This window comes from Trachurus japonicus, chromosome 6 (genome assembly GCF_045865225.1).
Source record: "Trachurus japonicus isolate A0001 chromosome 6, Traja_1.0".
Taxonomy (NCBI): Eukaryota; Metazoa; Chordata; class Actinopteri; order Carangiformes; family Carangidae; genus Trachurus; species Trachurus japonicus.
In genome coordinates this window covers 31,405,535-31,549,713 of record NC_140912.1, presented here as the reverse complement: position 1 = coordinate 31,549,713, position 144,179 = coordinate 31,405,535, and the positions used below count along the sequence as shown (strand labels likewise).

The 144,179-nt window shown below is 41.3% G+C and overlaps 1 protein-coding gene and 1 long non-coding RNA gene across 2 annotated transcripts; both read right to left on the bottom strand.

Moving 5' to 3' along the window:
- Positions 1-29,054: 29,054 nt before the first annotated feature.
- On the bottom strand, positions 29,055-82,529 carry LOC146986463 (chemokine-like protein TAFA-5). Its single transcript, XM_085780232.1, has 4 exons — positions 82,395-82,529; positions 56,406-56,555; positions 45,360-45,487; positions 29,055-29,252 (listed from the first exon to the last, which is right to left on the bottom strand). The coding sequence occupies exons 1-4, from the start codon at positions 82,483-82,485 to the stop codon at positions 29,244-29,246; spliced, it is 378 nt and encodes a 125-aa protein (XP_085636358.1). The 5' UTR covers positions 82,486-82,529; the 3' UTR covers positions 29,055-29,243.
- A 39,091-nt stretch (positions 82,530-121,620) lies between these two features.
- Positions 121,621-123,972, bottom strand: LOC146986462 (uncharacterized). The gene is made up of 5 exons (XR_015036032.1): positions 123,917-123,972; positions 123,492-123,563; positions 123,200-123,311; positions 122,663-122,732; positions 121,621-121,872 (listed from the first exon to the last, which is right to left on the bottom strand). It is a non-coding gene; the product is annotated as an uncharacterized LOC146986462 (long non-coding RNA).
- Between the last annotated feature and the right edge of the window lie 20,207 nt (positions 123,973-144,179).

Here is a 144,179-nt window from a genome sequence, read left to right as displayed (position 1 = left end):
AAACTTATAGTACCTGCCCCTCTCTGTTGTTACAATTACATTGGCTTACTTCAACACCAATATTATACTCTATTTCAAAAATATTAAAGATGATGAAACATAGTAATGACAAGAAAACAAACAAAATAGCAGTAGACACCACTCGTCTATCTATCTTTTTCTTTTTTCTCCTTCTTCTTTTTTGTAGACGCTTATCTTTTCTTTTTTAAACATTTCCTTAAACTGAGACATAACCCTACAACTTTTCAATTCCTTGCTTTGTGAATGCCATAGTTTTACACCTGCAACAGAAATACCCATTTGTTTTTACGCTTAACCTTGCAAACCTATCAAATGTTTGTTTAAAATCAAGCTTCAGTCTGTTGTCCCCTTCCTCCAATTTAAACAAGTTTTGTTAATGTTCTAGTAACGATCTGTTCTTTGCTTTAAACATTATTTTTAAGGTTTGAAATTCTATTATATCGGCCATAAATAAATCAACAAACACACACACTGGTGTGTAAAAAAAACAGTTTAACTCTTTGTCCACTGTGAACCAGTGAACCTATATGAGCGTCGCAGTGGTTTTACATTTTTCTGGCAGCTGTGGGGGAGGAGAGAGAAAACATCCTCCATTAGTCTCATCATTACTTTTTAAGTAACACTGAGAATCCATTTAATCTGCCTGATAGTGTGTGTGTGTGTGTGTGTGTGTGTGTGTGTGTGTGTGTGTGTGTGTGTGGGTGGGTGGTGCTGCTAATTCATTATATATATCTGGATGCTCAGAGCTGTGACGGCTGCAGCAGCTCGTCACGTTTTCCAGCCGTAGTTGCAGATTTTCCTGTGTTTGTCGGTGTTTTAATTGCGAGAGCGTTAAAAAGAGGAAACTTTAAACCGACTTTAAATGTCAAAGTCTGTTCACAGGGACAACGATTAAACATTGTAGGTCCCTCCCTGGAATAAAAATATGAAGAAAACACATGCAAGTAAGTTTAGAAACATCATCATCTGACTGTCGCCTCTTCAGTGTCTCCTGGAAACACTTCCTGGTGTGTTTTTTTATTATTAGTTTGTGTTTCCTAATGTAAAAACAAACACTAACAGGAGTTTATTAAGAAGAAATAACATGAAATTGATGCAGTTTAATAATAATGCTCCAGGCGATAACACTACAGACCATTGACAATATAGTAATATATTTCAGTATATCTGTAATCAATAACAATTCAATATCGTCACCAAACTTCTAAAAAGGAAACAAGTTAACATTTTAAAATGTAACTTACAGTAAAAGTGCATTTTCTGACATGATACATGATGAAAATAAAACATTTTTCAAACATAAATTATATTTTTTTTATCAATTTGTATCTCTTTTTACCTGAAAGACAAGATCAGTCGATACACTTGATCTGCAGATAAGTTTTAAATCAAAAGCTACAAAAACATGTTGAGTTACCACCTTTTTAACCACTCTTACAACATTTTAAGTGCCTTTTAACTTACATTTTAACCCATATTTTTCCATTCATTACATTTTTACAGTCAGTCTTATCTCTATAACTACATGTACTACTACAACCATTCCATGTGTCAAAGCTGGCTTTTAACCTTAATTAAACTGGTAAAAGAGATCGAAATCTCTTTTACAGCAGTGACACACTGCAAAAACCCCAAATCTTTCCAAAATATTCGTCTTATTTCTTGTCAAAATGTCTAATTTCTAGTCAAAACTAATCTCTTTCCACTTAAAATAAGACTCATCACCTTAAAAATGTACTTGTTTTTAGATAATTCTCACTTGTTTCAAACAAATTTTCAATTGAAATAAGTAGAAAAATCTGCCAGTGACAGCAGGTTTTTTGTGCTTGTAATAAGAAAGAAAAACTTGCTCCACTATCAGAATTTTCTACTTATTTCAAGTGAAAATATGCTTGAAAGAAGTAAAAAGTGTCTAAAAACAAGCTACTTTTTATGTGATGAGGCTTATTTTACGTAGAATTAGATTGTTTCGACTGGAAATAAGACAAATATAGTTTGAGTTTTTGCAGTGCATGACCCAGGAAACATCAGAGCAAAAACGTTAAACATTTAAACATTTCGTACAAATATTTTACTAGATCTGTTTCTGTGTTTATGGATCCCAATCTTTGTGTGAGGCTCACACAAAGATGAGCCTTGGTTACCGTACAACTGCACTGCAAAAACTCAAAATCTTTCCAAGAATATTTGTCTTATTTCTTGTCAAAATGTCTCATTTCTGGTTAAAACTAATCTCTTTCCACTTAAAATAAGACTCATTACCTAAAAATTTACTTATTTTTTAGATAATTTTCACTTGTTTCAAACTAATTTTCACTTGAAATAAGTAGAAAAATCTGTCAGTGAAAGCAAGTTTTTTGTGCTTGTAATAAGAAAGAAAAACGTTCTCCACTATCAGATTTTTCTACTTATTTCAAGTGAAAATATGCTTGAAAGAAGTAAAAAGTGTCTAAAAACAAGCTACTTTTTAATGTGACGAGTCTTATTTGAAGTATAATGAGATTAGTTTTGACTAGAAATGACATTTTGACTAGAAATAAGACAAATATTCTTGGTAAGATTTTGAGTTTTTGCAGTGTGCGGCCGCTGCTCTGTGGTCAAACTGGCCCCCACCAACATGGCCACCAGTGGCCGTCCTCCAGAAACACCCGACCTTCTTCTTATTTATAGTCGTTTTATTATTTTTTTGTTGTTGTCGTTGCTGTCGGCCCGAGAACAGATTAATTTTCCCCCCATCAGGACAAATCTTTACTTCATCATGTGTTCCTGTTAGCAGCCTCACAGCTCCGCTTCCAGCCACTCGTTTACACTCTCATCTTTCTTTTTTTACCCCGTGAGTTATTATCAGAGATGAGTACATTTATTATAACAGGGAGGTGTGTTTCCTGGAAGCCGTTTCTAGGGGAGTGGTTTAGCTCCCGTTGATGAATGTCGGCTAATCGCAGGTGTCGGACGGCGTGTTCTCTATCATTTATCACATCTTTAAAGGACGTCCCAGTGGGAATATTAACCAGAGCCGCTGCCACCGCTCCACTCTTTAAGAAAGTCTTTAGTAATATTACAGCAGCTCCGTCCTGACACCGCGTCGGCTGATGGAGGCAGACGGCTGCGGAGGCGGAGGAGGAGGGAGGCTGCGTTCAAGACAGATTCGTCCAAGTTAGTTACCTGCTGTAGATTCTCACTGATCGTTTATTCCACGTGTTTATTTACTAAAGAATCTTATCTGTGCAGCGCGGCGGCGTCGATGAAGTCAAAGAGGTGTTTGTAAAGAGAGCCACTAATCAAAATCACCGTCAGACGTGAAAAACATTTTGGTGTCACAGCAGTTTTTTAAATTGCCGACGTGTTTATTAACAGCCACAGGTCACATGTTGATCTGCAGAATGTGCAGCTGACGTCAGGTTGTTGTGATGCTTGTTAGTGACTGAACCGGGTGGAGAGGAGGTTTTCACTGCGGTGGTAAATAAGACGTCTGTTCGAATTTGAAAATACTGTTTTCTTGAGAGTATCCTACATTTACATACAATTCATTTATAGCAGCAGATACACTTGTGAAGGAGGAAGCAACAAAACCAATCAAGTTTCTTTTTAAACAGGAAGAAGATGTGTGTGTGTTAGGGGTGTAACGGTAGGCTACATGTATTCGTCCCGTGCCGTCACGGTACGGGGGTCACGGTTCGGTGCACACCGGACAAAGTCCGTCTGCGCTATTTCACGGATGCGCACTGCATCGCTAGAAACGCATCAAACATGTTAGCGGATGTTCACCCCCCCTCACCCGTACTCCCACATGTCAATCACTGTTGTAAGGAAAAACACAACTTGTGTGTAACAACTTATCCTCATTGCTGCTTTTAAGCCTCTTAACGTGAACACAGACAGGACCAAAAACATCACCAAAGCAACTGGCATTTGGTCTAAATTAACTGTGTAAACCAACATTGATGTTAGTTTCTTGTTTCTTTTTTAAATAATAGTCGTCAGTTGTCAAGTGCAAGTTTTTTTTCCTCTAGAATTAAAGAATGATGTTATGTGGAGTGAATGGATGTGATGCTGTTCAGACTCTCACTGCATGTGTTTGACTTATTCTGTGTCCACATGCATGCAGTCGCCCTCTCATCCATAAGAATACAGAGTTTTAGAGCCATGAGAGCAGAGCTTTCTCAGAAACACCGCTGACCCTGTTTTATTTTGAAAACGCCACAGGTGCAATGACGTTTGGAAACAATGACGCGGTCCTAACATGGATAATAAATGAAAAGTGTCTCTGACCTTCTCGTCTTTGTTGTTGCTGCAGTCGATCAGTTAAATTCTGTATTTTTACTGTTTTTGAGAGTTGGCAATCTACTTCCTGTTCACAGCTGCTTGCACACACTCGGTGTACTGTATGTGATTACTCAGGTGTGTGTGTGTTTTTAGGTGAAACAGATCAATTACCCAAAAGTTCAGAAGACATTACAGTAAGTCAAACAACTGTCCATCCATCAAGAACTTAACCCGACCAAATGAGATAATACAATGAAGATTGGAGACGTTTAGTGAGAGGATGTAATATTTCATGAGAAAAGTTGGATCTTTAAGTTTTATATCAACTGGACCTGATTTCAAAGCTTATTTAAAGAAACCACAAATTCATTCTAATAAATTAGTTTCCTCTTTTATCATGTCAGGTTCGTCCTAAAAACAGAGATAAGAAGGAAAGAGGAGGTGTTGGATGGAGACAGGTGAAACCTCTGGAATAATTCAGACTTCCTGAACTCGTCCTGCAGCAGCAGCGGCTTCATCAATCTCTGATCTCTGGAGAAACCCCTCGGTGTTTGGCCCACGTTCAGGATCTCTCTGTTCTCTCCAGCTGTCCCCAAGACTTCCACGTCCCCCTGGACATTTCCAACCTGGTTACGTCACCAGCAGCAACAGCAGCGCCGCTACCACCGCGGCTGCTGCTGTATGGAAAGCCATTTTAACATTTAAAAGCCAGACTGGATAGGCTATGTGTTGCAGATATCTGTAATTCAGTTTTGCCTCGTCAAAAAGAATATTCCCGATATCCACAGCTACATTCTTCCTATCCATAATTGTTATTTCAGATATCCACAACTACGTTTTTCCTAGAAATGACGTCACTTTTGCCATTCATGTGTATGGGGTTTGTCATTACAGATATCTACAATTCAGTTGCAGATATCCGCTATGTAAATTATGGATATCTGAATTACGACTATTCCTAATTCCAGTTCGCGATATCTGAATGAATGAATGAATGAATGTATTTTTATTTTCGAACATGTATAAAAAATATATGTAACTATTTGTACATACAAAATAAAATAAAAAGAAATAAAAATAGAGCCAAGACATAACAAAACACAGCATATTGTTCGAAAAAGGAGTAGGAAGAAGTAAAAAACTTTTTCATTTCCCACCCCTTTTTAACTATTCTTCAGTTTGTAACTACCTACTACATAATACATACATAATACTACTACACAATACATAATACCTATATATATACCATATATATACCATATACCATATATATATACACACACATAATAATAATTATCTCAATCCTAAATAATATAATACACCTATATGAATATATCTACAATTTGATTCTGACTAGTCATAATTCCAGTTCAAGATATCTTTAATTCACCTCAGTTAAATATATCTACATGTCCCTTTTCAGATATCTTAAATTAAGTTTTGACTATCGGTGAAATGACGTTGTAGATATCTCAAACTGGATTTAGGAATAGTCGTAATTTGGTTACAGATATCTGTAATTCACATAGCGGATATCTGCAACTGAATTGTCATTTGTCATTTGTCCTATAGGAAGAACGTAGTTGTGGAAATCTAAAATGACTATTGTGGATAGGAAGTATATAGTTACGGATATCTGAAATGTTATTTTCGACTATAGGCAAAACTGAATTACAGATATCTTGAATGAAAAATCCAACTATTCAAAATGTAATTACGACAAGTCAGAAAGATGTTGTTGATATGGGAGCGTGCCTATGTTCCCTCAGCCCTTTGTTCCCTCAGCTCTATGTTCCCTCAGCCCTATGTTCCCTCAGCCTTAGGTTCCCTCATTTCTAAGGTTTTTTTTTTTCTTTCCACAATTAGGCCCTATGTTCCCACATTTCCTTTATCATCAATTTGCATCAGATTTTATCCCCATTTCTCCCAAGTTGGTAGTCAATTACACCCAACCTATTATCCAGTAGCAGTTGACTACAGATGTAATGTATAGCTTTTAGCTAAATCTGGTAACATAAGGCTGACCCCTTCCAACAACTCACCTCCATGAGTTAGTGCAAACTTCTACAGTACAAATAGTGTTAGTAGTAGTAAACGAAGCATTAGAAAGTTTGTACAGTAAGTACACCAGGAATGCCGGACATTATTAGTGGGGTAATTTAAGATAGCCGCTTGGTAACATTAGCGCCATTTGGTCAATAGCGGTAACTCGACCACTGTTCGAGCAAGAGAAAACAAGCTTCTGGAGGGGTGGGGGGGGCGTTTGGCTCGAGGTCATGGTGCAAAGGACCCTAGGTTGAAATTTCTCTGAATCATCCCTTTAATGATTTGCGGTATAAAAATAAAAATGACTTGACTTAGAGTTTCATTTTGAGAAAATTCTTAGAAATAAGAAAAATCTTAGAAATGAGGCAACATAAACCTGAGGGGACATAGGGCTGTGGGAACATAGGGCCTAATTTTCAAAATTTTCAGTGAAAAAAAAATTCTTAGAAATGAGGGAACATAAGGTTGTGGGATCATTGGGCTGTGGGAACATAGGGCTGACCCCGTTGAGGGAGATCTACAATGTTAATAGTCAAACTTAGCTTTTAAATGTTAAATCCGCTTGCCATAGCTGCTGCTGCTGCTGCTGTTGCTTCATCTACCTCTGCACATCGAGACGTGGCGGAGCTCACGCTGAGTTTGAGGCTTTTACTATTAGAGCGTTTTGTCTTCTCACTCGGTCTTGAGGTAAATGTTGCATGTTGATGACACAAGTGAGATTTCCACTTCGTTTCTCACTTGTTGGAAATAAGCACATTTAATTGGGTAATTAGGTGAAACTTTCTTGATTAAACCGACTGCAATTAACAAGCTGCTTCCTGGTTGAACTTGAACTTCCTGTCCTGGATCAGCTCGGCTCAGCTCGGCTCGGCTCTCCTTGTCAGATGATGATTTGTGGGTCTCACAGGGGAGGAACAGGAGGAACTTCTCTAGGTTAAAATCTGCAAACAATGAGTCTTCTGTGGGTGTGATGGATGGAGCACATCCCGGCCCATTTGTCTGTGCTTTACGCTCGCCGGGATCAATTGTTAAAGAAACTTTGCTTAACATGCAGTCCTGAATGTCCGCTGGTCACAACGGAGCAGGGAGGAAGAGGAGGAGGAGGAGGAGGAGGAGGAGGAGGAGGAGGAGACAAAGGAGGGAAGGAGATAAGATGGATGTTCACTCAACCTGAGGAGAAATTAGAGGAGGATGATAGGCTATCTGCTGTTTTAAATTCATAGTTTCCTCAGAAAACGCTGTGTTGAAAAATCTCTGAAATAAAAACTTTCACCATGAAGGATCTGATCAGGTTCACGGGTCTTCATTTGTTACAGAAGAAAACTTCAAGCTGAAAAACCTCAAAATGGGATGAAATAATTTTAGGGGATGACCGAGAAAAAACAGGATCCAGGCAACTCTTCCCTGATACAAGAATATAAAAAGCCTTTATTAAAGGGATAGTTCACCCAAAATTGAAATTTCACTCATCTACTCACCCTTATGTCGACTAAGGGCTGGGAGACGTTTCAGAGTCCTCCGTGGCTTCTCTGAGTTACAGGGGGTCTCGGCGTAGCAGTGCATGTCCATATGACGGTTGCAAATGGATACCAACTGTCTTCGTAACACAAAGACACACCAAAAAACATCCAAATACCTCCACGCTGCTCGTATGTAATGTCCGTCTTGTCTTGAAGCCCGGAAATGTGAAATTGTCCCGAAAAAATTAAATAAGTCTATTTTTCAAGCTTGTTTGTAGCGGAAGCTCCTCTTGCTGGTCCGTCAAATTTGGACGAACCAGGAAGAGGAGCTTCCGCTACAAACAAGCTTGAAATATAGACTTATTTAATTTTTTTTTACATTTTACATACGAGCAGCATGGAGGTATTTGGATGTTTTTTGGTGTGTCTTTTTGTTACGAAGGCAGTTGGTATCCATTTGCAACCGTTATATGGACATGCACTGCTACGCCGAGACCCCCTGTAACTCAGAGAAGCCACGGAGGACTCTAAAACTTCAATTTTGGGTGAACTATCCCTTTAAGCTGCTGTTTCATCGTGGAACAATAGAAGACAAACATGTTTGTTGTTAATTTTTTTTAATTGTTAATTTGAGGGGATGTTGTAAGGTTCAGGTCACATTTTGAAAATACACCAGTCAAAAGTCCAAGCCCCTTTCCTCAGACTGCTCTCTGAAGCCAGAGCTCAGGAACACGCAACGCTTGTTCAGCATTGGGTTCACATCAAGGTCCAGCAGCGAAAGTATCTCGCTCACGGCGTGCCCCAATGTAATCCCAATGTGAGCTACGCAGCTTTCTGCGATGGTATTTGTCCCTGCGCAGCATTGCTAACTTTCTTCCAACTGTTTCTCGTGGCTCATTCACGTGAAAGAAGAAGCATTTAATTAATTAATTGGTTGCAACCGGAGTGTGAAGATGATTTTAAACAATTTTTTATTTAAGAAAAAATGCTCCAGAAAAGGATCTCCAACCCTACCTTTAACAGGAATGTGAAAGAAATATAAAAAATATTGGTCCAAACTGATCAGTTGAAACAGCTTGCTATGTATTAGCAGCAAAAAGTCCAGGAGATGGTGGAGACCAAACATGGAGCTAAAAGTCCCTCTTTCAGCTTTTAAACTGTGGACGGAAATTCAAAGTGTGGACAGTTTCTTGTACATTATAATATTTTCATGAGGTGATTGCATACGCCATGGCATGTATGTAGGCTAGTCATAAAGAAACCTAATTTTGATATGTCATTAATTCTGTTCTTGTATTAGTTTTAGAATCGGTCAGATATCAATAAAATTACCCTTATTTTATAGATAGCATAAACTCATTTAATCGTGTCTTATAATGCTATCCACTTACTTTTTAGTTTAAGTTTCTTAGTTGTGAAACTGTTTGGTCCAACTCTGTTGTTACCTAACATTGACAATACCTATCAGACTGTTCTTAAATCTGCTGTTGTGTGAAATGACAGAACTGGATTCAGTCGTCTGCTAAAGAACAGCACACGCTGCGTTGTCTTTAGCATGTTGGTCCAGTTTCATCGCTCCATGAAAGAGCCGTCACATCCGTGTGCCACCGTCACAACAATTAAAAGTTTTACCCGGGGCCAAATCGAAACTTTCTCTCTTTGTTTGAACACACAATTAGCTCCAGAGCTGTGTATTCTTAGCATCGTTTGTAGCCTGTGTACAAACAGCCAAAATCCAACCGGCTCCTAGCTCTGGACCCGGCGACTTGCTTCATGTCCAGCCACCGCCGCGCTAATTGGACCTCCGGAGGAATAATTAGGTGACTCGATGAAAGCGCCTCGGCTTTTTGGCTTCACCAACAAATGCCGTTTTCCCCCCCGTTTGTTCTGCAGATCATGACGCTGTGCCGTCCGGCGCAGCGGGAGATAGGCCTACCACCTGCACAGGGAAAGTCTGGGCAAACTTTATCTGCTGTTTGGTGACACCAAAATACTCAAATTGTTCTTGTTCTTTCACATAGTGAAGGCGAAGCAGGAAGTTCATTATTCCACCAGGTTTGAATGCTTCATCCACCAAACTACTGCTACACTAAAAGTAACATAACGAAAAATTAAATAGGCCTATGTCTCAGCAAAGAGACTAAGATTAGCTTAGCTTACAGTAACATAAAGTCTGTCATTCACAAACATACATTGAAGTTCAGCAGTTAAAGCAGTCTAGTCAGGTTAGCTAATGAATTCGCAGCTAAAAGAAGAATATGCCTACCGTAATATTGATTAACGATTTAGTTTAGCAGCTAAAAGTGTAAAGCAGGACAGGTTAGCTAGGCCTAAATGTTTAAAATGTTTATGTTTAGCAATCAAGTTAGCTGATTCAGTTTACGGCTATGTTTATCAGATGTTTCAGGTTAGCTAAATATTCAGTTTAGCAGCTAAAAGTGTAAATAAATTGTTTTAGTTAAGCTGATGATATAGTTCAGCAGCTTAAAGCATTCAGCAGTTGAGTCACATTACGTAAAAGTTTTAGCGACTAAAAGCAGCTATTTTAGGCTACTGAGTTTGTTTCACGATTGTTTCAGTTTATCAGCTTAAAAGTTTTAGCTAATAACTTAGCAGCTAAAAGTGTTTTGCTGTGATTTTAATTATGTTTAACAACTAAAAGTGCTTAGCAGGTGTTTCAGGTCTACTGATTCAGTTTAGCAGCTAAAAATGTTAGCGGTCGAGTCGGCTTAATAAATCAGTTTAGCAGATTAAGTTAAGAGCTGTTTTAAGTTAGCTAATGATTCAATTCAGCAGCTAAAAGTGTATTTTTCTTGTGTCAAAAGAAGTGAGTCATGTTGAAGGACTTTGAGAGTTTGGACAAAACATGGCTAAACAGTGTTTTGTTATCATGCAGCACAATGCTGAACAAAGCTGAAAGTGTTTTTACCCTGTAGGCTAATCTTATTTCTATTTGGTTGTTGAATTTTGAATTGCAAATTTAGTCATTAGTTTGACCTTTTATATTTTTTCCTTTTACAGTTTTATTGTATAAATCTGCTTCCCTAATTATCTTTTCTATTTTATTGCTCTCTAAAGCACTTTGCATTTCAATTACTTACTGTAAATTAATTAAATTACAGTTAAAGCTGCCTCGCCTTGTTTAAGCAAATAATTTGCCTGTGATTTAATTAGACTCTATTAATAACTCATTTCATTCATAAATCCTGACATATTATAGGCTAGATGTTGGTGTGTAGATGTTGTAGCCTACTAGTCCTGGTGTTTCCAAAAACCTCTGGTTGTGCAGTCAGGTGTGTGTGTGACTTGGATGTTGCCTGCAGTGTTAATACAGTATATCTGTGTGTGTGTGTGTGTGTGTGTGTCGGCCCCCAGCTGATGATCCACTAATGACAAATGGATGGAACGAGCCGGAGGAGCCCTTGATGGGGAGCCAGCCGTGTGAAGTCAAGTGCAAAATTGATATTTGAGGACAGCTGATGCATTGTGGGAGCCAGGTCTGCTCGGTGTCATTGGCTCGGTGTCACCACGACGACGCTACACACTGAGTCTGTTTCTTTCACGGCTTCATCATCCAGGGAGGTTTTATTTTATTTATTTATTTATTTATTTAACGTCCTCCTGACTGTGAGGAGGAAGGTGAGCGAACGGCCTTTAGAAAGTAGAGCCGGCGCCGCGGGGAGGATGTTCACAGAGTTTAGACTTCTGTTAAAAAAAAAAAGACTCTGAGTCAGCGAAGCGAGTCAAATTAATGTTAGCATTTAAATGACCTGGAAAATTGTGGCGTTATCGACGCTACAGCTCATTTTTCATCCAGAAACAGCGTGAAGAACGAGAGGCGGCGTTAAAACTGAGGAAATAACAGGAGAGTCAAACTATACTGTAGACATAAAAACCATTTTTGTCTTGATAATTTGACTTTTATTGTCATTTTTAATCTGCACTTTCTCTGTCCTCTGGGTGTTCAAACATCTGTAGGCTAAATGTAAGAAATAAAATAAAGTTTAGGCTTAATAAGTCTGATACGTGTGAATAAAGACAGATTCCTTTTTCTTTTCTTTTTAGGTTTTTAACAAATATTAAACACAGTTACGGTCACATTTAGTGAGACAGAATGACTTCCTGTTTCAATTCCTGTTAAATTTTGTCATTAAACTTAATTTCTAACAGATGCATTATAGAATTACAAGATTATATTTAATAAAAACTACATAATAAATCACTGTAAGTAAGGTCTTTGTTGTTTTAGGATCAGAGTCTGCTCTGGTTGAACTATTGACCTGGAGGTGAACAGGAAACCACAGAGTTTATCACCTGTCTGGACTTTATTGTTTTATTGTTTCTGTATCGACATTTGTTAACGACTTTAACGACGAATCTCTGAAGTGATAAAAGTGTTATATAAGAGTCTTGAGTCGGTTCAGTTTGCTCTTTGTGCACAAATTAACCAAATTCAAGTGTGAACATGCTGGTCTGGTTGTGTTCAGACTTTTCAAACAATAATTAAAATGTTTTGGTAATTTCAATATCGATGACTTGGATTCTTCTCTGCAGACGTCACGTTTCCTACCTGGAAAAAGTCGCTCACACATTTATTGTCTTGAGACTCTGAGCTGTGACTCGTCCTCAGTGGCTTTAAATCACAACTCTCGTCCCTGCCTCCTCAGGCTCATTCAGAAAGCAGCCGCTCACTCAGCTCCTAACAGGTTTTAATAGACGACATCACATCACATCACATCATCGACTCCCAGTTTGTTTTTTAAAATGTATTAAAAACAGAAAAAGAGAATAATGAACCCGTGTGAATGGGATCCTAATGGAACCAGTGATTTTCACCTGTTAAAACCAGATTTTATAGACTATTGTCCCTTTTTGTCCCTCTGTTGTCTTTACTGCCTTCGCACTGCATCTACTCTAATTGTCCTTTTCAGTCAAAGTCTTTGCCTCCTTTACTGTTCATTCTTTTATTTCTACTGTGAAAACTGTTTGTGAATTTTGTTTTTAAAGGTGCTCTAAATAAAGTTATTATTATGCCTGTAAGTCAAGGAACCTGTTTAAATCAGTGTCTGATTGTATTTATCTGGACTTTAAACCTGAGGGAAGTTGTGCCAAATGAGATTAAAAAAAAAAAATTAATTAGTTAATCAATTCAATCCATTTTATTCTGGTTATCAGGTCACATTAATTTAATTATTATGCATACATACATACATATATATATAAATATATACACTGCTGGAAGTCATTGAAAAAAAAGTAAGATATTAATGAATTCTAGGCCATTTTGTCCCTCCTGGGCTTCCATCGTCATCATCATTATCATCATCATCATCATTAGTCATTAAATTACGTTTGCGTTCAAAAGCATTATATTGAATTAAATGAATGCTGTACAAATATTACACTATTAAATACACTATTACATATTTCAAAATAAAGTGATGTTGTTGGTCACAACTCAGTTTATAAATGTGAAAATCTTCTCATATATGTAAATTAAAGATATTTAGGTTAATGATGGCGTGATAATGATTATAGGAAGTGGAGGCTGATTCTTATTATCTAAAACTGGAGCAAATAACAATGTAATGACATGACTCAGAATTAAATTAGTATTAGAGGAAAAAAGACTCAACTGAGTCATTTTGTAGGACACCACATGTAATATATATTTTTTAACATTTTCTAAATGTTTCTTTGTTTTCATGCTCCCAGTGGGAGTTTGTCTTTATGTGTCTGAATAAAAATAAATATGAAGTCAGTGTTTATGAACTGCTTCTGCTCTGTGATGATGAATGCAGCTGGATTAAACCTGGTTTTGTTTTGTTTTGTGTCGTGATGATAGAATAAGAGCAGATTCACCGTCTGAACGATGAAACGCTCTCGTCTGATTTATTTCACACTAAACGTTTATTTATCGCAGGAACTCTCGTGTCCTTCGGCTCCGTGTGGATTTAAAGCGGAGACCCGACGAGCCGGACGGCTTTCCTCCCGGGACCCAAACGCCAGCCGCCGCGCCTCCCTCGGCGGCCATGATGGATGATGCCGGAGAGGAACGGGACACTTTTCCCAGGAGGCCGAGCGTCGGTCTCACTGCAGGTTAAACAGCGCTCAATACGGAGCTGCTGCACGGACGTGTGATGTCTGACACAAATCTGAACCAGGGACAGTTTCTACAACCACAACAAGAAACACTGAAGATCACTGAAATATGAAGCGTTGTGATGATGAACTTATTCTGCAGCACAATTAAGACAGAATTGATAAGAGCCAACAACAGGTTGACGCTGGTGGTTACAAGTGAAATTTCCCGGCAGAAGTTGGATCCTTCATCTAGGACTTTATTCTAACCATAAGGTCACAGGTAATTTATTCAGTGGGAAAAGCAAACCTTTGGTTAGCTAATAGCATTGTTACAATGCATTAGCAAGCAGGTTAACAGGTAAAAGTTAATTAACCAGCTCCAGAGTCCTAGTTCTGGTTAAATCAATGACTTGTAACTAGTTCCAGGGAGAATGGAGGCTCTCTGCCTTCCACCTAAAAATAATTACTAGTTGAATGTTTAATTATTATCCCTATGCTAAATCATATTAATAGTTGCCTCATAGGTTACCAGGCTTATTTACTTAGGCTACCAATTTTTTCTAACACACTGTCTCTGATAATGTACCTTTAGGGGGTAAATACGTGTACCTTAGGAGTACATAGTATGTACCTTTTGCCATTCTGGAACATTTATGTGCCTTTTTTACCCCCAAAAGGTACACATAGGTACAGAGTACAATAATTGGCTACAGTAGGACAGAACTGTACCTTTAAGTACAGAAATGTCCCCCTTCTGTACCCCTATTTTTCTCTGCATCTCTTGCCTGAAAACCAACCTTGTAAGATCAGAGCCTCCGACCCGGTGTCCCAGCTCTCGTCTCCATGGCGACACCGCCACACAAACGTAACGCGCCCCGTAACCCGCAATCTCTTGTTGATGACAGATAAGACTATACACAGATATACACATGGTAACATGGTAGATGATAAATAACCTTATCCACCGCTCCATGGATTGATTTCTCACCGGCTTCGTTGGAAACAAATGCACATGGAGGAGAGGAGGGTTAGAGACACAGAGGAGGAGACACCGGACTTGTATAGGCTAGTTCATCTTTAAAGAGCAGAGCATCGATGGTGCGATCCGTTACCTCAGACTGAATGATGTCACACCCAGTTATAATATGGTAACGAGTCAGAAAATCAACTCTTTTGCTGGATATTTTTGTTGTTAGCATTGTTAGCTATATGGAGCGGCCATCTTGGATTTGGAGCTCAGGGTCACTGAAGTTCCTCTAAATGTTCAAATTATTATTCCGACTTCAGGAAGTGATTTTAATGACGGAGTCGACTGGGAACTCAGAAAATGTAAGTTTATATTAACAAAGCTACGTTTTGTTGCTAGGCGACACCTAGTGGTTAAAGCAGTTATGACAGTGACAAAAGGGAAATTGGGCTGAAGTCGCCTATATAAAGAGTCCACGTCACAATCATAAAAACATGGGACTTCCTTTTTATTGTTTGTCTCCTCCTGTTTATGATCAATAAATCAATTAATCAATCAATCCCCATTTAAATCACTTTCCTCCAGCCCCAGCAGGCCCCGCCCCTCCTGCGCTCTGATTGGTTGAGCAGCCTCTCTGGCCTCTTCACCTACACTTTACTTATTGATGTGGATTATTTCCATACGTGACATCCCTTCACATTAACGTATGGTCCGATGAAGGAAACATCTTTTCCCTTTTAGAGCCGACCGCTCGCCGCTCGCCGCTCGACGACGGAGGAGCGAGACGGCGCTCGGCTCCTCGATGACCAGCTGAGGAGACGAGACATGAATCATTGATGCTGGATTCATCTGCACGTTTCCATCACGACGGAGGAGGAGACGAGTGAAACAAGTGTTAGAGAAGGTAACATGTCACATCACAACGTTCACATCCAGCCCTCTCTCCCTCCCTCCCTCCACTCCTCTCATCTGTCCATCCTTTGTCTTCTTTACCTCCTTTTTTCTTTATTTCTTCCTTTGATTCTCATTTTTTATTTCTTTGTTTTTTCTATCTTCTAACAACTCTTCACTTCCTGTCTTCTGTTTTACTGTATGTCTCTTCATTTCTTCTCTTCTGAACGATTAGTGAGTGAGAGAGGGAGGAAGAGGGAAAGAATGAGTGTGAATGACAAAAAAGGGAAGAAATAAAGGGAATAAAGGAGTGAAGGATGGTGGTAGAAAAGGAAATTAGAGGAAGGAAGGAAAGAGGATAGAGGGAAGGGAAAGTTAGGAAGGAAGGAACTTAAGAGAAGGCAATAAGGAAACTAACAGAGGTAGGAAGGTGTGAAGGCAGGAATGAAGGAGGGAACGAAAGAAGAAAGAAAGAAAGCACAGGAACATAGAAATGTAGGAAGAAAGGAAGGAAGGAAGGAGAAAGGATAGAGGGAAGATAAAGAAAGGAAGAGATGAAAGCAGGAAGGAAGGAAGGATGGGAGAAACCTAAAAGGAAGCAACAAGGAAACTAATGATGGAATCAAGGTAGCAAGAGTGAAGGAGGGAATAAAGGAAGGAAGGAAGAAAGGAACCAAACAGAAAGGAAGGAGTAAGGATAGAGGGAAAAGAAAGAAAGGAAGAGATGAAAGCAAGAAGGAAGGAAGGAAGGAAGGAAGGAACCAAACAGAAAGGAAGGAGAAAGGATAGAGGGAAGATGAAGAAAGGAAGAGATGAAAGCAAGAAGGAAGGAAGGAAGGAACTTAAAAGGAAGCAACAAGGAAACTAACGATGGAACTAAGGTAGGAAGGTGGGAATGCAAGAGTGAAGGAGGGAATAAAGGAAGGAAGAAAGAAAGGACAGAAAAAAGGAACATAGAAATGTAGGAAGGAAGAAAGGGAAGAGGGAAATAAGGAAGAACAACCTATTGATCTTGATTTTCTTATTGATTAAAGATCAGTTTTGATTCGAGCTGTAGAAACTAAAACTAAAACACATCTGGAAACAGGAAGTGATTCCAGATGTTGATGATGTCATGATGTCTGAGAAGAACGACCACGATCATCTGAAGGTTTGAAGGAAGGAGACGAGTCCAGGGATGATGAATGTTTCTGGGTGGAGTTTAGCATGTGAAGTGGGAGTGGGAGTGGGAGGGAGTGGGGGTCTGAGGCTTCACCTGCGGCCTGCTGGGAGTCGGCCGGATGCGTCGCCTCCTCGGTCGTCAGCGACCTTCAACAAACCGCTCCGACCCCGACATTCATCATCATCATCAGCAGGAGGAGGCGTCGCTCTGGGACCGACCCCTCCCCCTCCCCCTCCCCCTCCCCGTCACCGTCTCCATGGAGACACCACTCGTACCTGTACCTCCTCCTCGTCCCCGCGACCTCACCTGTCTCGTCTCTATGAGGTCGTCACATGACCTTGTTGTCGTCTCCATGGGACCGACACACAGACGGAAACATTATGACATTGAAAATAAAAATAAAACTCGACCTGGAAAAAGAAACAACGGCTAAATATTATTAATACCGTAGATGACCATTTATTAGCCCGGGCGTTTAATTTGCTAAATCGACTTGGACCCCGGGCGTTTATAAGAACCAGGCGCGTATTTGCAACAGGCTACAATTTATTTTTGCAATGAGCAGCACCAGACCATCATGCAAAGAACAAGGATTTCACCGTAGGACCACTGGAACAAAACTACCTTTTCCCCCGACGCATCTTTATTGACATCAGACAATAAACACAAAGACAGTTTGTCTGTGTAACCGCGACACAGGGAGCTGATCAGAGCAGTGTTATGAATGATAACGGAAGGGGGGGTCGATCGCGGTAATTTCAACACTGTACATTAGCGCATTTATCTATATCCCTATATCCAGTCTAGCGCGCCTGTGTTTGTGTGTGTGTGCGCGCCTGCATGCGAGAGAGAGAGCGAGAGGAGGGGCTGACTGACAGAAGAGGTGAGAGCCGGTGCTGTTAAACAAATAACTTTTGTTTTCTGTGCAAGACCATGGTAAACACTTAATCGCCCGGCCGTTTAATTGAACCGGCGTTTATTATGCCAAATGAGCTCGGACCCCGGCGGCTATTAGAGCACAGGCGCGTATTTGCACGCGGGCGATTATTTGGTCATCTACGGTAATTGAAATTAAAAAAACACAATTCAATCATATTTAGGCCTAAATGTGATGTGTTTTTTTCATAATGATGAGTTTTAAGTGTGAATCTGTTGGTGTGTTGGACGGAGGGAGGAAGTGGATCTGTTTTTCAAAGTAAAACGTATCGTTTATTGTTTTCTGTGACCTTTAACTTGACCTTTGCTTTTGGTTTCAGGTTGAAATTGAAGATGAAACAAATTTAGATATAAAACTAACAAGCCATCAATAATCATGATTAGTACAGGGTGTTTTTCTGATAAACTAATTGTTGATTGCTGTTGTAAACTGTTTTCTTGCACGTCTGTCCGTCCTCCTCTGTTGCTCACCCTGAGGTTTATCCAGTTTTTCCCTGTTAAAAGGGTTTTCCATGGAGTTTTTCCTCAGTGGATGTGAGGGTCTAAGGACAGAGGATGTTGTTATGATGCCATGTGAAGCCCTTTGAGACAAACTGTTTGTAAAAATGGGCTATACAAATAAAATTGCCTTGCCATTAAACTGCAGTTTAAAGCAGCTCTAAATACAACTGGTGAAATGTGAAGTAATACAGTATGAAATATGATAATGACGATAATGTTCATGCAACACATACTGAAAACACGAGGGCTTTCATTCAATTATTCATATTGGAAGTCGCACACACACACACACACACTCACACACACACACACACACACACACACACACACACACACACACACACACACACACACACACGTACTGTATGTTATATATAATATATATACTGTGTGTATGTCACATAACTCACATAAGGTTAATGGGAGTTGGCATCGCTCTGCTGTGAAGAGCCCGTGTCCATTTGAACCCTGTGTGTGTGTGTGTGTGTGTGTGTGTGTGTGTGTGTGTGTGTGTGTGTGTGTGTGTGTGTGTGTGTGTTCCTCATCATGCTAATGTGTAGTGTACATGTACATGTAGTGTTACATGAGTTTAAGGGGAACTGCTGCATATTTCATGTTTCCTCTCGTACCTCCAGCACAGCCTCTGTGTGTGTGTGTGTGTGTGTGTGTGTGTGTGCTCTAAAAGTTGAACTTAACATTTGTTGACCTTGATCAGCATCTTTGTAATAATCAATAAGAACCGTCTGTTCAATTAAATCCAAGAGCGAAGAAATGTAACTTGGAATGTAAATAAAAACGTAATTCTATTTTCTATACATGATGTTTCTCCTTCTACTCAGATTCTCCATAAACCTTTTTACAAATTATGTTTTCCATAAGTAAAGTTTACTATAAATCACACATTTTTCATGAATAAGTTTACATAAATGTGATTTTATGACTTACATTTTCTATGTCATTGTCAATATAGCACTTTAATAATGTTTAATGCTAAATTTAACTTGTGTTTTTATCTGAATTTTGCAGCTGTGTTTATTTATTCATGCTACCTATTCACTGTATTATCCACTGTATTTGTATCATTGCATTTATTGTATTCAGTATATTTTATCCTATTCTAAAGCCTGACAAAGACTGCAAACTAGCTGAAGCTAGACGTCTTGTTTTCCCATTTTTTGTGGCAATGTTGCAGGCTATGTATTGTCCCTGTTAAATAAACATTCAAATGAAATAAAATAAATGAATTACATTTTCTGTAAATGAGTTTGCCATAAATATATATTCTTTAAATGAATGTTTTTCTTCTTTAAATAACTTTTCCTACTACTTTTTCTATAAATCACATTTGTTAACGCTGGTTTTATGTATTTTGTGCTTTTTCAATACATTTCTATCGATTGTTTCTATAGATTTCGCTTATGTTTTCTATTCAACTGTATTTCATAAAAATAACATTCAACATTTGGTAATTTAATATTTGTGAGGTTGAAAATATCCACGTTCAACAATTAAAACTTTATTTAAACGACTTTAACAAAACTTCACTTTCACCTTTTGTCCTGTCGTAACTCTTGATGTGGTTTCTGTATCATGGTGTGTTCAAGGACACAGAGTTTCTGTAAACTACACGTGTTTGTTGTTGTTCGTGTTCCCACATGAATATGAATATTTATATGACCAGACATCTACATTTGAAAAAAAAAGACATTCAGCTGCTGAATCGTTCAAACACCTGCAGTCGTCAGCGACTCTGAGCTGCTGATCGATCAAAAGCAAAAACCAGAAACAGAATCAAGATGTTCCTGAACAATGAACTGAACATGAGAGAGAGAAACAACATTAAAATAAAAAACACTTTTGTTTATTTCCATGGCGACTCTGAAAGTCGGTGTGGCCTTCAGGCGTCATTGGAACTTTAAGCGACATTCACAATCACAACAACATTCAACGACTGTGTCACTGCGTCTCCGTCTAAATCAGCTTTATCACCAGAGACTGAACAGAAACTCTCCCTCTTTTCTTCTTTTTTGTTTTTTTATTATTTTGGTAACACTTTACTTGACGCCTATCTCTGTAACACATTATAACCATACTTATAATGAGTTATAATGCAGTTATAGCACTGTATAACTATAGTTATAAATGATCACAATGCTTTATAACAATAATCATAACACATTATAAAGCATTTTATCATGATTTATAAGGTCAGGTATTATAATACGTTATAATTGTTAGTAACTTGCTGACAATGCCCACATCGATAATACATTAAAAATATAGTTATAATGTCTTATAATTGTCTTATAAATGTGTATAAATATCATTATAAACAATCATAAATTATCATAAGGCTTTATAACAATAAGCATAACACATTACAGAGCATTATAACTCCATTACAATACTGGACCTTATAAGCCATTGTATAATGTTCTATAATGTGTTATGCTTATTGTTATAAAGCCTTATGATAATTTATGAGTGTTTACGATGATAGTTATACATATATATATATATATATATAACACATCATAACTATATTTATAATGCATTATCGATGTGGGCATTGTCAGTGAGTTACTAACAATTATAATGTATTATAATACCTGACCTTATAAGTCATGATAAAATGCTTTATAATGTGTTATGATTATTGTTATAAAGCATTATGATCGTTTATGAGTGTTTATAACTATGTTATACAGTGCTATAATTGCATAATAACTCATTATAAGTATGGTTATAATGCGTTATACAGATTAGGCGTCAAGTAAAGTGTTTCCATTATTTCCCCTGGCGTGGCGTTGATGATGTCATAGCGAGAGGGCGGGGCCGAGCGCTCTCTGAGTCTTAACGAGAGCTGACGGGATGGAAATGGGCTTTTTAAAAAGGATTCTCATTAAGGCATCAGACCAGCGATCACAGAGTCTCGCTGCAGCCGGTCACCGTCACGCCGGCAACGCAGAGGAGAGGCGGTGATGTCATCATACACAACGGCAGGAGACACTCACCTTTGGGAAAGTTTTATTTATAAAAAAACACACACACACAAACACTTTGGAGCTAAAGACTCTTTGAATCAGGTTAAATTGAAACTATAATGCAGAAGGAAACTTAAATGGAATGCATTATTAAATAACCAAGTCCAGTTCCATTCGATTCAAATTTCCTTGAGATAACTATGACCTGGACAAATGAGAATATGGTAACACTTTATAATAAGTAGCCTACACATTATTAAGCATTAGTTAAGCATTAATAAATACTGAATTCTTCATTTATAACGCATGAATCCTCATTAATATTTATAAATACAGTTAGTGCTTTTCAATGATGAGTAAAACATTTTTAACTGTGTTTATTAACTACATACTAATGAGTATTCCTGTGTTATAAATGATGAATTCAGTATTTCATGTTTAACTAATGCTTAATAGTGTGTACCAAGAATATTCACAGGCCTATAATGCAGAATAAACTCCTGTTCTGTTCTGATTGACCTTTATTAGAGGCAGATTTTTGTCACCGTTTATGGTTCATGTATAATAAAGTTTAATTTGTATGAAGCAGCAGATTTGTCTTTTATTAAACATCTGAAAAAACAAAACAAACCATCAATTAAAGGTTCATTATAATAAATGATTAATGTATCATTAATGTGCAAATGATAGTGATTAACTATGGACACTCATGGGAATAATTGTAGTTGACAGCCCTCGTGTGTGTGCGTGTGTGTGTGTGTGTGTGTGTGTGTGTGCGTGTGTGTGTCTCCACATCAGTCAGAACATCCAGTTGTGAGATTTTCAGAATAAGAGTCCTGGTTTTATTGAGCTCTGCTGCTCCAGATTCCCACACTGGTCTTTACTGCTGAGAAACACTGGTGGAATATCAAATGTGAGGAGCGGCAAGGGAGAGCGCACGCACACACACACACACACACACACACACACACACACACACACACTCCTCACAACATGGGTCACATTTTAATGGCATCGTGTCAGTGAGGCTGGCAGGGTTTAATAGAGCTCTGCTGAGCTTTGCCAAGTCTGGTTTAACATTCACACACACACACACACACACACACACACACAGTTTGCATCAGGACTGTGAGAGTCTCCAGACGTTCCATGTTTAATCTTTATTCATATCTTTTTAACTCATGAATATTTTAAAAGATTATTCAAGTTTATTTCATCCTGAGTTTTATTTTATTTATTTATTTATCACAGTTTAGTTTTTTTTATTTCTTTATTTTGTCGTTAACACTGATTCACTTGGAGCTCAGTGTTTAAAAAGGTAAAAACACCTTTGTTCCTTCAAGGTTACTTTTGTGTGTAATTGGGTTAATTATATTTATATGAACAAGATTTGAACAAAGTGTTGCTGTGGCTCATTTTCAGTTTAACAGGATAGTTCAACATTTTGGCAAATTGGCTCATTGCCATAATCCCTATAGTCATAGCAGTAGGTCCGTTACCTTTAATTGTCGGTGCAAGCTGTTTTTAGAACGGCGGAGCAGAGCCGTGAGCTGCTCAGAGCTACGCTACGGAGGCTCATGGGATTTCTTGGTTTCCCTCATCAAATACACAATCCAACAACTCCACAACGCTCTGGTGGACAAGTTGTGACCTGCACATTCACCACGCTATGAGATAATAACACAACGTTACCAGACAGAGTTGTTTTAGAGGGAAATACAGAGACTGCTTGATGAAAAACTGTCCCTGAAGGCAACGCGCATCAGTGGTTTTGCATGAATTTCCCTCTAAAACAACTCTGTGTGGTAACGTTGTGTTATTATCTCATAGCGTGGTGAATGTGCAGGTCACAACTTGTCCACCAGAGCGTTGTGGAGTTGTTGGATTGTGTATTTGATGAGTTTGATGAAGGAAACCAAGAAATCCCATGAGCCTCCGTAGCGTAGCTCTGAGCAGCTCACGGCTCTGCTCCGCTGTTCTAAACACAGCTTGCACCGACAATTAAAAAGGTAACGAACCTACTGCTATGACTACAGGGATTATGGCAATGGGCGAAGTTGCAAAAATGTTGAACTGTCCCTTTATGTGATGTGGTAATTTCCTCCTGAGTGTGTAAAAAGTGGGCTAATAGCTGACGGAGCTGAGCAGAGGAACTGGGCCAGAAGATAGTGAAGTGAATAAATAACGGAGCTCAGTCCACAGTCGTTCACCTGCTCAGTGTGAGTGTGTTACAGCTGTGGACAGATGTTCGTCACCTTTATACAAACCAGTGTGTGTGTGTGTGTGTGTTCAAGTCTGCTCTGCTGAAGCTTTTTTTTATTTTATTATCTGTGTCTCCTGATTAAATAGTTTATTAGATATCAAATCATTATCTGGTGATTAATTATCTCGTTATCTGCAGACGGATCCCAACTTCATCTCCAGATTAAATCTTAATTAACGCTCTGTAACCACGGCTCCTCACATCCTCTTATCTTCACACAGTGTTTTTTTTTCTTCAGTTTTACTCTTGGTGTTTTGGGATTTATAACAGATTTATGATGGAAATATAAATATTCAACTCTGTAGACACTTTGGTGTTTCTTACACAGGCAATTTGTTTGTGTCCTATTATACTGTATACGAATCACCACCTTTTACACTTTAAAACTTACATTTACTTGATATCGTTACTTTTGTTTTGTCACCTGTATTTTATCTTATCTTATTTTACTTTAGCTGATATTTCAAATCCTCACTGAACTTTCACTTCCATTTTCCATTTTTCCTCATATTATTAATTTCTTTGTTTTTTAAAAAAAAAACAGTTTACAGTAGTTCATCATACATTCAGTAAAACGTTTGTCAAAAATATCAAAAAGTCTGCCAATTAAAAAAAATAATAATCAAAAGTGCTGGAAAAATGTTGTTGGCTTCTCGCTGGCTTTCTTAAAAAAACAAAAAAAAACAAATGCACATGGCCGGGGAGAGGGAGGGAGAAAGGTTAGCGGTGAGTTTTTACAACAGTGAAAATATGCACTCCAGTGAAAAGAGCGACGAAAACAGTGAAAAAGTGACCGGTTTTGCATAAGTTCCCCTTTAGGTTTATGTAAAACGTGCTGTAATTTAAAAGATTTACAGCAAATCTCTTTGAAAAAAGCAACAACCAGTGGAAGAAGTCCAATTCTTGACCAACCAATTGCGTAATTTCCTCACAAACTCAACTCTGTCACTCACTCAGTCACTCACTAATATGTAGGCGTGTAGCACCAACCCCGCATTTTGTAATAAAATTCTTGAAAGCAATATGTAGTAAACTTTGCTGCATTTTGTAATAAGTTGTTACAAATTGCATCAGTTATTAAAAAATGCGGGTATTACACTTTTTTATGAAGAAAATGTAATAGTTTGGTGCATTGTAACAACTTATTACCAAATGCGGCAAAGTTTACTACATATTGGCATATTACATGTTACGTTCAAGAATTTTATTACAAAATGTGGCGTTGTAAGGTGAAAATGTATTACATTATTACATAATGTGGCGCTACAAGGTGTCACTGTCTCACTGGACTGTCCAATATTTTCCTCTTGTTTAGTAATAATGAACTTTTATCAAGTATTTAAATGACCAAAGTCCAGAACCAGAGCCAGAACACAAGTTGAATGACAATGACGGACAGACGCACTGCATTCTGGGATTTGTTGTAACTTTATAAGCTGTAACTACAGAGGTTTAATAATTTACCGATGCATTACCGGTGTGACGGACGTCGACCCTCCTCCGACATGACAGCTGATTTGTGCTGCAGCTCTTTAATTCAGGTTCTTCAAAAACATTAGTTACAGCTTATAAATGCTTCATAAAGGGGCGACTTATCAAGGAAGTGGGATCATGATGTTTTCCTCCATCCCTGCTGAGAAACTGTCAGGAGCCATTGCGGATCTGCAGCCGAGAGCGGAGAGTCGAGAGGCCGACGAGCAACATGAATGTTACATAAGGTTTTCTACAAAGATACAGAACATATAAAACTGTTAAATATAGATTTTAGGCTTTTGAAAATACATGTAATGCTTCGAAAACAGACACGACAGCTCGGCCTCTTCTGAGAAAATGGTTTCGCTCGTTGTTGTTGTTGCTGCTGCTTCGTGGAAACCTGCCATCCTCAGTGTGTGTGTGTGTGTGTGTGTGAATGTAAAAATGTAAAATCTGAAGTCATGATGCCTCAGCCCAGGAATGAAGAGTCAGAAATCATCATTATCTTAATCGACGTCGCTGCATTGACACCTCATATGACATTGTAGTATATTATAAACCTTAACTTTCTTACTTTAATATCTTAAATTATTGTATGTTCTTCTTTGTATGTATGTAGGCCTATTCTGGACAGATGCTCTACTTCATGGGTTCCATGATTTGCTTAGCAGTCATCCGACCTAATGGGATATGTATGGTTCAATATGACTGAGTGATCCTGTTGTCTTCTAATCTAATGGGTAAGAGACATGGGATACAGGATATGTTTTTTTTTGCTAGCCTAAATGTTAAAAGGTCATGTCAGAGGTCATTGGCCATCTGGACGGAGGTTTCTCTCTGTCTGGAGAAGGTGGAGTGTTGGAGATAAGCCAACATATAAAAAGGAAGGTTTTTGAGTTGAGAGAGAGAGATCTCACATTGGCACCAGAGATGCTCCAGGATTCGGCATTTTTTTGTACACTGTTCTACTCCTTTTTTGAATACAAGTGAAGACGTGTCGGCGGTGACCCCTTCTTTTCATCAACACATCAATATACCATAACATCATCAGAGACAACGTAACTAACTTAAAGGTCGAGTTGGAGATCCTGGTAAAACGGTTCTAGCAGCCACATTTTGAAAATACAAAAGTCAAAAGTCCAAACCCCGTTCCTGTTCCTCAGACTTCTCTCTGAAGCCTCCACAGCTCAGGAAGGTAAAGGTGTTGACCCAATGTAATCCCAGTGTGAGCGACGCAGCTTTCTGCGATACTGTTGCATGTCACTGCTCAGCATCGCTAACTTTCCTCCATCTTTTTATCGTGGCTCATTCACAGGTAATAAAACACCAACATCATAATGAACCATCCAGCCTCCAGCTCAGAGCTACATCACCACCTAACAGACCTCAGTTTGGTACATTGTATCACTGACGTTGTCTTTTCTACATTGCAACGCGTTGAAGACTCTGATCGAGCCCCATTTTTTCTCAAAACCCTGCTATTCCGAAAAGGCTATTTGGGAACTTTTTTATTAAACTCAACCATCTCCTTTCTTCATTGCCTAAACCCAACCAAAGCATCAAGCAAAGAGATTTCTTTTTTGCTCCCCCGGTCTGCTGTCAGCAGGAGCGGCGGCTGCAGCAAGCACACACCTGGGTGAAGTTTCAGAGTGGGGGTGGGTTTCGGAAAAACGGTGTTTCAGAGTGGAAGGCTGTCCCCGGTATTGGTATAACCAAAAATCTGATTTTGGTTCTCCTTTTTGCCCGGTTTCCTTTTTTTTATATTGCTCCCCGTCTTCTCCTAGACATAACAACAGAGAGTTGGGGCTTTAATTTCGTAGCCCAGGCACCGGGCACCTCTGCACAGGAACTCCTCTTTCCCACCTCTGTCCCTCCCACCGGCGCAAGGGGCAAAGAGGGAGGGGAGAAGATGTGAGAGGGTTTAAACACAGTCACTTTAAATGCTCTGCAGGTGAGGCGCACTGCACTTCATTTTGTATGTCATTTTAAACACCCTTTTTCCACTAATAAAGACACTCACATTTAGTGAAGTATTTAAACGCAGTGTAAGTAGTGTGCACAGGTCACAACATAAACAAGAACCAAGCGTAACAGGGATGAAATCAGAAGCAGCTGGGCTTAAAGGACGCATCACCGAGCTCTGTGGAGCGTCTCTCTTTTTCTCTTCTCTATTGAATTTTCTGAGATGAAAGATGCCAAATAAATCCTCACTATCTGATACTGAGGTAGTTTGTGGTTGGCTGAGAGAGATGTGAAAGTTTGCATCATGTTTTCATCTGTGTTAATTCAGTCAGTTTGAGTTTCCATTACGTGCACCAACCGCCTTTGATCTGACGGGACAATCGATATAGATATAAATGTATGTGCTGATTCAAATAGTTGCATTGAAATGTGCCTGACACTCTGGGAACCTGTCTGTGAGGTTTGGGTGACGTGTGCGCACTGTGTGCCGGTCAGCCGAACTACTGTACCACTGTCTGCGCCAAAACTAGACCAGGTTTGAGTTGGCGAGCTTTCAACACACCTTCGGCGCAGCCATTTGGCCTGACATTGTCACTGCGCCGCCACACCCATCTTGGTGCACCTCGGTCTACCAAATTGACAAATCGACTAAGTTGCGCCAGAGGCCATTGTTTCACACTTAAAGGGATAGTTCACCCAAAATTCAAATTTCACTCATTATCTACTCACCCTCATGTCGACTAAGAGCTGTGAGAAGTTTCAGAGTCCTCCGTTCCTTCTCTGAGTTACGGGGGGGTCCGCGCAGCACTATTTGTCCATATAATGGTTGTGAACGGATACCACTTTTCTTCGTCCAAAAAGACACACCAAAAAACATCCAAATACCTCCATACTGCTCGTCTGTAATGTCCCTCTTGTATTGAAGCCCCGACATGAGAAATTGTTCCGCTGGATTTGCACTGACACAGGAAGAGCAGTGAACTTAGACACTGGGAGCTTCCGCTACAAACAAGCTTAAAATATAGACTTATTTAATTTTTTTTGGAACAATTTCTCACGTCGGGGCTTCAATACAAGAGGGACATTACAGACGAGCACTATGGAGGTATTTGGATGTTTTTTCGTGTGTCTATTTGGACGAAGAAAAGTGAGCTCCGTTCACAACCATTATATGGACAAATACTGCTGCGCGGACCCCCCCATAACTCAGAGAAGGCACGGAGGACTCTGAAACTTCTCCCAGCCCTTAGTCCACATGAGGGTGAGTAGATAATGAGTGAAATTTGAATTTTGGGTGAACTATCCCTTTAAAATCCGCCACAAGTTGGACTTGAACCCATGACCCATAATCGGTACGGTACTCCTACAACCAGGTGAGCCACCAGGGCGTCGAATATTCATGAATGACATCATCACGTTTGGTGTCGAGGTCAATTTTTAGATCTTTGTGGGTTGTACCATTCCTTCAGTTTGTAGGGTCCCCTAGAAACATTTCCCTCAGGCCTCCGTACCGTTGACCATCTGACTGTTATAACACACAGATGTAAATAAAAACGATCTTTTCAGGTGTGAAATAAAACAAAATGTTTGATGTGTGTGTTTGTTGTGTAAATGAACGTTACATTCACCTGGTTACCACGTCAGACTTTATTCCTGCTGAGACAGATTTCCTCCTCTTAATGTTAAAATACGTCTCCAGTCGTTAAAAGTTTTATGTTCTTATCATAAAAACGCCTGATGTGATTGTTCCTCTTATTCTTCTTCAGCTCCTTGTACAGATACAGATGTTTTTTATCAACTCGTAGACAACAATACTTTGCTCAGTTAAGTCATTTTTATATATCACAAGGTGTTCATTTCTTTACATGTATGTAGTGTCTCAACGTCTCATCGCTGGCTCTGTTCATCTTTGGTCTGTGAAAGCAAAACAGAGTTTGGTTCCAAACTGAAGAAAAAAATCGTTTCCAGCGGCTCGTCCTCGTCCTCGTCCAAACCTTCCGGAAAACAAACCGAGTCTCTTATCTCCGCAGTTTCCGGCGTGATTCAACAGCGACGAGCGCCGACGCCCCGGTATGGCAGCCGATGATGATTGGTCGTCAGCAGCGGTTGCGGTTGCGGCAGCGGCAGTTGCAGCAGAAGCAGTAGATGCTCGGCTCAGCGATGATGGGGGATGAAGAACAGCGGGAACCAAAACTTCTCCGGGGAACGTCGGACCTCGCCGCCGCTGTCAGGAGACCTGGAGGACAGAGGGAAAAGAATCTCATTGAGAAAACAGGTAACTACAGGAGCCCAGTGGGGTCATAAGGCTGGACGTTTGTGTTAAAGCTCCATATGGTATAAAGGTAGATGTTTGTGTTAAAGCTCCATACAGTATAAAGGTAGATGTTTGTGTTAAAGCTCCATACAGTATAAAGGTAGATGTTTGTATTAAAGCTCCATACAGTATAAAGGTAGATGTTTGTGTTAAAGCTCCATACAGTATAAAGGTAGATGTCCATGTGTAGTGTGATTATAAAGCAGTTCTAGGTTCTATATTAATACTGTGAAAGTATCAAAGCCTCAGTCCACAGAGAAATGCACACAGCCTGTATTCAGAAACTGAGCCTTAAAACCAGCCGTCAGGACTTCCTGTCACTTTGTGATGTCACAACTAAGCCCCGCCCCCTCACCACCTGGACGACACCATCCAACAACTTTGCAGGATTTAGTTTCTCTGAGTGTTTTACTCTGAAATCTGCTTTATATTTTTATTGGATCACTTTAGAAAACAGTCAGCCAATCAGAAGAGAGGCTCAAAGCCTCCTCTCTTCTGATTGGCTGACACTGACCTGTTGTTACAAGAGCTCCAGAAAAAAGCTGAGAGAGGAGATGGAAAACTACACTGAGATGTTTTTTAGATCTTCCTCCTGTTTTTATTTGAAGGGTTATTTAGCTCCATTTTACAGCAGAAGCTTCGTGTCTCGTGCTTAGTCAGTGGTATTACTGCACTATTCTACACGGAATGCACCTTTACGACAGGTATGTATATACATAAATAATATAACATAATGATAAATATATAAGTGATGCTAAATTATTAAAACATAGAGTGTATCATATAGAATATCTTTATTCATAAATATTTAGAGGGAATTAGGTTGATTTCACATGAACCAGCTGAAGTCGACAGGTTTCATGAATTATTATTAACTCTGTGTAAAACACTGAGGTACAGGTAATATTCACTCACACGCAATGTTGAGTGTAACACGACAACGAACAACAAGAAGAGTCTCTGAAGGAGCTACTGTAAATAAAATATATAGAAATAATCAATATAGAACGGTTCAAACCAATGTATTATCTTTCTCTGGTTTGAGCTTTAAAGAGAAAAGTAAACCAATCAGAGCCGAGGTGTAGTACTTGACATAGTTTATGTCAGAGAATGAAACATTTGAAAGTAATGAGCTTGTACAACAACAGACAAACACATCCAATAACCAGATGAGGAAACAGGAAGTGCTAAAATACAATCTGATTTCCAGGTTTCAGGCTTCCTGAAGCAGCCGACCTTATGTTTGTCACACAAAGAGGCTGTAATGCACTTGTTGGGAACTATTTTCAGCAGCGGATGAATCAAGATCCAGAGTATTTCTGGCAGTAGGACAACATATTATAATTTATTTTCATTTTATTTGTTTAAATGTACAAGATTTTGCATACTGTCATGGCCCTTGGTCTGCCGCCATTTAGTGGCTCGGTTTCTGTTGTTTTGGACTCTTGTTTTCTTCAGTTCCAGTTTTATTTTGTAGTTCAGTTCTTGTGCATTTTATTCTAGTGTTACTTCCTGTGTTTTCCCACCACACTCTCCTTGCACACCTGTCCTGTGTTTCACCTGGTCAGCCCTGCCCTGCTCCTTGTGTGTCTCCACCAATCAGCTTGCTTTGCCCTCCTGTCTCCTCACCTGTTGCTTGTTGCCTGTTGTATTTAGTCTTGTGTGTCTTTCAGTTCCTTGTCCGATTATTGTGTTTGTCATGGTGTTTTGTTCTAGTGCCTGTCGTGCGCAATTAAAACTTCAGTTTGCAAGTATCTGCCTGTGTAGCTCCTGCATTTGGGTCCTCCTGCTTCCTCCAACCCTGACACATATAAATGAACATACTATAAAATTGTATTAAATATACTAGTTTTTTAGTTCGGCCGCTAATTTTCATCCGTAGCCCCATTTATCATAAACATGATTCACAAAACAATCACAATACAAATGCAATCCAATTGTCAATTACAATAACAACAACATTGCAAGTGTCAAAAATCTAACAGCCATCCCCAGTCTCTCCTGCTTCCCTTAATGATCACAGCTCTGATATTTACTGAACCATGTTTTAAGCCGTCTCTAGTCTTAACTTATATGTCTCTTAACTTAAACCAGTTTTTTCTTACAATCTGCAAAACCATCTGAAACTTACCACACTTTTACCAGTAGGACAATTTAAATCCATAACTGCGTCTTATTTTACCTCCAACTGCTCCTGTTTCTAAATAGACTTAGTTTTCAATTTGTCTTTTGTCACTTTACTTGTTGGTATTTCGGATTTCGGATATGCTTGTATGCTTCAAACGTTTTGTATTGTGTCTTAGATCAATCAATCAATCAATCAACTTTATTTATAAAACCACAGGGGAAGCCAAAGTGCTTTACATTGAGACATGAAATAGGTTTAAGATTAAGATAAAAGGCATAAAGACACAAACACAAAATCACTTAAAAAAACAGACAAATGTCTGTAAATGTTCTGCGTTTTGTCTGCAAATGAGGTTGCTCCTCAATATATTTCCGAGTTTAAATAAAGGTTATAATAGTATGTTGGGCTTTTTTTTTCTTATAACCATTGGTGAGGTATTCAAGTGATATGTGGAGGATCATTACCAGAACATTTACAAAACTTGTTCAAGCTGGAGGAAGGGGACAACAGACTGAAGCTTGATTTTAAACATACATTTGCAAGGTTAAGCTTAAAACAAATGTGTATTTCTGTTGCAGGTGTAAAACTATGGCATTCACAAAGCAAGGAATTGAAAAGTTGTACAAGTATGTCTCAGTTTAAGAAAATGTTTAAAAATGAAAAGATAAGAGTCTACAAAAAAGAAGGAGAAAGAGAAAAAGATAGATAGACGAGTGGTGTTTTGTTTGTTTTCTTGTCACTACTATGTTTTATCATCTTTAATATTTTGAAATAGAGTATAATATTGGTGTTGAAGTAAGCCAATGTAATTGTAACAACAGAGAGGGACAGCCAGGTACTATAAGTTTTCTTCATCCTGCTCTAAGCCGGTGCATATTCTCATTTTTCCAGGTCATAGTATTTCAAAGGAGGTTAAATTGAAAGCAAATAGACTTAGTTATTTGTCTAGGAACAACTTTATTTATATAGCACATTTTAAAAACCACAGGGGAAGCCTAGACAAATAACTAAGTCCAGTTGCTTTCGATTTAACCTCCTTTGAAAAACTTCATCCTGCTCATTTTCATTCATGGTGACAATGTGTACGTTATGTAATTTTGTGCAACCTTGTGAAGAATGTGTACCATGAATGGAATAAACTAAAAAATGAAAATGAATGAAAATGATCTGAGTTGTGTGTGAAGGAACCTACAGTAACACAGTCGGTGGATGAAGCTGCAGCTGATTAAACATCTGAGGTTTGACTTCACATCTGACGGCAGCTGAACTCAGCAGGACGGTGGAGGCCGCCGCGCCGCACCGCGCCGAGCCGAGCGTGGATGACGTGTCTTGCTGACGGCCGGGACGCTGATTAAAAACTCTTAGAGACTCTGGGGGACGAGACAGGACACTTCATTCCTGTCCCCTCCTGAGGACGCGGGGCTCTGTAATTGCTTCCAGGTGAAGAAGATGAAGCAGCAGCAGCAGCAGCAGGACGACGGTGGCGGCGGCCATGGCGGCGGCTTCGGCCCCTCTGAGCCGCTCACCTCTGAATTATTCATGGCCGTCCTGTCTGACTGCAGCTGGAATCCTAACGGAGCCGGAGGAGCCAGACAAGGACGAGCTGGATTACACTAAGACCCGTACTACATCACTCTGAGTCTGGAGCTGCATCAACATTCAGACCGACCGTCCCTAAACGCCTCGCACACGCACAGCTGATTAAACATGGAGGCGACGCCGGCCGCGCTCGGAATCAGAGAGGATGGTTCAACACAGAAACTCTTCCTCCTGCTGAGCTCAGCTGATCCAGCCAGAAGAAAAAGAAGGTTTTTATTATAACATCCGAAAACACCAAACTCAGCTGCTGCCGTGGTGAACGCAACTTCTGACAAACTTCAACAAAAAAAATAGCGCTGTGACGTTTCTAAAACCTAAATCTAAATCTAAATCTCACCTGCAGCTTCTAACGACGCACGACTTTGGTGTCTCCTGAGGTTATTATGACGTCTACTCTGTTGCAGGTGTACCCGACCATGGTTGTCATGGTTACAATGAGATCACAGCTTGTTCAGGTTTAGGGAAAAAAAAAAAAAAACTGGTTCAGAAAATGGTCACTACTTCTTTAAGATCAGACAGCTGATCTTTGTTGTTGTTGTTACGATAACATTACTTTTGTCACCAAGGTTACAATGATAAAGTCACAGTTTTTGGCAAATTGGCCCATTGCCATAATCCCTATAGTCATAGCAGTAGGTTCGTTACCTTTAATTGTCGGTGCAAGCTATTTTTAGAACGGTGGAGCAGAGCTGTGAGCTGCTCAGAGCTACGCTACGGAGGCTCATGGGATTTCTTGGTTTCCCTCATCAAACTCACCAAAGACACAATCCAACAACTCCACAACGCTCTGGTGGACAAGTTGTGACCTGCAAATTCACCACGCTATGAGATAATAACACAACGTTACCAGACAGAGTTGTTTTAGAGGGAAATTCATGCAAAACCGCTGATGCACGTTGCCTTCAGGGACAGTTTTTCATCAAGCAGTCTCTGTATTTCCCTCTAAAACAACTCTGTGTGGTAACGTTGTGTTATTATCTCATAGCGTGGTGAATGTGCAGGTCACAACTTGTCCAGGAGAGCGTTTTGGAGTTGTTGGATTGTGTATTTGATGAGTTTGATGAGGGAAACCAAGCCTCCGTAGCGTAGCTCTGAGCAGCTCACGGCTCTGCTCCGCCGTTCTAAAAACAGCTTGCACCGACAATTAAAGGTAACGAACCTACTGCTATAGGGATTATGGCAATGGGCCAATTTGACAAAATGTTGAACTATCCCTTTAAGTTGGGAGCAGCATATCTGATGTTCGTCTGTAACGTGTGACAATTTGTGTATGAAGGCTTATACAGTGAAGGAGAACATAGAATGTGTATTTAATTTATGATGTAATCTATGTTTAACTCACATCTGACTGCCCTTTATTTGAACTCTGCTGCTCTTAATGAACTTCCAGCATGTAACCCAGATTTAGATGTGAGTGCATGGCCCCTGTGTGAACTTCAGGCCTCTACTACCCCCTCCCCTCGCCCCCTCCCTACGAGGAGCCGCTCAGCCCCGTTCTCTGCTGGGCCGGTTGCAAAAGGGGGCGCTCGGCTTGTGCCATGAATTATGGGGTAGAAAAACTAAAGGGGCCCGCTGTCGTATCGGCCTGGAGGGTTTTGTACAAGAACGGGCAGAGTGGAGATAAGAAGGACCCGCGCGGTCTGCCAGTTGGAGAAACAGCGGGAAGGATTAACAGTGCAAATGGTGGAGGGGAAGAAGAGCTAGAGGAGCAATATGCAAACTCATGTAATAAAACATGTCAAAGTCCAATGTTTGATGTCAACAGTACATAACGAGAGTGAAGTCAGTCGTGCTGTGTTGTGAGTCTGTTCTCTGTGTGTACGAGTCAAAGACGTTAGACTCGGAGCTGCTCCCTCAGCAAAACAACAGAGACATGAAGACAAAGATAGAAAAATAAAGATAAAGATACATAATATATAAAAAAATTCTCATGTAAAGAAATGTTTCTTGAGGGTACGAGTTTCACTTCCCAAACTGTCACGACTCTCCACAGTTTGAATTAAAGGGATAGTTCACCCAAAATGAAAAAGTCTATATTCTTCTCGAAGCTCCTCTTCCCGGTTCATCAAATTTGGACGAACTGGGAAGAGGAGCTTCCGCTACAAACAAGCTTGAAATATAGATTTATTTAATTTTTTTTGGCTTCAATACAAGACAGACATTACATACGAGCAGCATGGAGGTATTTGGATGTTTTTTGGTGTGTCTTTTTGTTACGAAGACAGTTGGTATCCATTTGCAACCGTTATATGGACATGCACTGCTACGCCGAGACCCCCTGTAACTCAGAGAAGACACGGAGGACTCTGAAACTTCTCCCAGCCCTTAGTCCACATGAGGGGGAGGAGATAATGAGTAGAAATTTCAATTTTTGGTGAACTATCCCTTTTAAAATGAGTATAAATCTGAAAACCTTTGCAGGAAGGTTTCAATCAAACTGACTTGAGCAGGAAACAAAGTGAACACTGTGATCTCATTGGCTCGCTCTGACAACACACAGCAACACATAATCAAGTGTGTGAATTTGCATCGAGTCGAGTTCACGTTCAAAGTAAAAAACGTTGAGCAATGTGCTCCTCTGTGTAACAGACGAAGAAGCTCTGCAGGTAAAGTCACACTTCCTCTCTTCTCTCCCTCCAAGGACGGTTCTGTGGTGAACGAATAAAAGAAAGAACAGCCGGCGCTGCTATAAATGAGTTCTGCTTTCCTGCTGGAGACGCCTGATTAAACCTGAGGTGGCCTCGCTCTGCAGACGGCCATGATCATGTACGAGTGCTCCAAATGAAATGAAATGAAATGCAGAGTTTAAACAGATGAACAGTTTTAATCTCCTCAGCTGCTTCTCTGTCACTTTGATGCTGTTAAAAATGCCTTTATTCATTTATCGTTTTTACATTTGTTGGTGTAGAGCTCAGTTTTCTGGGGTTTTATGTGATGGCGCCAGTCGTCCACCATGTTTACAGCCTTTATGCTAAGCTATAAGCTAACTGGTTGTTGTTGTAGCTTCACATTTGTTGACAGACCTGAGAGCTGCATCGATTCTTTTCAACTTCCTGCCAGAAAGTGAGTGAGTCTATTTCCAGTAATGACAAAGTTCGGCTTTAAGTGTTGGATTTTAAAGGTACAACCAGGAAAAAAACAATGCTAATCTGATGTTTTTACCATTTAAAGAAAACCGCAAATGTTACAGATGTTTTTAAACTCTATGGACATTTTATATAATGCGGATATTGAGAGTTAGCTTACATAAAACAAGCAATAGGCCTATACATTTTCCACTTGCAGCTAACAGTGAGGAGCCTGAAGCTGCAGTTCCTCTCCTGGCCACTAGAGTGAGTCTCCAACAGTGAGTCAGTCTCCATAGACGCCCATGTTACAGGAAATGTTTTTTAACTTTACAGCGGAAATAAACGTGTTTACAGCCTTACCGATAATTTTCTCCTGAACTGATTAGATCAGTGGTTTTCAAACTTTTTTTACACCAAGGACCCCTAAACTGACACAAATTAGACCACAAACCCGCACTGGACAAAATTTTGAAACAAACACCAGAAATACACAAATATTTTTAGTCAATATACGTTCAAATTACTGCCAATGGCGTGAATTTTTGGAAAAAAATCGGGAAAAAAATGAATATTTCTGAAAAAAAATGTTGGTACAATTTTGAGAAAAAGTTGGGGACCCCCTTGAACCCTCTCAAGGACCCCTGGGGGTCCCCAGACCCCACTTTGGGAACCAATGGATTAGGTAACTCATTGTTTTACATTTTATTCAGACGTAAAGTTCTGTATTTCGTGGGGTTTGGTGGGGTGCGACAACAAAGCAGCTCACCATCTACATCCATCTTTATTTACCGCCTGTGGTTCATTCACAACACTGCAGATGAAGAGGAACATACAGCGACCCCTTCAATTTCTGCATAATTGTGTTACAGATTTCATTGTAAAAATTGTTCTTTTTTTAGGAATATTTGCTTTTTTTTTTAATTCCTCAATTAAATCAGACTCTTTATTTATAAATCCCCTTCAGCAGCAGCTACAGCCGCTGGTCGTCTTGTATCGGTCTCCACTGACTTTGACTCGAGCTGTTTCAGTTTAGTTTCGCTGTGATCCACCTCAGTCCTGAGTGTCAGTGAACACAGCACGAGAATCGATCGGAGCTTCAACAGCACTGAGCTTTAATCATCCCCAAACACCTTCTCTTCTCCTTCTTCTTCTTCTTCCTGTTGCTGCCTTCACTGCACAAACCGCTGCAGTCAGGTGGTTTTAGATTCCTGCTCTCTGATTGGCTCTCGCTAAAGCACCGCTGGCCCAATGGGATCAATTACAGGAGGAGGACAGAGAGGATGAAGCACCTGTCATGCATCAGTGGGGCCTTTAATGTGTAGCCAGGTGTGTGGACAGACAGGTAGCAGAGGTGAGGTCGACCTGCTCTGGCTTCACTGCTTCACATTTACATCTCTAATCAAGACAAATCCCTCTGTTACAGTTTCATCTGTGGGTTTTTTAATAGTCTCAGGAATTTAGTCGACACATTTTCTGCTCTGGGATCAGTTTAAAAAAACTCAAGACTCACTAACAGTTGATTTAAAGCAGAAGTAAGCGGAATATTTGTGTTAATATAAGTCTTAAATAGTTGTATCTTCCGACAGCAATCACTTCTATAGAGTGTTTGGTCTGAAACACGGGTCTGTCAGTCACTCTGCTCTGCTCTGAGCCGAGGAGAAAACTTTCCTTGTATCCTACAACCTTTATCCAATGAGGAGAGAGAACGGCATAAAGGGGCGGTCCTCTCTGTGTGTGCAGCCAAGGGATGCGCGTGAATGTGGTGACGTAGGGACGAGGGCGGGGACTGCTAACTCCATCGGCTGACAGGAAGTTAGCCAAAACCACCGGATCGCTTACTTCTGCTTTAATCAGGAGTTACACCCAGGTCAAATGCAACGACAAAAATGTGCTACAAATCCAGAAAACAATAAAAACTCACAACAACACAAGTGTTTCTGGAGGACACAATAAAGTGAGGGACCAGGCTAAAGGCTAATGCTAAGCTAACAGTCAATAGATCCAGTCGGCAACAAAGGGAACGCCAACAAAACGCCAAATCCGGTAAGAGCCGCGGTGGAAAACAAACCATTCCCCCAGCGTGCTATACTATGAAAGCGTGGCACGTGACACGTTTGTCTAACGCTGGTCCGCTGTCATGTCTTACGTTGAATCACTTGTATCTGCTGACAAAGAGCTACGGTATAAATAAAAAAAAACTCAGCACAGTCAGGGTAGGTTGTTGTTCGTAGCCAACATTTTAAAAGCCTGGGTCAATGATCCGAAGTGTCATCCCCAGACATCTTCTGTTATCTAATTGAGTCAGGGAACAATATCACTTTTGCTATGATGAATTAGACTTAAAGGGATAGTTCAACATTTTGGCAAATTGGCCCATTGCCATAATCCCTATAGTCATAGCAGTAGGTTTGTTACCTTTAATTGTCGGTGCAAGCTATTTTTAGAACGGCGGAGCAGAGCCGTGAGCTGCTCAGAGCTACGCTACGGAGGCTCATGGGATTTCTTGGTTTCCCTCATCAAACTCATCAAATACACAATCCAACAACTCCACAACGCTCTGGTGGACAAGTTGTGACCTGCACATTCACCACGCTATGAGATAATAACACAACGTTACCAGACAGAGTTGTTTTAGAGGGAAATACAGAGACTGTTGATGAAAAACTGTCCCTGAAGGCAACGTGCATCAGCGAGCACATCATTACCGCTCGAATATGAACTGTTCACCCAACGTTCGAACGAATATTTGAATATCGAATAAAAAGTGACAGCCCTAGTCTTTAGCATCTGTTTTATTAGTAGTTTGACCCCTCAGGGCCACCGTAGAAATGACTCTACATTCTTCTGACAAACTGGACTAGGTGGAGAAGAGATAAATCGGTGCCAGCGTTTAAAAAAAACCCTGCTAATTTAATGAGGAACAGTCTATTAGAAGGTTTTTACTTCTCCAAACAAAACCGTGTTAAAGGTGTAAAACATGAGCCTGTAATGAGCTTTAATGTTGAAACAAATCCAGCTGATTGAACTTAAATGAACAACGACAGTGAGAGAGTGACCAGACCCCAGATCTGATCGCAGAGAAGAGAGAAGTATTACAAAGAAATTAAATCTGTGGCAGAAACAATCAGACGGCAGAAATGAGCTCCAGCACGTCGTTAGTTACACATCAGTTTAAATCACATTACTGCTGCACAACAGCAAACACAGCCTCCGTTATCTGTGTGTGTGTGTGTGTGTGTGTGTGTGTGTGTGTGTGTTATCTGCTGCTCCTATGATAAACACTGCAGCTGGCAGTGGAGCAGGCGTCCTTGTTTTCCACATAATTGCTTTATGATGAATTGTTGCTGCTGATGAGAAACAATGAGACTCTGTTTCTATTTATTTCACTTGAACGTCACAGATCTGCTGCTTCTACTGTTTCTACTGTTTCTACTGCTGCTGCTGCATCTTCTTCACAGATCACAGAGCTGTAACACTTCTCTGATCTGTCCTCTTCCCTGTAGATGTTCAACACCTTCACCTGAGCACAGGTGTGAGTGCAATGACTGATGACATCATGGAAACACCTGAGAACATAAACACATCGTGTGCCTGAAAGTAGAGATGTTCAGGGCCAATACTGATTATTCATACTGAAGGAAACCGATAACCTATATGTATAACCGATATTCATTTGCAGTAAAAAATTTAATTTTGGTGTCAAAATTTAGAATAACCCACCTCGGATATGACTGAATACAGAATATTGTTTGTTTTTTGTACACTGTGAAAATCTGTGATAAAAATACCTTATATTTTGGTGGAATAACCCCAACACTAATCAGAACCAAAGGAGTTTTAAAATTAATTTGAAACTCTTAACTTTCATATTTTGAATGATCTTATCTTATCTTTCCTTTTTAGGTGTGTTCTTTTCTTGCTTAAAGAGAATGACCATCGAGATGTGAGCTAATGCTTTATTTGGCCAAAAGGTTAAACAAAAGGCTTGTATTTTGGTCTGTGTTTATAAATAGCCTGGTCAAGAGGTTAAAGGTCAGAGCGTAAATTCCATGTGTCAGATGTTATTTGAATCAATGGACCATTTGGGTTAGGTATATCCTTTTCTGGAAAGAAGGTGGAGTTAGATATACAGTATAAGGTTCGGGCTTTGGGCCAAGTGTGGAGAGATCTCACATTGGCACCAGAGATGCTCCCGGATTTGGCATTTTTGTGACATTATTCTTTCTTGTAATAAACCCTTTTTTTGAATGCAAGAAAAGATGTGTCTGCAGTGATCACTTCTTCTCATCAACACATCAATATACCACAATCAGTTATCTGCAAAAAAATGCCCGATTATCATAAAATGCTGAAAATCGATACCGATATTATCGGCTTTGTTGATAATCGGTTGACCCCTTCTGGAAAAGTCTTTGAAATTGAAGTTTAACCCTCCTGTCGTCCTTCTGGGTCAAATTGACCCAATCTGTTCACTTCCTTCATCCTTCCTTCTTTCCTTCCTTTCTCCCTTCCATCTTTCCACAATTCTTTTTCCCCCTCCATTCTTCCTTCCTTCCCTTCGTCCTTACTTCTTCTTCCTTCCTTTGATAGAGAGGGACAATGTACATTGATACACATTTTAAAACAAAATGTACCCAATTCTAGCAACCAAGCTAATTTCCATTGCCAGTCCCCCTAGCTAAAATGTTAAGAAAAATACCTTCTTTCTTCTTCCTTCCTTGAAGGAATCTGTTTCCTCCCCCCATCTTTCTTTCCTTTCTTTTTCCCTTCCTTAACTTCCTTCCCTTCATCCTTACTTCTTGACCCAATTGACCCAATCTGTTCCCTCCCTCCATTTCCCCCTTCCTTCTTTCCTCCCATCTTTCCCTTTGTCCTTCCTTCCTTTCATCCCTCCTTCCTGACTTCCTTCCTTCTTTCCTTTCATCCTTCCTTCCTGACTTCCTTTCGTCTTTAACAGGAGGGTTAAGAAACTTTGAGAAACTTGAACATTATGGTTTACTACAAGGAGCCACGATACAGTTGATTATCAAAATTATAACTCTCATTTTTGTTTTGCTTTCACTTTCAGTTTGATACGTCAGTACAGTGAATATGAGAAACATCTAGAAGAGTCATTTCCTGCTGAGATATTTGTTGTTTTACTAGAGCATCTTGATACAGGGCTGATTCTGGTTTCTACTGGAGGCCTCAAACGCATCATCAAACCGTCCACACTGTGTCGTCAGTCGTCTTCACTGAGAGGACTCGTCTGCATCTCCGTCTCTCCGACGTCAACTTTCAGAGCTGCAGCACCAGACGAGGCCTTCAGGGACGTTTAGGAGAATAGGACAGAAATGTTCCCACAGTGTTGAAGCAGTAACTCTCTAACAGCTGCATCGGCTTCGTCCTGAAGGAGCGCTGTGATTCTGTTTCACCTCCTCGTCCACACGGCGCCAATTAAACCGCTACGTCGCTGCTGTAAAAGCCTGTAAAACCTCCTCAGGGCTAATTAAACGTCGTTTGTTCCTCTGATCCTGCGTTCGGAGCTTTTTAATGAACATCGACTCCTTCTCCTCGTGCGAACACAACACGGCACAGCGCCGCGGCGTCGTGTCGGTCCGCCCACTCAGCGCCGAGCCCTCTGTAATTTAATTTGCCTCACAGCGAAGCAATCAGATCGGCTGTCCTTCATTAGCACAGGAGCTTGTTTGTGTGGGGAAAAAAAAGAGATTCTTTTATTTCACTTCTACTTGTTCTTCTTCTTCTCGTCGGAGCCGGAGGCGGCAAACGCAACAACATGGTGTCGTCTTTCAACTGAAAGAAGACAAGAAAAAGAAAGAGAGAGGGAATGTGTGTGTGTGTGTGTGTGTGTGTTTGTGTTGTTGTGTGTTGCAGCCTGAGGAGATGAATCTTCATCCCAACATCCTCCATTCCTCCACAGTGGAAGTCTGGATCACGGTTCAGGTTTTAGAGAGAGATATAAAAGCAGTACGAGGCTGCCGGGTCTGTTCCAGGCTTATTTATGCCTTAAATATTCTTAATGTCTTCATTAAACTGACATTAATTATTCATCTCCAAGTTTTAGGGGATTTTAATTTGTGAGTGCACGAACACGGGCTCCGTTAATGGAGGGATTCTCTTTAATGCCTTTTGTCTAGACACGAGAACCAAAGTGTGTCTTTACTGTTGCATTAAATATTGATGTTACTGTGTCCAAAAACTGCTTTAAATCCACTGTGATTCAGCGCTGGAGGGAAAGAGATTATTCTGATTCTTCCCTCAGAAAAAGAAAATCTGAGTGTGATGAGGCCGAGAGGCGACGACGCTCCAGCGATCAGACGTCCATCTTTAAAACAACCGGTTCCCAACAAAGAGGTTTTTATATCATTTTTTTAAATAATTGAATTTCCCCGTCCGGTCAGGTGTGAAAGTCGGCGCAGGTTTGACAGACTTCATTATTCAGAGCAGCGACTGACTCGTGTCAAACCGACCAACCAGAACCGAGGAGAGAAACGCTGCTCATCGGCTCCGAGCCTCAACGGTCCAGTCGTCGTCCACTGATGTGAAACCGATCTATGTTGAGTTTCTACTGGTTTTAAAACTCCAGTCAGTTTGTAACAGAGCAGAGGAGGAGACGCCTCTGTGGTTCACAGAGATGAACCTAGGTATTTGATTATTTATGATAAGATTGAAGTGATAGTTCACCCAAAATTCAAATTTCACTCATTATCTACTCACCCTCATGTCGACTAAGTGCTGGGAGAAGTTTTAGAGTCCCCCCAGCACTGCTCTTCCTGGTCCGTCCAAATCTCGCGCGATTTGCATTGACACCGGTGCAAATCTCGCGAGATTTGAATGGACCAGGAAGCGCAGTGCTGGGAGCTTCCGCTACAAACAAGCTTAAGACATAAGCTTGTTTTTCGGAACAATTTCTCATGTTGGGGCTTCAATACAAGAGGGACATTACAGACAAGCACTATGGAGGTATTTGGATGTTTTTTGGTGTGTCTTTTTGGGACAAAGAAAATTGAGCCCCGTTAGCAACCGTCATATGGACATGCAGTGCTGCACGGAGCCCCCGTAACTCCGAGAAGCCACGGAGGACTCTGAAACTTCTCCCAGCCCTTAGTCCACATGAGGGTGAGTAGATAATGAGTGAAATTTGAATTTTGGGTGAACTATCCCTTTAAATGTACTTTATTGGTTTTAGACATTAGTTCATTTTGCAGGTGTTTGGTTTTCAGTTTGGGGATTTGAACTTGGTTGTGTGTATGTCCATGGAGGTTCTCAGTCACCCATTTAATTGAAGTCAATAAGTGTTTAAGTGTAGAAGCAACTGGACTTCCCTGAAAAGCTGAAGAACATCCCAATGCCCCTTCTTGGTGAGAGTTTTTTTGACCTCATATCTTATAAAACTGTGACCAGAACATGTCGGGTCCAGATTTCTTTATATCTGAGGTCAAAGTTTGAAAGACCAGGTCGACATCATCTACAGGTTCTGGGTTGTTCTGCGAATAGAGTGAGTCAATGATAAGAGAGACGTGCAAATTGACGTCCCTTTTGGAAACTGTTTTTTACTGAGCTGCAGATAAAAACCAGTTAAACATCTGGTTTATACTGTAGGTAACAAGAGGAACAACAAAAACATTTCAGTGCTTTTACTGGTTCTAATGATCTGTTTGATTTATTGGACGATCAACACTGAAGGAATCAAACTGAGAGAAGTCGACAGTTTTGTGAAATCACCAAACTCCATCTTTGATTGTTCATCTAGAGGCAGAAGTTACACACTGTGCTTTTAAGGCTGTTTAAACCTGAATAATCCTAGAGACACATGATAATTAGAACCTATCCATCATTAAACTGAGGCTGAAGCTTGTGAAGAGACAGAATAATGAACGACAGAGAAGAGAAAGAAAGAAGATGAAGAAGAAGAAGAGCTGTTGTTTTGAAAATCAACACGTTTTCAATGAGCTTCGACTGAAGAGGCTCCGAAACACAACGGCTGTTAATCAGCTGCTGAGAAGGACGACAGACGGACGACAGAGCAGAGAGGCGCTCCTGGGTAGTAATTATTCAATCAACACAGATACACACACACACACACACACACACACACACAGCAGCAGCAGCAGCGGCAGAGTCCTCGTTAGTTATGTTATGTTGTATGAAGATGATGTTACAATTAGTTCTTTGATTAAAACTAAACACAGAAGGAAAGAACGAAGGAAACCGTTATTAGTTCCTTAGATTTTGTAACATGTTCCGTCTTTTTTAAAAACGTTGGCATTAAAATGTAAAAAAAACAAAAACAATTACATCATCACATCTCGCCAATAAGATAAAAAAAAATTAAAAAAACGAACCACATCGACTACAAACCATTGAAGAAGCAACAAATAACAACTGGAATATTCTCTAGAACCGTCCCATCAAATTTTGTTTTGACAATCAGTCAATTTTAGATGAATCTTAATCTTACTGTTATTTATTTATCCAAAATGCACCTTTAAGGGATATTTATCAAGTGTTTATTAAAGGTAAGCTGTACTCTGGTGGTTCCTCATTTCACGTCAAAAGTTACTGTGGTTTAGATTTTTTTTCCAAACATCCATTGCGGTGTCATGTTGACATGTTATGATAAAAAGTACGCCAAACAGAAACTGATGGAAATGGTGTAGAGTAGCTACAGCCTATATTGTCCTCTCAGTGTTGCCGTAGTCGGGCGGAAGTTGTCATTATTCAATACCCAAGTATTTGTTTCATGTTCTATCACTTTATTAATGTTTGTAAAGACTATGACTCATTGAAACTGGAGTTACTGTAAGTTAACTCTTAATACATTGTTCAGTTGATAACCGTTAGCGATCGCGTCCAAAGCTAACCAGCATTTATGAAAGCCTGGAGCTAACGTATGGATTTCTACACAGAATGAATGTGTATGTTTCTATATCTTTAGGTTCGAGGTGTTTTTTCTTGGGAACTGCTGAGTCATGGTACCGGGGGCAGAACATACTGTAGCTGGTTATTAAATTGTTGAAACGTCGCCATATTGGCCACATTCAGGGTTTTAAACAACATCCTACTTTTACTCTTTGATAAAACTGACAATGAGTCTTTTTTTTTTTTTTCATCAATAACATTTCATTCTACTACAAAAATAGATTATTCTAAAGTACAGTTCAGTGTCACAACCCAACCCATGTGACCAACACAAAGAGTTTGTATGAAGTTCTGGTCTGGACCAGTTCTCACCGTGGTGGTCTTGACTCGGCCTCCTGGTTGCGTGCAGGTCCAGCCCGACTGATTGACCAGGAGATCACAACCTTCATCGTCCAGACAGGGACTCATCTCACACCACTGTTGACTCCTGACGATACGAACTGAGGAGGAAGAGGGAGAAAAGACGAGTGAGTTTGGTTTATTCAGCTTCAGTTTATTTGCAACTCCTCCCGAGTGTCCTAAAACTGTCACTTTAATATGAAATAACTGATGTAAATGTCATTAACGTTCCTGTTTTTACACTATACGATGTAGAAGAAATAAACAACCACTAAATGAATAAATGACAGATACTCTGTTAACGTGTTGAGCCCTTTAATCAGACAGTTACTTCTCTTATCTCATGTTGTCAGTCTTTTTCCTCCATCAATCAGTAACAAACACAAGTATTTTTCAACTCGATCCTTAAAGTTAAAACTCGTCCATCATCTGACAAACAGCTGGTTTCCTCCTCTGATCCATTCTATTTATACCACTGTCTTAAATCAATGCACCTGCACATATGTCATGTTAATCAATTCCTTCTGACACTTACGAGAGAACATCATCGAAAACATGTTGTTTTATTATTAGAACAACAGGAAGTCATATTATAACTGTTTTATTTTGGAAAATTAAGACTACTTAATATGTTCATATATTTTTTTTTGGGGGGGGGGGTCTTAGTGCAACTTCTTATAATAATGTTTCTACAAAAAAAGAAATGAAATACTACTTTATTATCTCATGTTGCACCTTATTTTTCAAATTACACCTCTCTTTTAATAATTCAGTATGTTTTTAAAAAATGAAAAGAATATTAACATGTTTTATGAAATACCTAAAATCTTTCACATTACAAATGTTAAATTCCAAATGACACCTTTCTTTTAAATAATGTTTATCTTCTATTTAAAGAGGAGAAATATCTTTTTTGAAGAATATAACATTTCTCTAAAAAACTTCACATCTTAACCACAGAACATTATATTTCTTCAAATTGTGGCTTATTCTTTGACTTTTTTTAAAGATTTGAACTTTTTATTGATATTACAACTTTATTTTCACATTACAAATGTAAAATTTCAAATTGCACCTTTCTTTTAATAATTAAGTGATACTGAAATTTCATTTTTAAAGAGTATTTAATCATTTCTTCTGAAATATTTCACATTTTAATGTCGGGAACATTGTATTTCTTCAATTCGTATCTTTATTTTGAGTTGGATAAAAAACTTTTTTTTCTTGAAACTACAACTATTTTTATAGTTTCATGAGTTCTGCACAGCAAAAAAGAAAGGAGTGAAATCAAAGAGCCGACATCAGAGAAGTGAATCTGTTTACTGTACACACACCTCCTCTTCATCACACACACTCACTCAGCTATTTATAAAGAAATAGGACATTCTCACTGCTTCATTTACATATCGGCCCACAGAGGGAGAGAGGGAGGGGAGGGGCTGATGAAGATGAGGCAAGAGGAGGAGGAGGAGGATGAGTTGGGGAGAATAACTGAGTCGTGAATAAGAAATAAACAAAACCAGTTCATGATGTTCGGTTGAGTCACAGGTGAAGGTTTCACCACATTTGGTCCAAAAACAAAAGAAATTTGACGTTATCAAGAATGAAAACATAACAAAGGAGGTCAAAGGTCAGAGTGATGGAGCAGATGTTTGCTGCTGTGTGACTCTGGATCGTAACCAACGACAACAACAACAGAGAGAGAGAATCTGCTGTCAATGCATTCAGCAGAAGAATACGAAACAAACATCTGTCAGTAATTAACGGTAGTGTGTGCATCTAATTAAATATGGCCACTGGACCCAGAGGGAGAAAACACACACTTGGGAAAAAACATAAAGCGATGTTGCTCATTATAGAGACGAGAGATGTGAACAGGAAGCATCAAACGGCAAAATAAATCAAAGACACATTTCCTGAAGATGCTGTGTGTGATTTGTGACATATAAATGTGTTGGTTTGTGGTGATTAAAAGTAAAATTAGATCAAATTTATTATACCGACATACATTTATAACGCTAAACATGTGTTCAGGCTTTAATACATTATTAACTGATGATGAATTATAAACTGTACGTGTGTCATAGCTACGACTGGAAGAAGATTAACAAGCCAAGTGTTTTCTCAGGAGTCAGCATTTCTTTAAAAAGAAGAAAAGAAATGTATGCATATTTTAGTGTAAAATATGCAAATGTATTCAATGTAACATAATTAAATGTGACATAACATAATGCAATATAATGGCAACATAATATGGTGTGTTGTGACATAACATGGCGTGACGTATCACAGTACTACAGTAAAACTAATGTAACGTAACATATAACATTGCAACGCAAAGTGCTTAGTTCAATGCAAGGCAGTGAACGCAACATTTACATGCAAACATAATAAACACAAAATGTTCTTTTCATACACACAACAGTTTCTGCATCTTGATTTTGGTTTGTTTGCAATTGTCCTTTCCGCGAGTGCTAATTGGTAGATCATTTAATTAATGGTTCATATTGCATCATTTCCAGTGTTACGGTGAAAATCTTTGATTTTGTGACCAAGGAGGTTGTTGCAAAACATGTTTAGCTTTATTTTGGTCAACAGTGAGTCAGATAAGAAGTGTGTAGGTAAATGGCGCAAAAACATAAAATGTTTAATAATGGAAAAATATGCCGCAGTATGGAAATGTAACTCATGAAAGAACGCATTAACCACAATCAATGTTTGATGATCAATATCGTCCAGAAACCATCAAACGCCTCACAATATTTTTTGGCTTATTTATTTCTAGCAATTGGTGCAAATGTATGGGTCAGGGGTCAACGGTCAATATATAATGTGAAGAAAAGTTGAGTTAATTGCCTGTCAAAATAAATAACTAAAGTAAGATAGTGGTGTAAAAAGGAGTTCGCATTCACGCGTTAAAAATCACGCAAACTTCGACAGATATTTAATCCATTGTAACGCAACACATTTGCATGAAAGGAACCGGACCATAAGGTAATGTAACACAAGATAATGAGACATAACACAGCAACAGCGTTACATAACACACGGTTATATATCATAGCCAAACATGATGCAATATTATAATATGAAATATAATGTAACTTTACGAGTTAGATAACATCAGTGCATGTGATGGATGTAAAAGTGTTTCTGTTTGTTTGTTTTTACCCAAACGACCCACTGTACTGTGTATGAATGATCCCCACGCTGTGATGTGACACAGTCTGACCAGGCTGTTAGTCATTCAGAGGGATTTCCTGCTGTGTGGGCGATACTTCACTGACCCAGTCATTCCCATCATCCGGCCGCGACACTAAATTACACAGTGTGAGCTCAGCCTGGGGAAAGACGGAGGAGGTGAAAGTGTGCACAGACCTGTAATACATAACCAGGTAATCAGTTCTCCCTTTGGAGCAGCAGCAGCAGCAGCAGCAGCAGCAGCAGCAGCAGAGCGCTGGCGGTGCGAGTGCGAGCGCGAGCGCCCGTTAGCCCCCAATTATCAAACCAATTTCTACCGAACAACAGCGGCTCCTCTCAGCTACGAGATTTAATTAAGTTCTCCCACCGCTTTCACTCTGCTGCCATGATGGAGAGAGACAGATCCTCTACAACCAGCTCAGGCTTCAGCTGATACTTGAAATTCATTAAAGGTTATTTTTGGAGTTTACTTCAGGTTAAGACTTAAAATGACAAACGTAGCACAGAGAGGTTGTGGTGCATCTCGTCTTTAAGGAAGAGTTAAGGAAGGTATCAGTTTTACCACTATGAATATGTAGACATGTCCTGTAAATGTTCAGCTAAAGAACAGGGATCTGTCAGCTTCATCTACAGTATCAATAATGAAAATGAATAAAATCAACAGGTTGCAACGAGCGAGTCCTGTTGACATAGATAATGCTAAGGAATCCACAGGCTAACCTGATGCTAACTAGAGCATAAATCTAATTCAATCCAGAAGGAACCGGTAAGGTAAATGTCAGATAGAGCTATCAAGGTTTACTCTTGCCAAGATTAAATCCTACTAGAGATAAAACAGAAGTAAAACAGTGAAAAAGCATGCATAGTTTCCGTTTAAATCAATATTAATGGCGTAATTTTCAGATATTTCACACATAGACTCACAATAGACAAGTTGCCTATTTTGGATGGAAAACTCGGGTCCAGAAATATTCAAAAACATTAAAGGGACAACAAGGAGTTTCTATCTGGTTATAAAAAAGTCTCACATTAATGTGGATGAATCTACGTTATCACTTGTTAATGGCTCCATTTTCGATAAATATATAGTTTTGTCTCTATCGTTATTTTGTTATTTTAATTAATGGTGGAAATGTTGGGCGAGCCGACCAGCGTTTCCTTACTTTCGGTTTCGCGGACGCTACCCGGCGAGTCATGAGAATAACGCCGCTGAATCGCCGTTTATGGTCGGAACTGGTATCTGATCGTCTTCGAACCTCTGTCTTTAATTCTTGATGAATGAAAACATTCTTGGCAAGACGTCCATCTTGCACCGCTCCAAGAATTGAACCGTGTGCGCGGAGGCTCATGGTAAATGTAGTATGAAAACACTTTGCTTTCCAAAACTCCTCATTGTCTCTTAAATGAACTGTGACTGTATGATTTTATCAATAGGCCCAATTTCCCCTTTAGGAAAAGACAAAATGAACTTGTTCTAGATATGATACTAGAATAAAGCTGCTATCACTAAGCTAACTTGACTAGCTATACGTTAACAACCATGAGGCTAACTGAACTTAACTCCTGTGACAAACTGATTTAGAGGTTATATCTGTAGGCTAACTGGATGTAGATGTTTCTCTGAGCGATTCATTCAAAAAAATAAAAATAAATAAAGAAGACTTTAAGCTAGCAGGCCAACAAGTCAACATTACGCCATTACGCTAACTCAAACTAGAAGGTTTTAGTTTGAGTTAGCGTAATGGCGTAATGTTGTCTAACTTTGAACCTATAAGTTAACTGATAGATAGATAGATAGATAGATAGATAGATAGATAGATAGATAGATAGATAGATAGATAGATAGATAGATAGATAGATAGATAGATAGATAGATAGATAGATAGATAGATAGATAGATAGATAGATGCTGAGTGGATCAATATGCAGTGTTGCCAACTCCTCAGTTAGGGAAGTCGCTATTGGCTATCCTAAAAGTCGCTATAAAGGGATATTGGGCCTATTGATAAAATCATACTGTCACAGTTAATTCATTATGTGATATGTCTTATGTTTATTATTTTATTGAATATTTCTGGAACATGTTAGAGAGAAGTTTCTCCAAAGTATCATGTGAACGTTCGTGTGAATTATCTGAAAAGTACAGCATTAATATAGATTTAAAGGGGAACTATGCACGCCTTTTCACTGTTTTGCTGATGTAACATTAATCTTGTCAACCTTGTTCACCTGCAGGTCTGCATTTCTGACCAATGAGAGCACAGTCAGGATGGCTGAAGGTGTTTTCAGGTGTTAAATATAGAAAACAAAAAGCAGACTTTCACATTAACAAACGGCGTGTAATGGAGGTGCAGTGGATTAATCTCAGGTAGCGGTGAACACCTGAACACCTGCGAACGCTGCATCACCCAGCTGATTAATGGAGGGGTGCAGCGTGGATCCGTCTGCCGCCGCTCAGCGCAGTTCATTTATCCAAAAAAACAGAGGAGGACGTTTTGTAATCGCTTCATTCATCACACGGGACGTCCAGAAGGAGGGACGCCACCTCGTCCCCAGAGGACAAGAGGAAGTGAGAGGAAAGAGGAGCAGAAAGAAATGAGGCAAAGAACAAACAGATGGAAGAAAGAAAACGACTGGAAATGGTGCCACCGTCTGAACAGGAAGTGGAGACAGAAACTATTAGTCCTCTCTCAGAGGATGGACGAGTTGGAAGAGTCTTCAAGAAAAAAAGAAAACCATCCTGTTTTTTTTTCTTTTACTCATTTCTTCTTTTTCATTTTCCATTTCCAGTAACTTCACCTTTATTTTCACCACTTCTTTGGTCTTTTTACTTAATATTCTGCAGAACATCACAAAAATTTAAAAAAACTAAACAAAAACAGACATTGCCTTTAGTCTATGGTTTATAATCTATAAATACATAATTTCACAATAGTGATATAATTACAAGATTTTAACATTGTAATTATCTCTTTAGACATTGTCTGATTAAAATACAAAGACCTTAACTGATATTATGAAATTTTTATAATATTCATATAATAATTAATATGATAATTACAAAAAGGTAAACTGTTATAGCAGAATACAAATTACATAAAGGTTTTTTATAAACACTGGATGAAAAGAGTGAAAAATTGTTTTCATAGAGGAAATGGAAGTATAATTTTCTCTCCAACTTTATCAGTTGATTTTTTCCTCTTTGTTTCTTTATATTTTCTTTTTCTCTCTTCTGAGTTTTGGTTTAAATGTCTCTCAGACTTCTAACAGTGGAGTCCCTGAACGCACCACCTCGCTGCCCTTTTCAGTTCATCTCTACCGAAGAGAAACACAAATGTCTCACCTGTCTGTGCCTCTTTTATTCAACACAGTGACCCTGAATGTACCATAGCGTGGTATTCACGGTGGGTAAGAAACATCTGGATCATTTTCTCAGATCAGTTATTACGGATTTATGTGACAAAGTCTTTAATCTGTCAACATGTTGTAGTTCCAGCTCCTCTCGGTGTACAGTAACCTCTACTTCCTGTGTTGCATGCTGGGATCATCCCTCAGGAACCAGGACTCGGGCTGACGTTGTGTTTTCTCCGGGCGGAGACGTGCGATGTGAGCGGACAGATAAGAGGCGACGGAGGTCTGGTGGATTTCAGCTGCAGAGCAACAAAAGGCAAAGCGAGCGAGCGCCTCAAATACAAACTGACATAAATACCAAGATCCAGAGTAAAGGTCAGGATCGACACCGAGCTGCTGCTGCCGGGAGTTATTCATCCTATCGCTGAACTGTGTTTGGCTTCACTTATAAACTACAGAAGAGACAAGATTAAAGTTTGAGGCATCGGTTACATTGTTAAAGGTAATTAACTAAAATACATCTTCAGTATATTACTACTGTATATTATTATTTACAAACAAAACTGTTGCACAAGAAATTATTTGTATTTAGAATCAGAAAATGTATTGATCCTCTGTTGGTCCAAGAAAAAAGAAAATGGAGACGGTAAAGATAAATTAAAGTAAAGACTAACACACATACATATAAAATTCAAGAGAAAAATGAACTGAAATATAAGACATTTCCTTTCGTTATCATATACGGTATTAGAAAAACAAAATATGTATGAATTTTATTGTAAATCACTGATTTATATTCTTTTTTTTAAACAAAGTATTATTTAACAGGTTTAGTTAGGCCACATTTAAAAATAAAATTTTCTAAACCTTTTTTTTTTTTTTTTTTTTACAAAAAACTGTTTATGAACTGTGTTGAATTCTTTTTGGTTATAATTAAAGTTAGAATAACAGCATTTGGAATTGTTTGGTCAATTAATCGATTACATTTCATATTTTAACATAATTTTCTTACAACAATTCAGACATCTTTTGTTACTCAACTGAAAATTTACCCTCTGTAATAACTGCTCAAGGAAATCCATTCGAGGTTGTTACTAAGTATAAATACTTAGGTTTCCTTCTAGATACGGAGCTTTCGTTTAAATTGCACATTGAAAACCTGGTAAAAAAACTCAGGCTAAAGCTTGGCTTCTTTTATAGAAATCGTGTGTGTTTCTCTCTGCGTGTGCGTAAATTGCTTGTGTCGTCAACTTTCCTACCAGTAGTTGACTATGGAGATGTGTTGTACATGTGTGCTTCGTCCAAAAGCCTAGCAGCTTTGGACACTGTATATCACAGTGCATTAAGGTTTTTCACTGGTTGTGGTCGTCTCACTCATCACTGTCAGCTCTACTCGAAGTCCGGGTGGCCATCTCTGAGCACCCGGAGAGAAACTCATTGGTTGCTTATGATCTATAAGGCTCTCCTTGGTATGGTTCCTCCCTACCTCTGTTCACTCCTCCGTCGAACAGAAAATCGATATGCCTTAAGGTCCAGTGATATCTATTGTTTGAGCATTTCTAGAGTGCGGACTGAATTAGGGAAAAAAGCGTTTAGTTATGCCGCTCCATTAACATGGAACAACCTCCAGGCTGAACTGAAATTGTCTGAACTTGTATCTCTTGGTGTATTTCGACACTTCTTAAAGGTCCGACAACAAAAATCATTTGAGCGGTGCCTTTGCTGACCAACCTTGTCACCTTGACCTCCTGCTCCCTGCACTTTTTGTTTTAACCTCTATTGTAACATGGCCCTATTTAATATAATGTAATACTGTAATGTATATTGTTGTATTTTGTAATTTATAATGTTGACGACGTGTGCTGCTGCCCTCTTGGCCAGGTCGCCCTTGAAAATGAGATCTCGATCTCAACGGGTCTTTTACCTGGTTAAATAAAGGCTAAATGTTGCAGAATTATTATTGCGAAATTGTTTTCGTTTTTTAAATAACAATATTCCTTGTTATATATACTATAAATGCAGGTCACAGGAAGTTGCCACAGAAACTTTACTTTAAGTTGAGAAAAGTTTTCCCTCTTTGAAACATCTGAAACTTTAGACTTCGTGTTGTGTTATAAGACTCAGACTGACATAAATACCAGCACACAGCTCTGTAAAGGTCACAGACAGACACAAGTTTGTTGTGAATGTTTTATAAAATAAAAATTTTCCATTTGATATTGATATGATTTACCATTCGTATTAGTGCTCTCTAATAAAGTAAATTCTATTGTGTCTATCTAACAAATCAGATGTCCACATACTTATGGCCGTGTCGTCCACCCCAGTTTAATAGAGAGTTTATATTTAACTGCAGTGTTGTTGTCTGAAAAGCGGCAGCAGCTCGAGGCCACTGAGGGTTTGAGACGAGAGGTTTGATTTCAGTTGTTTGGAGACGTTCAAGAAAAAAAAAAAACAGGAAGCTGCTGATGAGAATCTGAGCTGAGAAAACAGGTCGCTCTCGTTCTGAGGTTTTAACGGCACAAACTTTAACCTGTTCAGCTCCGACCACATAGACATGTAGAGGAAAGTGTTGTGGCTCGTTAGTTAAAGGATGATGTGATGAAGGCACGCTGCAATCTTCGGTGGGACTGGTTCAAGACAGGAATGGTCCACAGGGAAAAGAAAATCCTCTTTCCACCAACAAAGATGCTGATCCATCCATTGGAGGGGGGGCAGGATACAGGTTTGGATGCTCAGGTGAAAATATGTTAGATGATGTCATAATCTGGGACATTCACCATGAGAGAAAACATCAGAGCTGAAGCTTTATCAGACAGGAAGCAGCAGGAGAGGCCGAGCAACTGTTCAGTGTCTGACAGTCACCAGGAGAGACGACCGAGTCCCAGCAGAGACGACCGAGTCCCTCCAGCTGTTGTCTTCGTCTCCAGATGGTAGAGACAGAAAGAGATGGAGAGGGAAGAAGAGGAAGAAGAGGAGGAGAGAGACGGTGACGAAACAGAGAGAAACAGTGGGCAGTAACTTTGTGAACCTTTAGAGTCCAGACGACACCGAGACGACGTCTGTTTCCTTCATCGGCTACAAATTAACTGCAATCAGCCTCAGTGGAAGTGACGTTAATGCACTTCAGCTTAACAACCACTCATTAACACGCACACTAAACGTCCTCATAAAGAGTTTACACAACTGTGCACAAATCTCCCAAAGCCACAGCAAAGTGCAACGTTGAAATGATTCATTTTAATGAACTTCCTTAGTCTGGGGGTTTGGGAGCTGCTGGTCCTCGGAGGTTTGGACTGGATTTAGTGTCTCAGTCTGTATTTTTATCACATTTTTTTTTTACAAACAGGCGCCAGTTACAATGTCATGGATTAGCTGCTGTACACACGGATATCATCGGATCAGTTTGACTCTGAATGTGAGGATGGAGTGAGTGTGTTTTATATTTTCTAAGTACATTTATAAAAAGTTATGAGTCTGAGGAGAGGATGAATTTTTGATGCAAACTGGGGTAATCAGGTGCCAAGGGTTTTAATGTACCCGTCTTGTCTTTGTGTCTCGGTCTCTGCTGCAGCTCCACCTGCAAACAGGCCAAACCATCGGGTCAAACCAAAATAACTAACTCTAGTTATTTTTGCACACGTCCCTTTCACCTCATCCCCCCCAGGGCTTCAACCCAACCCCCCCGGAAAAGTACATCTTACAGTCTGTAGAGGCCTGATCCTGACGAAAAACTAAAAAATGATGAGGTTTATCAATCAACCATCAACCAACCTAACAACCTAACAACCAATAAATCCATCGACCATCAACCAACCAACCAATCAATCAATCAATCAATCAATCAATCAATCAATCAATCAATCAATCAATCAATCAATCAATCAATCAATCAATCAATCAATCAATCAATCAATCAATCAATCATCCAAACAACCAATCAATCAATCAACCAAACAGCCAACCAATCAACCAAACAACCAATCAATCAACCAAACAACCAACCAATCAATCAATCAACCAACCAACCAACCAATCAATCAATCAACCAACCAACCAATCAAACAATCAACCAACCAACCAATCAATCAATCAACCAACCAACCAATCAACCAACCAATCAATAAATCAACCATCCAACCATCCAAACAACCAACCAACCAACCAATCAAACAACCAACCAACCAACCAACCAACCAATCAATCAACCAACCAACCAACCGACCAATCCATCAACCTATCAATCAACCAGCGACCAACCAACCAATCAATAAATCAACCATCCAACTATCCAACCAACCAACCAACCAACCAACCAACCAACCAACCAACCAACCAATCAATTCACCAAACAACTGATCAATCAGTCAACCACCCTCTGTCAACAGGGTCAAGAATCAAGTGCTTGTCGAGGGCAGGAAACATCTTTCAGTTCCTCGTCACTCATCAGGACGGCGAGTGTCTTACCGTCAACACAGGCCGGTCTGGCTCGTGTCGTCCCGGCGATCTGTCCCTTCCTGCAGGCGCAGCGGGCCGTCTGCCGGGCGATGGTCCTCTTGGGCTGGCTGCTGTCCCGGTCCAGAGTCACGATCTCACAGGTCCCGGCCACCAGCTGACCTGAGGGACGCAAGGAAGGAAATCATTCATGTCAGTGGTTTATAGTCACATAACGGGGGGGGGGGGCGGGCGGTTGATCAAACTCCAATCTGGATTCAGACCCTGGCTCCTGCTGTCGAAACATAGCACATAGCTCCTGAAAAGGTCTCTGGTTTCTGGGTAAAGTTCAGGTTCGATCTCCGCCGCCTCACTGAGAAGATCTGAAGCCTCCTCAAACAACTGAAACCTTTTAAAGCCACAATAAAACAAAACCTCCTCCACGCCTCAATGACCTGTGCAGATGAATAATTAATCCTCACAATGATTAATCTATCTTTCTTTCTTGTGATAATTTTGTTATTGAAATGAGTTTCCTCAGGTAAGAGGAAAATATTTGAGCTGTAACTTCAGACAGAACTGTAGAGTTTCTGTTGTTTTATAACTGATGAACAATCAGAGGAGCACACTGCAAAAACTCAAAATCTTTCCAAGAATATTTGTCTTATTTCTTGTCAAAATGTCTCATTTCTAGTCAAAACTAATCTGTTTCCACTTAAAATAAGACTCATCAACTAAAAATTAACTTGTTTTTAGATCATTTTCACTTGAAATCAGGGCCCGTATTCCTAAAGATTCTAAGAATCCTCTCAGAGAGCTCCTAACTTAACCTAAAAATTCCTAGCAAGGAGTCTTAGCTTAGGAGTGATTCCACAACACTCTCAGAGAACTCTGAGCAAGGAGTGGACAGAAACTCCTATCTTAGTGAGGAGGTGTGGTTGACCCCCGTTGCTAGGTATGAGTCATCATTTCAAATGCTGTGATTGGTTGATCCTAAAAGTTAGATAAAGAGCACCCGCCCCATGTGTTGAGGCTATAGTCCTCACTGCAGGTGGCCCCGGTTCGAATCCCTTGTGGAGCAGTCCTATCCTGCATGTCTTTCTGCCTCCCATTTCCTGTCTCTTTCTCTCAACTGTTCTGTCAATTAAAGGCCAAAATGCCCAAAAAATATACTTTAAAAAAAAGCTAGATTAAAAATATACTTTTGGTGATAATGGGCAAAGGATGGACCCTCAAATGGATAAATTTAACCATAAAATCCAATCTTATGAAGACTGTGTAATTGTAAAAATTATTTCACATGAAAGAAAATATCTGTTAAATGAATAGTACGCTATACTTTAAAATTATCCTACAAAATGTGTGAAAACTTGCACAGTATTCACATAGTGAAACTTAGATTGATTTGCTTATATTAATTACCATGCTGGTAATTTTTGCACTTTCAACTTTCCAACTCAATTTGGCATTAACGAGGGTAAAATGGCTCAGCTTTAATCAGTGTCTGTGATTGCTGACCGGCCTATAAGAAGCAGTGTTGGTTGGCTTTGAAATCTACCACAAACCAGTGAACAGCAGTGGAGAAGAAAAGAACAAGGAAACCTAAGGAACAGGAACAATCTGTAGCGTTTCATTAATTCACTGACATCCAGTGTTTGGAGAATATCTCTCCTGCCTCTTCTGTCCACCATTTTGTCCTCTGCTTAGGGAACTCCTAAGCCACTTAAAAGTCCTCTTCCCTACTCTTAACAGATCCCACCTTAGGAGCTCTCTTAAGAGCTAGGATTCTTTAGGAATAGCTTTTATCTTTACTAGGATCTACTCTTAACTTTTAGGAGAAATTCTAAGAAAACATCATGATTCTAAGAATTTTCTTAGAATTTGGCCACTAGGAGCAACTCTTTGCACTAAGAATCTTTAGGAATACGGCCCCAGGCGCGTAGGCAGGAGTGGGCCTGGCCGGGCCAGTGCCGCCCACACGAATCACTGGCCCGCCCGTCCACGTTTCATAAGAAGAAAAATGTAATTGATTAAATTAAATCAACTGCAGTTAATCGTTCGTTTTCAATGGGAGTTGTTCTGTGAAATATAAACAAACAAAGCCGACAGATGTAGCAGATCTCTGTTTAAAACGTTGGTGCAGCCAACAAGGGAGAGAGGAGGTGAAAAGAGACATGTTACCTGTTGTATAACACTGGACTCAGCCATGTAGCACAATCGCTAAAACACCGAGACCAGTGAGTAGGCTATAACGAGACAAAAAGCTGCAGACACTGATAACTGATCACTGCCTGAAGAGTTTGAATGTAGCCTCTAACTTCATGAACGCAGCTCAAACAGACCCGGTGCTTCAGCATGGTGACGCTTTGATAAACAGCGGATCCGCGCTGGTTTACAGTATCCTCCTGTATCTATTAGCCGGTCGCTACCGGAGCTTAATTAAAAAAAAAAAAAAAAAAAGCGCTCCTCGCGGTGGAGCGGCGTTTCCTCTACTACAGCTGATCAGCTGACATGTGGTCAAGACGTAGCTACAGACCTCACAGTCACAGGTGCATTTCATTTTTATAGGACTTCAACCTCAAAGCTGTCTGTCCTCAGACTGTCCTGACCTGTTCCTGAACATCACACAGGGACAACATGGAGCTGCCTGTGTGATTGGTTACTGAGTTTTACTGTTTACATAGGTACAGTTAAATACAGTTTATCATCATAGTGGCAGGAAAGATCATTTCATCTGTATGTATCAAATATTAGTGTTGGTCAAGAGCAAGTTACAAAGAAAAAAGAAAAAAGTTGTGCAATAAAATGGTTAACAGTGATGTGCGCTAGATGAAATGCACTGTCCTGAGAAAAGATGGCCCATCCAATTTTGTACTGGCCCACCCAAAATTAAAATTCTGCCTACGCCACTGCTTGAAATAAGTAGAAAAATCTGCCAGTGAAAGCAAGTTTTTTGTGCTTGTAATAAGGAAGAAAAAAATGCTCCACTATCAGATTGTTCTACTTATTTCAAGTGAAAATATGCTTGAAAGAAGTAAAAAGTGTCTAAAAACAAGCTACTTTTTTATGTGACAAGTCTTATTTTGAGTATAATTTGATTTGTTTTGACTAGAAGTGACATTTTGACTAGAAATAAGACAAATATTCTTGGTAAGATTTTGAGTTATTGCAGTGCAGCAGATGAAACTTTATGTTAAAAAACTATGAAACTAAACACACGACCGAGACGATTAATTAAAATCCTCACTCAGTTGATTGAGACACGAATGTTGGGTTAAATCAGAGCGGACAGATTAAAGACTCAAGGGTTGGGAGGGAGGGAGGGGGCTGTTTGGTTGCCACGGTGACAGCAGAAGGCCCCCCCCTGCATGCTGATGAACTGTCATCAATAGGGCCATGGACCGTCCCCTCGACAAACCAGGACCTCAGAGCGAGACGGAGAAAAGAGAGGGATCAGTGCAGAGAGACGAGGGGTCAGCGGGGTCAGAGGCATCTTCATCACCACCATCATCATCATCATCACAGGGGGAGGAGCCCATTCATTAATTCATACAGGAATCACAGGAATCTATGCTTCACGTGTGTGGTGTTTATTTCCTGTGCAGCGGCAGTGAACGCACCACGAGAACCCATCAATAACTCACCGTGTTCAGAGCACTGACGCGCGGTGACGTTAACCCTGATTTAGAGCCACTGTACCGACACCACAGAGTCTCAAACCTCCACACTGACTCCCACCATAAATGTTGTCTGCTGCTCTCTGTGAACTGCTGTTGTGTATCTTGGCAGGAGTTATGGCCTCTACAGGAGGGTTTATGTAGCACTTAGTGTGTCCACAGCCCACATCCACAACCTGATGGAGACTTGATACAGAAACAGAGGTTGTTGTTTTTTTTTTAAAGGTATTCAGAAAAGAAAATTGAATTTGATTCCACTATGGTGTAGTGTAAATTAGTGTAATAACTCATCTATCAGACGATGTAGCCCAAAGTTTGTGCAAAATTCTATTTTCGAGTAAATCCGCCGTGAAAGTGTGGTAGTTTTTTTTTCGCATTGGATAACGCAGGCGCACAAATTAAGTGTCACATTGCTCACAATTCATCAGCCAATGATATCAGACTCGTCCACCACCACCGACACAACCTCCTCCGTCCCTCCTCCAGATCCCTGCGCTCCATCACTTAGCCTCGCTAGCTAAGTTAGCAAGCTATAATGTAGCAAGCCTACGAGCTAACAGTTAGCTACGTTATCTAAACACACTCGCACACACACACATAGGTACATTTTTGATTTTAGTTGTATGTTTGATGGTTTGTAACAAAGAATGATCTGAAAAGACGTAATTAGAAACAGTTAGCAAAACCCTAACCTTTACTGATTGGTCCAAACCACTGTGGTTCCTTTGAGATGGATTTTTGAAATAATAAATACAACTTCAAAAAGTCCAACAATAATGATAACACCTTTTGTTTTGTTAGATCTGTCTGACGGCCTGATGAAGACGTGATACAGAAACAGCGTTTGTTGGTTTTGAAGGTCTCACACAACCATGGAGGCTTTTTAACGGTCTTATGGAGAGTTTACTGGAGTTTGTTTTTTGATTCTGTTTGTGTGTTGGATAGTTCGCGACAAATAATTATCTGGAAACCCTGACAATTTGGAAAAGAGGCCTTAAAAAGGGTACTGAACTCTAACCCTTAACTGATTGGTCCAAACCGCTGTGGTTTATCGAAGATGGATTTTCACTTGTGCCAAATAATTCACTGCTGATGAAAATCCCAATAAACACAACTTCAAAATGTCCAAGGTCCTCCATCCATCGGTCCGTCCCTGTGCTCAGCTGACGGTTTAGTGTTACTCTGTCTAACCAACACGTCTCAGGTTGTTGAAAACGTCTCAGTGGAAAGAGGATTGTCTTATCTTCAGCACGAGGAGAAGGAAACTGTCAAAAAGCTCCGTGAGGGGATTTTTAACACTTTTCCTGTCGAGTGTAATTTGTTATTTTACACTTCCACAGCTCGTCTTACAGTAAAGACCACTCCGTCCGTCCATCGGCTTTTTATTCATCTGTTGATGTTTTGATGCAGTCTGTCACTTGTGCAGCTGCAGCTGTTTGAAGTCCTGACGGTGGAGGTGAAAAGCCTCAGCTATCAGACTCAAACATGACGCAGCGGTGGCGGCGATGGGACTCTGGAGCTGAGAGGTTTTGATGTGGCGAGCAGCGGCAGCGTCTTGTCAACAGAGTGTGAAACACGGGGCGAAGACACGGCGATGTTGTTGTTCTTCTTCTTCTGCACTTCAACACAACAGGAAAACAAGGTTGTCAAATCTGAGGACGTGTGTGTGTTTACAGGTGCTGCTTTACACAGCGTCCTCCGCCCGCCCCCGTCTCAGGGACTTCACTCAGCAGACGGAGACGGAGCTGGAACGACCCGGTTACCTCAGAGGAACGAGGTGTTTCTGGTTTACACTGGAAACAGTCAGAAGAGACAGAGACACTGTGAGACACTGTGGTGGAGACAGCAACACTAAACTACCACAACTGTGAGGACAAGTCTCAAGATTCAGTTCCTTCACATCTGCATCTGTCTCCTGGTCTCCTACATGTGTCTCCTATCTTGTCTCTTACTCTGTCCCCTATCTCGAGTAGGGCCACGATTAGTCGACTAGTCACGACTACGTTGACTATTAAAATCGTCGACAACTAATTTAATAGTCGATGCGTCTTTTTTATTTTTTATTTTTTTTACTTTGTTTTCTCTCAAAACTGCTGGGGCACCTTCCACACACACACCCGCAGCCACCCACCACACACACACATGCACTCACTCACTCAAGGCGAGTTAGTACAGGTGTTCTCTTTTCTCTCTCTACCTCTCTTGTCCGTCATCAAGCGGCAGCGGCACCCGTGTGCCCCCCCCCCCACTCGCCGCCACCACCACCGCCCATCTCTCTCTCTCTCTCTCTCTCTCTCTCTCTCTCTCTCGTCTGTCATTTTAAATGAGAAGTGGTACTAGGAGCGGTACCGCCGCTCCATCGTTTTAAATCACGGACTGAAAAACAGTCATTTAGAAAGACAGACAGACAGACAGACAGACAGACAGACAGACAGACAGACAGACAGACAGACAGACAGACAGATAGATAGATAGATAGATAGATAGATAGATAGATAGATAGATAGATAGATAGATAGATAGATAGATAGATAGATAGATAGATAGATAGATAGATAGATAGATAGATAGATATGGCATATCCTGTCTCCCATAATGTCCTCTATGTGTTTTCTATCTTGACTTTACAGAGAAATCAATCACATAGAGCTAAAAATGTATAAATATGAAAGGAAAGCTGTTATAAATACAATCTAACCCTGACACCATTATAAACCCGGTGCTATAACAGCCTCTGACTGGTTGGAGCGGCTTCCACACGCTGAGCTCCACTTTAAACGATTCACTTTAAAAAGTAAAAGGAACTAAACTAGAATCCAGATTACAGATTAAGGCTGAAGTTTTCTGTGGAGGCACAAACGCAGCTCAGATCTTTGTGTTGCAGTTTTAATGAAGCTGGTGATTACATCTGACAGCCTGCTGCTTTCTGTCTGCCCCTCCCCCCGTTAGCCTCCGGGCTACACGGAAGCTAATAAACTATCTCATCTCTGTCTGAGAGCCGCTGTGATGAGGCTTCATCACCTCCTCCTCCTCCTCCTCCTCCTTCTCCTCCTCTCCTCTGTGAAGCAGCAGTTTACCTTCACACGCTGAAGGTTAAAGGTCGGAGTGAAAGGTGTTGGAGGTTAGAAAGCCGATGACACAGAGAGAAGGGACGCAACCACCTTCATCTCTGGGAGTGTTGTTCTATCTGGCACAAAGGTCGACGGTCAGAGGATGAGGGCCGACTGATAAAGTAAAAGACTTTTTTTTTCCTCTTTCCGAACGAGTCTTTCAGGTTTTAACTGTTTACATGTGATCTGATCTGATGTGATCTGGTGTTGACATGAGCCACCGCATTTATTCAGAATGGGCGTTTTACAGCTGTGTTGCACGCAGAGTTCTTAAAGGTACATAAGAATTCCTCCCATCTAGCGGTGCGGTTGTAGATCGCAAGCAACTCAGTCGTATTTTTCATGCTGCATTCACGTGAAATCGGGCTTAAGGCAGATGGACGACAGCCGCTGCACGTAACGGCATAAACAAGCCTCTATGTAAACAAGTGGTCCATCAGGACGAAGCAAAACAATACACATGACAATATGTTGTCATGGCGATGGCGTATTGTTTACCTGACCCACGTTTTACCGGCTTTCTCTGGACTTCTGGGACTAAAATGACCTCTGGTTTGTTACCGACGGCCGTTTTTCCAACTGCACCTGTGCAGTCCTCACAGTCCTCACTGCGTTACCGCGGTGACTTTTCACAGACGCCACCTCCACCTGAGCCGACAGCTCCGGTGTCTCCACTGAGTTTCCGTGGTTACCTACCGTCACGCTGCCACTGAACGTAAAAACATGATAGATATGATATGAATAGATATGAATGATATGAACGGCAAATTCAGAGCTGAAAGGAACACTTCACTTTGTTGATGGGGGGATTACTGGTTAATGAAAAACATACTTTTGAACCAAATAATCGTTTTTCGTGACTAGATAACAGAAGAAGTTACACAATGTACCTTTAACGGGCCGGTGCGACCAGAACAACCTGACAGGACGAAGCTGGTTCAGACGTGTTCGGGACGAAGTAATTATATAGAAATGACTCCGGCCACTTTTCCTCTTTTTGGCCGCCGGGTTCGGGCCGAGGATTAATGCTAGTGAGTTGCGTAGAGTCCAGGTTTTAACACAAGTGGGTCCGGTCCAGTCGGATATAAATTTTCAGGCCCGTTGAGAACTCAGAAATCAAAACATCCTGCGACTGATCAAATATGGAGTTCTATGATCACAGTAGCTGTTCATAGTTTTGACACTTTCATTCAAGCATTTACAAGTGAAGAAACGTCACTACGCATTTATGTCGGCACAGAGCAGGAAAACAAAACCAGACAACATTCAGTTTAACAGTTTACATGACACAATTTTCATTTCTTTCGGTTTAAGAAAAGGTTTATTCCACCTGTCTGAAACCAAATGAAATTGAATTCAGTTTGGGCTTGTTTATTCTGATTGAGCTGCTGTGCTATATGGAGCATTTTCATTTGGTTTGGACATCTAAACCTAAACCTAAATCTATTTAGCACATTTTTAGAACGGTCTGTGCAGTTAGCAACTTTCAGAGTGGCTAGCTAGTTTGCATCTTTGTAATTAGTAGGCTAGCTATCTTTTCAGAGTGGTTTGGTTAGTAAGCATCTTTCCGTAATGGCTATTTAGCTGCTAGTTGTATGAGGTTAGACATTAACAAAGTTAGAGGTCTTCACAGTGCCGAGCTTTAAGGATTTTCTTTTATCTGCTCATTAACCTGTTAGCTCAGAGAGCCTTGTTCTCCCTCTTCACCAACTCTTTATTAAATCAACGGCTGTATAAAAAACGCCGGGGGTGAGTTAAGTGCTCTGTGCAGAGGAAATAAAAAGAATACCTTACTAAATTACTAAACTGGTCATCAATGGTAACGATCCAATACAGGAACCACCAATTTATTTCCAAATGCAGGATGATACTATCTCATACAGGACAGGTGGCGACCCTCACAATGATGAATCTAAACAAAACATTTTACAAAGGTGTGTGGAGTAGTTTTTTTATCCTGATGTGTGACCACGGACGTCGACGGTGTGATGGAGATTAAAGGGATAGTAGCATTTTTTTAAAGTGGGGTTGTATGATCTACAAATAGCCCCTAAGTACTTTAATTGCAGTAGAAGACTCTCTGCACTCCTCCCGTTAGCAACGCCAACCCATAATAGCCCTGCCCAGAGATGAACAACATACAGTGTTGTGAACGGACCTTATTTGGACCTAACCAACTCACGTATCCCTCCACCCAGGGTTAGCGCCTGCCAATCAGCAGTTGGTTAGCTCCAAATAAAAACTGCATTTTTCCTGCACTTTGAGGGGCTGGAAAAAATTATATTATAGCGAACAATGGAACTGTGTATTTTTTTTCAGGTAAAACCTCTTTTAGGCCGTGAAAATAGGCCGTTTCTTTGGGTCCATTCACAACACTGTATGTTGTAAATCTCTGGGCAGGGCTATGGGCTGGCGTTGCTAACAGGAGGAGTGTAGAGTGTAGAGTCTGCTACTGCAATTAAAGTACTTAGGGGCCATTTGTAGATCATACAACCCCACTTTAGAAAAAATGCTACTATCCCTTTAAAGCTCAGATCAACAGGAAGTGTCAGAGAAACATCAGTGGACTTTTCTGTCTCAATGATCCTGAGGCTGAAGCTGCTGCTGCTGCAGGAGAAGCCTGGAGCTGGCTGCAGTAATTGGGATTCAGTCTGCATGTAGATGATACAGGAGACGCCGCTCGCTAACAGGTAACCCGTGGTAACCGGGGGGACTCCGTTTGCTCGTTAGCTGCAGCCCTGTAATTCTCCATCTGCTGCAGAGACGCCGGGACGAACAAATGAAAACGCTGCTCCGCTGTCACAGTGTAGAAGCAGAGAGGATGCTGGGTAGAGGACGGCCGAGCGGCGTGTTCGCTGTAAACATGATTAAAGAGACGGAGGAAAGGAAAACAAGAGTGAAGGAGTGAAGGAGTGACGGTGCAGCAGCTTCTGTTCTGCTGAGGAGAAGCAACATGAAGGTCGTCAGCGTTTTATTCACTGATCATCAAGATCAACCAGAAAAACATCACAACGCTCAGAGTAAGTTTCACTCCACTGTCCTCAGCTTCAGCTCCTCTGTTATTAAAGGAATAGTTCACCAAAAAATGAAATTCAGTCATTACTCCCCCTCATGCTGATGAATACTCCGGAATAGTCTTTTATTCCTCAAAGTGCATCTGGAGACCTGGGAGGCCGGTTCCTAGTCCAACCAAAACTTTATATGAGAGTAATAGGGCCCGACACAAAAACGTCCATAAAACTACACAAAAACCATTTAATATTCCTCCACACTGCTCGTCCACTGCAATCCAAGTGTCCTGAAGGGAGATAGTCCAGAGTTTACTGGAAACAACGTCATTTAGGCAAGTCCGGTCACGTCCACGTGCGTCGCGTGAACGCACCTCAGGTAAATTCAATACAGGACAGTTTAGGCTGTAAAAATGTCCTAAATGAGGTAGTTTCCAGTAAACTCTGGACTATCTCCCTTCAGGACACTTGGATTGCAGTGGACGAGCAGTGTGGAGGAATATTAAATAGTTTTTGTGTCGTTTCATGGACGTTTTGTGTCGGCGCTATTGACTCTAAAGTTTTGGTTGGACTACGAACCGGCCTCCCAGGTCTCCAGATGCACTTTGAGGAATAAAAAACTACGTATTAAGTTTCGCTTTCACCACGCGCTGCTGTTATGCATGCGCGCTTCTCTGTGGTGTGTATGTGTGTGAGAGGATGCGGAGATGAATGGAGATGAATGAAGGCCATCGTCCGACGGGTGGGGGGGGGTATCTTTTTTTAAGACGTTAGTTTAGGCGCCAGCTCTTTGTTGTTAACAGGAAAACGCTGCGGGAAACCCTGACTAATGAATTTCATGTTTTTGTGATGTAATGGAAATTTCTATGTTTATGACCCTTGATTGAACTTTGAAGAAAGTGCAAGTTGCACTTGTGCATGAGGCAGTATGCAGGTGTCCGACTGGGTTCCTGTTATTTTATGATGATTACGCTTAAAGCAGAAGTAAGTGATATATTTGTGTTAATATAAGTCTTAAATAGTTATATCTTCCGACAGCAATCACTTACATAGAGTGTTTGGTCTGAAACACGGGTCTGTCAGTCACTCTGCTCTGCTCTGAGCCGAAGAGAAAACATTTATCGTATCCTACAGTTTTTATCCAATGAGGAGAGAGAACGGCATGCAGGGCTGTGTGTGCAGCCAAGGGACGCCGTGAATGTGGCGACGTAGGGACGAGGACTGTTATGGTGCGTTCAAGGAAACTCATGTTTTTCCGACCGTGAAGTGGTACCAGTTCGATCTGGTACGAGTTCACCGGTCGGAAGTTACGAGTGGCCGTTATAGTGACTTTCACAGGTAAAACAGGTCGGAAAAACACGAGTGGGTTGCCTGGAACGCTACAAAGTGGTAAGTTGTGACTTGAAGCTGTAATTTACGATTTCAAAAGCCTGCCTGGAACGCAGCATTAGCCAAAACGACCGGACCACTTACTTCTGCTTTAAGTAAGCAGTTGTCTCCATATTCAAAACCACAGTGAGATGTCAAAGAGATGTCAACTCGCTGAGGTGTGAAAAAACCACAACAAACCCTCGGTTACAGACAACCACTAGCTTCCTGCCTTTACATATAAGTTGATTTTATAATAACCCAAGATATGTCAAAAGCGCTTAGTGCAAAGTATGCAAACTTATTCTGCAAGAATGCAATAATGTAATTGGACAATGTATGATGCCGCCTCCAAGGAGGAGCACATGTCTCCTTCTTGCTCTTGTTCCTATGTAACCTGATGTAACCAAATCTCAGTGTGCACTCTCGTACAGACTTTTGTGTGTATGACAGTCCACCTCTTGCAAGATCAAATAAAGTACTTCATGTGAAACCCTTCTTTGCTGGACTCATGATTTTCTCTCTCACAAGTTAAAGGAAATTTCCACAACAACCCTGAAATCATTATTTGCATGTAAACATCAAAATAATCACACGTCCAACTGGTCTATAACATAAAGGACCAGTAGCTGTTGAGTTTGCACACCTGTTACCTGACCAGCACAGAGCTGTTGAACCAATAACAATGAGCTCAGGGAAAAAAACAGAACCACCAGCGCCTTGAGAAACTCCCTCACATCAGGACAAATTCAACCTTCAGTGTCAAACCAAAGTAGAAAACTTGAGGTGATTTGTGCAGAGCTCTGAAAACAGCCGCTGCTCAGACCCGGAGTTATGATTATTCTGTCAAAGCGCTGGAGGTTCCCGAGGTCCAGAACTTAACTCTGATGCTTTAAGTTTCGTTTCCCACTGATGGAGAGGTGGAGGAGAGTTTTTCCGAAATTGAAAACGCCTCCGGCCGAAGTTGGTCTAGTGAAAACGGTGTTTTTCTTTTTCTTTCCCCTGCAACCTTCAGATTTAGTTTCAGAGGTGAACTGCTCTGATGAGTTCATCATTTGTAAAAGTTTTGGGGGGTTTTAGGAGAAATGTAATGCAGCTTCTTCTCCTGCAGGAAAATCTTTATCGCCTTCATAACGAAAAATCTCACAGATAACTTCTTATTTATTATTTTTGCCTCTGCATAACTTTTATTATTATTCTGATTCCTTTGTTTTACAGCAGTAATCTTGGCGCGATGACTTCCAGCCTGCAGGAATCGATCTCCACAGTAAAACTTGTGTTTATTTAAAGGGATAGTTCAACATTTTGGCAAATTGGCCCATTGCCATCGCTCTAGTCATAGCAGTAGGTCTGTTACCTTTATTTGTCGGTGCAAGCTATTTTTAGAACGGCGGAGCAGATCCACGAGCTGCTCAGAGCTACGCTACGGAGGCTAAAGGAATTTCTTGGTTTCCCTCATCAAACTCATCAAATACACAATCCCAAAACTCCAAAACGCTTTCGTAGACAAGTTGTGACCTGCACAATCACCACGCTATGAGATAATAATGGAACGGTACGAAACTGAGCCGTTTTCGAGGTAAATACAGAGTCTGCTTGCTGAAAAACTGTCCCTGAACGCAATGCGCATCAGCGGTTTTGCATGAATTTCCCTCTAAAACAGCTCAGTCTCGTAACGTTCCGTTATTCTCTCATAGCGTGGTGAATGTCCACACAACTTGTCCACCAGAGTCTTTTGGAGTTGTTGGATCGTGTATTTGATGAGTTTGATGAGGAAAACCAAGAAATTCCCTTAGCCTCCATAGCATAGCCCTGAGCAGCCTGCCGCTCCGCTCTTACTGCTATGACTATAGGGATTATGGCAATGGGCCAAGTTGCCAAAATGTTGAACTATCCCGTTAACTCCGGCTGGATGGATCTTTGTTTTCTCCGACACAGTCGTCGCTGTCGCAGCAAACAAGTGTGGACTGTTTATGAGTGAGAGGAAGGAGGAGATGCTCTGACATCTGGCTGATACCGGCTCTTATTATGTGCAATCTGTTTCTTTTCAATTCCTTTGCTTAGTGAAAATAAGAACAATCACACAGCAGGAGAACTGGAGTCAGTGTGTTTGTCCTCTGAGTGGAGACGGTGGTCGAGGAGGGGTGGGGGGGGGATTTAATGATGAGGCTGAAATTGGTTGTGACAGGACTCGGCGGCTGTGCGCTGATCATCTGATGACAGTTAATGGGTTTGTTATCGTGCGGCAGGAAATAAATTCAGAATCCAACACGAGGTCGGACACAGAGTCTCCGAGGCTGTTTGGAAACAACAAGTACAAACGATCACAGAGATGTTTCTGATAGCAGTCAAGGTCGTTACTGCCGGATATACTTAATACGATGACTGAGAGCAGCTTAGAGACGGGAGACGATAGCAGAGGAGATGTGCTGCTGCTGCTGCTGCTGCTGCTGCTGCTGCTGCTGCTGCCAGGTGAGTTAAAGATGCTTTTCAAATTCAGGTAATAAACAGCAGGAAAACAAGGAGAAGTAGTTTTGATGGATCGGTGCAATGATGAAATCTTAATGTACCTAGAAGGTACAAGGTACAAGATATTGACTTCTGCTGAGGCTTGTGTCAATCAACACACACCAGACTCTAGAGAAAACAATGAAATGTTGAATGGGTTCTCCCTATGACCTCTGACCTCTGAACAATCCCTCCAACATTATTGTGATGCATCAGGTGTCAGCAGCAACAAATACAGAGCAACAGCTGTTTTACAAAGTAAGGAAAGTAGTGTTAAAGGGATAGTTCAACATTTTGGCAAATTGGCCAATTGCCATAATCAGCGGGGCAGAGCCGTGAGCTGCTCAGCTAATGCAAAGGAGGAACACAGCACTTTGGCGTTTCCATCATCAATCATCAAACTAAATACACAATCCAACAACTCCAAAACACTTCCATGGACAAGTTGTGACCTGCACATTCACCACGCTATGAAATAATAACGCATAATTATGTAACATTATGACACATGAAGCAAATTCTGCCGATCTATTCACTTCAATTCTATGTTTGTGATGCATCAGGTGTCAGCAGCAACTGTTTTACAAAGTTAGGAAAGTAGTGTTAAAGGGATAGTTCAACATTTTGGCAAATTGGCCCATTGCCATAATCCCTATAGTCATAGCACTAGGTTTATTACCTTTAATTGTCGGTGCAAGCTGTTTTTAGATCAGCGGGGCAGAGCCGTGTGCTGCTCAGAGCTACGCTACGGAGGCTCATGGGATTTCTTGGTTTCCCTCATCAAACTCATCAAATACACAATCCAACAACTCCACAACGCTCTGATGGACAAGTTGTGACCTGCACATTCACCACGCTATGAGATAATAACGTATAATAATGTAACATTACGACACACAAAGCTTTTGAAATCCCTCCGCCTAGCAGCCGTGTCTGGGATGTAGTTTTGGTTACGCATTTGCCTCCAAAACAACTCTGTCTCGTATGTTACATTATTATTTCATAGCGTGGTGAATGTGCAGGTCCACGAAGAGCTTAAAATAGCTTGCACCGACAATTAAAGGTAATGAACCTACTGCTATGACTATAGGGATTATGGTAATGGGCCAATTTGCCAAAATGTTGAACTATCCCTTTAACACTACTTTCCTAACTTTGTAAAACAGTTGCTGTTCTGTTTGTTGCTGCTGACACCTGATACCCGATGTTGTTGGATTCTGTATTTGATGAGTTTGATGAGGGACAGGCGAAAGTACCACAAGCCGTGCAGAGCTTGCGTCTCTGCCCCACCGATCTAAAAACAGCTTGCACCGAAAATTAGAGGTAACAAACCTACTGCTAAAAAGACTAAAGGGATTATGACAATAGGCAAATTTGCCAAAATGTTGAACTATCACTTTAAAATCAGACCTCATGCCTTCACTTTCATCCACATGGCAACGCAGTTTATTTACTCAACAGTGGTATCGGATCGTTATCCGATATCGGCCGATATGCTAATCCCAGTTATCGTTATCAACATCGGGACTGAAAAGCCAGATCGATGCATCCCTAAACAAACTCAAGTGAAAACACCTCAACAAAGTGCAGTGAAAACAGATTTATACAACAAAAACCAATCATGGCAACAGCACAGTATTATCTGTAGTAATCAGCAGTGAAATATATAATAATGGAATAATAATGATCTGCTGTCACAGTCCAGTGGAACAGCAGCAGCAACAAATCAACAGCGACGTCCTGTAATGAACGTCCGCCACTTATCGGCCAGTCAGAGGTCTGAGCTGAGCTGTTTGATGGGATGGAAGCGGTGGCAGCCAACAGTGTTTGTACCAACGTAGCAGCAGAATGATAATGAAAAGTGTCAGGTGGTAATGGCCGCTCTGTTCACCTGAGTGAGTGCAGCCAGTCACTGTGAAGAATTAATGAAACGTGTAATGCAAATCGGCCGCTACAATATTTGTACAGGTGAGCGTCGCTGCTCTGTCACAGCAGCGGCTTGTTAACGGTCAAATGAAACGACAGAAACGGCGTCGACGGGGACGGACAGAGGTGTAATTAACAGGCTGCAACGGTGACGGCCGTCAGCTGGAAAAGTCATTATCATTTGTACTGAGCATTAACAACATCTGAAGTCTGTAAAACCTGCTGGATAATTCAGATTCATAGTGAATATTTGTTGGGTGAATGACTGAACTTTCATTCCATTTATTTAAGCTCAATGTCTGTCTTTTATTTTGAAGGGTTGATCCATAAGAAGATCTTAAAACCACCTAAGTGTAGTTTTCCATCTCTTCTCTCAGCTTCTCTCTGCAGCTCTAGTAACAACAGGTCGGTGTCAGCCAATTAGAAGAGAGGAGGAGGCTCTGAGCCTCTATTCTGATTGGCTGACTGTTTCCTAAAGCGATCCAATAGAGTAGGGTTAGGGTTAAAAGCCTCCCAGTTCAACATCTGCATACTTGGATAATGTGTATACTTGGGGTACTTTTCCCCCTATTACAGGTCTCCCAGTTCAACATCTGCGTACTTACCCCTTACTTAACATATTACTTAACACATTACTTTGGTAAGTAATCAGAGTAGAGAGGTGTAGATAGTAGATTTCAGAATAAAACACTCAAGATAAGCCAAATCAAATCAAACAAAGCAAGCGTTGGATGGTGTGGGTCCAAGTGTGGGCGGGGCTTTGTTGTGACTGCTTTGTTGTGACATCACAAAGTGACAAGAAGTCTTGACGACTGGTTTTAAGGCTTAGTTTCTGAATACAGGCTGTGTGCATTTCTCTGTGGACTGAGGCTTTGATACTCTCACACAGCAGCTTTAATAGAGACATCTACCTTTAGGTTTAATGAGACCTTAAAGTTAGTGGAGCTGCCACCAGCAGCTGGTTGAGCTGGACGATGTTGGTCCAATCACACACCTGGGAAAGTTAAAATGATTTGATCTGTTACCACAGTCGTATCATTTTGGTGATTTGTTGGAGGTGGTTCTGTACAAACACGACTAGGGAGAAAATTACTGGTTTGGATTAAAAGCACTGTTCTGTTCTGTTCTGTTTGGAGATTTTTTTTTCATCGCTTAGAAAAATAACCACCTGGACGAGCCACAGGAACAATCGTGGTCATGGTGGGAAAAAAACAAAAATGACGACACAACATCTGGATCTTTTGTTCCTCTGCAGACTTTATAACAACACTGATCCAGATGGCGACGACTCATCATTAATGCAGCCACCAGAGAGGTTTCTAACATGGAACCAGTGTTTCTGTTTCTGGGCCTTTTCTCCTGCTGAGAGCGAACTTTAACCCTTGTTCTTATGGGCTTTGTATCTGTACTCTGAGATCTGCTGACTTGTTATGAGACAAGTATGAAAAGCATAGCATCTTATAAATGTCTACACATCTTCCCAACACCCCATTACACCCTACTTTGGAATTTTATGGCTATAAATATAATCTACATTAAAACATACATTGTTATCGACCACAGATGTAATACATGTAATACGGCATTCACATAGGCTACTCTGCTTCTCCGGGGACGACACAGATAGCAGACAGGTATGCTGTGCCGAAAGCAAATTCTGCCGACTTGTTGTGCAGTCCTTCATAAATTAAATGAAATGAGACAATGCCCTTCTCAACCAGAGAACCAGTACAAGTACAAGTAACTTTAACACATTGAAACACAATAATCAATACTGTTATTCCAAAATTATTTTGTACGAGTGTTTATTTTGCACAATTAGCCTATGTTATAGGCATATTTAATTTAACGCACTGCAACATGAATGTTTAGTTTTGGCCCGCGACCCTCTACCCCGATTCATTTTTGGTCCTTCACTGGGAAGAGTTTGGGCAGTCCTGCTCTAGATCAAAGTTTGGGCTCAAACTTGGACTAACCAAATCTACTCCAAAGTTCAGATTAACCTAAACTCTAATCATGTTAACCCAATTCAACTGAAACCTCTTGATAAAAGTTAAGACTAAAATCCAGACTAAGCCCAGTGAACACCAAGATAACCAGATAACCCAATCTGAACTTAATCTGATCTGATTAACCCTAACCCGAAATCATCAATCTAACCATAATGTGATTAACATTAACTGTATAAACCCTAACATTAACCCTATTAACCCTAACCCTAATGACCTTATTAACCCTAACAATGATAACCTTATTAACCCTTGCCTTGCCTTGACCCTGACCCTAATTCTAATACACAAACATTTGAAAACCAAACTTGACCCAACAACAACAGGATCTTTTAGTTTGTTTGATTTGTTTGGTTTTTCCTCCTGGAGCTGAGAGCGTGAGTTGTGGTTTAATTCTTAGTTTTTAAAAAGAGAGAAAAACACTGAAATCAAAAGCGTCATCCGTCACTCGGCTGCTCGCCGACATTTCTCCTCCAGATGAATTTATTCAAATCCAATTACACCCTCTGCTACCGGTAATTTCTGTTTGTTGTGTTTCTTTTTTGTTCATCTCAGCTGCTGATTTTCTTTTTTCTTTCAGATGCAGTTAGTTCATAATTCCCATGAATATATGTTCAACTTATTGGAGCATTGAGAATTAATTTGGACTTTGAAGGCTCCTTAGGTAAGCTCTCTACGCTGCAGGCACAACAGTGTGTCTGCTGCATAATAGGCTTGTTTCCAGGATCTAAATGAGCTTTATGAGCAAGCAGAAAAACGAAGGGAGTAACTCAGTAAACACACGGCGTGAGGGGATTAAGTCGAGCTGCAGTTTGTGTTCATTAAAGCTTTTTACACCGAGGTGATCAATGAACAGTCAGCACCCCCCAAAACTGGATCTTATAAAGTTTTCATTAAGTTTCCATCTCTCACATTAACACACACATGATCCAGTCTAATGAAGAGAGATGAATAAACACTGATGTGATGTTTAATCTGATGTAATCTGACCTGATTCCAGTCTCTGCAGCATCAGAGGAAACGTGAGCCCACACAGCTGAGTGTGTTTGTGCTCTGACTTGATGAATCTCATTCGGCAGCTGCTGCAGCCGATGATTCCTCTTCGGTCTGCGGCGACTCTGATTATCTGAAACATCTGCAGAGCGAGGAGCGAGAGCGTCGGAGGCAGCTGCCAAACAAACAGAAAACTGCTGAGTTTCTGCTTCACACTCACAGAGCAGAAGGACTTTTATTGTTGGAGTCGTGCACCGAAGGCCGAGTAGGCTACGGAGGGCCGGGGAGACGCAATAAAGCATTTCATTAATTTTATAATGTAATTAACATTAAAAGTAAGAGCTGCAGAAAGAATTTATAATCCTTCAATAAAAACGTCAGATTTAAAAATGGATTTACACAAAGATCTCATCAAATCAAGGACGTAGGTTTGCATATGGACGGTGAAGACCAAGAGTTTGGAAGGACGGAACTGTCCATAACAACTGGGCATGGGCTGGTATGAGATTCTGACGGTATGATAACCCTGAGCAAAAATATCACGGTTTCACGGTATTATGGTATTGCAGTTACAGCTCAAAAAAATGTGTTGTTTTGAAATGTCTATAGGTAAAAAAAAAGTTTCCATTGAAAACAGTCTTTTATTTTTAAACAACATATAGAACATTTGGATCTTTAGTAAATGTGTATCAAATAAACATAAATAATGAAATATATTTAAACAAATAATTATTCTAAATAAAATTAAAATGCAGTTCTTTAAGGGGGCTATTTTTGGGGGTTACGCATCGCTTTTCCGAAATCTTGCCTTTCCGAAAATAGACTTCCATTCTTCATAATATAGCGGGGTTTCATTTTTTTTCTTTTCTTTTTTTTTAACTTTCTTTTTAATTTTTGATTTACGTTGACAGCAAGACAAGCTCATCAGAAAAATAACAAACTTACAGCCTTCCGCTGTCACGAAGCACAACATACAACCATCCTTTTTTTTCTAAAGACCCTGCTATTGGGGAAAACCCTCCATTCCGAAACTCCCCCACTACGAACGGACAGACGGACGCAATCAGAAATTAAACGGAGGCTGCGCATTGATCCTTTTTTCCTTTTTGGGGTCAAACGGATCATGGGCATAATTAACCGCAAAACAAGCAAATACTATATCGCTCATTATGCTTCTCGCATGCCTAGCCTCTGGTCTTCTTACTAAACTTTCTTCATTGCCTAAACCCAACCAAAGCATCTCCCCCGGCCCGCGTGGGCTCAAGCCGGGTTCAGCCGCGCTCGAGCGAAGTGGGGGAGAGAAAAAAAAAGTGTATATCTTTAACTCTGTGGAAGATCTCCCACAACGCAGTGGGGGAGAAAGCAAGTGGGACAGATCTGCCCAGTCCCTGAGCAGCGCGCGTTTCACAGACAAGCCACAACGCAGAGTGTTAACAACGTCACCCGGTTCAGCACCACAGACAGCTGCAGGGGCCGTTCGGAGCAGCGGTGTTTCAGAGTGGGATGGTTTCGGAGTGGAGAGCTGTCCCCATTTTTTGGAAACGGGTCCCAGAGTGGGTGAATCTGAAAACACCAGGCCAGGGTTTTCTTGTAAACACCCAAATTGGATGTCTGTGAAACAGTGTTGTCAGACCCACATCTCCGTAACCTGAGCCACACCGCTAGATAATAATAAAATAATGTAACAGCAGCAACAACAACAATGGCGGACTACCGTCGGTCCCTCGGACACTGTGCCTGAAACACGACCATTAAATCGGCATCGATGGGCATGTTTGGACTGGCACGACTCAATATTTAGTCAATAATGTTTGAAGTTTGAATAGAGCGAGCGGGGAAGCTTTCACGTCTTTTTGTTGGTGTGTTTGTGTGACCCGCACTTTCTCTCCTTGATGAGACAAACGGCTCCTACCGCAGGAACGGTATGACGGAATATTTTAGTGGAAACGGTGACTTTTTCATACTATGGTATACATTGAAACCGGTAATCGGCCCATGCCTGATAACAACAATAGAGTGAACTCTCTGGGGGAATTCATTGAGGAGGCTGCGTTTCCAAGACAATGCTACCATATGATTGACAGCGAGGGCGGGGCTTATCGAGAGCCTCACAACAAAGTTATCTCACTTCCTTTACTGCTGCAGCAGCACTGGTGGATCTACTGACCAGACCATCAACGTGTCTTTACATCTTTGAGCTGCTACTGTGTATCACTATAGATAAATGTAAATGGTATGGTGGCCCTAAGAGCTCAAATTACTGAACCTTAGTGTTTCTGGGGCCAGAAGAAAAGGGACGGACCAGGCTGAGGCAATTTGTTTCAAAGCATCATGACTTTAGAAGTTGTGCTACCGGTTACAGCTGTTTGAAAATAAGATGAGTTTCTTTGGTTGATTATAAAGTCAGTAGCTTATTGATCATTGGTACTGTTAGCTTAGCATTAGCCTTCAGCCTGGTTTTTGCAACTTGTGTGTGGTCAAAGTAATGAAGTTGTTTCCCAGATTTGTAGCACAAGCATCTGTTTTCTAATGCTGCTGTGGTTTGACCTCTCAGGGCCACCGTAGACTACAGATGACATAAGAAAACCATTCAGTCAATAACATTTAAAAGGTCCTCTTTGTTTTGGAAGGGTTGTTTTGTCCCTACCAATGTTGAGACCAAACCTAAGAGTAGAATCTGTTTGAAACAAGTAACACATTCCTTTCTCTTTTCCATGTAGTTAATAAAACCAACTTTGACCAGCAAAGCTCTGGTCTGGAGTCAGAGTGTCGTTGTCCACTGTTATTTTAGGACTCTATTGTCAAGAGAGTAACATGTGTCAACACACTTAAGCACTCAGAGCACACACACACTCTGTTACTGTTACACACAAGCAGAGTGGACTGGAAATGCTCTTCTGGTGTTGGAAGAACTCAGGTGAACAGGACAAACACGGCTCAGAAGGTCAGATCTCTTTGTGACGTCATCGTTGTCGCAGTGTTTCCTCCATCTGACCACAGTCTCATAACAAGCTGAAGGTTTATTCATTTGACATCAAATATTTCAAAGGTTCTGATTGGTGCCGTTACTTTCACAGGTCTGGACTGGCACACTTGACTGGACTGGACTCAATAGTCAGGACTGGACTCACTGTTCAGGACTGGGCTAAATGACCAGGACTAGGCTCAGCAATCGCAACTGGTCTCACTGGTCTGGACTGGACTCTGTGGTAAGGACTGGAATCACTGGACTGGACTGGACTCACTGTTCAGGACTCGGCTAAATGACGAGGACTAGGTTTAGTGATCAGGACTGGTATCACTGGTCTGGACTGGACTCAATAGTCAGGACTGCACTCACTACTCTGGACTAGACTCACTGGTCAGGACTCGGCTAATTGACGAGGACTAGGCTCAGTGATCAGGACTGGTCTCACTGGTCTGGACTGGACTCAATAGTCAAGACTGGTCTCACTGGACTGGTCTGGACTGGACTCGCTACTATGGACTGGACTCACTGGACTGGACTGGACTGGACTGGACTCAATAGTCAGGACTGGTCTCACTGGACTGGTCTGGACTGGACTGGATTCAAGTCAGGACTGGACTCGCTACTGTGGACTGGACTCACTGGTCAGGACCTGACTCACTGGACTGGACCGTACTCAGTAGTCGGAACTGGACTCACTGGTCTGGATTGGGCTCAGGGGTCAGGACTAGGCTAAATGACGAGAACTAGGCTCAGTGATCAGGACTGGTCTCACTGGACTGGTCTGGACTGGACTCGCTACTATGGACTGGACTCACTGGTCAGGAGTGAGCTAAATGACCCAGACTAGGATCAGTGATCAGGACTGGTCTCACTGGTCTGGACAGGACTCAGTGGACTGGACTAGTATGTGACCAACCTGACTCTATGTTAGACATTCCCTCTCTAATGATAGAAGCTGTAAAAGCAAAACACAGAGGTGCAGGTCCTGGCTTTTAGGGGAGGGTAGACGGCTCCCATGGCAACCATTATCTTTGTTTTGATTAATTGTTTTGTCCATAAAATATAAGAAAACAATGAAAAATACCCGCCATAATTCTCCTTCCTCTATCTTCACCAAGTCCAAAGACATCCAGATGAAGAAAAGCAACGTTTTTTTTAGCATTTTTGCTCATTCATTCTCGATTGATCAACTATTTCAATAAAAGACAAATCACAACAGTTTTATTTAAATAGAAACATAATGACTGGTGACTGTGTTGTGACATGAAGAGTGTGTGTGTGTGTGTGTGTGTGTGTTCAGTCCATGTCTGCATGTGCAGTGTCTGAGGTTATGGGATGCTGCTGTTTTCCTGCAGAGCCGCTCGCTCACAGATAAATTCAACATTACAGAAACCTCTGATAACGACACGAGGAAACCATCACACAGGAGCATTACTGCCGCTGAGCAGGGAGGCAGAGGGGGCGTTTGATTTGACTTTAGTCCCGTCGTCTTGCAGCTAAAAGCTTTGTGGATCTTCCACCGAGCAGCTCGACATCGATGCAGGTCGAAGCTCAAACATAGAAGCTCTGTTCAGTTTCACAGGTCGACTCGTCTGAGCTTCATGTTGGACCTGAGCTGGGCCCAGAGCTTCAGTAAAGAGGCAACTACTCAATTATTAATCAGAAAAAACAATAAGACAAGTAGTTCTGGTTTGATAAGTGAAGCTGAAACACCCAGAGGGATTAGATATGAATGTTGTTTTCATAAATATCTTATTACAAGAGAAATGGCTAACGGGCTTTTTAAAAAAAAAATACAGTAATACCCAGAAATATAAAACAAAAAGTTTTGCTATTAAATCAATGCCAGTTTAATGTTCATGTCTAAATACAGATTTGATCAGTACATTTGCAGCCTCTATCGCCTAAAACCCAGGGGAAAACAAGCCAATATGAGTGGTCGCTGACTCAACATTTAATCAGGAGTTTTAATTCTAATTAATAATAATTCTAATTAGGGGGTGATGCTGAATTGTCAACAACTCAATTCATTTCCAGCCATTTCATAGAAAATCAGCCTCCTGCTTACTGGTTCTACTTTTACTCTTCAGATATTTTTCCATCTATATTAGTAGTTGTTCAGTATTTGTTTCAAAGCTGTCTGTTTTAAATATATTTGAGTAGACTTCACCTTTTCAAATTATTCGTACTGATCTTCAACAATTCAAGTAATTTCCAACCGTTTCATACAAAATCTGCCTCTCCTTCTTACATGTTCTACTTTTTAATCTATTCTCAGCCATTGCTTCAGCTATGTTAGCAGTGTTTTTCATACATTTTCATAAACTTTCAGGTCTTTCAGCTGCAGATTTCAACTCTTCTAAATATTCAACTGTTACACTTAAACATTCAGGATTTCTACATTTTATCTACCCTTTTTAACATTCATACTACTTTACACACATTCATCTCTCAGTTTCAGCCTTTTCAACATTGCTTCAGCAGTTTCTTCAGCTCATTCAGCTTTGCTTCAGTAATGGTGTTCAGCTTTCAGCATTCACCTGTATTTCCTTCAGGAAATGCATCCCTAGTTATAAATCAAGTTTCAAGTAATAGCTATTTGTAACATTTTCAAACTAATAAACACAAATTCTTTAGTTTAAGAACAATAAACTGACATATTACCAGACTTTGCAGTTTTCACCATCGTACGTCCTGTTGTTTGCAGACAATGGTCTTTAATTCCTGTTAGCTTTATCATGATTGTTTCTTTATATTGACATTCTACACTACATCATATTTGCAGTTTATATAATAAATGATCAATACTTGGTATCAAAGTATCAAATTATATTTAAAATACATATTACGCTGAATAAATGTTTCGCCCACTCTGTTTTCATTTATTAAATGGATTCAACGTCAAATTCTTAAACTTTTCAAATATGAAAGAAAACGAGTTGTTTTCTTTTCTCAGTTCATTATAATATCTTGAGTTCATTTAAATCTTTTTTTCAAGATAATTTCCCAGAAAGCAAAACCCTTAAAAAACATTTTGACCTAACGATTCAACCTAAGTTTAATTCTTTCACATTACATTTTCATAGCTGTTTTCTTATAAGTGTCTCTTACTCACTAAGACCTGTCCCCAGTGGTGGAAATCCAAGTTAAACTTTTATAATTACCGTAGCATGCTAACCAGTTAGCCCCAGTCAACCCTGTCTTCTAATACATCTTGTCCTCAGTCCAGTGGCTGCAGCTCTTTGTAAACCACCATCACCTCTATCAGCTGCAGAGGAAACTTACATCACAGTTTCAAAGCAGTGAAGGAAAAACATCTTTACAGTGAATGCACTCGATGTGAGCTGTTGAAGCTCCTCGGTCCAGGTTTTAGACAGAGATAAATTAATGCTTTTATTGTTTGAAGACCTCTCTGCACATATTGTGGTTTCATTATTACTCTGATGGTTTTATGTTGCTCTCTGTCTTTCGCTCTGGTTTTATTGGCTTTTATGTTTTTTCTATACTTCTCATGAATTTCTTTCTCTTCTCATGTTTTTCTATTTTAAGTTGCAATTTTTTTCTCTTATGGATTGCCGTAGGGATTTTGCCTACCTATAATGACAAATTCAACTTTGATTTAGGCCTGAAACATGATCGATTAACTGAATGACATCTTCATGACAATTAATCAATTGATTAAGATTACAGAAAAACTAATAGGATTTTATGCAATTTGATGGATTGATAAAAAGAGACAGTGGAGGACATCAGTAAGAGATAAACTAATTAATTGCCAATATATCAATATCATTATTGAAAACTGATGTAACTTAACTGTTTTGAAAATCTTCTGTCATCACAGAAGCATCACGTGTCAATCACATCACATGTCAAATCTTTGCATCAAACTGAAGTTTTGAATGATGGGGAGATCATACTGCAATGTGTGTGTGTGTGTGTGTGTGTGTGTGTGTGTGTGTGTGTGTGTGTGTGTGTGTGAGAGAGAGAGAGAGAGAGAGAGAGAGAGAGAGAGAGAGAGAGAGAGACTCAGTGTTTCCTCACTCATCTCATCATCATGTCTTTCCATCTTTCTGGATTCTTCCATTAAAAACCAGCGGAGCTTCTCCAGAGCTCAGTCCGCTCGCTGAGCGCCTCAGCCCGGCCACACAGCCCGCACCGCACCGGGAGCTGGTGCCTGGTGGTGCTATACCTCCTGTCTCTCCATCTCCCGCCCTTTTATCACCACATAACGTCCAATGCTGCACGTGCACGGGATGACAGGTGAGCGAAACGTGCACGCACACAACTTAAATGGGTTTTAACCCTGATACAACCATCTGAATAAAATGACTTTTTTTTTTTTTACACCTTTTTCTATGACCTGTTGAGACATTTTAACACACACACACACATAAACATACACCCCATCCCAAAGTGTGTGAGCAGCAGGTAGATAGGTAGATACTGTACCTTCTCTGAGGATGTGGTGGTGGAGCAGCAGCAGCAGCAGGAAGCAGACCGCAGCGGCAGTCAGAGCCCCGGCCAGCCGGAGGAGCTGCATCAGGGGGGAGCGGAGCGGGGGGGCGAGCGCCAAAAAAGTCCGAACTGAGACTGAGTGAGATGATGATGATTTATCCGCAGGGTTTAGCTGCTGCTGGAGCCTCAGCGCCTCACGACGCCGCGTCCATCCCGACCAGACCCGGAGCAGCAGGACGGAGGCGAGAGACAGACTGAGGCATCTCCGGAGGAATCACAACACAAGAGCCGCTTGAAGCCTGAAGTGACAAATCCACAGTGGAGGAGCCGAGAGGTTTCTGACTCTCCTCTACCCGGCGCGTCACGGTGCGCAGCTGCGACCGGCGGCAGATGCCCGGGGTGATCCCCTCCACCTCATCAAAATACAAAAAATAAATAAAAAATAATAAAAACTGCTCCAGGTGTGAAGAAGTTTTCCCTTTTTCTTTCCAAGCTTCTTTTTTCCTTACAGCTCTCTGCGCCTCTGGTCCTGCTGGACTCTCCGTCCGCTCGTCCGCGTAAATCCCCCCAGAGCTGGTGGAAGAAGAACCGACACCGACAGCGGGCCCGGCTGGAGCTGCTCTGCGGGCATCATGAACGCTGCCTCCGGCTGAGTAGTTCCCCTCTGGTCGGTGTCCGAGTAGAGGAGGAGGAGGAGGAGGAGGAGGAGATGATGCAGCTGCTGCCTCCGAGTGTGAAGATCCGCTATGATCGGCAGCCTCTCTCTCTCTCTCCCTCTCTCTCTCTCTCTCCCTCTCTCTCTCTCTCTCCCACTGTGACGTCACACCCAACGTGGGTCTCTGGATCCATCAACATCCTGCAAACACCAGGAAAACCTGAATATAGAATGAGTTTGTGAGTGTGTGAGTGTGTGTGTGTGTGTGTGTGTGTGTGTGTGTGTGTGTGTGTGTGTGCACCTGATGTGTTTAATGTGTAAAACTGTGTGTAAAATAAATGTTTTTACTGCCATTTGCTAACAAGACACCCTTAATTAACAGTTAATGAACTGTATGCTGATTAGTAGTCCTAGCTAGCAGATCATTAGGCTCAGTTAGGCCAAATCAATAGGCCTAAGTCATGTCTTTAAAGCTATAGTGCATAACTTCTACGTGTCTGTAAATTTATCTGTTTCACCCAAGCCTCTATAAGAGGCCGTTCGGCTCCTCAAAGACCTCGTGGTATTTTTCAGTATTTGTTCTTTTTGTATTTGGTGTCTGGTGCGACATTCCCGTGCTGGCTCACAGGAAACAACCGAAACAACAAGTTTTTACACGGTTTTACCTGACAACGAGAGGGAGGCGAGCGCTGCTAGAAGCAACACAGCTATGAATGTAGCAGCCTGGTGTTCGCCACATCGTTAGCCTAACGAGCAGTAAGTTACAAGGTGTGTAGCCTGTGTTGCTGTGTGTAACTTACTGCGGGGAGTCTGTGTGCTGTGACGAGCAGTGTGCGGCGAGTCGCGAGTGTTACAGTATAGTCCGTGAACCGCGTTCGTGACCAGCAGCATGTGGTGTGTTGCGAGTGTTACTGTTACCGTGTGTGATGTGCATTACCGGTACCATGGAGAGCTACAGGGATAGCGGTGGGGATGGGAGGGTTACACCGAGCCATCGGTGCTGGCCGTATCGTTGTAATAACGCAGAAATCCTTTAGGGGGCGACAAGTTACGCACTATAGCTTTAATCTGTTGAGTTCTGACCGGACATACGTATAAGAGTCATTAAAAAATGCTTCAGTAAATTATTATTGTTAAGATTAGGCTAGCTAGCCTATTACTTAATTTTGCTAATTGATACACAGAAAGTTAGCATTAGCATCTGGTTGTTTTGAAGAAACATTGAGGCTAAAAACAAAACTTTGACCAAAATCATCTGAGTAAACTTAACAAAACATTATTTTAAAAGTTTTTTCAAACATACTTGCAAAGTTTTGCTATAGCCTACCTAGCTAAAGTTAGCATCAGCAGCTAGGCTACATAAAGTTATAAACTATAGCCTACAGATGAAATTCACCATGATGTTCAAATAACAGGTTCAGCTAGAATTTAATGCAAAAGTTTTCTTGTTTTTTAGTGCTTTTTCTCACTTTTTTAAAAATTGAAATTAGTTTTTTTGAAGTTTTGCCAACATGGCAAATTTTAGCCCATCTCACTTTCTAATAGCATCATAATGCGGCCTCAGAGGATGTAGTACAAAGACAAGGACATCAGAAGTTGTTTATCTTGATAGGCTATAGGATCTGTACTGTATCATGTCTCGAGTCAGTGATCATGATCTTGACCTTTGACCACCAAGGTCTAACCAGTAGCCTACGTATTTAGGACTATGAAGAAACTCCCTGAGGAGTTCTCTATATATTGTGCTCATAAAGCCCAATTGAATTTATGTGAGGTCATTGTGATCTTATCTTTTGACCTTTGGCCACCAAAGTCTGATCAGCATCTCCCTAAGTCCAGGTGAACTTGTTTACTACATTTGAAGGAAATCCCTCAAGGCCTTACATACATACATACATAAGCCCAAGATTGCGGTTTGTGAGGTCACATTGCCTTTGACCTTTGACCACCATGATTGAATTCATCCCTAATCTATCATCTAAACAGTCACTGGCCACTTCCTGTTCAGTAGCAGATAACAGTCAGACCAAGTCAGAGAGCAGATGGTGAGCGCAGTGGAGCTTTTAGCAGCTATAGACCTGGAGGTTTCCCTCAGGAGGTGGAGGAGACCAAACATGGAGCAAAAAAGAGGGAATATATTGGATTTACAGTCATCATGTGGACACAAACACAACTTTACATCAATGACAATGCACTTTAACAAATCTTGAGACAAATTTACATTTTGGAAAACATTTTTACATTTTTTTTACAACACATTAGGCTACCATAACACATTTACAGAACGTACAAGTCCCGAAACACATTTACATTTCAGAAAACAAATTAACAAGACGTGAAACACTTTTAAAAGCGGTGTGACAAATTTAAAAATGACATCAACCACAAAGGGAACATATCAAATCCGTGGTTGACCCGGAAGTGATTACAGGAGCGGCCAATTCAAGTTTTTGTTGTCGTCAATTGTGTTCGTGGTTTTGCCGGCTTTATATCGCAGAAAAGATTAGTCCTCTTCAAACTCCGTGATTAGGTAATTAGTAATCGATCACTGTCCATCGGGTTGCCATGAACTCAATTGGCGACAACAACAACTCGAATCCCATTATCACTTCCAGGTCAACCACTGATTGACCTGGAAGTGATAATGGAGAAAGGTGATTATGTTTTTCATTTGCTTTTAATTGAAATACTGATATTCTTTGTGTTTGTTAAATTAAAATTCACATCTCTTATCTTGTTTAACAGTTATTTCAGTGGTGCTTCATGTGCACACAGTGTATTCTGAATGAAATCAGTGGTTGACCTGAACTGACGTTCCCTTTCCAGTTGATGTCATTTGTAAAAAAAATTTCACCATTTGTTTTCTGAAATGTAAATGTGTTTCGGGACTTGTAAATGTGTTATGGTAATGTAATTTTAATTTATGAAATATTCCAAAGACGGGTGCAAGGTCTCAGCACACCTGAAGGTACAGGTGCGTAGGAGGAGGGCATAACCCAAATTGCGAAAATCAAGAAACTCCCGCACACTTATCATTCTCAGATTATCCTTATAATTAAAGCAACATTTCGGTCAATGATGAAGGTCACATTGACTGAAACAGTGCTTTAATAAAACGATAATCTGAGAGTGAGACAGTGTGCGGGAGCTTCTTTGGTTTTATGAAATGTAAAAATGTTTTCCAAAATGTAAATTTGTCACAAGTTTTGTAAAAGTGTTTCAAATTTTGTAATTTTGGTTTGCACCTCCTGGCCACCGTAGTAAATGGATAAATTAACCATGTTTATTAATGTCTTACACAAACCTGTGTTTTTATATAGGGGCCACATCATGTTAAAAACAAACCAGCTTTACATCACTTTCACTAACTTGTCCTAATGCAGCAGCCTCCATCACCCAGCTGAACACTCTGAGTGTGAACAGGAGTTTATTCAGATAAAACACACAGGGATGTTTCTGTAAACACTCTGTGCTGATGTTGTTGTAGTTGAAGGAGAAGTAGCTACAGTATGTGCGGCGAGCAGCTCTGACACCATGAGTTACTGCAGTCGTCCACCAGCCAACGACTATTTTTATGTTTTCCCTGAACTCACACGTTCTTGTGATCCAGCTCTGCAATCTGCTGCTCATTACTTTCTGCTCTAATTACCTACTGTGTTGTTTACCATAAAGAAATAAATTATTCACAGCTCCTATACAGGATGCTACACGCAGGCATCTACTCACTACATGGTGAAACCACAGACACTGTTAATTAATATGTCAAACTTTATTTAAATTAGAATCTATGTTTCTACATTTGCTGCGTATCCCTGGATGTAAAAATTAAAGAAATCAGACCTGAAATATTGATTTTTATTGTGTTTAAAAAGTGGGATAAAAAGCACAAATTTAAAAGAATCTTATTGCCATTATCATATTCAAATGAACAGTTTATTTCTTTGCTTTTATTAGCAGTTGCATGTATGACTCTGCAGTCAGTCTCCTAGGGGCAGAAATTAATCAGTTAATAATTAAATTATTTAATTAAACTAATCAGTTTAATCAGTAATTCAAAACCTGAATTGAAGTGAACAGTGATGTAATGTTAATGATGTAATTCATATAATAATGCACGAAAAATATGTGAAAAAAATGTGTAGAATCACAATAACTACCACTACAAATAATAATAATGATAAAATAAGCCAATAAAAATACACACAATGATATATGTTACCCTTAATCCAGTCTAAATCTAATTGTGAATTATTGTACATTTTATAATAACCAATATAGTTAATAATTTACGAATGTGATTATGTTTTTCATTTGCTTTTAATTGAAATACTGATATTCTTTGTGTTTGTTAAATTAAAATTTACATTTCTTATCAGTAGCAGTTATTCCAGTGGTGCTTCATGTGCACACAGTTTATTCTGAATGCGGAATTACATGTAAAAGTGCGTAAGTGTTAAAGGGATAGTTCACCCAAAATTGAAATTTCACTCATTATCTACTCACCCTCATGTCGATTAAGGGCTGGGAGAAGTTTCAGAGTTATCCGTAGCTTCTCTGAGTTTGGGGCTTCAATACCAAACGGACATTACATACGAGCAGCATGGAGGTATTTGGATGTTTTTTGGTGTGTCTTTTTGTTACGAAGACAGTTGGTATCCATTTGCAACCGTTACATGGACATGCACTGCTACGCCGAGACCCCCTGTAACTCAGAGAAGCCACGGAGGACTCTGAAACTTCAATTTTGGGTGAACTATCCCTTTAATATTTTAGATTTGTGCTGTACTGTAAAAAAATAAATAAATAAATAAATTCAATCCAATAGTCACATAAAGGTATGAATCTTTAATAAACTGTGTTTTGTACCTGCTGGTCTCTACATGCTGACGTCCTGTACGCCGCAGGACTGACTGACCTGTCTGGAGTCATTTGTCCACTGATCAATCTCCTGTGAAGACTCTCGGTGTGTCGGCCATGTTGGTGTGATGTTTGATGGAGACGTCTGATGATGACAGCAGCAGCAGCAGCAGCTTCTCTCTCTCTCTGTCTCTCTGAATGAATCCATCCGGCTGATTGATCGCTCGGCCTTCAGGGCCTTCAGGTGACGTTCAGGCTCTTATCGAAGCTCTCAGCAGCTCCGTCTGTCACAGCGACTCCATCAGCTCTGATCTGGATCTGTTTCCATCAGGTCGTGCTCTCTGGGCCTGTGGCGGCGGGGGGGGTGGGGTGATTATTGCTGATGTTTTCCCGCCATCGATTAGCTTTCCACGGAGCAGTCAGTCAGCGGCCGCGGGTGTCGTCTGGAGAGAGAGATCAACACAAACACTGTCAGGACTCATCTGGTGTCTGGAGCAGCGCAGGAAATGAAAACTGTCCATTTGACAGGATGGAGAGTCGGGGGGTGGAGGGGAGTGGGAGGGGGGAGTGGGGGGGTTATGAAGACGACTGAAATGAAGACGGCCTGAAATCAACACCTGACAAATGTCTTGCAACCACAAACTCTGACAAACAACCGGGAAGATGAATCTAAGTATCACTTCATCTCTATGAAGGAAGCTTAAAGGGATAGTTCAACATTTTGGCAAATTGGCCCATTGCCATAATCGCTGTACTCATAGCAGTAGGTTTGTTACCTTTATTTGTCGGTGTAAGCTATTTTTAGAACGGAGGAGTGGAGAAGCAGGCTGCTCAGAGCTACGCTATGGAGGCTAAAGGAATTTCTTGGTTTCCCTCATCAAACTCATCAAATAGAAAATCCCCAAACTCCAAAACGCTTTCGTAGACAGGTTGTGACCTGCACAATCACCACGCTATGAGATAATAATGGAACGTTACAAAACAGAGCCGTTTTCGAGGTAAATACAGGGTAAATACAGAGTCTGCTTGCTGAAAAACTGTCCCTGAACGCAACCCGCATCAGCGGTTTTGCCTGAATTTACCTCTAAAACAGCTAACAATTAAAGGTAACGAACCCACTGCTATGACTATAGCGATTATGGCAATGGGCCAATTTGCCAAAATGTTGAACTATCCCTTTAAAGCAAACAGGAAGCAGCTAGATAACGTTAAAGGGACATTGTGTAACGTCTCCTGTTATCTATTCATGAAAATCGATTATTTGGTTCTTCAGTCTGTTTTTCATTAAAGCAGAAGTAAGCGGAATATTTGTGTTAATATAAGTCTTAAATAGTTCTATCTTCCGACAGCAATCACTTACATAGAGTGTTTGGACCGAAACACGGGTCTGTCAGTCACTCTGCTCTGCTGTAAGCCGAGGAGAAAACTTTCCATCCTACAACCTTTATCTAATGAGGAGAGAGAACAGCATAAAGGGGCGGTCCTCTCTGTGTGTGCAGCCAAGGGATGCGCGTGAATGTGGTGACGTAGGGACGAGGGCGGGGACTGCTAACTCCATCTGCTGACAGGAAGTTAGCCAAAACCACCGGATCACTTACTTCTGCTTTAATCAGTAATCCCCCCCATCAACAAACTGAAGTGTTCCTTTCAGCTCTGAATGAGCCGTTCACATCATTCATATCTCCATGGAGAGGGTAAGCTCGGTGCTGCTGCCATGTGGTGTCTCCATGTTTTTACGTTCAGTGGCAGCGTGACGGTAGGAAACCACGGGAACTCACTGGAGACACCGGAGCTGTCGGCTCAGGTCGAGGTGGCGTCTGTGAAAAGTCACCGCGGTAACGCAGTGAGGAGGAATGGAGCGTTACACTGATGCTGCATTCACCTGCAGTCGGGCAGACGGCTGTCGCTAACAAACCAGATGTCATTTTAGTCACAGAAGTCCAGAGAAAGCCGGTAAAACAATACCAGATCGCCATGACAACATATTGTCACGTGTATTGTTTTGCCTCATGCTGACGGACCACTTGTTGACATAGAGGCTTGTTTATGCCGTTACGTGCAGCGGCTGTCGTCCGTCTGCTGTCTGCCCAATTTCACGTGAATGCAGCATGAAAAATACGATTGAGTTTCTTGCGATATACAACCACAACGCTAGATGGGAGGAATTCCTACACAATGTACCTTTAAGAATATGAGTCATTGCACAAAAATTAGCCAATTTTGGTGACTACTCTTCTAATGCATTTATAAATAGTTCATAATAAGGTTATTTATTCAGTTTTTTTTCACAATATGTAATCTCAATTTTTTCAAAACAGTCATAGACATGTTACAAAGCAATTTTAGTACATTAATGATGACTCACTTGGCAAGTTCAGGTTCATGCATCGAGCTCAAATAAGTAGTAAAGGGAAGTTCATTGTAAAACATCATATTTTCATTAGTTAAAACAAGGCTCCTTTCACCATTTATAAATAGTAATAGGTCACCACAGTCGTCTTACTGCAAAGTGATCAATCTTTCCCACTGAGACTCTCTGGCTTCAGGTGTCTCTTCTCCACACATTTAGATTCATGACCAAACTGATGCCAGTGATTTAGACGACAGAATTATAGCGTTTCACCAACTCACTGAGCTCTGAGACAAACGGATCCTGAAGTTAAACAGCGCAGGTTGACGACAGCCCACCTGCGCTGGCTGCTCCTCCAGAGTCGTGACGGTCGTACAGATGGAGCTGCCATCTGAAGGAGCCACCTGAGGCCTCCAGCTCAACACCAGCAGTTCATTCATTCAGCAGTGAGTCAGATGCTCCACTTTAGAGTCGCTCCTACAGTGCAAAAACAAGACCACAGGCCGTTTGTTCAGCAGCTTATTATGATCCAAAGTGACGTTTTGCGGTCAGGCGACACCTAGTGGTCGCTGAGATTATGACAGGAGCAGAGGGAGAGCTGAGTCAGAGGGTTGGATAACAACTTGTAGGTTTGACAAAAATTGGAAATTGAACGGTGCGTTTTAATAATTTCTTTGTGTGAAAACAGATTTAAAGGTATAATGTGTAGGAATTTCCCCCATCTAGCAGTGTGGTTGCATATCAGAACGTATTCTTGATGTTGCATTCACGTGAAATCGGGCAGAGGTCAGACAGACAACAGACGCTGCATGTAACAGGGTAAACAAGCGTCTATGTAAACAAGTGGTCCGCCAGCACGAGGCAAAACAATACAGGCCTGACAATATGTTGTCATGGTGATGTCGTATTGTTTACCTGACCCACGTTTTACCGTCTTTCTCTCGTGGAGTAAAATGACATCCGGTTGGTTTGCCGACGGCCATCTGCCTGACTGCACCTGAATGCAACACCAGTGCCTCCGTCCTTCCTCACACTACACAGTGGTGACAGTTTCAACAGGCCGAGCCGACAGCTCCGCTGAGTTTCCGTGGTTACCTACGGTCACGCTGCCACTGAATGTAAAAAATGGCGATGCAACATGGCCGCCTCGGTTCGGTGCGTCACCCACTTGATGTATTTGTAACGACTTGTAACAACTCATTCTAAGATACGAGAAAGCTTTCATTTGTATGCGGCTGTGATTCCAATTTATGAAAGCAATATTTGATTTTTGCTAATAAAAAGCCAAATAAGTTACACACTGGGGCTTTAAAGACTTTAATTCTTGACAATGTATTTCTTCTTTCCTCTACTGTTGTGCAACTTCTGTATTTTGGTAGTGAGCATAATTGGAAAATATTCATACATGGTGTTTGTGTTTGCCTCTAGATATGAATGTTGCTGACTGAGTGATGAAGTTAAACTACTGGTCAAGACAAAATCAACCTTGTCATTATTATAGAATGCTATGAATGTGTGATGAAAACAAAGATCATCAATCATTGCAGAAGTTCTTATTCTAGACCGTGTGCTGTATTTTGATGTTGTTTTCACGTTTTTTGATTTAACCCCATCAACACATGTCGCTGACTGACTGAGTGATGAAGTTGTGTCGTGGACTGTGGTTCATCAACGTGACGCAACACACAACCGGGCAGTGTTTCTTGTTTCATTAAGACCATAAACTGAACCAATTATCAGATTAATTCAAAATCCAAGATGGAAATTGAAATAAAGTTCATCCTAACATCACCACCCAGCTCTTCAAAGACTGAGTTTTGAACTGAGGGAAGTGTATATCGAGTTTCTCTGTTGAAGAACAAAGTGTAAACGCCGTTAAAACGCCTCTGGGTTTGTTGTGTGTTTATTTCATGGGAATCAGCTCCATGTGTGCTTCGCCATCAAAACTCTCACAGACTGTGTAACAATGATTTTCAGCAGGCGTGAAGAAAACAGAGGAAACGCTTCACTCAGCATGAAACAAATGCAAATTCACCCAAAAGAAAAACAAAACAAGAAAACAAAACAAAACTGCGTAGAATCAAGAGGAAGGACTCAGCTGGCTTTAAAGCGAAGGAACGTTCCTCCTCATCCCGATTTCCTTCGATGGAGAATCGTCTTTCTTTCCCTCCGAGCCTCCGAGGATCAGCGTCTGTGTTGGTGTCTCGGTTTTATTTGTTCATTCAGGAGCCAAATGAGCTCGACAGCAGGGATGGATCCACTTCAACAAACGCTGTTTATTTAGATGATGAGCAGAAAATGTTGAGGAGTTCCCACCTGAGACTAACGAGCGTCCTCATTTTTCACAACATCAGCAAAACACAAAGATGTAAAATCACCCACTGTTTCCTGAACCTCATGTAGCCAAGTGAACAGGGGTTACTGTGTTTTTTTTGTGTTAGCTGAGCCCTAATAGAATGTGTACTGTCACTTTAAGGCCAGCCAGGTTGAGAATCAGAGAACCAGGAAGTCACGCGAGACGTGAACACCCGCGAACCGTCGTCTTCCTAGCACAAACAATGGCGGAGAGGTCTGTTTCTTGTCTGTGAGAGTGTGTGCAGGGGTTAAACCGTAAAAAACGTGTAAAACAGAGGAAATAAGTGACCGAGTGAAAGAGTTAGAGCGGACCGGTAACTGAGCCGTCTGACGAGCGTGTGTGACTGAGAACTTTGTGTTTACTTCTCGTCGGTCGGGGGTTTGTGTATTGTGTCCACGGTGTCGGGAGCCGCCATAGACGACCACGGGTCAGCGTAAGTGGCACATAATGTACTGAAATATTAGTTACTGTTATAATTTCAGTGTTAAATGCTGTTTATGAAGCTATATGTTGTGTTACCCATGTAGAGGGGAGACAGAGCCGTGTGTGCGTGTGAGCTGCATCCAGGTGCAGGATGAGGCTCTGAAGCTACAAGCTAGAGTAAGTGAGCACATGATTTTGGTTTCTGAATGTACAAGCTCATTAAAGGTCATGGTAAAAAGTGTATTTTGCACTGAGATATGTAAGAATGTACATTAAAGTTAATTCATGGTGTTTATTAAATTAATTCATGAAGTTTACAGAGCTAAAACCTTATATGTACTGTAAAATGTGTCTGGTAAAATGAGGAGAGTGGCTTAAAAATGTATTCATGCTAATTAATGTATTTTATTTCCTGTTTACCTAGGAATAGGCCACTACTGTTGTTTGTTAGTATTTGGTTTTGGTTTGTTTTGGTTTTGTTTCATTGGTTTTGCGTACTTGAGACTGAGACATTCAGAAGATATCCAGAAGAGACAAGAAAGAACTTGTTTTATTTTTATTTGACTGTTACAACAAACATTTCTCTCAAAATTAGAGAATTAATGCTGTGCTCGTTGAGGGCAGTCGGGGTATTAAAGATCCTACTAAAAAGTATTTTTGTGTCCGGTCTCCTCCCTCATTGACCTGGCCACACTAATTGGTGTCAGAAGTGGGATACCCTGTTTAATTTTGAGATTTTAGTCAGATAGAGAAATTACATAGAACAAACAAACAACAGTAGTGGTGAAGATTGGACCAGCGTGTGGTGTTCCTGAAGTGGCCGTGCGAGGCTGGAAATCCAGGACGAGAGAGGTGTCTGCATCGCCGACGTGGATCGCTGGAGGAGCTGATCGTCTGGTGTCCCGTCTCAGAGACTTGGACTGAGAGACATTGAACTTGAACTGTTATTTTCCTGCAATAAAGACACAATAAGACTTTTCAAAATGTCAGAAGAAGACAAGGGAGCGGCTGCTCCTGGACCAGAATCCAGCGACGAGGAGATGGACAGCGCTTCTGTGCAGGGTGATGAAGGTAACCCTTTGGTACAGCAGCTGCAGTCACAAGTCCTGGAATTGAGTAAGAAACATAATGAAGTTTTGTCCAGTATTGCCAATTTGGGTGATGTTCAAACAAGATCTGTTGTTTACATTCCAAGAGAAAAACACATTGTACCATTTAGTGGTGAACCAGGTAAAGATATTTACACTGTCGATGAGTTCATAGAGGAGGTAGAGAGGGCAATGAGAGCAAGGGGTCTCCGCAATCAGGATCAAGCAGATTTTGTCCTTTCACTGTTAAGAGGTTCAGCCTTAGAAGAAGTCAAGTTGTGTATGGGGGGACAGGTGTGGGAACCCAGTGACCTATTCACGTGCCTTAGGGGAGCCTTCAGGGAAAAGCGCAGTACCCCACAACTGTTGCATGCGTTCTATGCCCGTAGACAGTTAGAGGGAGAGGACCTAAGAGATTACTCCCATGCACTCTCACAGCTGCTTAACTCCGCCCTTCAACAGTCCTCTGATGCAGTAGCTGACGCGCAGTTAGCACTTAGAGACCAGTTCATTGAAGGTGTGCGTGACTCCGCCCTGCGACGCGAACTCCGAAGACTCGTTAGAGAGAAACCTCGGTCTAATTTGTTTGATGTCCGTGAGGAAGCTATCATGTGGGCTCTGGAAGACCGTCCTCGGAGCTCAAATGTAGCAAGAAGTAGAAATCTAGTGGGTGCTAGCCCCAATGAGGTTACAGAACAGACCACTGACTCACCGACTGACTTGAGACTGACTCTGCAGGAAGTAGTTAAGATAATTACACAGCAGGGTAAAGCTATTGGTGAGCTAACCAATGCCGTTCGTGAGCTCACTACCCAGAATCTCAGTTCAGGTGTTGTTAATAAGGGTAGTAGACCCAAAGTGCAGCCTAAATACACAAGTGATGGTCAGCCAATCTGTTTACGCTGTGAAGGGGTGGGGCATATTGCTAGACATTGTACTACACCACGTAGACAAGAGAGCAAGCCCAGTGTTACCGCTTCTCCTGCAACACAGGGAAACGAGATCCCTCCATTGCTATGAGCCGGGCAATGCGAGGCAAGTCAGAAGGCTCAGCAGACACTTTAACCAAAGAGCGTTTTTTTAAAAATGCTGTAGGTGAGTGCCCAGAGGTAGACATTCAGATAGATGGTGTCCCTCTGAGATGCCTGTTAGACACAGGAAGTAATGTTAGCACTTTGACAGAAAGTTTCTTCAGAGACCACCTCCATGGAGAAGAAGATGACATGCACTGCACTGCTAAATGGCTCAAGTTAACAGCTGCAAACAAGTTACCGCTGCCATACTTAGGCTATGTTGAGCTTGACATACAGGTAGCTGGACTTACCATCCCAGAGTGTGGTTTTCTCATAATCAAAGACGATGACACAAACGAACCAGACTCCTCTCTACCTGGCATCATTGGAATGAACATTGCTAAACGGTGCAGGCAGTTAATGCTTTCAGAGTTCGACACAACTCTACAGGGTGAGCTGGACTCTGTTTGGAGAGAAGCCTTCAACCGGGTGCAAGAGGCCGAGCTCATTGAGAAGATGTCCGTGGCTCGTGTAGCTGGCAAAAACAAAGTACATGTACCTGCTTCATCCGTCTCCACCGTCCACGTGCGAGGCCGTAAAAACCAGACAGTGGGTGGGGGCGTCACGCTGTTTGAACCGGGGAACGTTCCACTGCCTGGTGGGTTGATAGTTGTTCCTACAGTGATAACATCCAACAATCACATTTTTCCTGTTCAAGTAATCAACTTTTCACCAGAAGATGTCTGGCTCTCCCCAAAGACTAGGCTTGGTATTCTTAGCCAGTGTCAGTGTGTTGAGGGTGACCCCTATGAGGTAAAGTTTCAGCGTATCTCTGCTAATCATGAGGAAGTGGTAGTTAACCGGAAAGAAGAGCAGGGATCTGACAGTGACGCACAGACTTTACTTGACCGCTTGCACTTAGGAGGTACACCAGAGCAACAGAAAGAGCTAGTGGCAGTTTTGATGAAGTACGCAGATGTGTTCGCAGCTAATGATGAGGAGCTGGGATACACGGATCAAGTGAAACATGAGATCCCATTGCTGGATGAAACACCAGTCTCTCAACCGTACCGCCGTATACCGCCTAATCAGTACAAAGAAGTTAAAGAGCACATTTCTGACCTGTTGAGGAAGGGAGTGATTCAGGAGAGTTCAAGCTCATATGCTTCACCAATCGTTCTTGTGCGCAAACCTGATGGAAGTTTGAGGCTGTGCGTAGATTACCGGAGGCTGAATGCGAAGACAAGGCGTGATGCGTTTCCACTTCCACGCATTGACGAGAGTCTGGATGCCTTGAGTGGTGCAGCCTTCTTCTCAACCATCGATCTCGCAAGCGGATACCACCAGGTTGTGATGCATGAGAAAGATAGAAACAAGACGGCGTTCACAACACCATTTGGGCTATACGAGTATCTACGAATGCCCTTCGGGCTATCTAACGCTCCTGCAACGTTTCAACGTTTGATGCAGGCCACGATGAGTGATTTAGCCTTCCAGATTGTGTTGATTTATTTAGATGACTTACTTGTGTTTTCTCCAAACTTCCAGGACCACTTGGTGAGACTTGAGACCGTTCTGAAGAGGTTGAAAGAGACAGGTCTGAAAGTTAAAGTGGAGAAGTGCCATTTTCTCCAACCTGAGGTTAGGTTCCTTGGCCACCAGGTCTCAGCCCAAGGTATAGACACAGATCCAGAAAAGATAAGTGCAGTGAAGTCATGGCCCATCCCTAGCACTGTAAAAGAGCTTAGGTCGTTTTTGGGGTTTTGCAGTTACTATAGGAGGTTCATAGAGGGGTTTTCACAGATTGCAGGGCCTCTTCATGATGTTGTAACTGCATGTGTCAAGGAAAGCAGCCAGGTCAGGGCTAATCAGCTGTTCAGGTCGTCGTGGACACCAGAGTGTCTAAGAGCTTTTGAGCATTTGAAAGAAAAGCTAACCAGTGCTCCCACACTAGGCTATGCAGATTTCACTCTTCCTTTTATACTAGAGACAGATGCCAGCAGCCTGGGTTTAGGGGCGGTTCTACATCAGGAACAAAGGGGAAGGAAGACAGTTATAGCATATGCCAGTAGGAGGCTCAGAGGGGCAGAAAAGAATGATCAGAACTATAGCAGCATGAAGCTTGAGCTCCTAGCCTTAAAGTGGGCAGTCACCGAGAAATTTAGGAGTTATCTTTTGGGGTCAAAGTTCACCATCATCACCGATAACAACCCCCTGTGCCACCTCTCCACAGCCAGTTTAGGAGCCATTCAGCAGCGGTGGGTTTCTCAGTTGGCCGTGTTTGATTTTGATGTAAAGTATCGCCCCGGCAGGTGTAATACTGCTGCTGATGCCCTTTCTCGGCGACCAGCAAATGGTGAGCCAGAACCCGATAGTGAGGATGCAGAATATGATGGGTGTGTAGCCATATGTAATACTCTCAAGACAGGTACAGCCCTAGACTTAGATCTAGTGACAGCAGGTGTTGAGTGTTGTAAGCTCAGACAGTTAAGTGCATCTGAGGTCAGTGAGACAGGGACTAACAGTGCGGCCCAGGAGAACACTCCCACACTCCCTGGATATTCCAAAGCAGAGCTCCAGAGCTTTCAAGAGTCCGACCCAGCACTCAGAGTTTTGAGAGGTTTATGGGATAAGCAAAGGAAACCAACTTACCAGGAAAAGAAAACTCTGACAAAGCCAGTCTGCTCCTTGCTGAAACAGTGGTCGCGACTACAAGAGAAAGATGGACTTCTGTACAGAGTGATTGAAGATGCTCACACTGGAACCTGCCATCAGCTCCTGCTGCCAGACTGTCTGAAGGAGCAGGTTCTCAAAAGCGTTCACGAGCAAATGGGACATCAAGGAATCGAAAGGACGTTGGGCCTGGTGAGACAAAGATGTTTTTGGGTGGGTATGTACAGGGATGTTGAGCAGTGGGTGAAGAGATGTCAGAGGTGTGTGTTAACAAAAATGCCACAGCCAAAGATTCAAGCACCACAGACTCCATTCTTGGCCACTCGCCCACTTGAGGTGGTTGCTATGGATTACACAACACTGGAACGTGCCACAGATGGTCGTGAAAATGTACTTGTAATGACAGATGTGTTTACTAAGTTCAGTCAGGCCTTTGCCACACGTGATCAGAAGGCAGAAACTACTGCTAAAGTCATTCTGAAAGAGTGGTTTCTAAAGTATGGAGTACCAGAGCGCCTGCACTCTGATCAGGGCAGGAATTTTGAAAGTGCAGTGATTGCAGAGTTATGCAGATTGTATGGAGTGAAGAAAACCAGAACAACGCCACATCATCCACAAGGGAACCCCCAGTGTGAAAGGTTCAATCGCACTCTGCATGATCTTTTGCGCACACTTCCCCCTGAAAAGAAGCGGCGTTGGCCTGAACACCTGTCAGAGCTAGTGTATGCGTACAATGTCACACCACACTCAACCACGGGATATTCACCCTATTATTTGCTGTTTGGAGTTCATCCTCATCTTCCTATTGATGCACTGCTGGGCCATGAACAGGAGATACAGACTGGTGATAAACCAGACTGGTTGGCTGTACACCAGGAGCGTCTTCAAGATGCACATGCCAGAGCGAGAGAATGTGCTGAACGGAAGGCTGAAGAGAGACTAACTCAGCAGCAAGAGCGCGTGCACTGTCCAGATGTTGAGGTGGGACAGCTGGTCTATCTCCGCCATCGTCCGCCAGGCAGGAACAAAATCCAAGACGCTTGGTCAGCCACGGTGTACAAGGTTGTGGAGATCCAAGGAACCACGTACACAGTGGAGCCCCTAGAGGGTGGGCCGGTAAAGAGGGTGCATAGGTCCAACCTGCGGCCATGTGTGGGTCCTGTGCCAGCGCCGAGGCGACGTCGCCAGTCAGCCACTCCTGTGGATGAACCTGCCCCAAGTCACGAGTTGGAGATGGAGTTCATGGAGCCCGAGTTCATTTTGGAGGAGAGAGTGACATATCCCGCAGCTGAGCCGGTTGCAACCCAGGAGATTGAGGATGTGGATCCAGTGATTGATGAGACCGAATACCAGGAAGAGACTGAGAGAATGGAAGAGAGTGAGGATGGATGTGAAGAGGAGATGAGTGACGTACCTGAGGAGAGCTTGGAGACGGAACCATTGCCCAATTCTCATCCACTGTCAGGATCTCCCTCTACGCCTGCAGAGAGGCCAGAGGAGAGGCCTGTACCTGCTCCCCGGAGGAAAAAGGAGGGAACCGTCAGTGGTGACACACCCATTTCCCCTCCACGAAGGAGCCAGAGAACAACAGCTGGAAAGAACAGAAACCCTTTTAACTTACCCAAGTCTGCATGCAACGCAGTGTCCTTTAGTCCAGATCTGCTATCTCAGGTGTTAGCTGGCATGGTCTTTTATTCATCACAACTTAAAGGGGCTATGGGTACAGAAGTCACCGAGGACGTTGACTTGTAGCAGGGGAGAATGTAGCCAAGTGAACAGGGGTTACTGTGTTTTTTTGTGTTAGCTGAGCCCTAATAGAATGTGTACTGTCACTTTAAGGCCAGCCAGGTTGAGAATCAGAGAACCAGGAAGTCACGCGAGACGTGAACACCCGCGAACCGTCGTCTTCCTAGCACAAACAATGGCGGAGAGGTCTGTTTCTTGTCTGTGAGAGTGTGTGCAGGGGTTAAACCGTAAAAAACGTGTAAAACAGAGGAAATAAGTGACCGAGTGAAAGAGTTAGAGCGGACCGGTAACTGAGCCGTCTGACGAGCGTGTGTGACTGAGAACTTTGTGTTTACTTCTCGTCGGTCGGGGGTTTGTGTATTGTGTCCACGGTGTCGGGAGCCGCCATAGACGACCACGGGTCAGCGTAAGTGGCACATAATGTACTGAAATATTAGTTACTGTTATAATTTCAGTGTTAAATGCTGTTTATGAAGCTATATGTTGTGTTACCCATGTAGAGGGGAGACAGAGCCGTGTGTGCGTGTGAGCTGCATCCAGGTGCAGGATGAGGCTCTGAAGCTACAAGCTAGAGTAAGTGAGCACATGATTTTGGTTTCTGAATGTACAAGCTCATTAAAGGTCATGGTAAAAAGTGTATTTTGCACTGAGATATGTAAGAATGTACATTAAAGTTAATTCATGGTGTTTATTAAATTAATTCATGAAGTTTACAGAGCTAAAACCTTATATGTACTGTAAAATGTGTCTGGTAAAATGAGGAGAGTGGCTTAAAAATGTATTCATGCTAATTAATGTATTTTATTTCCTGTTTACCTAGGAATAGGCCACTACTGTTGTTTGTTAGTATTTGGTTTTGGTTTGTTTTGGTTTTGTTTCATTGGTTTTGCGTACTTGAGACTGAGACATTCAGAAGATATCCAGAAGAGACAAGAAAGAACTTGTTTTATTTTTATTTGACTGTTACAACAAACATTTCTCTCAAAATTAGAGAATTAATGCTGTGCTCGTTGAGGGCAGTCGGGGTATTAAAGATCCTACTAAAAAGTATTTTTGTGTCCGGTCTCCTCCCTCATTGACCTGGCCACACTCAATTAAAACTTTTCCCCCTCAAACTAAATATTATCGTCCCGATATTCTTGGCGTCTTGTTGTTGTGTCTTCGGGGCAGGATCGAGCCTGGGTGACAGAAAATACATGGTTCTTTTTTAAAGGGACAGTTCAACATTTTGGCAAATTGGCCCATTGCCATAATCGTCATGGCAGAAGGTTTGTTACCTTTAATTGTCGGTGCAAGCTATTTTTAGAACGGCGGAGCAGAGCCGTGAGCTGCTCAGAGCTACGCTACGGAGGCTCATGGGATTTCTTGGTTTCCCTCATCAAACTCATCAAATACACAATCCAACAACTCCACAACGCTCTGGTGGACAAGTTGTGACCTGCACATTCACCACGCTATGAGATAATAACACAACGTTACCACACAGAGTTGTTTTAGAGGTAAATACAGAGTTTGCTTCCTGAAAAACTGTCCCTGAAGGCAACACGCATCAGTGGTTTTGCATGAATTTCCCTCTAAAACAACTCTGTCTGGTAACGTTGTGTTATTATCTCATAGCGTGGTGAATGTGCAGGTCACAACTTGTCCACCAGAGCGTTTTGGAGTTGTTGGATTGTTTATTTGATGAGTTTGATGAGGGAAACCAAGAAATCCCATGAGCCTCCGTAGCGTAGCTCTGAGCAGCTCACGGCTCTGCTCCGCCGTTCTAAAAATAGCTTGCACCGACAATTAAAGGTAACGAACCTATTGCTATGACAATAGGGATTATGGCAATGGGCCGATTTGCCAAAATGTTTAACTATCCCTTTAAAAGAGAAAACTTATATTTCCTCTGCTGCTGAACTCTGAGAGCAGGTGGAGGTGACGGTTGTTTGACAAAAGCTTCGGCCATCTTTGCATTTACAAGACAAGAGGTTACAACGCTCCCTCTGTGCAGCACTATGTCATCAGGGCAGATTTTAGTAGCCCCACCTTGTCGTTAGTACCACGTATTGGACTCCTCTGCCCTCAGATCTGCCTTAAAGAGGAGCTATGCAAGATTTAAACCTTTATTAGGTTTAAATTATTCATTCATTAAACAGCTTCAGAGTGATTGTGATGGTTAAATAAAGGACTTGGGGGCTCTTGGCTGAAAACCAACCTTGTAAGATCAGAGCCTCCGACCCGGTGTCCCAGCTCTCGTCTCCATGGCGACACCGCCACACAAACGTAACGCGCTAACCCGTAACCCGTAATCTCTTGTTGATGACAGATAAGACGACACAGATACACATGGTAACATGGTAGATGATAAATAACGTTATCCACCGCTCCATGGATTGATTTCTCACCGGCTTCGTTGGAAACAAATGCACATGGAGGAGAGGAGGGTTAGCAAAACAAAGTTAAAGTGACCAAACTTACATAGTTCCCTTTTAATTCTTGCTGTTATAGATCCAACAAGGAGCTGGAAATGTTCTCCAGAGGTTTTGGTCCATATGGCCATGATAACATCCATAATGTGAATCTCCTGTTCCACCATCTCTGAAAGATCAAGCTCTGCTGGACTCTGATCTGGAGCCTGTGGAGGTCGTTTACGTCCAGTGAACTCGTCACCATGGTCAAGGAACCAGTCTGAGACGATCTGAGCTTTGTGACCTGCAGCAGGAAGTAGCATCAGAAGATCCAGGTCCAGCTCGGTCACAGAGGGACGGACATGAGGGACTGTTGGTGTTTATTTGATGATCAGTTACAGGGCAGGTTGGATCTCTGCTTTCATGTTGTTCATGTCGATGTTTGAATCCACCATCAGCAGCAGGAACTGAGACTCATCAGACCAGACAATGTTGTCCCAGCCTTCTATAGTCTGGTTTTGGTAATAATGTGATAGAGTCTTCAGACTGTCTTCAAGACTGCTACGTAAACGATGTAACAACAAAACTTACAAATAGCTTCTTTTAAAGGGTCAAAGAGGAGTTTGTATTTGGTTATAAAAAAGTCTCGCATTAATGTGGATGAATCTATGCTACCCACACTTGTTAATGGCTCCATTTCCGATAAATATAACGCTTTGTCTCTATCGTTCTTTTGTTATTTTAATTAATGACGGAAACGCTGGGCGAGCCGACCAGCGTTTCCTTACTTTCGGTTTTGTGGACGCTGCCCGGCGGCTCATGAGGATAACGCCGCCGAATCGCCGTTTATGGTCGGCGGTATCTAATCATCTTCGAACCTCTGAATGTGAAAACATTCTGGGCAAGACGTCCGTCTTTCGCCGGTCCAAGAATTTCACCGTGAGTGCAGAGGCTCATGGTAAATGTAGTATGAACACACTTCGCTTTCCAAAACTCATCGTTGTCCCTTTAAGATAACCATGAAAAATAAGTTTTCATTGTTTGAAGAGCAGTTATGTTCGTCAGATCATTTTGGTCAATGTTTTGTTTTTGGCTTCATGTGAAATAAAAAGGATTTGCTTGGTTAAATGCAGCAGCAAAACAAAACTTTCTCTCACGTGTATTTGTGTATAATTTCATTTCCTGCTGCTCCTCCAAACCGCCACTTTACCGGCGCCGACAGAGCCAGATGACGTTTATCTCCACGTACCCAACTCTTTATTTTGGCACAGCAGCGGTGGACAGAGGAGCAAAACAATCTGGACTTTCTTTTGCAGGTTTGGCATAATAAAATTTGTGCCACACTTGGATGGAAACCTGACGACAAACACAACAGAAGCAACACAGAGCAGAGAGTTTCCAAACTGGCAGACTTTCCAGTGCATTTCTTTTCGTTTTTCTTACAATAAGGATTCAGTCATTTACGAATGTGTCCACTTATCATTCTGCCATTCACTGCACCTATTGAAGATGTAATAATAAAACTTTTTATTCCTCTGACCTTTCTGTTTTCTGCACAGCTTCATATTTGCAGAGAAACTTAATTGTGCGTTAAACGATTCATTTCGACTTCTGCCTGCAGTGAAGATGAGCGATGGATTTTTTAACAAAAGACAAAAAAGTGTCCATAAAACACGTGGAGAGAATTACAGTACAATATTAGAGCTGTAAAACAACAATGGGACTTAAAGATTGTCGAGTGGTGGAGAGAGAAGGGAAATCGAGCCGAAACAAGTTTTAATGTTCCCATAAAAACAGGAGGATGCAGAGGATGGAAGTGGCCTCGGGTCAGCGTTGAGCACATTTCATCCAAATTCAATCTGAAATTTACATTCTGTGTCTTGTCATTGCTATGCAGAGCACAGGGTTTCTCAAGGCGACGCAATAAAAATGTCTGAGAGAGCTGTCTGCGTGCAGGTCGGCCCGGGAAAATACACAGAAAATTATGAAATCAGAGGGAATTATGAGACAAAAAAGCAACAATATCTCATAATCTGAAAAATGTTCAGTGTTTGATCAGGAAGAACAAAAGTGAGATTTCACCTCCAGGCAAAACAAGAAGAGAAATATACACAGAGCTTTACATAAGACTGAAGATATAAAAGATACACAGAAAGAGGATTTAGAAAGATTAAAATAAAAATAAAAGGTGAATTAGAATGAAACAGATTAAACAGGAGAATTTACAATGCAGCTGCAGTTTGAATTGTCCCTAATTTAATTTATTTAAATGCTGTGGGACAAAAAACACACACACAAGTCTGGAGCCAAGTTCGCTGTGAGTTTGTTCCAGATATGTGGAGCATAAAACCCTGAAAGCTGCTTCTGCGTGTTTGGGTTTCACTCCGGGGACGCTCGGCAGACTTGTACCGTCGTCGACCTTCGCCGAGGTCCACGAGGTTCAGGACCGAGCGGCAGCAGCAGCAGCAGCAGCAGTACATCACAAATGTGTTGTTTTTGCCCTCAAGCAAAACGTTGCTTTATAAACCAAAAGCTCATATTTTTAAAATCAATTCTCTGACAGGGCCGGTAGAAATAATATATGGCCTCGTCCTTCCGTGTACATTTTTAGCAACGCAGTGCGCTGCAGCTTTTACTGAACGGTTGTGACCAGAGATGAGTTTCCAGAAGAGAAAAGAGCAGAAGGAGGAAACAATAACTCAGGCTGTGAGTTGAAATGTGTCTCTTGCAACACTTTACTACTTCAATAACGTGATATATTTTTATTAAAGAAAGATTAGATGAAGGGCCGAGGTGTTGTCTCCAAGTGTCAGTGATTGTTGAAATTGTTAAAATCACACTTGGGATATAAATCGTCTTTATGATGGGAAAAGTTTGTTTAGCCTCAAGCACAAAAACAACTTTAGTGAAACATCAGTTTGTTCATGTTAAAGGATGTCTGTTGTCATGGTTACAGCAATATGTGGTTATGTTTATAGACCAATCCACCCACCCCACACAAAATGTTGATGAAATTACTTTTTTTAAAAGCTGCTAAATTAAACAACCACGACTGGTTTCTTGCTAGGACGATTTACAACAAGCCACCTGCAGTAGGCTGACTCGCCGTGCACTTTACAAGGATGACCATATAGGTCATCTATACTATACTATACTACCTACTATACATGTTATTATGAATACAGCTTTGTAGCGGAAGCTTCTCGAAGCTCCTCTTCCCGGTTCGTCAAATTTGGACGAACTGGGAAGAGGACAGACCCTGGTTCGTCCAAATTTGACGAACTGGGAAATTTCCGCTACAAAACAAGCTTGAAATATAGACTTATTTAATTTTTTTCGGGACAATTTCGCATTTCTGGGTTCAATACAAGACGGACATTACATACAAGCAGCATGGAGGTATTTGGATGTTTTTTGGTGTGTCTTTTTGTTACGAAGACAGTTGGTATCCATTTGCAACTGTCATATGGACATGCACTGCTACGCCGAGACCCCCTGTAACTCAGAGAAGCCACGGAGGACTTGAGGGTGAGTAGATGATGAGTGAAATTTCAATTTTGGGTGAACTATCCCTTTAAATGTGTTTCTAAGCCCTGCGTAGTGTCTGCAGGTGTTTCTATCCGGCTGCAGCGTGAACGCCTTCAACAAGACAGAGCAGCTCGTGCAGGGATGTACAGAAACCTACAGTAACATAATCCTCCAGAGGCTCCAGAGGTCTGGATCAGGTGAGTCTCTATCACAGGTTAACCTCAGAGATGAGATTAAGCCCCGCCCCCTCCTGACCTCACCGCCTGCTGCTTCCCACTCTTATCGTCTAATCGCCGCATTATTCAGCCGGCATCATGTGGGCTGAAGCTCCGGCCGCCGTTTGGATTTATGGTCTGGCTTTAAGTCAGAGGTAGAGCAACACATTAGGTAGATCAGAGCGGCCGGTGTGGAATTATTACACTCACTTTACTGCGCAGGAGGGGGATTAATTAAAGGAAACACAGAGGTGATACATCACCAGGCCGTCACTACGTTTCCCACAGCACACACACACACACACACACACACACACACACTGTGGTTACCCTGGATACACTACACACTGTGAGATTACTCGATAAAAACACCACAAAGAAAACTGTTCAGATATCAGGCTTCATATTTCAATACATGTACACTTCATACATCATTCATGGATTATAGATGTGATGTGATCAATAGGAAATGTACTAAGTGTGTATTTTATGTACACACAAGTTGGAGGAGGTGAAATAAGAGAAAATATATAAACTGCAAACTGTCGACTTGTTATTGTTAATTAGCTTCACTGTAACACAACGCTGTTAAAACTAGAGGCCACTTTGTTTCCTGTCAGACTCTGAGTTTCTGATGGAGCTGATCCAGTTTGATCGACATCGAGGCTTCAACTGGACCTGATCGATCTGATCAATAACGTCCTGTCGACCCGATCGCTGCTTCAGAGGCTGCAGCCCGTTGTCTCCTCCTCTTCCTCCTCTGTGGTTTATTTATGGAGAGTCCTACGGTGGCCCAGAGGGACCAGAACAAATACTTTGTTTCAAATAGTTGATTCAACAAGGACTAGAGCAGGGATCGTACTGGAACCAGAGCTAGAACCAGAACCAGAACCAGGACCAGGACCAGCATCAGAATCAGGTCCAGATCCAGATCCAAGTCCAGGTCCAAAACCAGAACTGGAACTGGAATTGGAGTCAGGTCCAGAACCAGAGCCGGAATCAACAAAAGAACTATAGGACCAGGACCAGGTCAAGGTCCATAACCAGAACCTGAATCAGAATCATGATCAGAACCAGGACCAGACCCAGAACCAGGACCAGACCCAGAACCAAAACCAGGACTGGAATCAGGACTGGAACTGGGACCGTACTAGAATCAGGACCAGTGGGTCTTCACCAGAACCAGAAGCAGAACCACGTCCAGAAAGTGTCCAAGAGTGTGTGTAGAGACACAGGTCAGAGGTCAAGTCTGCAGTGTCGTTCATATTTTGGGCGAACGTGAACTGAACGTTCTGTATTTCCGCTTGATGAACGTTACTGTGAACACGTTCATTCTGGTGTTTGTGAACGGCGCTCTCTCAAGTATGACTTCCTTCAGGAGTGTGGCAGGTTTCCATAGAGCCTTCCAGGCAAAACCCCAGTTAAAACACTGTAAACAGGCTATGTAGTGGAAAAACCACCCGATCTGGCAACGCGTATCAGCTGTTTGGATCAGCGGCGCTGGAAGAGGCGGAGTGATACAGCGCGTGGCGGAGCCGTCTGTGTGGAGGAATACTGACCCAGTTGGTTAGAAAGAGATAAACGGGGGTTAGAGAGGGAAGTAAAATAGTAACGCAATAGTTACCTTTCATGGTACTTTCATCACGTTGTAACTCAACATATTGAAAAAGAAAAGAACTATGAACTAGTTCAGTTTTGGAACTGTAAACTTAGTTCAACATTTTGAATGATGAACTATGAACTGAACTAGTTCATTTTAAAATTTGTGAACTGAACTTTGAACTAGTTCATGTAGAAAGTGAACTTTCCCAACACTGCAAGTCTGTAAGTCTGCACATAGTCCAGATCTCTGTGTGTGGATCAGAACCTGAACAGAACCTCCATCAGTTTAATGAGCTGGTTACAAATGAGCCTTGTTGTTGTTCCTTTGTTGAGTGTGTTTTTACTTCCTGCTGCAGCACTCCTCCAAATTAAAACGCTGATGGAGACGACAAATTAAAACTAATTCTGCTTTTAAAAGGAGCGTTTGTTTACATCTGAAGCTTTTTAAAAAGTGAAACGTCGTCTGTACTTATTAGTCTCCTCCAGTTTTCTGCCTCTGGAAACATCCCAGTGATTGTTTCCAGGGACACGTCAGTGGGAATTATGTTAATTTAGTTTATTAGTTCATTTAATAATGAGAAGGATTTTACATCCAGAGCAAAGACACAAAGGAAGGAGAGTCAACACAAACAACATCAAGAGACACATCTATCTATCTATCTATCGTTCTATCTATCTGTCTGTCTGTCTGTCTGTCTGTCTGTCTGTCTGTCTGTCCGTCCGTCCGTCCGTCCGTCCGTCCGTCCGTCCGTCCGTCCGTCCGTCTATCTATCTATCTGTCTTTTTTTTTGTCTTTCGGCTCCCCAATGACCATCGTGATTGAACTTTGACATCAGTCACGTGACGAGCGACGAAAGCGGCTGATAATATTTGCCGTTTTGGGAGCTGTCTTGTCTGAAGCGCAGCCTCAAGCCTTTTTGACGCTTTGGAAGCTTTTGGTGTGAACGCACAGTTACTCCCGAGGTTTTTCTCATCACCTTTCTGTCTGTATGTAACGGTCCTGCCTGAAGCTTCGACTCAATGCAACTTACAGTAAGAAAACACATGCAAAGAAATCTCAGAAATCCTGAGAACATCTTCATCAAGCTGAAGACACAAGCTGCGACGATGTGACAGACTATCAATACAATTTACAGATGCCCCCTGAATGCCTCACATTATAACAGCAGTGGCACTTCATAATGTCTTTAAAGGGCGATTAAGAGGGTTTACTGTTGTCGCTGCACATTGTGCCTTTGAGGGCCCATCAGGGGCCCCCTCCCCCTTCTTTCCCCTGTGGGCCCCGTCTACTTCCTGTGGATGCACTGACTGAGCTGCTTCAGACATAAAACTTCAGATTTAACCTATCGAAGAGGAAACTTACTGAAACATGACTGCCAGCACACGTCACAGGTGTAGGCTAGTGTATTTTCTACCTCCTAATTTGTTAAGTAATTTACCTTGAGGGTTATTGATGTGTTCCTATATAATCCACTTCATGTTCTTTGCTTGCCTGAAGGTAAATGCCTGTTATAATATGAACAAAGGCTTTGTTTAGACAGAAGGCGATATGTTTAGGTTAGGTCACTTGTTCTGCACACCTGTATTTGGTTTGTTTCACCTGTGTTTATGTTAGCCTAAAATAGTATAGTAGTAAATACCAGAGGGTAATTTGGATAGGTTAGGTATTGTTTTGTTGATAACCATCCTGGTCAGCTACATACTTCTGTTTGGAGAGGTGGAGTTTTAGAAACATACGGTCTGGACTTTTGGCCAAGAGACAGAGGTCTCATATTTGACTCCAGAGACATCTCGAAGTGTGTCGACGTGTCTCGACGTGTCAGAGTGGTCATCTTTTCATCGGCATCAACATCAAAATATACTACACCATACCATACCAACTTTATTTATAAAGCACTTTAAAAACCCAGTGGACCAAAGTGCTGTACAAAATTAAACATAAAATATAGCTACAATCAGCAAGCATAAGACACAAAATGTACATAAAACGAAACAGAATAAAAACAATACAAATAAAATGCATTAAAATAACACTATATAAAACCAATAAAACAATTTAAAGCATAGCACATAAGTAAAAAATAGTCAAAAATAAATAATAAACAATAGCAGATTAAAAGACATAAATTTAAACGGAATGGAGAACAGGTGCACAGCAGGAAACGACCTGAAGTAAAACCAAAAAAACAAGAAGAAGATGAAGAACAACAACAACCAAATAATAATGAGGTTATTAGATGTTTTTCATGACAGTGAACTCTGTGTGCATCTGATCCAGAAGCTGCTGGAGCCGTTCACCGCTGGGAGGGAAAGAGCTTCATGAATACTAAAGAGTGTTTCCTCCAAACTTTCACCCTGAACTCAGACTGCTCCCGTTCCTGCGGTAGCTAAGACGACGTCGGGATCAACGTCAGCGTGGAGGATTAACTCGTCTGTTCACAGCTGATCCTCGTTCATTCTCCTGAGTTCAGCTCCATGAAGTCAGTCAGCCGCCGTGGGCGCAGCAGGTGGAGCTTCCCCTGGGGGTTGCTTTAGCCACTTGTTGCTAGGGTGTTACTAAAAAGTGTTTAGGTGGTTGTCAGGGTCTTAAAGGACACAATTTTATTATACTGTCTACTATTTACAGTTAGCCTATAGCAACCAAGCTAGCTTTTATTTGTAAATGTTTGCAGAGACAGCTTGGTGATGTGTGAAAAGCAACCCTGTAGTTAGCTATTGGTATTGTTAGCATTGTTAGCTAATACTGGACACAGTTTACACAGTTACCATTTTATCAGTTTACACACTGCAAAAACTCAAAATCTTACCAATAATATTTGTCTTATTTCTAGTCAAAATGAAATTTCTAGTCGAGACAAATCAAATTATACTTAAAATCAGACTCATTACATAAAAAGTAGCTTGTTTTTAGACAGTTTTTACTTTTTTCAAGCATATTTTCACTTAAAATAAGTAGAAGAATCTGATAGTGGAGCAAGTTTTTCTTCCTTATTACAAGCACAAAAAACTTGCTTTCACTGGCAGATTTTTCTACTTATTTCAAGAGAAAACTTTGTTTGAAACAAGTGAAAATGATCTAAAAACAAGTTAATTTTTAGGTGATGAGTCTTATTTAATTGGAAAGAGATTAGTTTTGACCAGAAATGAGACATTTTGACAAGAAATAAGACAAATATTCTTGGAAAGATTTTGAGTTTTTGCAGTGCACAATTACGTCTCCTTATTTACAAATGTAAATATTTACCTCTGTGTCTTTACAAACTGTAGTTTTCCTCTTACCTCAGTGTGAGTCTGTGATTGGATGATTTTGTGACAATAGAGACAGGAGGTGGTTGCTGTGAAGCAGAGTAAAGGTTTATCAATTAATTATTTTACTTTATTTATTGATATTGGATTTTGGACAAAATAAACAACAAAATAGATATTGTAAATAAAATATGCAAACTTGGACTTATTGTTATGTGATGTGAAAATTAGACAGTTTGTTTTGGCCAGTTTTACATCAAATCTCAATAGGCCTATATACTGTATGTTTACTTGTTTTGTTATATCTTACCTCCACATTTTGGTTAAAAATGATAATTTATCTGAAACCATGTTGATATCAAAGTGGAGATCCAAAGTTTTCAAACTTGATGTTGTAGAATAAGTTCAGCTCATTAATGATCTAATGAGCCTGTTTGTCCAGATAGAAATTAACTTCATGAATAAAATCAATAAAATCTCTAATGACCAACAAAGTTTTGACCTAAGGGAGGAGGAAGAGGATGATGATGATGAGGAGGAGGGTCGGTGAGAAGATGATGGCTAATTTTTCACTCGTTATTTTCTGACTGAATCAGATTACAGACGAAATATTAAACACGTGAAAAATGTCTTCTTTCTAAAATAGAGTGGAGTGACTGTAATGAGCAGATATTAGGACGAGTGCACATCTGCTGCACCAGACTTAAATAGCTCCGGTCCTTAATAACTCCACCGCCACCAAACACCACAGGAGTCCACAGGACCGAGTCTCCAGCCTGCGGAGTCGAACACAGTAGAAGTCGGTGGAGGACGGAGGCTGCATGGTCAGCAGGTAGGTATGGTAGATCATCCACCAACCAAAGACGCAAAATCTGACCACAGATGCACAAATAAGCACTCTTTATTCTAACATCCAAACACCTGAGCAATCCCCTTGGTCCCTCCTGCAGGGCCGTTGTATAGGGGAGAAAGGTGATGATAATTCTAGGGGCCCAGCGCCCAGTAGGGCCCGTAAAAAACCCCAGTAGTCGAATCTTTGTATGACTGATTTATTCTGCGTAAGACCCTGACTAATACTCATAGTACACTGTAAAAACTCAACATCTTTCCAAGAATATTTGTCTTATTTCTTGTCCAAATGTCTCATTTCTAGTCAAAACTAATCTCTTTCCACTTAAAATAAGACTCATTACCTAAAAATTAACTTGTTTTTAGATAATTGTCACTTAAATTCACAATAAATAGAAAAATCTGCCAGTGAAAGTAAGTTTTTTGTGCTTGTAATAAGGAAGAAAAACTTCACTTCAACTCCACTATCACATTTTTTCTACTTAGTCCAAGTGAAAATCTGCTTGAAAGGAGTAAAAAGTGTCTAAAAACAAGCTACTTTTAATATGATGTGTCTTATTTTAAGTATTATGAGATTTGTTTTGACTAGAAATGACATTTTGACTAGAAATAATTCTTGCTAAGACACTTGAGTTTTTGCAGTGTAATGCTGCATTAGCATCAAAACAAAGAAGGCTAAATAGCGCTAAATAAAAATACATACGTAGTCTAAGAAAAAAAGGAAAAGTTAGGGGGAGGGGCCCACTTTAGTATTCTTTAAGGGGGCCCAGAATTCCTAGCAACGGCCCTGCTCCTGTGAGATAAGAATGAATGAAGTATCCACAGTACGTTTTTTTTTTTTTTTTTTTTTGCACGAACAATATCATTTAAAACAACATGGACAATCATCATAACTGGGGTGTGCAAAGAGGAGGTATAAAACCCAAAAGGGCTTATATAAAAACCTCACCCACATTTTCAAAAACCAAATTTGTTACAATTTAAAAACAATAGACATAGGAAATAATGAAACAAATAACGAAAAATAAATAGAAAAGTAAGTGATTAAACAGTAAATATTAGGAAATAAGGAAAAATACATACATAAATGAATAATACAAAACAATAATAATGAATGAGATGATGAGAAAAAGAAGAAGAGAGAGAGAGAGAGATTTTTATCGGTTACGGTTTTATCGGAGCTGTATAGTTTGTGTTTGATGTGTAACGTTAACTAACCCATAAAAGTCTCAGTTTCTGCTGTTAAAGCTTCACATTTTCACACAGATTGATTGAAGATGAATCAATGAGTCACGGAGGTTAAAAAGAAGAAAAAAACCCTTGTTAGTCCATCAGAGAGAAATGTGATTGATGTTGGGTTAAAGAACGTGTTTCTCAGGCTTGTAAATTTTCTCTCCCTCGTCTCGACGCTCGATTCCCTCCGGAGTCATCAAACTAAATATCCCGAGTTCGTTTAAACATGAAAAATGATTTGAAGCGTTGACTCCGGGCCAGTCCGTCGGTGTTTCAGCTGATTACATCACAGGCTGAGAGCCGCAGCGTGGCCAACGACACGAAGCTGATACCGATCAACTGTAAAAACACTCATAAAGAAAATGGACTCTTGAATGGAGGGGATGATGCGTTCAAGTGCTTTTACAGCCACTCTGCACAGTTCAAGGTCATGATCCACCATTAGGAAAATATTACAGACACTTCAACACTGCTACAGACACCTTTTTAATTCCTTTTTAAATGTAGGTTTCACTAATAAAAGTGTTGACATGGTTAATTTCTTTATTTCTGTCAAAAAAAGGTATCAACATAAAGAAGATACTTATACACTGCAAAAAGACAGTCAAAACGAATCTCTTTCCACTTAAAGTAAGACTCATTGCCTAAAAATTAATTTGTTTTTAGATAATTTTCACTTGTTTCAAACAAATTTTCACTTGAAATAAGTAGAAGAATCTGCCAGTGAAAGCAAAGTTTTTTTGTGCTTGTAATAAGAAAGAAAAACTTGCTCCACTATCAGATTATTCTACTTAGGCCTATACTTCAAGTGAAAATATGCTTTAAAGAAGTAAAAAGTGTCTAAAAACAAGCGACTTTTTAATGTGATGAGTCTTATAGTAAGTATGAGATTTGTTTTGACTAGAAATGACATTTTGACTAGAAATAATTTTGGAGTGTATACAAGACAAATTAATGAACATTTTCTGTTAATCTTATCAGTCTTTAACCAAATCATCTCATCAATTTGATTAGGCTAAATAAATTGCTTGGTTTTGACTGAACTCTGGACAAAACTCTCTGAACTTCCTCACAGTTTCCTCGAGACCTTCTGACTCGTCTTCACTGTAAAGTCCTGTGAGGCGTTCAAAGGTCAGAAACCCGCTGCCACCTGTGTCATTGTTGTTATCTCCACCTCCTGCTTCTCCTCCTCTGACATTTCTACAAAACTCTCTAGAGGCTCTGTCACCTCTCCTCCTCACTCTCTGCTCTTCCTCTTTGTTTTCTTTTCCACAGTTTTCAACATTCATGAAGATAAACTGAACCTGCAGGATGAAAAAAAAAACTAAATAAAAATAAAAAACATTTCACAGACCAATAACTCTGTTTTTAGTCGTCTCATACTTGGCATCTGCTGAAAACCTTTCCCTGCCATTCAAAACCGATAAATGGAAAATATAATTATGGAATAAATCAGGATTCTTTTCTCATTTAGATTGTTAATTATTCCATATGTTTATCTCTGACTCCAGTTAATTATTAACCAGGGGGCAAACACAAGTTTTGAAGTAACTTCCTGCACAGTTTCATCATAGATAATAAGATGCTGTTTGGATGTAGCAGGTTTTAGTTTGTGTAGCATCAAGCAGCAGGTGAGTAAACTACAATTATTCGCATTTTGATTTAATTCAATTTAATTGTGTTGACTAATGAAGACTGAGGTAAGTTAAGCTCATTTTTTCATTTTTTTTTTCATTTATTTGTAACGGGACTGCATGTTCATGAACATAGCTACACACTACACCAGATTTAGCTCTAGGCTAATTTCCATCCGTAGTCCCGCGAGCTAACAGGCTAGGCTAAAAAAATGTAGCTAGGATACAGAAACATAAGCTAACAGGTTAGAATACCATTAGCTGAGCTAAGCTAACATTCTGAAAACGTCGGTAATAGGCTATAAAATATAGATACTAGACCAATTTGCTAACTGATGTGTCAAAATGAAGTTAATTGAACAAGATATGTTATGAAATGTTATGTTTGTTCCCCGGGCCCCTGTTTTTCCCCGCTGTTGGCGGTCGATGGACTCTCTACTTATCTGGACTCTCTCTATCTATCTGGCCTGTCTAGCCTCTACTTGGTCTTTTTTTTACTAAACTTAACCAACTCTTTTCTTCATTGCCTAAACCCAACCAATGGGACAATTCCACTTCTCACGCAAAGTCACAACTCAACTTCTCACTCAAAATAGGCAAAAATATGCAAAGTCACAGCTCCACTTCCAGGTATGGGACCAAAAACTGCATGTTCCCTTTTGGGGAAAAGTGGGGACAATAGGACCCTTTTTCTAAAAAAGGGTTCTATGTTCCCCGGTCACATACACAGTGGGGAACATAGGACCCTTTTGGGGAAAAGCGGGAATAGGATCCTTTTTTAGAAAAAGGGTCCTATGTTCCCTTTGTTTCTGTTTAAACTGTCAGAAAAGTAAATGGTGAATATTCACCAATTAAAAATTAAAGGATGTTTTCTGTCTTATTATCTTTACCAATTGACCATATAATACAACAGCAGCTCAGAGGCGACCACACACTCTTTAGGCCGAAGGTGGAATGTTTTCTTGCATGTGCGTGATTGACATCTGGAAATCAGTCAGTAGTGCTCCACCTTGAATAAAACCAACTTTGATCACATCTTCTTTTTTATTTTAATCAGCTCTAAATTACAGAAGCTTTTGCAACAATCAGATTTTAATTTATTTTATTTCAAGACCTGAAGAAACAAAGTGGTGATGACGCATCATTTTGAATAGAAGTTTGGATCTATAATTCAGAATCAGGCTCATTGTTTGTTTCATTTTGATCCATGAGGAGGAAGAAGACAAAGAGGAGGAGGAGGAGGAGGATGAATGTTTTGGCAGCGAGTGTTAAGAATCCATTTTCCCTGGTCCTGCTGCTGCTGCTGCTGCTGCTGTGGCGGTGGTGGTGGTGTGAGCAACAGACAGCAGCATGTGGAGATTAGGAGCTGATATCTCCGTCCTCATCCTCCTCATCCATCCCTGATAACAGCGCGGGATAATGGCTCTGCTGCTGCTCAGACGCTGACGGTTGTTATCTGCCCGCTGGAAGCTGCTGTTCGGGGCGACGCAGCCCAACCAATCAGTCCGGATCACTGATGGATTTATGGAGCTCCTGCTGGTCGGACATTAGTGTCGGCCGGGGCGGCTGCAGTCAGACCATCAGACTGATCGGGCCCCGGGGCCTCGCTCACTTTTAGGGGCAAATTAGACCAGATGAAGTTAAAGATACTGTAATGTTTTATCAGGTTAGAAAAAATGACATCAGCCGTGGCTGTCTGCCATTCCGCCCAATTTATAGTGGATGTACCTATATACCTCTGTGTACGGTGGCCCAGTGCACATTAAAAGTACAGACTTTGGTCTTTCTCCTTTATTAATGTTTTTTAAAAAGTTACTATATGGTATTTCGTCCTCTGTCCACACAAGTTTTACGTTGTCCACCATGTTGTTGTCTTGTGAGTAAACCGCAAACACCAGAAGCGTTTGGGGTGAAAGCGCGCTACATCACACTTAATTCGAACATAACTGATTCCATCCATTTTGAATAAACCAAAACCGGGCTTTAGCGAGCGTATTGTAGTTTGTGCGAATCAGGAGATTTTAGTTCAAATTACGGCGTTTCCATCATAGTTTTCCGATGCGATACTTGTAGTTGCGCATCTAAACAGGCTGATGTGCTGCAAATTCAGAAAATATCAGAATCAGTCCGACAACATATCAGATAGGCCTATTTGTTTCCAGGAAAACACAGGTAACAAAAACACCTCAATTGGCTTTTTTGTTTGTTTCTCTTGTCTTATTGCACTGGTCATGCTTTTATCTTGAAATACGATAACGGTAACAAGAAAAAGATGAGCGTAACACGGTATAGCTGAGCTGGTTATTATTTATTTTATAATTAGGCTATTAATCAGGTCTAATATGGTGGCCCTGAGAGGTCAATGTGCTGCAACATAAGAAAAAACCTGCAACGACACAAGCTGGCTGCAAATCCAGAAAACAACTTCATCATTGGGACAACACCAAGGGCCCTAGTTTCCTAGACCTGGCGAAGTCTAAGTGCAGCGCAGCTTCGCCACGCCAACTAGGCGTGTCCAGGTCCATTTCACAAGTTTGCTGGACAGTGCAGTCCGACTCAGGCCAGCGCAAGACCGCCCCTCGTCCCTCCCACCGGCGCAAACGGCAAAGGGGGAGGAGGCAGGGCGGGAGGGAGACAGGAGGAGGAGAAGTGGGATTAACACAGCCGATTCGGATCTTCACCAATCAAAGGAGCTCCTCTCCTCACCTTTAACTGCGCGGCGGGCGATGCGCACTGCAAGATTGTCATTTTATACTTTGACATGGACGGAGGAAACAGCGACGCCAGAGGCCGAACCTCTCCCAGGAGGAAACAGCTGTTTTGGTCCGGAGGTCCGAGCAGAGTGACCGAATAATGAGTTTACTAATATCCTTAATCAGGTTTGATCTGATACACTGAGAACCGGTGCCCAGTGTAAGAAACAACAACTAATAAACTAATAAAGAAACTCACATTTATTCATTTCAATTCCCTGTGTAAGACAGATGAGAGGTGTAATCACAACATAAACAAACACCATGCGGGATGAAATCAGCATAAAGGACGCTCTCTCTCTCTCTCTCTCTCTCTCTCTCTCTCTCTCTCTCTCTCTCTCTCTCTCTGTCCTCCTCTCTTTTTTTTCTGTGATAGAGATGCTGAGTATACTGTAGTAGGCTATATACTGACTATCTGATACCGGGGCTGTTGTGGTGGACTAAGAGAGATGATGATTTGTGTTTTGTTTTTCATTAAGGCTGCGTGACGACGCAGTCGCCCTCTAATAAATTAATAAGTAAATAAATAAATAAAGGGGATCATCACAAGGGCAGAGTGGTATCTCGACACGGCAGCGACATGCAGTCATCCACCCTCAGTCCTGCTTTTGGGACATCCACAGCTGCTTTTCAGTGCCAGTTCGTCCCTGCTGTGTTAATTCAGGTGGAGTTTCCTTTACGCACCGACAGCCTTTGATCTCTGCTTTGACCTGACGTCAGATGTGACGGGACAATCTATATAGATATAAATTCACGTGTTGATTCCGTTAGTTGCATTAAATAGTGGTTATTGTGGATATTTATTGCATTGAAATGTGCCTGGAACTGTGGAGATCTGCCTGTGAGGTCTTGGTGACGTGTGTGCACTGCGCATCGGGCAGCCAAACTTCCACTGCACCTGCTGCGCTTCGCCCTGCGCTGAGACTAGACCTGGTTGGAGGTGGCGAGCTTTCAGCGCAACCTCGGCGGGACATTTTCGCACGAAACTTCCACTGCACCAAGCTGAATCAGTGACGCCTCCCCCTGCTGCGCGGCCACGCCTATCTCAGCGCAGCGCGATCTACCAATCTTCCAATCTGACTTTGCGCTAGGCTGCGCTGGTCGAAACTTGCATTAGACCAGCTGCGCTACCTTGCGCCACCTGCGCTGCGCCAGCAAACTAGGGCCCCAAAGCTGGAAAAAAAAGGGTTTCTGGGGACACAAAAACAGTGATGGACCAGACTAAACAATGCTAAGCTAACAGTCGGCTAGCAAGAATATGTGAATCATGTGATATTGACGTAATAGCCTAATAAATCAACATTATTTCAAATTGATCAAATTGATTCAGAAACATTTTTGAACTTGTAGCACGTTTTATTGAGCTAGCTAAGCTGCCCATAGTGTGACCTGAGACATGTGCATAGGAGCCTACTATATTTTACATGGGATGTGAACATTCATTGTTTGATTTTATTAAATAATCTCAGATATAGGCTACTGTAGTTTAAAATACATATGAAAACAAATTATGTAACGTAATTCACAAGAGAAATATAAAATGTTATCAGCTAGCCTAAGAAGATGAAAGGTAATGTTTTTGTTTCTAGCTCTCATGTTGAGTTCCCAGGATGCACATGGTGCATTCAAGGTCCATAAAGCTGCATAAAAGAAGTTCAAAGAACAAAAGACTGTTAGAGAGTGTGACCATCAGTTCAGCTCTGCAGCTCTCAGGGCCACACACACACATAATGACCCATTTTCTGAGCTAATGAGTGTAAAACATGACTATAATAAAAATTTAAAAAAACATTGAACTCTTATTATCACTTTGATTTGATGAAACTCGTGATTAAAACATGTCGAGTGTTCAGCTGCAGTCGCTTCCCCCAACATTTATTTTGGGTTAGTTGAATATTAAACGCTCATCTCATCACTTCCTCCATCTTTAAACATTTTCACTGAAATGTGAAACCGTGTTAATATTACATAACACCGTCCGCTGTCCAGTGGAAAACACGTTATCTGCCCGAACCAGAGCTGCAGTTCAGGAAGGACAAGATTTATTAACGTGATTCAACTGTTTCTGTGCTGAAAACGTTCGATTTATGTTTTGTTTTTTTGTTTTTTTTATGAAGGTTGAAGAAAAATGGTTAAAATATATATCTTAAATTAAGGAAACAAACAAAAGACTGACCCTGAATCAGATTTTATGTGTTTTTAAAATTTTATTTTTTAATCCAGTCAAAGTCGAAATTGGTCGTCAGTCTGAGAGGAGAGACGCTCCGACTTTGTTTTGTGCTTTAGTACAAATTATGGTGATTTCAATGGTGAGATTCACTGTGTGTGTGTGTGTGTGTGTGTGTGTGTGTGTGTGTGTATGTGTGTGTGTGTGTGCGTTTGCATGTGTGCGTTTGCGTGTGCATGTGTGTGTGTGTGAGGCCAAGGTTTGCAGCTTTGATGATTTTATTTATGACATTTGAAGTCAAGGAGAGAACATGGAAATCAATAGATCAAAGGTGTGTGTGTGTGTGTGTGTGTGTGTGTGTGTGTGAGCGTGTGTGTGTGCGTGTATGTTAAAGCGTTTGATAATTTATACTCACACACACACACTAAGTTTTCCTCCCTCCAGTTTATCAGCCTCAGAGCGCTGAACTCCTCACTGATCCATCAATAGGAACACGCTCTTCTTCTCCTTCTTCTTCTTCTTCTTCTTCTTCCTCTTCTTCTCCTCCGTGGTTTAAAGACGCTCCGTCCCAGATGAACCGAGAGCGTCTGATTTCATCTTGAAGTTAAATTCTTCATGGAAAGTGAAACATCTCCTCCCTCGTCCTTCTGCTTCACTTTGTTTACAACGAAGCAACGAGGTGAAGACGTGAGGTCGAGGACGGAGAGGTCAGAGGTCAGGAGGTTGTGAGATTAAACATTAGAATATGATGCAAAACGACCACAAAGAGACTGAAAACAACAAATACACAAAACAGTGTCAAAAGAGATATGACATGAAATGACGACAAACGCACACAATCATGACAAAGAGACTTTAAGGCCCAATCCCATTTCTCTTTTTTACCCCTACCCCTTCCCCTACCCCTTGCCCCTCGCCCCTTGAAACGGAGCTACAAGGGGTAGGGGTAGAAAGTCAACCCCTCCGAATTGGGACACCCCTTCAACAGTCACATACGTCATCACGTAGTCTCACTGGCTTTTACGTAAGCTGATGCGGCGAGCTTTTGCCAGAAATCAAATAGCGTGTTCCATATAACTTAATAAAATAAGATAAAACTTAATGCAGACTGATCGGTTCATTGTAAAACATTTATTTACTGACGTAAATGTGGTGATTTCTGTACACAGAGCCCAGAGGCAGCGCTGCCTGCTCCTCTGACTGGTACATGAAGCATAACTTTTCATCCAAATAAACTAGTGCTACTGCCACAATTGTCAGATTTCATCAATGAGACCAACATTTAAATGCTGAAAATAATTTAACATGCTGGTGGTAAACCTCTAAAAACCCGCGGATAAGTTAATTAACGACCGCCTTCTCTCCCGGCGGGACCGGGACGAGGACGTAATTTGGCCGGTGGAGCAGCGCTGCAGACCGGCTGCTGTCTCTGTGAGGAGCCGCTCCTCCTGGAGCTTCACTTCTCCGAAAAATCGTCGGAGCAAACTTCTAACCCGCCGTCATTTGGGTAAACTAACTGCACATTTGGGACCTAAACAGCTACTTTCTCGCAAGAAAAAATATTAAAACTTAATAAAGTGACGTAATAACCGCGCTACAGTGAGAAATAAAACAGCTTTTAGTTTTACAGCCACCGCTGCCGGCTGCCGCAAGATGCATTCTGGGAAACTTTTCATACCCCTCCGTTTGGAGTGTGCCTCTGAAAAATCTCCGTTTGGAGGGGTATGTAGCCCTACCACTTCCCCCTACCCCTCTGTCCTAACGGGAATTGGGACACCCCTACCCCTACACGTGAACGCGCAAAACGGAGGGGTAGGGGTAAGTGGTAGGGCCAAGGGGTGAAATGGGATTGGGCCTAATACAACCAACATGACTGAAAAATTTCCAAGAAGGATGTATTTGGTGTTTTGCCGACAGGATATGGGAAAAGTTTCATCTACGTCATCCTGCTCTTTGCTCTGATTGGTCGTAGCGCTACCCTATTGGTGCAGAGGCAGTTTGAAAGACAGCCTTTATCCTGCCCCCTGGATTGAGCCGAGGTCTACCGGTCGTTGCCAGACTACACCGTAAAAAATAAAGGGCTGTGAAAACTCAAAAATTCTAGGTAACTGGCTGCAATAGATTTTTGCGTTTTGAGTCCAACTAAAACTCTCAAGTTTTGAATAAAACCACATAAAGTTAAGCCAACAAATTATCTTTTGTTGAGATAACTTGTAAATTAACTTAAAGATAACTTCAAATTTTGAGTTTTTTAAACACTTAAAATTTAGTAGTCTCAACTTATTATTTTTGTTTCAGATAAGTTACCTTTCAAATGCATCAAAACTCAAAAATTCAAGTTGTACTTATAAATACTCTCAAGTTGTGGCAACTAAAACAACAAATAATACAAATACAAATAATACTAGTTAAGTAAAACATCTTTATTTAAACATTTAATGCAATATTCCAGCAAATATGATTAAATCTATCTAGTGCAAGTACTGTACACTGCACCCACAAACAAAAAGATGCAGACTGGTGTGGCCAAACTTGTTAAAAGAGTCCAAACCACAACACAGTCAAAAAGCACTACAGCAACACCACAGCAATGCTGTTAACAGTTTGAAGCGAGGCCGGTGCACCATCCACGAACACGGTGAGCACTCCCATTTGGACCCCTTTTGTTTGTCTGTCTTCTGGATCGGTGTCCTGTTGAAAGCAGAAATTCAACCAAATTCAATATAAACACTGTTAAGATAACTAAACACCTATGTCAGCGTGTAATTTTAAATTTGTGTCTCAGCCTGAGTAAACCTGTAGTGTACAGTTACTGTGCTATACAGTTTTTTTGCCTGTGATTCTAATTGCTATTCATCCCTGTAACAAGCTACAAGTCATTTATCTAACATCACAATAGTCTGAAGCTGTTCAATGGCGGTAAAAATGAAACATCAGGTAACTAGCCTTGTTGACTAACTCTGCCCCACTTACAGTTTTCTTTTAACTCTGTTGATTAGTGGTGCACTGTCCCTATGAAATAAACTAATAAATGAAATGAAATATCCTAAATAGTTTTTCTCTGTGCTACTCTGGTCAGAGCGGCGTCCCAAGCAACAGTGTGCTACACTAAGCAGCGGTCTGGCAACGGACTGCAGGAATTATTCTTCTGTTGTTGTTGCCTACAATGATCAATAGATTGTGGTATTCTGGTAAAACTCCATATTCAACCTTAAATTAAATGGCTGGTTAAATAAATTACTTGTGTTCCAGGGAGAAAGGAGGCTCTCAGCCATTAAGCTGGGTTACGCTACTGTAGGTGGAAGGCAAAAATATATGGGGCGTTGGTGATTAATACGGTTTTTTGGGAGCTACAATCCAAGGTGTGGATATTTCATCTTTTCTATATTCTAAAGCAATATGGCATAGAGAATTATATGTGCATGATAATTAATGTGCACTCATGGTTGACCAAAAATAAAAACAGACATTCTGTACTCACCAGGCGTTTCAGGAAAAGTGTCTCTGAAATCTGAGGTCTAGACATGCTCTGCTTTGATGCATTGTGATGTCTGGAAATTGGACACAGGAAAGCCATAGGACATTTGGTTAAAAACAGTGCAGCTGAGATTAATTTGTGACTAGTTTAAACTTAGGTCTTATATTGGGGTGGCATCCATCAAATTTGGACGAACCGGGAAGAGGACAGACAGATTTAATTTTTTTCAGGACAATATCGCATTTCGGGGCTTCAATACAAGAGGGACATTAGCACTATGGAGGTATTTGGATGTTTTTTGGTGTGTCTTTTTGTTACGAAGACAGTTGGTATCCATTTGCAACCGTTATATGGACATGCACTGCTATGCCAAGACCCCCTGTAACTCAGAGAAGCGACAGATAACTCTGAAACTTCTCCCAGCCCTTAGTCGACACAAGGAGAGAAATTTCAATTTTGGGTGAACTATCCCTTTAAGGGCTTGCTCAGGTAACCCTGAACCATAATCAAAAATACATGATATTTATAACATGAATTCACCTGTTCATCAAGAACAGCCAAGCGTCTCTCCCTGTCTTGTCCCTTTTCCTGGCACGGCTGCTCTAAATGTCCACAACAGTTCCTTGGTTACACATCAGAACTTGCTGCAAATCTGAAATAAACAAAAAACAGCACACATTAATCCAACCGAACCAGTTCACATGGATTTTCTCTTAAGTAGTCAGTTTCTGAATACTTTTATTGGCAAGGTGCTGAATTACTCGTTGTATAAGGCAAGCAATAGTTCTGTGATATAAAATAGTTAGCAACTTTTTCACACACATTTTCTTACCTGTTCCTTAAGACACAGGGCAGGCCATCTCTCCTGGATTTCTGTGACCATGGGCTGCACCTCAATCTTCTCCTGTCAGTCCACCAAGACAATTAACAACAATTAATGTAATATATTCATGTTTACATGACACCCAATTGTAAACATGAGTCTCTAAAGTAACATTAAAATTTAACATCAGAGGCACACATAAGCAGTATACCAGTTATTTGTAGCACTGCTCATTGTGTTTAATAAATGAGCTCCAGTTCCACTGTAGCCGCACTAACGGAGCTAACAGAGCTAACGGAGCTAACAGAGCTAACTGGTAAACAATTAATATCTACAACTCTCTTTAGCCGTGAGGGGGACAATAAATATATAATAATGTATAATCTGCACACGTGAACCCTGACTTTTAGTACCATATTGAGCAAAATACTCACCTTGAGAGTAAGAAGTGTAAGAGATGTCGGCAGCACATGGCAGCAGTGTCGTTGTGGTGGAACCCCTGCAGATATGCATTGGAGACCCCAGTTCTTGTTGTCTCAACTTCTAGAACTTGTCCTGACCTCAAATGCACAGTTTTGAGGTTTGCTAACTCAAGTTATTAAGTTAGGCCAACTTTAGCCAAAAAACTTGAAAAAGATAGTTGAAATAAATAATGTTTATTAGTTTACAACACAACTCAATGTTTTTTGTTTAGTCAGCTGAAAAAATATGGTAAGGCCAACAACTTTAAGTTTTCATTTTTAGAGTGTAGACATGTTAATGATATAATCTGGCTTGTCAGGCTAACAAAACAACTAAAAAGAAATAAAACAACAGAGAGACAAAAAAAATGAAATTGAAAAAGCAAAAACAAAAAGATGCAAAAACAGAAATGTTTAAGTTAAATTAAAAATTGATTATAATTAAAACAGTTTTCATGCACGACTTCTGTTCACCTTCGTTTACATGCGACAGCTTCAGTCTCCTCCACTGGTCACATGACCTTCGCTCTCAGACAGAAACAACACAGACGACCTCCACACCCGCCCCCCCTTCTTCTCCTCCTCCTCCTCACACAGACAGCAGAGGTCGAAGGTCACAGCAGCTGAAGAGTTTCTGAAGGATTACAGCAACAGGACGTCACTTCTGACCTGCAGCAGAAACCAACACGGATGTTTCCTCCTCCTCCTCTGACCTGAAAAACTGTCTCAGGTCTCAGGTCCCTTCACCATCATCATCATCATCATCATCATCATCACCTGGAGACCAGACCACTGCTCGAGCTCAGTGTTGGAGGTAATTGGATCCTGGTCTTCCTCCTCCTCCTCCTCCTCCTCCTCCTCCTCCTCCTCTCTGCTGGAGGTGTCATCATCAGAGCTCTAATAAGGCGAAGGCCGCCAGCGCCGCCAGCGAGTCATTATTCACAGTAATGACTTGGTGCTCGACTCCTCGCTCACAGGACGAGTCGTGTCTGCGCCGGTTTAAAGACTCCGGTCATGGGACGCTAAAACTGACTGAAAATAAAAGGACACACACTCACACTTCTTTTCTTCGTCTTTTTTTTATTGGGACCAGAAACACTTGTTTTAATGCATCAGCGGTTTTGCATGAATTTACCTTGAAAACAACTCCGATCATTTGCCTGAGACAGGTAAATATACAGAGACTGATTGCTGAAAAACTGCCCCTGAAGGCAACGCGCATCAGTGGTTTTGCATGAATTTCCCTCTAAAACAACTCTGTCTGGTAACGTTGTGTTATTATCTCATAGCGTGGTGAATGTGCAGGTCACAACTTGTCCACCAGAGCGTTGTGGAGTTGTTGGATTGTGTATTTGATGAGTTTGATGAGGGAAACCAAGAAATCCCATGAGCCTCCGTAGTGTAGCTCTGAGCAGCTCACGGCTCTGCTCCGCCGCTCTAAAAACAGCTTGCACCAACAATTAAAGGTAACGAACCTACTGCTATGACTATAGGGATTATGGCAATGGGCCAATTTGCCAAAATGTTGAACTATCCCTCTAAATTAAGGAAACAAACAAAATACTAACCCTGAATCAGATTTTATGTGTTTTTTAAATTTTTTTTTTTTAATCCAGTCGAAGTCGGTCGACTCCGAGACAGATGTTACGCTGCGTTTGAGTCGGAATTCGGATCTTTCCCAGTTGAAAACTCAGAGTTGCACCAGGTCAGAATAACCAAAAAATGTGAAAAATGGCGAATCTGGAAGAAACTTTGCATTCAAAGTCCTTCACGTCAGGCATAAAAACATTAAAAAGGGCACAAAAACAAGTTTAAATGGAATGTTTTAATGTATTTTGGCATTTAAATGCCTTTAATTGATGTTTTACCGTTGACGGTGTGACGTCAGACAACTGATGCTCGGTGAAGTCGGGGTAGATTTTTTTCTCCGATTTCAGGTGGCAGAGGTCGGAAAAATCAGAGTTCCAACTTGTCTCGAACGCAGCATCAGTAGCAGGTGTGAACGGAGCCGTGCACCGATCACTAATCACCAGAACAGATGTGCAGCTGCAGCTGTTTCACTGTTTGTCTCTGTTTGACTGGAATCTGTCGACGTGTCCTCAGAAAACCAGGAGGATGTATTATTCATCGCTCCATCAGTTTGTGCCTCTGAACAAGTGGATTTCTTCAGTGACGGGACACAAGGCAGCACGGCAGCTAAAACACACACACACACACACACACACAGACACACACAAACACACACACGCAAACACACACCAATCCAATCCTGCTCTCCTCAAACAGCCTTTATATCTCAGTGTATTCTCTTTTCCTTCCTCCATCTGTCGGAGCAGGCCAACGGTTTACTGTGTTATTATGGTTATTATTGTTCCTGCAGCTCACTGATAACGTCACTGGGTTTAAAAAGCTGTTTCACCCTCTGGAAGAGGAAGTGATGATAATCTGAAATGGACTTTATTGGTTATAACGGCGACGTTTATCCTCCATCCTGTGAGCGACTGAATCATTAACTCCCAAAGTCTCTGCAGAAACAGTGGCCTATACAACACACAGTAGGCTATATGTCCCTCCCTATATCATAAGTCACATTCTCTAGATATATTAAGAAATAGGTTAGGAAAGATAAGAGGAACTAATTCTGTTGACATATAGATATCAAATAGCCTACTGTAGGCTATATCTATATTATTAATCTTCTATGATAGGCTATAAAATGTTACAGGTAAAGAACATGATCCTTATCAGTTCTTTGTTAATTTCGATTGAGCCAAGTGCGAAATAAAATAAATTCAAAATGGCAGACATCCTGTCAGGTTTAAACTGTGTGGGTGTATTAACTTCAAAGTAAAATTTTCAGAGTTTCCAGGCAACAACATCATCAGAAACGATCCCTCATAGCTAAATCAATCCAAGATGGCCGCTCTGTTCATCAACAGTGAACATAAGCTGAATATTAAACTGTTTATCAACCTAACTCTTGTTTTCCTTGTAGCCTACTTAGATTGTTTGACAGCGTTCGGCAACTTCTTCTTGTAGACACATCGTTACGTTGTTTTCACGCACATATTATCACGTGTTATCTGCTATTAGCTAAAAATGCTAACAACGACAATAGCTAACTAAAGGGGTCACTTTTCTGTCTTATTACCAACTCGTAACTGGGGCGTGATGTCACTCCTGACTTCTGAGGTAAACTAGAAAATGTATCTAGGCTACGTAAAAAAATAAAAGCTTTGATTATTTGTAAAGAGAGTTCGGGACCTTCAGACAGGACGAACATTTTTTTTTGTCAAAGTTTGTAAAATTTAACTTTGACATTCGTCCAATAGAAGCAAAGCATCCAGCCAGACAGGAAGGTAAATTGAAAATCGATTAGAAACTGGTTTCTATGGAAACACTACCTCTTCTTTCAGCTGGCCTCCAAGCTTCTTCTTGTTACGAAGGCGGCTAATGCTAATGCTAATGCTAGCGTTAATGCTTGTTTCTTGGCGAAGGATTGTTGCTATCGATCTAAACACACTTTATCGCATCCCAAACAATGACACAATAACTTTAACATGTTTTTATTTTTATTATTTGTAGGCCTAGTCTGTTATAAAATTAAATGTGTAGCCTAACAATGCTTCCTTCAGTTCAAACCAAACTTTATTTAAATAAATGCACATCTGCTCTAGTTTCTGTCGTAGAGGTGATTTCCAAGTTCACGCTGTGCTTCATATTCTCCCCGTGTATTTATTTCATGTCCTCGGTGTATAAACTGTCTGGGCCTGATGTTGTGAACCTGAATCTCTCTCTCCGTCACCACGGCGGCGGCGGCGTCGTCGTCGTCATTGAGCTCAAACAGCTTCAGGCAGCCTGTCGGTGCACCGCCGCCGCCGCCGTTTGAAACAAACTGGACCCTTTTTGTGTGAACTGAAGTCTGCCGAGTGTTTCCTCCACACGGCGAGCGCAGCATGAATATAAAGTGGAGGAGAAGAAGCCACTGATGTCTCAAAGAGCCGTTTTCTGTCGGAGGCGGCGGCGGGGTGAGAGGAGACGCTCAGCGGGAGGCCCAGGACTCTCCGGAGAACCGGGAAAATATCTCAGCTTCAGAAACAAAGAGGAGACGTCGGGCGCGTTTAACACAGGTCGTCTGATGCTGCAGTTTGGGAAAATAAATCTTTCTTCTTCCTCCTCTTCTTCGTTTTTTCATCCCTCCATCCTCCAAACGTATGAATTTTTCCACTCCTCCATTAGACTCTGTTGAGTAGATGAATTTTAAAATAGCCTCCTGTTGTGAGCAGAGACGCGGCGGCTTCTTCTAAGATGTAGATGTGCATTAGTGACGTTTGAGTGAAAGAAATTGATCTGAATATCCAGAAAAATTGGCAAAAAGGGAATTTGTGATGTGAGAATCATCAGCAGATAAACAGTGAGCGAAGTTGATTGGTCGTAAAAAAAGGATGAACAGAGAATCAATGAAGAAACATTACAGACGTTTTTGTTTTGTGTATTAGGCTATGTAATGTGTTTAAAATCTACAAAGATCTGATGTCAGATTGACTCCACAACACACACAGGCTTTCAACTAATTTCAAAATAAAATGAAAATTAGCAGACCACAAGTTTGTGTATATTATATGCCATTCGTCACTCCATACTGTAATATTTTATTATTATTTTTGCAGTTACATATTTACCGTAACTGAATAATTTACTAATTAACTGACCCTAAGTCTTTTCACAATTTTCTACAGTATGTAAAACTGAGATCTTAGCAATTAGAAGCCTAAAATAATCACGTGATCAAGTGATTATGTTAATATTTAATCAATTTACCATTACTATTAACTGTAAATATTATCTGAGATAACACATCACACTTTTTAGATGATAATTAAAACACTCATTCTCTTACGGTTCCATCTCTTTATATCCATCGTATCCTCGTATCGCTGGAGGATGGTCAGAGAAGACCAACTTCCGGTTGTGACGTCTGGTATGGATTGGACCTATGGCGCCCTCGTCCCTGCAGACGGGTCCCTCTCAACCAGGAGTAGATCAGTTCCCTCAGATTTCAATTGAAACCTTGTTTCCTGTGGTCAAAATGAAACAAAGTTCCTCAAGAGGTTCTTGATTCCTCGTTTAAGTTCCTGTTGTGGAAATGAAGCTTTTTTTCTCTCTCTCTCAACACTTTATTGAAAAAATTCCATTTACAGTCAGAAAAAAATTGACCTTTTGATAATACAAAACAAATTCTGGCATCTCACATTAAGAAAATAAATAGGTATATATGAGACATAAAGTGAACGAAGTATGTATGTCAGTAGGCCTACAGGTAAAAATAAATAAATAAAAGAAAGAAAGAAAGAAAGAAAGAAAGAAAGAAAGAAAGAAAGAAAGAGAAAAACAGGCAAGGCATATTACATTTCTCCAAATAGTTCTTGAATTATGTTTACAGTAGGCTATGCATACATTTCTTATTGTCAATCATTTTTATACATTCAAGGTAGTTCTTGAATTTAGTTTCAATCACAGGAAAGAAAGGTCGACTTTTAGAGAATTTGGCTTGATGGATGTGAAATTTCGCAATTAGAATAATCAAATTAATTAAGTGTTGAATTTTTCGCTCCTTATTGTCATAGTATAATAATAGTACATCCATGGCTTTCAAATTAATTGGAAGGTTGGATTGTAAGGTGGTGTAATTTTCTTTTTTTTTCGGAAATGAAGCTTTAGCTCCTGAAGAAATGAAGAAATTATCACTTCCTGTCAGTTTCCATGTGGCTCCTCCCCCTTTATCAATGAATTTCTCAGCAGGTGTGTAAATCACCTTAAATTGTCAATAAGAGACTTCACGTTCAGAAATCAACCTTCCTCTGAAAGTGAAATTGAAACTAACTCGGTCTGATGACAACGTCCTCTCCTCCTCCTCCTCCTCCTCCTCCTCCATCCTGTCCTGTCTGTGTCTGAATCTGTTCTGAGCTCCAAACTGAGACATATATACTGTATATATCTATAACACAACTGATTATCTCTCTGTGTGTGTTCTCTGAAGCTTTATTTTATCCTCAGATTCCCTGGATGATATCTGGTGTTTCAGACTCAGTTTGGTCTCATCTCCTCTGCAGCTGTGCTTCAGGATTTAAAGGATATTCTCCCATGTTTTCACTCCTCTGTTCTCTGGTGTTTTAGCCTCAGTTCGTTGTCTTTGATATTCTCTGTTATGTGTTAGACTTTTCGTTTCGTCTTTTATCCTCTGGAGCTGTATAGCCTCGGTTTGCTCCGATATTCCCACAGCAACAAACACTCCGACCCTCCGTCCATTGATTTATCAGTACCTTCAATCTCTCTCCTCACTTGACCTCTGACCGCTGGGATGGATCCAGTCAGACCTCCTCGGGTCATTTGGTCAGAGGGTTAATGGGAGCAGGAGCTGATCAGTGGCATCGGCCGGTGTGTCAGATTAACTGTGGGGGTTCATTGATCGCTGCAGAGGTGATCGGTTGTAAAAAACACAGCTTGACAAATCAAAGCTCAAACATCAATACAGGTTCAGTTTGTCCCTGGATCATCTCTTCTGGTCTCTGGTCGATGTCTCCAGACCAGGCTTCACTCACTTCCTGCCTCCTCCTCCTCTCATGACTCATCTGGTCACAGTCCCATCCTATGTAATTCAACTTCTTATATAAGGTGTAATAATGGTGATTGACATAGAGTTTAGGTGAAGCTGTCATTAACCCCCCATCATTACACAGGTGCTCAGCTCCTACAGCCACATTCACACAAACCTGTTACTTTAAGGTGAGACACTACAGACAAAAATACTGTTTTTCAGCTGTTTTTCTTCCTTAACATGTCTTCTTTCAGACCAGCGGAAAGAAATGGTAGATGCCTGGAGATGACATCATCCAGGTCAGAGGTCAGTAGGTCAACCTACAGACCCTGGATGTTGATAACAGCTAACCCCGGACTCAGAGGGGAATAGCACTAGCCTATCAGAACTAAATATTGGTGAAATGAAGGAGTTTCTCTGCAGATAATGTGTTATTTAGAGGCTGCATTCTGCTGTCCTGTAGACTCCATTATACGGATATACGCGGCTCTCGGCTGGAGCTCATTTCGTCGGAACGACTTGTAATGACACCAAAGTTATCCGGGTGAGTAAATGGTCATATTTTATGCTAGAAATAAGGTCCAGATTGTAAAATAGGGCAATTCCCCTTTAAGGTTGTTATTGTAGTGGTTATATTTGACTTCATTTTGTCTCTTATGTCTTTAAATTTCTTCTAAATTCACCAAAAGTGAACATGCTACTGTTGTCTGACCCAATAAATAAATAAATAAAGGCAGAAATTCGGAAATTGAAGGGATTGAAGTTTATGTTAATGACGATGTTGAAACTATAAGCTTCAGTAATTTGATATCATAAAATGACTTTTGATACGTAAAATATCAGATACTTAAAGACTTTCACTCAAGTATTAGTCTTCAACTTCTACCAAAGTCACTTTCTGATAAGATATTTGTACTTTTATTTAAGTTGTTATGGATATGAAGGTTTGAACTGGAGCCACAAACCACCAGGAGACACAGGTTGCACTTTGTTGGTGTTTTTATTTCCCAGTTTGATATTGAAATTATAAATCCTGTTTTAAATTGTGTTACATAAGTGAAATACAGTTCAAAACAAGATAAGCTGAAGACATTTTCAATCAGGCGAATTAAACCAAATGTTCCGCATTAAACTTAAATATGTCAATATACTAAACATCTGTACTGTAGATTAGAGCTGAATGTTTCCATCACCTCTGACTGCAGCTGTTTCTGTCTCGTGGTCTCAGCTCGTTGGTCGTCGCCGCGGCGTCTCTAACAGCACGCAGCGAGTTTAATCATGCAGAGTGGGTTTTCCTGCTTCACATCACATCGCTCCTCACTGTGAGTGGCTCCGACGAGAACCGTGGACCGACGCCGGCTCTATTTATAAAGACGACTCTCTGGATGTCTGTTTGTCTGTTTCCACCTCGGCTCCTTTCTGCCGTAGCTTTCACTCAGACGAGTCGAGGCCGTCGGCTCGAGCTCGGTCCCCGTTATTCACATGGTTAAGGAAAAACACAATACTGTTAGACTTGTAAAGCAACTTGGGTTTTTTGAAAAGTGCCATTCATCTGTGTTTTTATTAGAAAAGAGTTTGTTTGGACTTTCTTGCTCAGAGGAACCAGAGCTGATTCACACAGTAGGAGGAGGAGGAGATGTTTGTCCCTGGATATTCTCTGGACATGGTGCAGTGATGATCAGCAAGAAGGTTCTGGGTTTGATTCGTAAATATTAAAGGAGAATTCCAGCCATTTTTGACCACTAAATCGTTTTCCTGATGGTTTACCCAGTGTTGGGGGGAGCAAAAAATGTGACTAAAAGTGATGCAGGCAAACCGGAGTTACACCATGGCTACAGGACTATTTCGTAGCTGTTGGGGCCAGTGCTCAGTGCGATTGCCCCATGGCCCTAATAACAAACCAGTGTGGCTGCCGTCTCCATGGCTACCAACAAAGCAAAGTTCAAAGTACATCAGCTCGCAATTGATCGCAAGATTTCCCGCATGGGGGAAGAGATTCCAGTGTGTCAGAAGACAAATCTTTATGTGTGTGGTGTGCTGTATTTGGAATATCACAGCACACCACACACAATATGATCAAAACTATTCAATCAAAGATTTTTAATCTTAATGTGTGTGGTCTCTCAAAGATAAAACATCTGTTGAGATTTAAAACTTTATGTGTGTACCAGGCTTTAGTTTCCTTCTGGAGTGACAAGTCGCACCCATTCTGTGGCACTACAGGTCCAGACTGTCGCGTCATTCCATTGACTTAACTTTGTGGCGCCACATATAAAAGTTACTCTTGGTGTGTATACAGCTGAAGGCCGTCTTTACATTGATGTCCAGTTCCGATTTGTTGCCTTTATCTGATTTTTCTTCACTGTGTGTTTCCATGTTCCATTAGAAGTGACTCATATCTGCATTTACACCTGCTCTGCCTGTGTGAAACCACTTGAATGCACGCTGCTGAACTTTGCAGGTAAACAACATAAAGAGAGATGGACATAATATGTCAAGCAATTTTTTCCAAGGTTCACAGAGTATACTGTAGGTCGCACTCGCATCTTAAGGTGGAGGAGAAAGAAGAGAGTCCTTATCAAAGCCTTGGTGTTTGTGTACACAGCAGTGATTGCTGCTTCATCCGTTCAGTGAAACATGTGAGAACAGGGATTTATTTTTATTTTTATGACGTACGACTCGCAATGCCAGGAAATATCCGATCCGAGTACAAATAATTTGGTAAAATATCCAGCTGAATCTGAGCTGGCTACCTCTTCCCGGTTCGTCAAATTTGGACGAACCGGGAAGAGAAGCTTCTGCTACAAACAAGCTTGAAATATTGACTTATTTAATTTTTTTCGGGACAATTTTGCATTTTGGGGCTTCAATACAAGACGGACATTACATACGAACAGCATGGAGGTATTTGTTTGTATGTTTTTTGGTGTGTCTTTTTGTTACGAAGACAGTTGGTATCCATTTGCAACCGTTATATTGACATGCACTGCTACGCCGAGACCCCCTGTAACTCAGAGAAGCCACGGAGGACTCTGAAACTTCTCCCAGCCCTTAGTCCACATGAGGGTGAGTAGATAATGAGTGAAATTTCAATTTTGGGTGAACTATCCCTTTAACTCCCCAGCTCTTGTGTGGCCTCACCTGTCCACCAGGGGGCCTCAGTGTCCAGTCACCTGCTGTAGATCCACATCGCTTTCTGTTTTTTATGTCAGTCTCTTTCCACTCTTTTAATACACAGATAGTATTGAAGCATCAGTCAGACTTTATATTACATTTCCTGTGTTGTGACTTTTGGAATATAAAATATCAATCCAAAGCACATAGGCTATACCCTGTAATATAGTTTACATTAACTCCCCTTTCTCTTATTCTCTCTATAGGCTCCTGGTCTGACAAGAGAATGACACTAAGACTTTTGAAGAAGAATCAGAAGCAGAAACATCACAAATAAACTGGAACCAGAAGCTGCTTTAACATCATATCAGGAAAACCTCCCCAAACGCCTCCTCTAAACTCATCCTCATTAGTGGCCTCATGCAGGAGTCCCGTTGACAAGGTCACCGTCGCTCCGGCAACGCTTCACCGGCAGGATGATGTGGAGAATAATGACGAGGCCTATCAGAGCAACATCAGCAGCATCAGGAGATTTAAGAAAGAAAAAAAAAGAAACACACACACAGAGAGAGAGAAAACTGTTTTATTTTCAGGAGATTAGAGCCTGAGGAGAGAGGAAGAGGAGGAGGAGGAAGAGGAGGAGGAGGAGGAGGAGGAGGAAGAGGAGGAGGAGGAGGAGGAGGAGGTGTCCACATCCTGATTTGTCATCATCAGCAGTTTGAGTCTGAACTTTGTTGCCCAGAGCCAAACCTGCCAGCCTCGAAGACAAAATCAAAGCTGAAAATAAAACTCTGACCAAAGTTAGGCTACCTAACTACAATACTTGTTTTATTGTGTTAGCTAAACATAAAACCTTATTTTTAAAGTTATTTTAAAAGGAGGTGTTGAAAGTTTTTGTAGGCTACTATGTAGCTTAAAGCGATTCCGGCTGTTTACTTTATCTGTCTAAAAGAAACTACAACAGGGCTCTCAAGTCTCACACAGACACTCTTTTCGGTCTTTTGTCAGGCACTCTCACCACACATTGTATTTCCAACGCTGAAAATAAGTCCGGGTGCATGACGTCTGTCCAACTACCTCTTTCTCCGACTTCCCATTTCTCCGACCATACATTTCTTTATTTTTGCGTCCATTAGTCCGACCTCCCATTTCTCCGACTTAAAGCAGAAGTAAGCGGAATGTTTGTGTTAATATAAGTCCTAAATAGTTCTATCTTCCGACAGCAATCACTTACATAGAGTGTTTGGACCGAAACACGGGTCTATCAGTCACTCTGCTCTGCTGTAAGCCGAGGAGAAAACTTTCCTTGTATCCTACAACCTTTATCCAATGAGGAGAGAGAACGGCATAAAGGGGCGGTCCTCTCTGTGTGTGCAGCCAAGGGATGCGCGTGAATGTGGTGACGTAGGGACGAGGGCGGGGACTGCTAACTCCATCGGCTGACAAGAAGTTAGCCAAAACTTACTTCTGCTTTAAGTAACCCTAACCCTAAACCTAACCGTAACACTGTAGAATAAATTGGATTAATGGGTAGTCGGAGAAATGAGCAGTCAGACTTTTGGGCGGTCGGACTGAAGTACGCTCCCCGTTTAGTCCATCCATACAGCTGGCTTGAATCAGCGACCTATATCAGCCAATCGTAAAATAGTAGTTCTTGTTGCCGGGGAATGTCTGGGCAAGCAAGCGTCCACCGTATGAACGCGCATGAATGCTCAAGATTTTTTTTTTTTTTTTTGCTACAGTCCAGCCGAGAATGAATGATTGTGAGTCCGGCTGCCTCGGGTCCAGGCTTCAACACCTGCAGATCAGACCGGGTCGGGTCTTTGAGAACTTTAGCAGGATTGAAGCAGCTTAAAAACTGCTCAAACAGGCGTTCGTGGACTTTGATTGAGAGGTTTTGCACATTCACAAGAACTTGCAGAAAACTCTTTGTTTTATTCCTCTGAAGGTTTTTCTTTTTTGGATTTGAGGTTAGTCTGTGTAAAGTCTCTCTGTCTGCTCTGATTTCTGTCAGACTGCATCAATTGATTCATTATTGATCAGTGGGGCCGGGGCAGGTTGATTCTCTCTGTAAAGTGCTTTGAGCCTGAGAACTTCACTACTTCTCGGTGAGCGAGGACGAAGCCTCTGCAGACACATGATGTAGCTACTGTGCAGTGTGTTTGAGCGATGACCCTGAGAAGAAGTGAAGCTCTCTGCAGCAGAGAGAAGATCACTTTGTGTTTCTCTTTGTGCTTCTCCTTGATTTTTTGACAGTGAACACAATAAAGCTGCAGGAGTCACATCTGTCCCTTCACATCAGCGCTCAGAGTTAATTTCCTCCTGCTCCGACTCACAGGATGTTTCTCGTCACTCTGATGTTTTCACTGTGTAATTAACCGTGCCGTCATTCATCATTTACCACGCTGACGACACGCCGGCTCCTGTTTGATCTGCCGATTAGCCCCGAGTCAACTCTGCTAAGAGCCTGAACAAACTCCAACAAAACTCACTGAATTATTGATCGGGACTCTGCGTTTTCCTCCCGTCAGCTGCAGTTTCCTCTGATATCAGATCAATAGGCTCCAGACCACACAGTGGAGCAGCAGCAGCAGCAGCAGCAGAGTGTTGGAGCTCTTTTATTGCAGGATGTTTTTATATTTTAGATGTTGATCCAGTGAGTGGAGCTGCTTTGATGCATCAAGAGCTTCAGTTTAGTCATAAAGAACTGAAACAACATTTGTACAAGAGCCTAAAAAATGTCTCTGTTCCAAACAAATGTAGAATAATACCAGAGCCATGGGATATAAAAGACTAGACAGCAAATCTAAGACCTCACAAAACAAACAAACACTGAATGGACAGAAATCCCTCAGTCTTTGATCATGGTTCATCATGCGCTGCCATCAATTTCATTATCAACTATAAACCAGTCCAGATGGTCAGTGATGATTTTACATCTCATTTGTGAAAGGTTTATGGTTTACTTTACAATTTTATCCTTATGGATTATCTTTATATCCAACTAATCCACCTCAAGTTTTAATCATTTTAGTTTTTGGCTTCTCTTTTTTAACAGCTTCATGTGATGACGCCCAGATTGAGATATGAGGGTTTTTTTTGCATTTGTTATTGTCTGTATGTATGTTCATCTGTTTTATCTGTATATGTGCAAACCAACAAAGATTTGGTTTTCAATTCAACTCTATGTCCTGTCAGTCTCAATCATTTGGGATGAAAGCAAGAACTGATTCACTGGAGTAAATTGGGAAACATTTAAATCTTCAAATTGATGCCAATAAAAGAAAAAAGAAGAAGCAGAAATGCTAAAAAAAAAAAGAAATGTCACAAACTTCCCTAAAAAATGTATAGGAGCAAATATAGAGATGCAAAGAATAGTGTGACAATGCGTCATGGACATAAACTGTTTTTTATCCTTAGGGATTAAACTACATTCAGTGTATCTGACTCAGTATTTCATCATCTGCTGCTTGATTCATGCTCTGCAGACCGAGACTGACAGGAAGTCAAGTCAGCGTTTGGTGGCGGCGGCAGCGACTTATGTTCGTCGAGTTCACTCCCGGGGGGAAACCGGTGTCCCTCGAGGGGGAAGAGTCAGAGAGAAGCTGTGTGTGATGTGATCTGTGTTCCTACTGTTAATGTCACATCAAACATGGATGAGACACAAAGTATGATGGGAGGGGGGGGGGGGGACAGTGGAGCGCTGCTAGTCATGTGACGTTTGATTGACAGGTGGTATTTAGAAACATTTATCCAGCACCAACACCTGCAGCAGGCTTTTGCAGCTCGGTGTCCGTCGCCTGCTGCTGCTTCCTGTTGAAAGGTCGACATCTGGCGAGGAGACACGCTGCCCCTTGTCTCAGCCAATCACAGACGTCCTGCTGGCAGGTCATCAGCCGTCTGTCGTCGGGCTGGGATGTCCTCCTGCATGGCCACAATTTTAAAATCATCAGGACAAAACAGACACTGACAAGTTTCGCTTCAGGCAAAGTCACGATCGGAGGACGTGGAGACAACATCAGAGCTGTGATCTGATTGGCTGCTGTGACAGAGACAGCTGGTCGTCCTACGGAGTTAACTATAATCAATGAATTAATGATCAATACGTCATGTTTCACATTTCAATGACTCAGTAGCTTCAGAGTTTTTTGGGACTTTTCTTACCTTGAACTATCGTCAGTACAAGTCAGTGATGTAGAATTTACCATGATGTCACCACCTGTGCGGCATCCTATTGGTTGATAGTGTGAAAGTGGGTGGAGCATCGGGGTCACAGGTTATAAAAACTGAAGGGAGGTTGTACTTAAGGTTTTTTGTTGGTGATGCAATAAAATAAATCGTGATTGACTGATCTGAGTATCTATCAATCCAATCAATCACCCATCGATCTAGCCAGTCAGTCAGTCAACTTTCTATCCAGTCAATCAATCAGTCATCCATCCATCCCTCATTCAATCAGTCATCAATCCTATTAATTATCCATTCATCCAAACCAACCAACCAACCAACCACCCACCCATCCATCTGCCCGACCGACGGACCAACCATCAAACCAACCAACCAACCAACCACCCAGCCAGCCAGCCAACCAACCAATGACCTGTCCATTCATCCCCCATCCAATCAACCATTTCTCGATCAATCAGTCATCCATCTATTCCTCATTCAGTCATCTATCCTCCATTCATCCAAACCAACCGACCAACTGATTGACCAACCAACCAACCAACCAACCAACAAACCATCCAACCAACCAACTAACCATCCATCCAACCAACCAACCAACCAACCAACCAACCAACCAACCAACCAACCAACCATCCAACCATCCATCCAACCGACCAACCAACCAACCAACCAACCAACCAACCAACCAACCAACCAACCAACCAACCAACCATCCATCCGACCAACCAACCAACCAACCAACCAACCGACCATCCATCCAACCGACCAACTAACCAACCAACCGACCGACCACCCAACCATCCATCCAACCGACCAACCGACCAACCAACCAACCATCCATCCAACCAACCAGCCAACCAACCAACCGACCAACCAACCACCCAGCTAGCCAACCAACCAGTGACCTGTCCATTCATCCCTCATCCAATCAACCATTTCTCCAATCAATCAGTCAATCAATAAATCCACACTGCTATTAAAAGGTTTTAATTTAGTTATTAATTATTAACGGTAAAGTTTATTACCACAGTTAATTAACATCTGAACTGTTAAGGAACATGAAACAATTTTACAACTACGTAACAAAACATCCCATTTAAATCTTCAAATCTCTGTCAGACAGCAGAAGAATCAAACACATTGTAGTCAAAGCTCAAACGCCTGTAAACGTTACATCTCTTTACATTTGACACATTTCTGCAGTCAAATATAATAAAGGCAGCAGCAGAGAAAGTCATAAAGTGTTGGTAGTGACTCTAACGTCCTGACTGTTCAGGCGACTCCCCATCCATCCGTCCGTCTCCATCCACAGCTCACTGGATGAAGCGATCAGCCCGACAGCGGCCGCAGGTATTTATGATGCTCGTCATCCAGTCAGCAGCAGGAAACACATCACTTTTATCGAGGTGGGGGCATTAATACGACGCTTATTCTGGGATTTATGGGCCCGTCCCACAGCGGCAGGTAGTAAAACGCACCCTGGTGTAACAACCAGCATCAGATGTTTAACAGCAGACCGTAAAGAACCAGACATTTTTATCAGTCGTCCGGCTTATCTACCAAAATACACACAGAGGTTAAATAAAACAGCAGCATCTTTTGAATCAAGTCGATACCTGATTATAAAACAACATGTACAGGACTGTAGACATGCTTTTATAACAGGACACACTGCTTCATACAGCAGGGAGGGTGTTTGTGGATGAGGAGATGTTTGATATAAAAAGATTATTATTATCATTATCACAGACAGACAGTTCGAGTGAGTCATTTCTGAAATGAAACATTTCTCTGGCTCTTACTTTTTCTTTCAAACATCAGCTCCAGCTTTTTTCAACAGGTTTTTATGAGTTGTGTGAATGGATTCATCTTGTTGTTGCTCCTGTTGACCTTCACTTCGCTTCAGCTCAGTGTATCTGTACAGCACCAAATACACAACATACATTATATCAAAAAACAAGGTGGTACATGTTCATATCATCTCTCTGTCTTGTTCATTAGTCACTCCAAATTGTCCTTTGGTGGGAATGTGAACATAAATGGCTGGTTGTTTCCCACCTACAGCTCCACAATGACTCCAGAGAGATAATCAATAACTGATAATGTCAAAACCTTAGAGGAACGTAACTATGATGGAGAGACCTCCAACAGAACCAGACGTAAGAAATTTACAAGACCAATAAGTAGCCTATAAGATGACATCATTGATTGTGTTGAGAAAATATTAGTTTAGGTTTAAAGTGAGTGCGTTAAGAAAGAGAAAACAAACATAAACCTCTGATTTGAATATTGATGATCTCACTAACGACTCATGATCCTCACTAGATTCACACACTGACAAAACAACTGTGACAAAACATATGTCCCAAGTCCTGTTTGTCCTGTTTGTTTGTTGTGTGTGGGAAGCTGTTGAACGCACCTTCACAGGAGCATCATGGGAAGTGTCAGGTTTGAATAACAGTCTCTGACAGATGGTGTGTTGTGGAGGATCTTTAAATATTCATTTATTTGTCTGTTGAATCTGCTGTTTGTTTACACGTCAGATAAACTCCTCACACATGTTACGGACTGTTTCACACATCATTCATTCAGTACACTGTTCAATATTTCATGTTAAATGTAGAACGGCTTAAATCATGTGGAATTTCTGATATTTGATAATTCAGTTGTGTTTTTCCTTTCTCTTTTTCAGACCAGGTTTTATCATGACTATATTATTTTCAAATTTTAAAAAAAAATCCCCTGCCATTAAACCTTTTTATCAGAGACTAAATAGATTAATTTAACTGTACTTTTGTAGTGCTACATGTCCCTTTTTCTCTTTGCCTCTTTGCCCTGAAACGTCCATTTTGGATCCAACATTGTGACAGGCCGAACTGATGGTTCAGCTGTTTACTGGTTTGTTTGTGGACGAAGGGAAGGAAGGAAGGAAAGAAAGAAGGAAGGAAGGACGAAGGGAAGGAAGGAGGGAAAGAAAGAAGGAAGGAAGGACAAAGGGAAAGATGGGAGGAAAGAGGAAGGGGAAAAGGATGGAAAGATAGAGGAGGGAGGGAACAGATTGGGTCAAAAAGGAAGGAAGAAGTAAGGACGAAGGGAAAGAAGGGAGGGGAAATGGAAGGGGAAAAGGTTGGAAAGAAAGATGGAAGGGGAAAAGGTTGGAAAGAAAGATGGAAGGAGGGAACAGATCGGGTCAATTGGATCAAAAGAGGAAGGAAGAAGAAATGAGGACAAAGGGAAGGAAGGAAAGAAGGAAAGGGAAAAGGATTGTGGAAAGAAGGAAGATTGGAGGAAGGGAACAGGTTGGGTCAATTTGACCCAGAAGGAAAACAGGAGGGTTAAATAAACTCCAACATCTCATCACCAACAGAGTTCATGTGTAAATCTCCACTTCCCAAACCAAACTTTAGCGTGTAGAAAAGTTTAGGAAGCAGAAAACATGTTTTTTGTTCTTGTCGCAATAAATGTTGAAGTGGAAAAGAAACTCTGATCCAATAAATCTCGCCGTGTACGGAGCCGAGTTGTTTCTTCTGACAGAGTTTTCAATGAGCGTCTCTGCGCTGCAATCACGGCCGAGGCCTTGAAGAGACTTCTGAAGGGCGGAGGTGTTTTATTGGCGTCTCCAGGCGGCTCAGATGTCACCGTGAAAAGACTCCTGATGGAAAGGTCAACGCCGGCCCCCTCCCCACCGCTCCACCTTCAATCTCCACCCTGACGCCTCGCCGCTGTCACCGCCTCGGCCCGGCTGTCCATCACGCCACGCAGGGATATTATTGTTCTGACGCGGGAGGAGAGCCGTCGTTCTGATGACAGATGAGCTGCTCCTGCCAGAGAGAAGCATGGAGACGGGGGGGCAATCCACCCCCAGAGAAATGAGAAACTGGAGAGTCTGACTAGTGTCAAACACTTTACCACGTCTGAGAGGAAGGTTTGGACAAAAAAATCATCATCATTAACAGATCATCTATTGATATCAAAGCTGTCACTCACCTCAGAAACACAGTTAAGACTCTAGGGGCCGGATTTACTAAAGGTTTGCGTGTATTAAAACGTGTGCAAACGTGATTGCACGCGCAAACACATGTGGAACCTGATCTACTAACCGGACGCACCGAGGATTGCGTCTCTCACACGGGCAAAATAGCACGTGCGATCCATTTAGCGTGTTTGCCTTGATGAATATGTAAATATGGGTGTTTCAGCCAGAACGTGCAGAATACTGGGAGGAGTAGATGCAAATAGATTTATTTAGCGCGTGCAATGTGATTTACCAAACCAGGAAGAGATTGCGGTGGCTGTTTTTGCATCTTTATTTACCACGTCTGAAAACCATGTACTAACTGATACAACTTTGCCAAAACGTATGCGTTTATTGATTTGATGCCTGTCAGAGCCCTGTGATCTTACATCTCTGCATTTCCTCACGTCTGGGTCATTCTGTAATAGTTTTTCAGCCGTGTTAAAAGTCATTTACGTGCCGTTACGCACGGGGCACGTCTGTCCTGCAGTGCGCTCCTCTCCTCTCCTCTCCTCTCCTCTCCTCTCCAGTACCTGGCTGCTCAGCTCCGTGTCTCAGTCCCGGTCCCGGACTGAGACACGTCACCGCTGAATTCACCCGTCTTTAATCCCTCTGGTCGGTGGTCAGAGTGTTTAGATCCGTGTGTCCCACCTGAGCTCTCTATTAATCCACTCGATCATGGGCGGCACACACACACACACATATTACAGGTGTGTGATTGTCGCTGCAGCTGCTGCCTGTTCGTCACTATATGACGAGTTGGGCCATGTAGCGATTTGTGTTTATTTATCTAAACAGAGCGCGAGAGAGATGAACACACATGCTGTCATTGTAGCATCGGATCAAATGTCATTCTGTCCCTTCATCCGTCCAGCTCTCTGTCCACTCTCTCCATGGCGGAAACGATTACACGCGCAAAACCCTCATTTACATATTGCGGTTTGCACATGTTTTCATTTAGCGGGTTACTCTTAGTAGATCACCTGTTTTGCGTGCACTAACCAAACTCGCAATATTATAGCGGGTGCAAACAATATAGCGCCCGCTATCTGGGATCTTAGGCCCTAAGGCATTTCATTATTACAGTGACAATCAGAGTCAGCTGTTTCTCTAGGGAAGTGAATCACAGAGAAGGAATGTGGTAAAACATCACACCAGATAGGCTACCGTAAGTTATGAAATAAAAGTCGAGTCTCAAACTGACGCCGGGTCTATTTCTATTTTCTGCAAGTTCTTGTGAATGTACAAAACCTCTCAAAGCCCACGATGGCCAGTTTGAGCAGTTTCTAAGCTGCTTCATTCAAGCTACAGTTCTCAACGGGACCTAGTCCGACCCACTGGTGTTGAAGCCAAATATTTTCAACCCAAACCCGACGCGTCCGGTTGTGATTCAGCCTGGCCCGGAGTTATTTTCGAGGCAAATGCAGAGACTGCTTGCCGAAAAACTGCCCTCGACAGGAACGTGCATCAGTGGTTTTGCATGAATTTCCCTCTAAAACAACTCTGTCTGGTAACGTTGTGTTATTATCTCATAGCGTGGTGAATGTGCAGGTCACAACTTGTCCACCAGAGCGTTGTGGAGTTGTTGGATTGTGTATTTGATGAGTTTGATGAGGGAAACCAAGAAATATGAGCCTCCGTAGCGTAGCTCTGAGCAGCTCGCGGCTCTGCTCCGCCGTTCTAAATATAGCTTGCACCGACAATTAAAGGTAACGAACCTACTGCTATGACTATAGGGATTATGGCAATGGGCCAATTTGACAAAATGTGGAACTATCCCTTTAAATCTTAGAAATTAGCTAACATTACTCAGAAATTCTAAAGTTAAGAAAGTAAACTGTTTTAAAGTTATTGATGTTAAAAATAATGCAGTTCATTTAGACATCAACATGGAAACAAGTATTGTAATATTGACATTAGCCTACAGATAAATGGGTGAGGCTATACGCTATAGGTTCTTTTGACTTTATAACCTTAAACAAGTGTAACTGTTTTATTCTCTACTTAATGTGAAGCTTTACTTGACTTTTCTTGAAATAAACCGACTCCTCTGCATAATGAAGGACTAAACAAGCAGCACGTTTAGGAGAAACGATGCTTCACCAGGTGAGAACCAGGTAAAACACTTCAACAATCAGTCTGGACTCATGTTTCTCATATATGTACAGTAATAATGTTTCTCAGTGGTTTGTGGAGCCACAGTGGACGAGGACGACGGCTCCGGCTCCTTAATAAGCAGCAGATTTCTAATAAATGATCTCTAATAGGTCACTATTTATATCAGACTAATGTGACAGAATGAGCTACGCCCTCAATTACAG

Coding starts and splice junctions, on each gene's coding strand:
- LOC146986463 (XM_085780232.1), bottom strand. CDS start 82,485: ATGCAGCTCCTCCGGCTGGCCGGGGCTCTGACTGCCGCTGCGGTCTGC. Junction 56,556..82,394: donor CCACCACATCCTCAGAGAAG/GTACAGTATCTA, acceptor TGCGTCCCTCAG/GTCAGCTGGTGGCCGGGACC. Junction 45,488..56,405: donor CAGACCGGCCTGTGTTGACG/GTAAGACACTCG, acceptor CTTCCTCCTCAG/TTCGTATCGTCAGGAGTCAA.